Source organism: Canis lupus, chromosome 21 (assembly GCF_011100685.1).
Source record: "Canis lupus familiaris isolate Mischka breed German Shepherd chromosome 21, alternate assembly UU_Cfam_GSD_1.0, whole genome shotgun sequence".
NCBI classification, from domain to species: domain Eukaryota; kingdom Metazoa; phylum Chordata; class Mammalia; order Carnivora; family Canidae; genus Canis; species Canis lupus.
Window position 1 is genome coordinate 51,312,869 of NC_049242.1, and position 143,737 is coordinate 51,456,605.

Below are 143,737 nucleotides of genomic sequence, written 5' to 3' on the forward strand. Positions count from 1 at the left end.
GCCAAGGGACCCAGAAGGAATCATGCACACCTGAGCCTTGGATGATAGGCCTGCTGATCTTGGTTAGAGCTATGGACTCTGAAGCAGACGTGGCCTGGCTCCAACGTCAGCCGTGGTCTGGAAGCAGTCTTGCCCATCCAGGGACCTAGCGGGAGACAGACACACCCATCGGTGTCTAGGAGGCGGGCTGGCTGAGCTTGGTCCAACTATGGATCCTGAAGTGACCCTGTGACTTGCCTCCGTCCCCACTCAGAGATGGTTCAGGGACAGTCCTGCTCATACAAAGACCTGTCCAGTGATCCAGCAGGAGCCAGGACCATCATGCACCTGATAATAGGCTTGCGGTTTACAGACCCAGCTGAGGATCCAGCAGCAGCCAGGTGACCCAGTTCCAACCTTGAGTGACTGTGATCCCAGAGGCAATCCCAGCAGCCCAGGAGTCTGACAGGAGAAGGTCTTCACCTGCTGAAAACCGGCTGTAAGGATGGAGAGGTGTTTGCTCCTCCAAACACATAGACACAAGTGTTAAGTCCAGACAGAGCACAAAGCAGACAAACATGACGCCACTAAAGAAAACTAATAAATACACTTAACAGACATATAGGAAAAAACAAGGCAAAGAAACTCCTTGACATTGGTCTTGGCAATTTTTTTTTTTTTGATTTGACATGAAAGCACAAACAACAAACCAAAAATTAGCAAGTGGGACTACTTCAAACTGGAAAGCTTTTGCAGAACAAAGAAACAATAAACAGAATAAAGAGGAGACCTATAGAACAGAAAAAAATATTAGGTCCCATGTATCTAATAAGGTTTTCATATCAAAAATATATAAGGAACTTCTACAACTCGATAGCAATCCCCTCCATAATCCCATTGGAAAATGGGCAAAGGACCTGAATAGACATTTTTCCATAGAAGACACACCAAGGCCAATGGGTACATGGAAAGGTGCTCAACACCACTAATCATCAGGCAAATGCGTATCAAAACCGCAGTGAGATATCACCTCCCACCTGTTGGAATGGCTGGTATTAAAGCGATAACAAGTGTTGGCTTGGGTGTGGAGAAACCCTTGTGCAATGTTGTTGGTGGGAATGTAAATTGATATAGTTATTATGGAAAACAGTATGGAGGTTCCTCAAAAATTAAAACTGGAACTACCATATGATCCAGGAATCCTACACATATATCCACAGGGATAGTTACGCTCTTACGTTCTTTGCAGCATTATTCACGAGAGCCAAGATATGGAATCAATCTAAGTGTCCGATGAGGAACAGATAAAGAAAATGTGGTATGTATATTCAGTGCAATATTAGTCGCCCATGAGAAAGAAAGAAATCCTGTTATTTGCAACAACATGGATGGAACCCGAGGATATTATGCTAAATGAAATAAATCAGACAAAGAAAGAGCGTATTATATCACTTATATATGGCATCTTGAAAAAGTCAAACTCATAGAAGGAGATGGTAGGATGGTGGAGGAATTGGGGCCACGGGCTGGGGGATCTGGGGAGATGTTGGTCAAAGGGTATGAGCTCTCAGCTGTAGGGTGAACAAATTCTGGGGATCTAATGTACAGCATCATAGTCATGTTTTATTTATGTCTCCTGAGAGATTAGGCTTGATGGGGCAGAGGCTTAAAATACATAAAAATGGAAGTAGGAGTTGTAAGCCTGAAATTGGAGCACTCCACTAAAACTGATCTCAGGATCACAAGTCGTGTCCACACTGCTGCTTTCAATGAAGATTTAAAGTTCTCATTTATCTCATCTGAGACTGATTACTCTTTTCTCCGTACTTACTTTTCTTGGCTAGAACTCTATCCTTTATGGAGTGTTTTCTCTTTCTACTGATCCTTTTCTGATCCTTATGATCAGTCCTGACTGCCTGTTTTTGCTGTTCTCTTGCTGGTTCCTCCTAAGGCACTTACATTTTCTAAAAGTTGTAATATTCTAAGGTTCAATGTCTAAAACCCTTCTTTCTCCTTCAGTAATCTCATCAAATCTCAAAGCTTTAAATGAAACCTACATGCTAATGCTCTTAAAATTAAATCGCCATACAGGGCATATCTTTAATTTTCGACCTGATCTTGCCCTTGCTCATGTGATTTACTTGGGTCAATAGGAAGTTAGCAAATACGATGTAAGAGGAAGTTTGAAAATTGCTTTTGCATCAAATTCTGTGGTTTGGATCCTGAGACCCTCGTGCATGTGTCTGCGCAGGAGCTGGCCTGCTGGAAATTCCACACAGAGAACTCCCGCATTCCAGTTGTCAGCCTGCCACTGCCTGAGGCTGTGTGAGGAGATTTTAGATTGTCTAGCATTGGTTGAACCACCAGATGAATAAAATAACACGAATAACCCTGGCCAAGATTAATAGAGTACCTAGCTAGACCTGGCCCAAATTGTTGACCCATCGATTTGTGAGAAAAAAAAAAAGAAAGAAAAAAAAAAAACAAAAAGAAAAGCCTGTGTTAAGCCACCAGGTTTCAGAGTGGGGAGTTTTGCAGCAGTAGATAACTGACATGCGATATTTAGAATTTTTTTTTTTCCAGTTATATAGTTTAAGCAATACTTTAGCAAGCTAATCCCCTATTTCATTCCTAGGTACTCCATGATTCATTAATTGATGTCAGAGATCTCCGCAGGTTAAAGTATTCCTATTGTTATTCTGGTTGCGTTGCCTAATAGGGCAATTGCTCCAACCTTGTCTTGGATGATGAAGTGCTGTCATCTAATCTGGCTAATTTAGGATGACATTATACCAGTTGGGATCTTTGGCCAGCTCTCTCACGATTATTCCCAACCATTTCCTCTTGTTAATTCATTCCTTAATGCCATCATGAAGAGAATATTCTCTGGACTCTCCCCTGGGGAGGAAAGAGTCAAGGTGGATGGGTTGCCCCTTCATAAAGTCCTCTTCAGTATTGCCAGGTCCTTAAGCCTCTGATGGTGTATTTTGAGCATCACATTCTTACTCATGTAGGTCACGACTGAGTCCAGCTTCTATACTATCAACCAAGAAAAATGGTGGAGCCACTTGCTGTTGCTCAAGGTCACACATTTCATAGTCTCTGGTGGTTGCATCTATATTGATAAGTTTGGCATCATCCAACATTATACTGTGTCTTCTCTGGTCTAACACACCAAGAATCCAAATCCAGACATGCTTCTTAGGTTTCTGCAAATGTTAATTAGGGAGATTTCGTAATTAGTTTTGTGTTCTTTTTTTTTTTTTTTAATTTTTTAAATATTTATTTATTTATTTATTTATTTATTTATTTATTTATTTATTTTAGTTTTGTGTTTAAACTATCTTCTCTTGGGTCTAAGTTTGCCGCTGTCTTCTTGGGTAACAGTGATGTTCCCAAGACAACGCGTGATCATAGGCACAGGCTTTAAGGAGAACAGGCCTGTCCTTGCAAGAAAACTGCATCAAATGAGATCATCATAGGGTCTCCAAGCAAAGGAAAGCCAATCTTTTCAGTCAGGATAGGAAAAGCAAAAGGAAGTTTCAAAGTGATTGGGTGATTCAAGAATCCCAGATTCTTCAAAGTATTTTCAAAGCACTCACCTTAGGTCTCAGAGTCCTTCCTAGTCAATGACCAAATCTTTGCTGTGGAGGCTTTGGTGGGCTACACACTAAACTTCCATTCTGTCTTCAAAAAAAATAAAAAATAAAAAAAATAAACTTCCATTCTGTAAAGCTGCACAGTCAGATTGTAGCTTCAATTCTCCAAGTCCCCTGGCCTGTGGGTATAAGAAATAATTGCATCTGGTCAGGCTTGAGTAGAAGCTGTCTGTCTTTCTGACTGTAAGTTGAACAGATTAAGATCTTGAATTTGCAATTTTATTCCTGTAAGCTGACCTGTGATGTCAGAAGCAGCATCTCACCACATGGTCCCCTTAATTATTCCTGCAATCACAGCCAACCACAGAAGCCGACTGATCTCCAAAAATCTTGCCCTCAACTGGCCCAACATGCTAAGAAATAATAGATGACAGAGAAGCCAGTGCAATGCTACCATATGCTATTAATATGTTAATGATGTGATTAATACATATTCATATGTTACACTTGTAACACCACATGTTTTTTTTTAAGATTTTATTATTTATTCATGAGAGACAGAGAGAGAGAGTGAGAGACGGAGACAGAGACAGAGACACAGGCAGAGGGAGAAGCAGGCTCCATGCAGGGAGCCCGATGCGGGACTTGATCCTGAGACTTCAGGATCACACCCCGGGCTGAAGGCGGCTCTAAACCACTGAGCCACCCAGGTGTCCGTGTTATTTTTTTTTAACCACATGTAATTAATGAGTCATTTTCTACTGACAGTGACACGATACTGCATTCCTACCAGCGTAAATAAGCATTCAATTCCAACATCCTAACGTAAGGCTCTATTTTGTAAGACCACTCCTGCTTTGAACTGCGTTGGTCAGGGTCCAGTTAGGAAAGTGGAAAACAAGCCAGGCAGTTCAATCGAGTGATTTAATAATATGAGGGTTCAGTTTCTGAGGTTTGTGGGAACTGAGAGAAGAAATAGAAGATAGGAATTTACTCCTATCAGAGTTTAGCAATTGCAGAGGGACACCATCCCAGCCCTGGAGAGGCCGATGGAGGTGACGGAAAATAGGGCTGTGTGGCAGGATGTAGGCCCACTTGAAGAGATTCAGGGGAAGAAACAGCCTAGACCCTCCTCTTTCTCTTTTCCTGTCCTCCAGTCTCCTGGCAATGCCTCTGCCATGTCCCCTCTGCTCTTCCAGCGGCAGTGAGGTTGCACGCACGTTGACAATCAAAGTCATGAAGCACAACAGGCTTCACCCAGGATCGGGTTTACTTAGCCATACAGAAGACTCCATGGCACGAAACTCCTCAGCACGCACAGAATCAACACAGAGGAGATGTTGTGACTCCCAGGCACAGCTTCTCTAGTCATCCCACACTTGAGATGGGCATGGCCAAGAGGGTTGGGGCTGGGCGCATAGGGACAACCTTAGCTTAAGGAAACCACCAGTGCTGGGGTCGCTTCACCTTTTATACCTACCTGGTTACGCAGCCCCCCTCAAGTACACATGACTAGCTTCCATCCCCTGGGACGGCAGCGACAAAACAATACAGAGTCATCTAAGTTGTCGTTCATTTCACATCTGCCCTAGTTAAGTTCATAACCATTCCCTGAGTTGATGTTAGAAGAGTTAACCGAGGGTCAAATCCCCAGGCATTCCTGGAAGGTAGATGACAGGCCATGGAATCAGCTATAAAACCCTACTATCCAGGGGCACCTGAGTGGCTCAGTGGTTGAGCGTCTGCCTTTGGCTCAGGGCGTGACCCTGGGGTCCCGGGATCGAGTCCCACGTCGGGATCCCCACGGGGAGCCTGCTTCTCCCTCCGCCTGTGTCTGCTTCTCTCTCTATGTGTCTCTCTAAATAAATAAATAAATAAATAAATAAATAAATAAATAAAATCTTAAAAAAAAACCAAAACAAAAAACCCCACCACCCAACCTCCCTTCAATTACTCATAAAAGAAGCCAGTTAGCAGAGGAGTCTGGGGCAGCAGCTTCAGAGCCGAGCAGAGGAAGCGCAGGGAAGAGTCAAACGGCTGGAAGACTCTTCCAAACTCCTCTGGCTCTTTGCCTGCACCGTTGTGCTGAGCTCAGCCTTCAGCTGGGTCCATGGAGCGCTTCCAGTTTTCACCTTCACTTTTGAAGAAACAGCTTTTGTGAGATACAATTCACATCCCATACGGTCAGCCACATAAGGCGGTTTCCGTGGTCTTTGTTTCAGTGGCTTCTGCGTGTCCGCAGGTCAGAGCATTCGCAGACACGTGCAACCATCATCAGTTACGGCACATTTTCATCACTCCAGAAAGTTCTTTTGCCTGTTTTTAAACTGGGCCATTTCTCTTTTATTATTGAGTTGTAAGAGTTCTTTTATATTCTGGGGACAAATCCCTTACTTAGCAGATATGTGATTTGCGAATATCTCCTCCATTCTGTGGGTTGTCTTTTCTCTCTGAACTCTTAAGAGCACCGACTGCAGGTCTAATTTGAGACGCATTTTTCCTTCTGTGAAAGTAGCATCAAACTCCACCTCCTGCTTGTGTCCCCAGCTTTTTTGACTGCTCCTTTGCACTAACTACCAATATTGTTTTTCTTAAAAAAACTTTGAATGTTCTATGTCTTCAGGACTCTGAATTAAATCATTGTTAAAATCAATCAATCAATCAATCAATCAATCATTGTTTTCGTGCTACACACTCCAGGCACTCTCACATCCAGTCTGGAGCCTACAACTATACTAACATTTCCCACGTTTTTATTTCTATCTTGGATTCCCTTCTAAGTCCCAAATTATGGCAAAAGGCTTTCTCTATGTTTCTACTTGGAAGTCTCATTGGAATCTCAAAACTAGCATATCCGGAATTCAAAATTTTTTCTTCTATTCCTAACGTGCTTTTTCGTTGGTGATTCTTTGCTATTTAATAGCTGTGTGACCTTAAGTTAGTCGCTTAACTTCTCCAAATCTCAGTTTATCAGTAAAATGTAGATGCTAATAATCATTATCCGGAGTCATGAGAGTTTGAGGAGCCACCATGAGATTGCTTAGAACAGTACGTAGTCCATAGTAGGTAGGACGTAATTGTTAACTCTTATTACCTCACTAACAATCATCAATCCAGTTATATCCTCCTGGAGTCCGCTGGTCAAGTGTGGCACCTCCGTCTCCCTCCATCATTGATCTAATCAATGACCGGGGTCAAGCCTTCTACCTTCTGGAATCAGTCTGTCCCCTCCCCAGCCCCCACTGCTACTACTGGTCTAGGTTCCCAAGAGCTCTGCACCCCCACCCCCACCATAACTTCCAAATTTTTTTCTTAGCTGCTTGGACGTCCTCCAAGCCATTCTCCATGCAACTCCTACAGCAGCATTTCTCAAACTTGATGAATACCTAATCAGTATTCAAAGGAAAGGAATTCTCAAGAAACGGAGTTTGACTACCCTAAGACGGGCCTAGGACTTTTAATCAATGAAAATGTATTTGTATTTTCCTTGCAGAAGAGATATTTTGCTGTGATCCTGGTAATGTTTTTTATTTTTTAAAGATTTTATTTATTTATTTATTTATTTATTTATTTATTTATTTATTTATTTATTTATATTCATGAGAGACCCAGAGAGAGAGAGAGAGAGAGGCAGGGACCCAGGCCGAGGGAGAAGCAGGCTCCCTACGGGGGACCCGATGCAGAACTTAATCCCAGGGCCCGGGGATGAGCCCTGAGCCGAAGGCAGACAGACGCCCAACCACTGAGCCACCCAGCTGTCCCACTCATAATGTTTTTAGAAAATTATTGAAATCTTCATAGAATCGAAGGCGTGTCTGTGACCCTTTGGGCTCTGAGTACTCAGTTTCATGCCTACAGTGAGCTTCGGAAAGATGCTTCTGATTATTTGCTTCCTGGTCAAAACCCGTGAAGACTTCCATTGCGCTCTGAGGAGCCTGCGCCTCCTGGCCCGGCCTGTGTGTGCCCCGCTGCCTCCTTATCTTGTGATCATTGCTGTTCTTCCACTGTGCCGGGTTCCTTCCCTCCTCGAGGCCCAGGGTTTTCCTCTCGAAGGCTTGCCTTTGGCTGGTGCTGCTTCATGTCCCTCGGCTTAAGTCCCATGGCCTCAGGGACGCTCGATCTGTCCCCTCTTAGCGCCCCTTTGGGCTCCCATACTTTCTTCTGAAACACCTGTGAGAATTGCAATCAATGACTTGCGGAATTCCTTACGTGTGCCTGTTCGATGTGCTTGTCCCTGCCAGCCTGTGAGTTTCTCAAAGGTAAAGATAAGCCTTTCTTGTTCACTGTTGTATTTCCTGCTGTATCCCGAGGTCGTCAAATATTTGCTGAAAGGAGCCACCCAAGATCCTTAAGGCAAATGATAAATTAGTAACACGTGTTAATAGATAATCTCCGAATAAATATTAGACGTTTGCACAGGAGAAAACTGGAAAATAAAAGTAAACGGTTGGTGTGGCTTCCATCAGGATTGAGAGTGAATTTGGGATTTAAGCATCTGGGATTGGAGTCAAGGTCACGCAGAGGTGAACTGTGCTAGAGTTGTCTGTTTAGCCTTTCTTGATCTATTCAGGCAGACCCCCTGGAGATGATCTCGACTTCTTTTGTTCCACCGCTCTCTGAGCTGACAAGCAACAGTTATACAAGTCTGGCTATTTGCTTGACTTAGTGAAGGTGAACCTTGAGGGGTGAGCCAAGAACCACGATGGCTCGTAAGACCCAGTTCCTTCAAGGCTTAGCTGCAGAACAAGACAAGGTCCTGAGAGCTCCCAGGGGGATCAGAGGATGTGCAGCACGAGCCCCTCTGAGCTGAGCCCCAAGGGCTGCGGGTCTGATTCTCCCTCATGTGTTTGGAACTGGAGCAAGAGGACAGGTGGAGGCATATCGGCCATATCTGCAGAAGTTATAAATCAACTGAAGAAGCTTAATTAGGATAGGCCCTGCCCTCCTCTTTTGATAAGCCGGCTTTCATTCGAGATAGAAGGATGGATTTGATTAGCACCCTCAGCCCTCAGAGCTCCAGCGAGGGTATGGGCCGCCAGCCAACACTCCTCCATGCTCCTTCTTGAGGCCCGTGGCCTGTTTCTCCTCTTTTTCCAGCCCCACTCTGACCTGCATCATCAGGGACCCCCCACTCATGGAGTGCATGCATGTGGGTGCTACGGATGACATGTCCAAGCTCTATCCGTATTCCCAGTACCCAACTGGGCCACCACGCATGGGGCCCAGTGGTAAATACATCTGGGAGTGTAGACTCTGGAAGGGCTTGGATGGGAGCTCAGTGCCATTTGGGCAGGTAATTCTGGGGGCTTGGGTTCTTGGGGGCTTGTCCCCTTGGTCCCACACATCTTATGCCCCCAGTGAGAGGCAACAATGGAGAAACCTGGAATGAGGCTGTTCCCTGAAGAGAAGTCTCTCTTGGCAGATCTGGGAGGACTCAAAATGCCATGGTGGCGAACAAATTTATCTCGTCTCTTTTCTCCTGTTGTACTATGACGTCTAGAAGGAGCTAAAGCTGACAGGGAAGGGTGAAACGCTACGTCAGGTGAAGGTTTTCTCCCCACTCGTTTGGAAAGGCTTTGTTGGGCCTGCTGATCCTGGAACCTGGCCCAATGCCACGCTAGGTGGAGTGCTCTCTCCGTTTTCTTTTAGGTCATTCCTGAGCCTCAAAAGACCAAGCTACCAGCACAAAGAACATAAATGTTTTCAGATGCTTATATTATACAGACACTGGAAATAGCAGGAGATTATACGAAGAGAAGCAGGATTTGGATTCATTTTTGTATTCCTCAGTGATTTGTCAAGGACATTGAAATGTCAAGGATGACATTTAATGGGTGGCTCCTATGCACATCGGATTTCTTATTTATAATCATGACCTTACACTTGAGATCAAAGGGCAGAGGATTCATAATATTGGTAATTTTAAGGGAAAGGCTCTAAGGTAAAACAGTTGAGGTGAAGCTAACTGAAGGAAAACTAGACGCTTGCTTCACTCCCTCCTCATCAGCGTCCCGAGGACCTGTTGTAAGGTTTTCCAAAGTGTGGGTTTCTATGAATCCACTGGCGGCACTTGTTAAGTTGGGATAGATTTTGGGAATTTACCTTTCCGGCAAAAACCTGCAGTAACTCATATGTGTTCTGAAGCTTCCAGCTATGACTGATCTCATGAGACTGCAGGGGGGTTAGGACATCTGTATTTGTAAATAGCATTTCGGATAATTCAAAAAAAATTTTGCTTAAATTCAATTAATTAACATGCAACGTATTATTGGTTTCGGAGGCAGAGGCCAGTGACCATCAGTCTTATGTAACAGCCAGTGATCATTATGTCAGTGCCCTCCTTAATGTCCTCACCCAGGACCCCCTCCCCCCAGCTCGTTTCCTATGATTAAGAGTTTCTCATGGTTTGCCTCCCTCTCTGATTTCATCTTGTTTTATTTTTTTCCCTCTCTTCCCCTATGATCCTCTGTTTTGTTTCTTAAATTCCATATATGAGTGAGATCATAGGATAATCGTCTTTCTCTGGTTGACTTATTTCACTCAAACAATATCCTCTAGTTCCATCCACATCGTCGTAAATGGCAAGATTTCATTTTTTTGATGGCTGAGCAATATTCCACTGTGTGTGTGCATATACAATAGAATCACACACGATACAATATGTGACATATATACCCCATCTTCTTTATACACTCATCTGTCAGTGAACATCTGAGTGCAGTGGGGGAAAGATAACTTTTTTTAAAACAGCATTTCAGATAAGTTTGATAAAATTTGGGAGCCGTTAAAGGAGGTGCTCCCTAAGGTGATATTAACTGAGTTGGTGGTCCCCCAAGTGAAGTTCTGGGACCAGGAGCATCAGCGTCACCTGAGAATTTTTGGAAATGCAAATTCTCAGGCCCCATAAGAATCTGAAGAAGAGTCTTCTGGAGCACAGTTAAGCAATCTGTAGTTCAGCAAGCCCTGTGGGTGATTCTGAAAGGTCTGGTGCGTCTAAAGTTTGCAAAACACCCTAAATGCCATTCCCCAATAATTCTATAAACACCTATTGACACTCCGTAAACATTTTGTCCTCCCAGGAATTTCAGAGGGCCTGGAGAAGTCATAGTTCCCGAAGATTTGGTGGTCGTACTTTATTTGCACCCCTGATTTCAGTACTGGAGAGGGAATGCAAGGTTTAGGTAGAAAGTAATTTCTTTGAATTTAAAATTAGGTAGAAAGTTTTTCTTTGAATATAAAAATAGTGGCTTCTCCTTCTCCTCCTCCTCCTCCTCCTCCTCCTCCTCTTCTTCTTCTCCTTCTCCTCCTTCTCCTTCTCCTTCTCCTTCTCCTTCTCCTTCTCCTTCTCCTTCTCCTTCTCCTTCTCCTTCTCCTTCTTCTTCTTCTTCTTCTTCTTCTTCTTCTTCTTCTTCTTCTTCTTCTTTTCCATGCCCAGCATCGAGCCCAGTTTGGAGCCTGAACTCACAACCCTGAGATCAAGATCCAGGCTGAGATCAGGAGTTGGACACCCAACCGACTGAGCCACCTGGGGCACCCTAAAATAGTGGCTTTTATAAATAATTTTTATTTTTGTCCTTTGTGCTTTCCATATTCTCCAAATATTAAGCAGTGTGGGTCCATGAGAACACAATACATGTATTCTTGAAAAATAAAATCAACCAGCACAGTGATTTTTATGTGCTCTTGGCTGATACTGGCTCTAAGATGACCTGTAGCATGAGGCCAGGTGCCTCTCGTATCCTGTGTGTTGGTCACTGCTTGGAGGCTGACATCATGAAGGAACTTGTGAGGCTACAATTATTTCTACTTCTGTGCATGATTTTAGCTGTTTCTGAGCAGGGTCCAGGTGTGGCCCTCATGCTTTGTCGTTTGGAGATGTCGTTTCTCAGAGGTTGCTGGGCCTTTTATGGTTTGCTATTTCTGAGTAGAAGTGAGTTGCCATCTTATTTTTCTGACTTCTGTCATGATATTGCTTTCTCCCTCTTGCCTTCCTCCTCCCTCCACAGCAAGTGATTATCTAGTTTATCCTTATGCTTGGGAAAGAGCTAGTTTTTATCCCTCCGCCTAGGTGTAGGTACTTCCCATTGTGGCACTCACCCCATCCCCATCCACCCTGTGAGGGGAAAATCAGGATTGCTCTGACATGTGCCACCCTTGTCTCCTGATCTCCTCCTAACCCAGGCACCCTCTCCAGTTGTCTTTACCCCGCCCTAAGTGACCATGTGTTAGCTCTCCATCAGGTTCTGAAAAACAAAGCCCTTCACTTTCTCTCTTCTCACTTCTTATTTTTCCCAAGTCATAAAGTTATCTTTAAACATCTGTTGTTTTATTTGCCTTGGCCATGTGTCCTACTGGTGGCTTATTTTGCATCAATTTATTCTCACCCAAGCTCTTTATATTTTTCCTCACCCAAAAAGTCACTGGATATAATATAGAAAGTAAACAGCGCTTTGTTATTTCTAGGTTTTCCTCATGAGAATCTAGTGATGGGTAGCTCTATCTGCAGGGCCAATCTTTGCATGACTTGACTGTCTAAACACTTCTTTAGGATCTCATCCTGGTAATAGCATCCATGGGACGCCACTATGTGGACAATGAATGGGGTTGACAGACGCACTGGACACATATGGGCTTTAATCTAAGACTTCTTCATTTTGCTTTGAGGAAGGACACAGGGCAGGAGACATGGCTGGTACGTCCTTCATGCCCTTGGCAGATCCAACAGCTGCTCAAATACGTGGTTTCCTTTGTCCCTTCACCCACGAAAGGTGTGTTTGGCTGCTGTGGAGGAGGGCCAGAGGCTGCTGAGAAGCTGCAGCTTCTGTGTTCTGCTGATTATTTCCATTGGCCTGGTCATGCAGACCCAAGGGCATGCACCAGATCGAGGCTCCCCAACCCGGGGGGCATCCCACACATGGAGCAAAGCAGAGACCACGCCCCACATTTAGCTTTACTCGGCAGTTGTAAGGGAATGCTGTATCCCTAGGTGGGCCTACAGGAACCTGGCCTGATGTTAATTTTTCACTCACAACTCTAGGACTTCATATGAATGATCTCATCGCATCTTTCAAGGACATTCTGGTGTGTGTGCATGTGGGTGTGTGTTTATTTATTTATAAGACATTATGTTCAAATTTCTGAGTGTCCCGTAGGACAAAAATTTCTATCTGAATCTTTCCTTGTTGGGTTTTTGATCAGTGTTGGTAGGATATGCTTCCTTTAACTACTAAGCTGTGGTGGAACCAGATCTGCTTGGTCAAGATCACTTTTCACATTCTGCTGAAGTATCTCTGGGAATTGGCTGTTCTATAAGCAACGTAACTGAGAAGGGTTATGAGTTTTATTACCTTGCCACTGATTGAGGGATTCAGAAAGGACTAAGAACTTGACCATTTGAAATCATTAACTAACCCCCAGATCCTAACTTGCAGTGACCCAGTACAAGATAGGTGCAGTCAAGGTCAAAGATGGAGAACCTCTTCATTTTTATAACCCTTGAGTTTGGTACTTTTAGAACAGAAAGACCAATGAGACCCATCAATTGCCTTGAAGAAGGCATGGCCTTTTTGGGGGGAATGTGTTGATATATTTATTATTGGGGCTCTTCAAGTACTCATAAGTCTACTTTTGTCCTTATATCTCCTAAAATCTAGAAACATTGTAAAGAAGACACGGTCCCCAGTTTTCAGATTAACTGAGGCTGAAAGGGCTAACGGTTGACCCGAGGTTATGCAGCCGTCCAACAGAGGAGAGTTAGATATTGACCAGTTGGGATTCACACTCTTCCTCTGGAGAAGGAGGCGATGAGAGACGGGGACGATACAGTGGGGCGGAGATGGAGAGCACCAGGGGAGTTCAGAGGAGGGGAGGAGCAGAGCACGGGTGGTCAGAGGGAGATTTGCCTGGCCTTGTTTATGAGTTTTACATCGATGTCCCTGAATGAGTTTGATCTATAATCACCCTTTCTAATATACTCCTAGTCATGTTTTGGAGAAGTTTGGGTAAAATTGGAGTTTTTTGATCTGTGGATGTTCTGTAGAACTTGGTGGCAAAACCTCTTGTATCTTTCTTTTTTTTTATGTGTGGTTAGGTAACTAGAGTGAAGCCAAGGCCAGGGGGCTGTGGAGGTAGGACCAGGAAACCGGAAAGCCAGAGAACCAACCCGGGTGTTCTGAGAGCAACTTTGGGACTACTCAACACTGACCTTTGGTGGAAGGTAAAAAAAAAAAAAAAAAAAAAACAAACAAACAAAAAAACGTGGACTCTGCATTTAACAGGCAGTGGTTTTACAAGAGGAGCTCGAAAGAAACGGAGGCATGGGTAAAGTAAATGCAGAGTAAGTCAGCTATCCGCTTGTAGGTGTGCTTGGGTTGTATATAAAAAATTCTAATTTCCTTCAATATACTACTTCACATCCAGGAATCTCACTAATGCAACTTCTGTGTGGTGGTTTGCATATTTGTAATTTCTTCGACCTTTATCTTCATTTCCTGAATTTCAAAGCATGACTTTATTATGGGTATAAGGAGAGAGGGGGTGAAAATTACAAAGCCTAAAGGATTAATAGCCTGACTTTACAAAGCTGATACCACTAAACAGGAGATGCAGACAGAGGGACAATAAACCAACAAGTGAAACAATCAATCAGAGCTATTTTCTTTTGAAAGTCATTTTCCCAGGGCACGAAAACCACTTTTAAAGTTTTCAGGGCCTCACACCCCTTTGAAGTTATCCTTCCAAAAGGGTATTTATGGAACAACTGGGTTAATAAATAAGAAAGTCTCTAGTTTCCATAATATACAAAACCCAGTGTTGATATTCTTAGGAGTATTTTGGTTTGATATCATCTCCACTCGGATTTTTTTGAATGAGTTTTATGATACAAAGGATCTCTCTCGGTGGCTCCATTTCTTTCACAGGTTTATTTTTATTTATTATGAAGATTTTCCATTTATAGGGCAGAGCCTATGATTTCTTTAGTTAGTATTGAAAACTAAAAGCAAGCCTGTAGCATTTAGTTTAACTAGTGGTCATGGAATAGGAAAGACTAATTTATTTAAAAATTTTTATGTGTACAATATAGTGGTTATAGTATATTCAGAAAGCTGTGGGGCACCTGGCTGGCTCAGTCCATAGAGCATGCAATGCTTGATCTCAGGATTGTGGATTTGAGTCCTAGGTTGGGGTTAAGATCCCTTTAAAAAAAAAAAAAAAGTGCAGCCATCTCCATTATGTAATTCCAGGGTATTTTACTCACCCCCCAAAAGGCACACTTCATAGTCTTCCCTTCTTCTCACCCTGTGGCAGCCATTAATCTAATTTCTTCTTCTATATATTTCCATATTCAGGACATTGCATAAAAATGGAATCATGTAATATGTGGACTGATTTCCTTCGCTTTGCATATTTGAAAAGCTTATCCATGTTGTAGAATGTATCAACATTTAGTGCCTTTTTATGGCTGAATAATATTTTGTTGTATGTAATTTATTGTATTGTAACCACACTTGGGTTATTTCCAATTTTTGGCTTTTACTTTCATGAACGGTGCTACTATGAACAACTGTGCAAGAGTCTGTGTTTCTAATTGTCTTGGGTAAATACATAGAAGTAAAACTGCCAAGTCCTATAGTAACTGCATATTTGAAGTTTTTGAAGAATTGCCAGACTGTTTCCCAAAGTGACTGTCTCATTTCATATACAATGTAGGAGTCCAATTTCTCCACAACTTGCCAATACCTGTGATTTTCTTTCTTTTTGATATTAAGAATCATAACGGACATGAAATAATTGAGTTTCAATTTGCATTTCCCTAATGACTATGATATTGAGCATCTTTTCATGTATACCTATTGGCCATTTGCATATCTCTTTGGAAAATGACCATTCAGATCGTTACCTATTTTTGATTGGATTATTCATCTTATTGTTGACTTATAAGAGTTCTAGACCTATTTGGATACAAGTCCCTTATCAGATAAATATTTTTTCCCATTATATGGGTTGTCTTTCACTTTACTGACAGTGTTTTCTGAAGCACAGAATTTTAAGATTTTAAAGTGCAATCCATCTTTTTTTCTCTCCCTATTTTTGTTGTGTGTGCTTTTGGTGTCTTATCTAAGAAACCATCACCTAATCCAAGATCAAGAAGTTTTGTGACTATGCTTTCTTCTAAGAGTTTTATAGTTGTAGGCTTTTGAGTTCACAATTTGACAGAATTTTTTTGTTAATTTCTTTATTGAGCTATAATCGACATACAATATTCTATTAGTTTCCAGCATACAACCTAATGATTTCAAATTGGTCTATGTTGTGAAATGCTCACCAGAAGTCTAGTTAATATCCATCACCATAAAAGAATTACGATTTTTTGTCTTGTGATTAGAACTTTTAAGATCGATGCTTAGCAACTTTCCAACACACGATACGGTGTCATTAACTGTGGTCGCCATGCTGTGCACTACATCCGCACGGCTTATTTATTTTATAACTGGAATTTTGTGGCTTTTGACCACTTTCATCCATTTCATTCTCCTCACTCCTGCTTCTGACAACCACCAATCTGTTCTCCATATTAATGAGTTCACTGTTGTTTTAGGATCCATGTGCACGTGAGATTGTACAGGATTTGTGTTTCTCTGTCTGCCCCGTTTCACTTAGTATTATGCTAAGTCCTCAAAGTCCATCCATATAGTGAATGCAAGATTTCCTTCTTTTTAATAATTGAATAACATACGTGTGTGTGTGTGTGTGTGTATCACATCTTCCTTATCCATTCGTCCCTTGATGGGTACCCTGGTTGGTTCTAACTCTTGGCTATTGTGAATAATTCTGCGATAAACAGGAGTGGGGCTATCTCTTCAAGATACTGTTTTCATTTTCTTTGGATAAATGCTCAGAAGCAGGGTTGCTGGGTCATATGGTAGTTTTGTTTTTAATTTTTTGAGGGTACTTGATGGGATGAACACTGAGTATTAGACTATATGTTGGCAAATTGAATTTAAATAAAATATTTTAAAAATTCTTTTGAGGAACCTCCATACATACATTCCACAGTGGCTGCACCAATTAACATTCCTACCAATCCAGCACGAGCGTTTCCTTTTCTCCTTGCCAACGCTTGTTATCTTTTGTTTTTCTTCTGATAGTGGCCAACCTAACGGCTGGAGGTGATATCTCATTGTGGTTTTGATAGGCCTTTCCCTGCTAAAAAGTGTTGAGGCCTTTTCATATGCCTGTTGGCCATCTGTTTGTCTTCTGATAAATGTCTATTCACGTCCTCTGCCTGTTTTTAATCAAGTTATTTGTTTTCTTGCTAATTGAATTATTTGAGTTCCTTATAAAGTTTGGGTATTAACCTTATTCAGATGTATGGTTTGAAAATATTTTCTCCCAGTCCATAAATTTTCTCTGCCCTCTGTTGTTGATGGTTTCCTTTGCTGAACAGAAACTTTTTAGTTTGGTGTAGTCCCATTTGCCTATTTTTGCTTTTGTTGTTTTGTGCTTTTGGGGTCCTTCCTATCTGAAAGATCATTGCCCAGACCGATGTCAAGGAGTTTTTCCCTGTTTTCTACTAATGGCTTTATTGTTCAGGTCTTACATTTAAGTCGTGATGCTTAATTTATTTTGAGTAGATTCTTTTTTAAGATTTTATTTATTCATTTGAGAGAGAGAGAGGACTTGAGTGAGGAGGAGCAGCAGGAGAAAGAGAGAATCTGAAGCAGACTCTGTGCTGAGCGCAGAGCCCAATGCAGGGCTAGATCCCATGATCCCAAGATCATGACCTGAGTAGAAATCGAGTCAGACACTCAACTGACTGAGCTACCCAGGTGCTCTTAAAAGTGTTTCTTTTAAACGGAGTGGCCATGTAGCTCTTGCATATTCTCTTATGATAAGATGTCTAGATATAATTTTTTATGTGAAGGTGATTTTATAAATAAAACATTCTCTGTCTTTGTGGCTACACATCTTGATGTTAGAATGATAACCTCAAAATAGGGCCTGAGCAAGGAGGCTGGTCACGGAAGGGTCATTTTCACCCTCCTGCTGTTAGTAGCTCCTGAATAAGCCACTTATAGAGGGATTGCTAGCTTATACTCGGTAATGTGTTAGAATTTTTAAAGTTTAACTTCTTATAGTGAGTGGAGAGGAGACAAGAGAAAAAGAGTTGATAAAGAATTTTCAGGAAGGTGAGCAAGTGGTTCACACCTGCCAATTAAGCATATCTTCATCCCAGGAACCTCCTCATGATTAGCAATTGCCCTAATCTACTTCTTTTAGACCCATCTTGAGCTATGAACTCTCAGAACTTATTCCATCCACATTATATACCACTTGCTAGCTGTAAGCCTCGGGGCAGATTATTTAGCTTCTCCATGTATTACTTGATCACCTATAAAATGGGAATAAAATAATATCTACCTCCTAGAACTGTTGTATGATTGAATGAGTTAATTTATAGAAGATTTTTAAAACAACATATGTTCAAATATTAACTCTTATGTAGCAGGTGCAATGAATAAGCCTTAGGCCTGTCAATTAAATAATATTAGACATGAGTTACAGAATGATATATCAAGTAGGATATCATTTGTGAAAATTTTTTAAAAGATTTTATTTATTTATTCATAACAGAGAGAGAGGGAGACAGAGACATAGGCAGAGGGAGAAGCAGGATCCATGCAAAGAGCCCGATGTGGGACTCAATCCTTGGACTCCCCGAGCTGAAGGCAGATGCTCAACCACTGAGTCACCCAGGCATCCCAGTTGTGAAATTTAAAAAAGAGACAAGTAAAAAAATAAAATAAAATAAAGTAAAATAAAATAAAATAAAATAAAATAAAATAAAATAAAATAAAATAAAATAAGGGCAGCCCTGGTGGCTCAGCGGTTTAGCGCCGCCTTCAGCCTGGGGTGTGATCCTGGAGACCCGAGATCAAGTCCCGCATCAGGCTCCCTGCATGGGGCCTGCTTCTCCCTCTGCCTGTGTCTCTGCCTCTATCTCTCTCTCTCTGTGTCTCTCGTGAATAAATAAATAAAATCTTTAAATAAATAAATAAACAAACAAATAAATAAATAAATATAAAAAATAAAAAAGACAAGTGCGCCATTTTTGCAAAACAAATGCTATCTATATTTATGCATTTAGTAAAAATATAAAGCCATGCATAAGAATGATAGTTATTATCTCAGGAGAAGGAGGAATTAGATTAAGTAGGTACACATGGAGAGGTCTCCACTATAATATTTTATTTCTAAAATAGACCTGAAACAAACACATAAAATGTTAAAATCTGTTAAAGCCGATTGGTGAACATATGAATGTTATTTTCTTTGATCTTATGTTTTGAAATATTCTTTTTTCTTATAAATTATAGTTCGGATATAGAAGCTAAATAATACTGACTTCTGCACGTCTACAGTTTTACAAAGCGTCCTTTACTAAGTTCATATTCCAAACAAGAGAACAAAAGCCTAAATGGTCAAACTGCCACGTTCACATTGCCAGCGAGAAGGGAAGCCAGAACTGGACAGTCTTCTACCCTCTCACCTCCATGGATGTTAGTGGTATTGGCAGAGCAGCCAGTAAGGTTCTATGGCTCAGCTGTTTTCTGAATTTTCCATTCAGGAGAAACAGAGCAATCGTATGCTGCTGGCAGCCTGACTCCTTTCAGACAGACTTAGTAGCCGTGGTGGAAATGGACACCATTGAGTCAATGTGGATGTAGAGTACAAAGTTTGACTGCACTGCAGGCCTGTAGCTGTGGGAATGGCTGTAGAAGGGCATTTCCATACCTTCCTCCAAGATCAATAGGAGGAGGTTAATCTTCGTTCTCGTGTTCTAGGAGCCCAACCTTAGAGGTCCTTCAGGACCGTCCTCCTTTGTGTCAACCACCCGTCTCCTGTTAGTAATGCAGAACTCTGCAACATGCTAATGGGATCTTCTGGACAGCTTTTTAAGAAAGCTCCTTAGGGTTTTAGTCCTGTCTGTGTCACCTTGCCCTCCATGAGCTACTAACAAACCTTAGTGAATAGGCGGAGGCTGGGTGTGTGTCACCAGAAAATTACTAACTGGCAGTGTCTCCTGCTGTCAGAACCAGAAAGGGAGACTGGAAAAAAAAAAGTCTCATTTGTGAACTTGCAGCTCCAACAATTCAGGGCAGAGAAAGGTGGGTATGGAGTGGGGTAACAAGGTAAACAACACGTTTGAGCTTCCAGTGTCAACAGAGCTACTATGGTCTGTTCTAGTAATGGGGGTGGGCAGGGGTTTCGTTGATAGCACCAAAGTTGTTGGTTTCCTTATTTGTCCTCTTCTTTCCCTCCTTTCTTTCCTAGCATTTGTTTGGAATGAATCCTTGTTACTTTCATGGAAAATATTTCTGGCCAATTTCATCATCCTTTAAATATTAGCAGTTTACAGTTGACCCTTGAACAATGTGGTGTTGTTGGGGCACTGAACCACTGCGGAGTTGACAATCCATGTGTGACTTTTAACTCCCCCAAACTTAACCTCTAACAGCTTATTTTGTATGGTGTGTCATATACTGTGTTCTTATAGTCAAGTAAGCTAGAGAAAAGAATGTTATTAAGAAAAGGAAGATAAAATACATGTACAGTGCTGTATTTATTGAAAAAAAATCCACATCTGTGTGGTCAAACCTGTGTTGTTCAAGAGTCAACTGTGTTCATGTCCCTCTACCATGCACCACCACCCCACAAAAAAAAATTCTGTTATTTCCAGAATGGGAACTAGAGGTGGAACCAAAGCTAGGAATGTTCCTTTTCTTGAAAGGATCCAAAGAACTAAAGAGAGAGAGAGAGAGAAAGAGAGAAGTATTTTCATGTGGTTTTTTTTTTTGTGTGTGTGTGTGTGTGTGTGTCCCAAATGGTCTATTCTGTTGGGAAGTTATCTAAATCTTATATATGTTCTTACATTTATATATGTTCTTACATATTTTTTAGTTTTTGTAAGATAGTGTTATAAAAGAACACAACTTTTATAAACAAGTAGGGTCTAGGTAGGTAACATAAGTAAGTAAAGAGGGAATGATGGAAACTGAGTCATCCTGGAGAGTCTAACAGAGTTACTCTGGAGTGGCTCAGAGTTTTGGAGGATGTATTCCACACTTGACCCAAGCCCAAATATTGTAGAAATTTTGATTTTCAAGAGAATGCAGAGGTTCTCAAGTTTAACACGAAGTTTCCTGCCTTTTATTGTCCCCTATTAATTGATACTTAAAGTAGTTTCCAGACCAAGCTGATCTCAGTGGGTTACCAACATTTGATCCTTGACCTGGACCACTTTTCTCCACTCTCAGCTCCTTTCTGGGAGTGTTGGCTTCATTGGGCATCTTGGAGGTTCTGTTTCCCGAAAGATTTTCTTTCTTACAAGAACACGTAACACATGACATCTCTTTTGCCAACATTCATATCATACCTTCCCATTTCTGATGCTTTATTGTTTTAAGAGACTGGTCATGTGTGGAAATGGAATTCAGGTAGCTTAGTTTCCCTGATCCACGGCCCAAAGCATACGTGTAATTAGCTCTACATACTCCAGACAAGGCCCAACTTTGGAATCCTCCAGGAGTTGGAAGCCCCCATGCCATTCTGGCTTGCAGCTTGCTCATAGAGAGCATTGCTGTATTTAGGGGAAAATGTAGTAAGACATACTTCAGAGTCCTCTGATTTAAGTATCTAATCCCTCCAAGCACTGGCTGACAGACTTTAGTCACAGGAAGCCATCAACTTATATTTGAGATGATGTCTCTCTCTTAGGTTTAAAAATATTGAGCAAAATAATTTTTTTAGGTTGATAGGCTTATATGTGAACCCTCAAAGGAATTGGCTTTGAATAAGTAAGAGACAAATATAAAATAGTAAGAGAAATCAGTAAATTGCCCTATTAAAAGTAATAAAACTCGCTAAAATTAATATGTTCAGTGTACATTCACCTTGGGTCCAATCGGGCTGCTCTGACAAAGCACCGTGGAGCAAGTGGTTAATAAATAACAGAAACTGATTTCTTACAGTTCTGAAGCTGGCCAGCCCAAGATCAAGGAACAGGCCGAGTTGGTGTTTGGTGAACGTCTGTTCCTGGTTCGTAGATGGCCCCGATGTGTTTTCAAGGCGTCCTCACGTGCCAGAGGGGGAAGCGAGTTCTCCAGATCCCTTTTATAAAGGCAGTAATCCCACTGACAAGGACTCTACCTCACTTATCCATTCACCTCCCTAAGGCCCCACCTCCAAATATTGGGGACTAGGTTTTAACTCCTGAATTTTAGGGGAACTTAAACATTCATTTGATATATGTTATATAGAATATGCATGATATTTACTATCTATACACAAAATAATCATAAAATAGACATAATAAATACATATCATGTTTATCAGGAGTCACAAACCTAGCAGAAGTAACGTTCTGGTCACAAAAGCAAGCAAATATACATTAGCAAACAAGTATGAGAAATAAGCAGCACTTTTGATGTGGAAATCTTAAAAAAAATGTGGAATAGAACATAAAGCTTGGCTGAAGAGAGAAAATGTATTGTTCCTGGATAAGAAACTGTAAACATGCCCATAGTCCTTTAACAAATCTGAAAATTTTATGAAACTCTAATCAAAATACCCATAGGATTTTTTTTTTGGGGTGGGGAGGAACCTAATAAAGTGATTATAAATTTGATCCTAAAACCAAACATGGTAGAAGTTCCAGGAAGTTTTTTGAAGGAAAAAAAACAAAAAAAAACAAACAAAAAAACAAGAGGTAGGGAGGCTTTTTTTCTATTAAAATATATGAAATTGTATTATAAAACTAGAGGATGTCTACCCTTTGATAGCAGTGTAGGATACATCAAGGGAGCAAAAAGAGAGAGGTCAGCAGTAGATCAAGTATGTAATTAAATGATATGTAATTATTAATTAAAATCAGGATGTAGGGGGATTATTTAAGAAGTGATAATATTATTGCATTGGCATTCAAGGATTAAAGTTTGCGTTTACTATTTTAGAGAGAGCAGGGGGCGGGCCGGAGGGAAAGAGACTCTGGCACAGAGCTGGACACGGGGCTCAATCTCATGACCCTGGGATCATGACCTGAGCCAACATCAAGAGTCGCACATTTGCCTTAATTGACTGAACCACACAGGCATCCTTGGTCATGTTTTTTTTTTTTTTTAAAGTCTCCTTATGGATCAAAGATTAGTACAAAGAAGTAATTCATCAATACATTAGAAGAAAATATCGGCGAATACTTTTAAAATCTTGTATTGGAGAAGCATAATAGAAAACCAGAGACCGCGGAAGGAAAGCCTAATAAATCGCAGTACATTAAAAACTACTGCTGTTTGTTATAAAAGCATAATTAGGATGCTGATGAAAAAAATGTAGAGATTTTTAACAGCGTATCTAGAAAATCGCGCACAGGGTCGCATGCCCACATAACCCGAGGAGGACTCACACGGGCGGGAGGAGTCTGTGCAAGGGTGTAGACAACAACATGATGAAAACCAACAAGCGTTGTGCCTAAATGTCCTTCAGCAAGGAATGGGTGAATAATTTGTGGCATCATCACACACACAAAAATCAAGACCAATAATGAACAAAGATGTAGAAAGCAACAATTTACAACATTTACAGACATCTGATGCTCATGGATCCAGGGATATGGAGCAAAATGATAAAACTTGTAGAAGGAGGGTAAACCCCAAGTTTGCCTCTCAGTTGACCTCTGGTCATCAGGGAGGGAGAAGAGAACGGAGATTTCTGTGCTTCGTCAGTCCCTCTGTTGTACATGTGTGGGACACAGCAATAGTCGCGGGGTTGGAACAAGGAGGAGCAGCCACCCTAACGGGGGACGTCCTCATTTGCTCAAATTCTGAGCCAACGGCCACCCAGGATGCAGAGACGTGGCGGCGGGCGCCTCCTGTGTTGGAACCGTTGAAGCCACGCTACGTGTTGGGAGTTAGCCACATGTTGGATCAGCCTTCGTGAATATCCCATCACCTTGATCTCCTAGAACTTGGTGTTCTGTGCTCCAAATTGCAGCTCGGTGGGACCTGTAAGCAAAACCACCTATCTGTGGGTTTTCTAGAACTGGGTCTTCTGAGAGCCTAAGAAAACCCCTATGAAGCTGTAATTCAGCTCTTGGTTCAGGTGCAGTGAGTTGTGGAGGCTCTTCTCTAGGAGAGGCTGGAGGATCACCGAGACCCCCCCTCACTGACCAGGGCCAGTCACCCATAAATCATTATTATTATTATTTTTTAAGATTTTATTTATTTATTCATAGAGACACACAGAGAGAGAGAGAGAGAGAGAGAGAGAGACATAGGCAGAGGGAGAAGCAGACTCCATGCAGGGAGCCCGACGTGGGACTCGATCCAGGGACCCCAGGGTCATGCCCTGGGCTGAAGGTGGTACTAAACAGCTGAGCCACCTGGGCTGCCCCTAAATCATTATTTTTGATTTATGACTTATTACTTATGACTTGTGACTTCCGGTGTCTTTCTAACCCCCAACCTCGGTGGCAAAGAAAACATGTGGTGGCCGAGGACATGGTTCTAGAAGACAGAACTGTCCTGTGCCCCCGAGAAGGCAACCCCTGAGAGGGTGTGGAGTCTGGAAGACTGGTTTTACCTGCTTTCCCGTCATTCCCCAAACACTCCCTGCAGTGGAGGATGTCAGAGCGCGTCCCGGGCCAGTGTCCTCAGCTTCACCCGGGGACTCGATGCATGTGCACGTCCTCGGGCCCGCGGGGACCCGGCCGGAGCGTCTGCGGTCTGTGGCCTCGGAGACTCGCAAGCTGGAGGTGGAGGTGGGAAGAGGGTAGTTAGGATGTCGGGCTGTTTCCACCTGCCCTACCTGCTGGCTGCCTTGGATGAGCACTTCGGTGTTTCAGAAAGACACAGACCTATCTTGCCAGGTGCCTGGACTCGATTCACCCAGACTGGGGCTGGGGTTGGAGGCTCCGCTCCCCGCCTCTGGCGCCCATGGGTTGGAGGAGGGGACCCATTAGTAGAACCTCGCATTGAAATTCATAAACCTCATTCGAAGATTGCAGACCGGGCCCCAGTAGAGTGTCTTGGAAGTATCCATTTTTGGGGCCCGGGGAAATTAAGGTTAAATGAGCTGTGGACCTTTTGGTTGATAAAGAATGGTTCATGGATCATTTCTTTCATCAAATAGGTTTTGGCCATTTCCGGTGTGCCAGGCGATGGTCCAGGTGCGTGGGCAGGTGGCGAGCAAGCCAGCAGTGCTGCCCCCTTCGCGGGGCTTAGAGTTCGCCGTGGGGCGACGACCGTGAACAAGTAGTCGCGCAGGCATGACACGTAATGGTCGGAACGGCAAGAAATCAAGAGCTAATGGGACTGCAAATGGGTGAGGGGTTGTTCCGAGGAGAGGCCGCTCTCAGGGGCTCAGGGTGGAAATTTGAGTAGAGGGAGGGAGGGAGCCCAACTCACATGGAGGAGAGGTGGCCAAGGAGAGGGGCCGGGGCACAGGTGGCCGCGGTGGGAGGGCCCGGTGGGGTTGTCCCTGCCTCCCGTGGAAGAGCGGCAGCTGTGACTGCGCCAGCCCGCCTGCCTTGGCCTACCTCGGGCGGCACGGGGAGCCTTGGTGGGCCGAGCCCATCAGCAGGGAGGTCGGCTGGGCCCATCTGGCGCACGAGCCTCCATAGGCCGAGCCCTCTGAGGCCGGTGGCAGGTGTCCTGCTGGCTCTGGGGTGTGAGGGGCACCGGCCGGGCTGGCTGTCCTGGGGGCGGCCACTGGGGGGCCCGGCCTGACGCTCAGGGCCTCAGGGTGCAGGGCCCGGGCCTCCAGGCCTCCAGCCCCGAGGGACTGATTTCAACCAACACGTCCAGCGAGCTTGGAGCCAGCTCCTCTCCGGGGCCTGCAGAGAGGGGCCCGGCCTGGCGACCCGGTGATGTTGGCTCAGCAGGTGCGGGCTCGCGACACTCAGAACCGCACCGCATGAGGGGTGTGCGGGCAGCGCCAGGCCCAGGCTGCCAGCTGCTGGCGCTACGTCTGCTCAGGTGACTCAGAGCCGCTGGCACCCGGGGAGGCTGCGGGGAACCGTCGGGGACACGAGGCGGGGGGAGAGGTGCCACTTGGACGCGGGGTTGGCTCACACAGAACGGCGAGGGGCAAAGGCGAGGGAAGCGCCTGGACTGTCCAGCACCGACCCGTTGGTGAGCACATGTGGGCACAGGCCGCTCACGTCGCACCGACACGTCAGACGGCCCTGGGGGCCGGCAGGGAGGTACACGGACTGCGACACCTTTAGAATAATAATGGCAACGCCAGTGTTTCATTCACTTGTTCTAAAAGGAGTTTTGCTCACATGAGAGAGGAGAGGGAGCGGCCACGCGGGGCAGGGGAGGGACCGAGGGGGAGGCAGAGCCCTTCTGAGGTCTGAGGCCCCAGGACCGAGGCGGTGGCCGAGCTGGGCCCACACTCAGGGCTCCCGAGGGTGACCATCGGGGCAAGCGGGGCCCGCCCGGCCGGCCGAGCTCAGGCTGCAGAGGGGCACAGTCGCCAAATGCCACGGCGCGAAACCCACAGAGATAGTCTCAGTTACGTGGTAGCCGACGTGTATTAAGAACTCACCACGCGCCACGCGCTTCCCGAGACCTGGACTCGTAGCACACGGTGTGGCCCCGGGAGCCTGGGGGCTGTGCTCCGGGGGCCCCAGCCACGGCGATGCTGAGTCCACAGGAGTCTCCAGAATCCACTCGCCCATCCTGTGCCACAGCAGGTCCGGAGCCTCACCCCTCCAGAGGTCTCCCCGAGGCCGGCGGCCCTCATGCGGGAACGCTGCCAGTCCTGCAAGCGCAGCGACGTGATGCACCCCACTCCAGAGGCTCCGCGCCCACGGGCGCTTTCTAGGCCCACGTGTGGAGGTTACACCGAGTGCCCGATGCCCTTTGGCTTTACGGAGCCCTGAGCCTCTCTGCCCCATCCCCCGTGGGACTGGGTGGTGCTGCGGCTGATAAGAGCCAGAATGTGTCAAGTAAAGCCATGCATCGAGGTACTGGGGTGCCGGTGCCTCGCAGACCCTCCCAGGGAAGAGCCAGCTCGTCCATATGCTGTGCTTTGTGGCTTCCTCGGCAGCTCGAGCACCGTTCTGTGGCGACAGCCGGGGACATCAGTGGGCAGGGCGGGCGCCGGGCACGATTTTACCGAAGGGCTGCACTTGGCCAACCCCCGATTGCCGTCTTCCCTCCTTGTGAGCGTATTGAGGGCGAAGCTCGAGAGGAGGCGTCACGAATGGAGAAATTAGGCCAAGAAACAACGCTCTGGACTCAGAAGTCAAGGAAGTATTGGTTCCTGATGCTGATTATTTGATGTTTACGTTGCAAAGCATTAAAAAAAAAAATGTTTCGGAGAATTAAATCCTCCAGATACATAAAATCTGCTGTGCCAACTGCAAGCCTCGGTCACCTGTGCTTCTGACTAACTGCCTACAAATCGGAGGCCCCAGTTTGCATTGGCTTAGTTTGCTGGGATGGCTTACAAAACTCACATGGTTAGTGGTGTTTTACCTAAATATGGAAAGATGCAGGGCACCAGCCGGAGGAAGAGGTATCCGGGGCTGAGTCCTGAATGACGCGGCTCTGAGCAGAGGAGCCAGGGCTCCGCGTGTTCCCGGCCCAGCAGCTCTCCCAGCCCTCTCCTTTTAGGTTTTTTTTTTTTTTTTTTTTTTTTTTTATGGAGGCTTCCTTACCCAGGCCTGCTTGATTAACTCAGGGGCCATCGGTGATCCATTCAACCTCCAGACCCCCTCCCTTTCCCTAAAATCAGGGGGTGAGACTGGAAAGTTCCAATCCTCCAGTCACCATTGGTTTCCCTGGCAACCAGCCCCAAAGTCCTCAGGATGTCACCTCATTAACAGGAACCCAGGTGTGACAGAAAGGGCTTTTTATAACAAGATATCCATCCCACCGTTATGTCTCTGAAGGGATTTTGGGAACCGAGGACAAGAGACCAGATATTTTAACAAAAGATGCTCCTATTACTCTCATTGCTCAGGAAATTCCAAAGGTTTTGGGAGCTGTGAGTGGGGAACCGTGGAAGAAATCCAGATATGTGTGAGAAGCATATTTTGGTCATCGGAGCGGCCAAATACATATTTCTTGTAAACCGCATGAATGTCCACCCTATGCTTGCCCTACTGTTGTATTTTGGAAGCAGATTGTTTGGTCTCACAGGTTCACAGCCGGAGAGAAATTTTACTTCAGGCTGAATCATACATCCCATCTCACCCACACCTGATTTAGACGGTTAGATAAGATTCTGTACTTGCAGTTGATGCTGGAATCGGTTAAGATTTTTTTGGGGGGGGCTGTTGGGATGGGCTGAATGTAGTTTGCATGCGAGAAGGATTTACATTTTGGGGCTCAAAGGGCAAAGTTTGTGGCCTGAACTCTGTCCCCAAAAATCATATATTGGACTGTATTTGGAGATAGAGTCTTATTTACTTTTTTATTTTTTTTTTAAGATTTTATTTATTTATTCATGAGAGACCCAGAGAGAGGCAGAGACACAGGCAGAGGGAGAAGCAGGCTCCATGCAGGGAGCCCGATGGGACTCTATCCCGGGACTCCAGGATCACGCCCTGGGCCGAAGGCGGCGCTAAACCACTGAGCCCCCCAGGGATCCCCTGGAGACAGAGTTTTAAAGAGGTTATTAAGGTTAGACGAGATAGGAAGGTCCCCAATGCTCTATAACTGATGTCCTTACATGAAGAGATTATTAGGACGCAGGCACATGCAGAGAAGACCTTGTGTGAGGACACAGGGCGGAGATGGCCACCTACACCTCAGGAGAAATCAACCCTATTAACACCTTGGTCTCAGCTCTTTAGACTCTAGAATTGTGAAAAAATAAATTTCTCTTGGTTAAGCCAGCCAGTCCACGGCACTTTGTTGTTGTTGTGTTTTAAAGATTTATTTATTTATTTATTTGAGAGAGAGATTGAGCGAGCGCATGTACACATGTGGGAGAAATCTAGGGGGTCAGGCGGAGGGAAAGACTCTCAAGGAGACTCTCTGTGGAGTGGGTCGCCCAACGTAGGGCTCAATCTCATGACCCTGAGACCACGACCAGAGCGGAAATCAAGAATTGGTACCCCTGTAGTACTTTGTCATGGAAACCCTAGCGAACTAATACAATAGGAGACTAATTGGCATGTCCTGGGATATTTGGCTCTATTTTTATGTTCATGGATTGAAACATCTCTTTTCTTTTTCTATTCTGATCCATAGTATTTACACAGTTGATCATGAAAATATTTGAGGCATCCTGGAGAGTGGGTGAAATGGAGTGAAATTGGAAATAGTTCCAAATATTACCTAAGAAGAGGCAGATCCTAAATTAAGGACCAGTTCTGTTCGGAGAACACTGAAAAGACTTTAGTCTACTCGTGGCCTTGTGGGCAGTGTTGGAGCAGCGGTCAACGGCCTCGCCATACCACCTGTGTGGGTAGTCTAGGGTGACGCCTTCTCCACCTTGGCCACCGGTAGCGCCATTAGTAAAATGAGAACGTTTCTAGTTGCCTTTCCTCTCCTTTCTCTCTTCAGAACGGAGTCATGTGAGCTGAAATAGGAAACTTTCCACCCACAACACTAACTTCATTTGCTTCCAGCAGTTCTTCAATTTATTCTAACCAGGCCCAAGTGGATTAGTGGATTTCTAGGCTATATTATTCACTATAACTAGAATTATCCTTTGACGATAGGCACCGAATAACCAACGAAAATATAAGCTTGCGTGTCACAGGCTTTGCATATGATGAAGTGTCATAACACTGTGCATTAAGAAATAATATATGACTGATTAGGGATCCCTGGGTGGCAGCAGTTTGGCGCCTGCCTTTGGCCCAGGGCGCGATCCTGGAGACCCAGGATCGAGTCCCACATTGGGCTCCCAGTGCATGGAGCCTGCTTCTCCCTCCTCCTGTGTCTCTGCCTCTCTCTCTCTCTCTGTGACTATCATAAATAAATAAAAATTAAACAAAAAATTAAAAAAATAAATAATATATAACTGATTAAAAGGAATTACCTTTTTATTATAATTTCTTATGAAGTTAAAAACAGAGGCAGACCCTTTTAAATAAGGGATCATAAAACAACAAAGGGCCATTCCATTAAAAATCAAGGCTTCTAAAACATTTAAAAATGTAAGATAATACACAGGCTCCTCAGTCAGCGTCCAGCTACTAACACGCAGTTCCCCTGTCCCAGCTATAGGGATTCATAGCCACGTCCCAAATTCTCAGGTGCAGAAGGATGAGCCGTGTGGTTTGTTAAGTAGCAAAACTGCACATTAACATAGTTGTCCTGCAAAAAGAAAAGGAATCAGAATCTGCCCCAGTGTTGTTCTCTACTGTTAGCCCCCAAAGGCCTACCATTCCCAAGTCACAGGGAGGGATGTGAGGGTGGAAAGAAAAGAGGTGATGTTCAGAATCATGTAAGAGAAATTAATATAGGAGTTATATATGTGTAAGGATGTAAGTATTTTTTACTTTTTTTAACTGTGACATATAACAGAGATGATATATATTATATATAATATATATCATATCATATATTATATATAATATATAACATATTATATTATAATATATTATATATAAAATATATATTTATTTTAAATATAAATATATTATATATCATAGAAAAATATATAATATATTTATAATATATATATTTATAATATATTTATATATATTTACTTTAAATATATATAACATATATTATATGTATTTATTTTATTATATGTATTTATTTTAAAATAGCATCTATAACATATCCTAAATTTTAAAAAGTGCTCACCGTCTCCAGCGCACAGCTCTTTCCATTCAGGGAGAGTAACATTTCAGTGTGTAACACGTATAATTGTATATATTTAGAATTTTCCTTCTTGGCTGTCTGGGAAGGAAAATCCATATAATTTAGGAAACGTACTCCCTGACAGGCACTTACTCCTTTCAAGACAGTCTGAGTTTAAGATATTTCTGAATGTACATTCTCATAGATCATCTACCTTATTGAAGTCCACATTCTATGGTTTTAGTATTAATTTTTAAATATATTTTTTATTTTTATAAATTTATTTTTTATTGGAGTTCAATTTGCTAACATATAGAACACCCAGTGCTCATCCCGTCAAGTGCCCCCCTCAGTACTCGTCACCCAGTCACCCCCAACCCCTGCCCACCTCCCCTTCTACCATCCCTACCTCGTTTCCCAGAGTCAGGAGTCTTTATGTTCTGTCTCCCTTTCTGATATTCCCCACTTATTTTTTTCTCCTTTTCCCTTTATTCCCTTTCACTATTTTTTATATTCCCCAAATGAATGAGACCATATAATGTTTGTCCTTCTCCAATTGACTTATTTCACTCAGCATAATACCCTCCAGGTCCATCCACGTCGAAGCAAATGGTGGGTATTTGTCATTTCTAATGGCTGAGGAATATCCCACTGTATACATAGACCACAGCTTCTTTATCCATCATCTTCCGATGGACACCGAGGCTCCTTCCACAGTGTGGCTATTGTGGACATTGCTGCTATAATATATTTAATATTCTATTGATACTGATTTTGGTAAGAATGTTATACCTAACACCTCCACCTACCCATGGAGGATGGTTCATGAGGGACAATGAGTCATGTGGTTAATATGCCAGTTCGTGCCAGACAGACAGGGGGTGCCAGAAAGATTGACCCTCTAGTAAGCAAGGGAGCACTAACTAGTCTGTCTTGAATTGGGAGCACAGACATTCATACAAGTTCCCTGTAAAAATCTGGTTGCCATTACAAAATATCTGTGGACAGCACCAATCTATGTACTTCAGTGACCTCACCTTCTCTTTCCTATTGACAGTTTCTCCAATGTATAGATTTGCCATTCTTGGGCTTCTCTTGAGGCCACCTTGTTTATTTGCATTGCTTCCTGTGGTTATTATTATAGGAGCTGGATGCCTACAGAAGGGAGAAGCAGATAAAGAGAGAGGGATGGAATTAAGATCCATGTGAGTTCTGGTGATTGAGTTCAGAATGTGTAGCCAAGCCCTTGACCCTTACTTTTCCTGCTATGGCATCAGTACCCTTTTCCACTGGTGGAAGAAACACTATGAAATGCTGTCATCCTGTCCTCATTTTAGAAAATGGGTTAATAGTTTAGGAACTGGACCTTGTAAGCTTTATGCAAGAGAAGGTCCTCCCAAATGTACCACCAAGATAGGCTATTATCTGATAAGTCATTATGATCTTAGACCACCTGTGAAAAAGTAGAGTCTAATTAAGCCAATAGGAGCCCTATCCCACAGGTCACAGAGATAGTTAAAATATTTAACATTTAGTCAAAGCTAGGATTATAGTAAGCGTCTCTTCTCTCCCCTGCCCACAAACTCACAGTGTACAGTGCACAGTACTCCCATCCCCTGTAGGTGAATCAGGGCCCCTAATATCCCCAGTTGGTCTTGGCTAAGAGATCATAGAATTTGTCATATGGACAACAAATGTAATTACAACAAATTGATTTCTCAGCCCAAGAGCTTCTGGGCAGATGGTGAAGTCAGGCCTACTTGTCTTAGGTCTATTACCGCAGCTCTATACACATTGAAGAGAATGGACTGCAGCAATGCTGACACCAGCCACTGTGTCCTATGGGCGTCTTACGAGCAAGAACTGTTCCAATCCCTTGATGTGTATTATCTCATTGAATCCTCACTCCATGTCTGTGACATACGTGCTATTATCTCATTTTAAGGCAATTTTGTCCCCAAAATCACACTGGTAAGAAGTAGCAGAGTTGGAAGACCAAGAACAGAGAACAATAGGGCACTGAGTGGAATAGAGTCTCAGGATGGTCCAGTTGACCCTGTCTTAGTCACCCGGTGCCTCAGCTTCCACACTCCCTGCCTCCCCTAACCAGGCAAGGGCGGTTGAGAGAATGTGAAACCATTTGGGCATTCTAGACTCACTGGGGGACAATGCAGGCCACAGGGATGGAAGCTTCAAGATCCGAGAACTTTGATATAAAGATGATTTCAGATACAAAAAGGATATGATCCCCTGGGAGGACCTGAGGAGACAGAGAGAGTGAATCAGCTTAAAGATTTTGTTAAGAATTAGTGGCTCAGTCAACATTTCTCAAAAGCAGGCACATGTGCCCTGAAATCTGTCTTCTCAATGGGAAAGAGGTCCTTTTTCTAAGTTAACACCTATATAGGGTTTGGCTCACAGGAAGCGGGAGCACCTGCCACTTGACTATGAACCATATCACCTCAAAGCTATTACTTCTCATTATCAAGAAAGGGTTTTTAATCTCTTCTCTTGAGAAATTTTTTTCTAGATTCTGAGAGGCTTTGAGTTGCTGAGCATGACCTTTGAATAGTCATTAAGAGATACATCTAATTATAAGGAATACTTCAAATAGGTTTATATATTATTGAGAAATAACTTTTTCTTTCAAGGAAATGTGAACAATGCAGAATGGACAATCTAAAGATTTAATCTCATCATCTGGCAGTTGCCATGGTGAGTATTTGTGCATTAAAAAAAATGTATTCTCAGTGTTCACATAGCATAATTGAAACTCCCCCATTAGCTTACCTGGCCTCCCCCATTAGCTTACCTGGCCCTGCCACTAACTCTCATCCGCATCCTTCTATTTTTATAGGAACATGAATGTAATGTCAAATTTTTCTTTAAAAAGACACTAAGTCTGTGTTTCTTGATTTTCAAATGGAGAAAAAAATTAAAAGGAAGGAACGCCCCTCAGGGTTTCTCATAGAGGTTGGGTGGAATGAGATGGGTTAAGTGTGAAGACAAATCATTAAGGCTTCCCATGAGGCTTTCCAACTATCCACACCCCTCCTGAGACTGATGCCCTTGTTCCACCCATCACGACCCCCAACCCAGGGAGGGGCACTAGATTCTCTGGGGGGAGCTGAGAGGCCTGGAGGTGGTTTAGGGAGTCATTTGAAGGTCAGATGTGTCAGCCACTCACGCTCCTCTTCCTCCATTTGCCTATAGTCAGGAAGGACTGGCTGCTTCTTCAGACTATAAAGATTTAGAGGAATATGAGACATCTTGGTTAGCTTTTATACTACTGAGCAGGGATGGGCAAACTTCTGTAAAGGTCCAGGTGGTAAACTTTCGGCTCTGTCGGCTGCATGCATGACCTCTATCTCAGCAATTAACTCCTGGGCCCTCATAGTGTGAGTAGCCAAAGACAGTGTGTAAATGAATGAGCAAATGAGATGGTTGTGTTCCAGTAAAACTGAATCTATAGGCATTGATCTTGAGTTTTATGTTTTTTACATATCACAAAATGTTATTCTTCTCTTATTATGTTTTTAAATCATTTAAACGTAAATCCACTCTTAGCTCATGGACCACATAAAAGTAGCTGGTGGGCCAGATAGGGCCTTCAGGCTGGAATTTTGCTAACCCTAGAGAAGAGGAAGAGGAGGAAGAAGAGAAGGAAGAAGAGGAAGCGGAAAATGAAGAAGAAAATCCTGCTCTCTAGACTCAGAAGTTCCAGGTCATGTTTAGTTTTGCATCTCTAGAGGGAGGTGCCACTGACTAACAAGTGGGAATTGCTTCTTCTTACCTTCTTTTACTTCTCAAGGTCTACGTGACAGATGGCAAAATCAGCTTAGCTCAGTCGTAGGGAAAAATTAATAAACCCCCATGTCATGCAGTTTGTGAGGCCGAAAGTCTCTAAGAAGATTTGATTAATTGGGCAGATGCCTAATTACCTCAATCCTGATGTTACAGTCCTTGGGATGGTATCGAAACTCATAAAATCCTTGATGGACTGAGGTTACAGGACATTGATCTCCCAGAAACACTTCGTCAGAGTCCACAAGTAGATCGTTATGAAATGCAGTTGGCTTGACCCTGGCCAAGAACCAAGAGGGGCTGCATCGTATATACACTATTGAGAGGGAGAAAAGAAAATTGTCAGACAACATAGTGATACCATAAGGTCAGGGAAGCTCAGAGCCAGTTAACAATACAAGGCACCCCCCCCGCCCGTAGTAGAGGATATAGTTTAGAGGTGATGTTCATAGTCTTACCTTCACCCTTGAGACACTAACATGCCCTCCTATGGCCAAGAAGAATCCGGGTATCCATGGATAAGAATTAACCCAAACAAGATGGTAGATGCCCCATTTTCCAGTTGTAAATGGACGGCCATTTCTACTGTGGCATTTATATTAGCAATTATGGGCAACAGTCCGCCTGCCCTCATTCCCAATTTAAACTTCTGGAGAGCAAAACCTAATCTTAATGTCTATGTTTAATCTTGGTATTTTCTCAACCGATACAGCTATTTAACCAAACTAAGTGAACAATGTTGGCATAGAAATTTAGTGATCATAGCTTAACCTAGTGTACCCTTTTTTTTAAAAATTTTATTTATTTATTCACGAGAGACAGAGAGAGAGAGAGAAGAGAGAGGCAGAGACCCAGGCAGAGGGAGAAGCAGGCTCCATGCAGGGAGCCCGATGTGGGACTCGATCCCGGGACCCCAGGGTCACACCCTGAGCTCAAAGTAGATAGATGCTCAACCACTGAGCTACCCACGTGCCCCCTCGTAGTGTACATTCTCAATACTGTTTTTTCTTATTACTAATTGGACCTAGTAGTTATATTCTTTCAAACATTGTCCTCTTTGCATGAGAATATAAGCTCCATAAGAATGAAGATCTGTTCATTGGTGTATTGTTTAGAGCCAAGAACAAGCCCACAATAAATGGGTATTTGTTGAATGATACATGACCAATACTACCTATTGCTGAGAAACAGGGAAGCACGTGCCGACCCTCCCTGATCACAAGGGGCTATGTTTTAGGAGAACTAAAATAGGAGTAAAACTTGAGACTTGTGAAGTAAAGGGTGAAGGATGAAGCTGCCCAGATGTTGCTGATAAAGGATCGGAATGGGCTGGTGACTTGAAGAAGTATCACGCTCAATCAACCAAAAGGCAATTAAAGTTAGAATATTTTTGGTTGAAGCATTAGAGGTTGCTAGCAGTCAAGAAGTTGGGTGGTAAAATACAAGATCTGGCAGTTAAATCCCAGAATAGTTGGAGACTACTGAGGATTTAAAAGATGAATTGGAAATTCTGAGAAAGGAGCTATGTGCTTTCTTAAGGAGGCAGGCATAGAACCACTGGAAGGTTAACCTATCGTGGGATTGATTAGCTCTTAGGGGTAAACTGTTCATAGTCTTAAAGCCATCTTTTGCTGCTGGCAATTTCCAGCTACTGGAGAATCTCAGTACTATGGTCATAAATGTGAGTTCACATAAAGTGACTGGCCTGTCCATTCTCCCTTTTTGGCTCATGTGTGGTACGTAGGCTGCATATTATCCCTTTACATAGAGGATGACTCAGGCATTAAGTCACTTGTCATTCTAGGCAGTGGGCTTAAGAAATACAAAAACTCAGGTTGGTGACTTCCAAGAACGGAAAGGCCAGTGTAACCACATTCTAACCAGAATGTAATGAAGCACCGTCAGCATGATTTAGGGTAAGGAGGGTCTGATTTATAATTTTAAAAGTTTGTCCCAGTGGGTAGGAGAACAGGTTGTTGGCACAGAGTGAAATCAGGGATATTCAAAGAGACCAGGACTAGCTCTTGGCTGCGTGGACTTGAGTTTCTGTAGAAGAAATGGAAAGAACCAGTGGGATTCTAGAAACACTTTGGACGCATGTACATGTGGGGCTGTGGAAGGAAAAGTGATAATTCTGAGAGAATCTGAATAGATGGCACTAAAATTAATTGAGATGAAGAAAACTGGAGAGAGGCAAGTTTGAGATTTAAAAAAATGCCTGCATTTTGTTTTAGGCATAATGAAGATACATGTTCTACATCCACATTATGATGTTGAGTAGATAGTTGGAAGAGTTCAAGGGAGAGAATAGTAGTAGGAGTAGTAGGGTCTCGGCATACCTGGCATCTGGAAGGTATTAAAATGAACGGATATGTGGCAGGAAAGAATGGAATGATCTCATCAAATTTTCTGAGGGTTAATTTTGTCCACCATGAACATGTACATAAAGTGACTTCAGGGGCGCCGGGGTGGTTAAGCATCTGCCTCTGGTTTAGGTCATGGTCCTGGGGTCCTGAGATGGAGCTTTGTGTCTGGCCCCCTGCTCTGCGGGGAATCTGCTTCTCCCTCTCCACCCTGACTCGGTCATTTTCTCTCTCTCTCTCTGTCTCTCTCTCTGTCTCTGTCTCTCTCTCAAAGCAAATAAAATCTTAAAAAAAGAAAGTCACTTCATATTGAGTCCCAATTATGGTTAGAATCAAGAAGTTATAAAGTCTTTATAAAATTTATATTTTTATATATAAAATTTTATATATATTTTAAAGCTCTTTACTAAAATTTTATTGTGAAGCCAACTTAAGTGCTTGTTAAAAATCAAGTTCCTGGGGCTCCATTAGTCAAGTGTCTGCCTTCGGCTCAGGCATGATCTCAGGTCACGATCTCAGGTCAGGAGCCCGCATCAGGCTCCCCGCTCAGGGGAATTCCGCTTCTCTCTCTGTCCTTGTCTCTCTCTTTCCCTCCCCTGCTCATTCTCTGACGCTCTCAAACAAATAATTTTAAAAATCAAGTTCCTTGGCCAAATTCTCAAAATTCCAATTCTTCATTTTATTTATTTTTAAAGAATCTATTTATTATTTATTTGAGAGCCAGTGAGTAAGGGGGAGGAGCAGAGGGAGAGAGATAAGCAGACTCTGAGCTCAGTGTGGAGCCTGAGATCATGACCCGAGCTGAACCTTTTAAACAACTGAGCCTCCCAGGCCCCCCTAGAATTCCAATTCTTGGAATGTGTAGTGGACCCCACATGTCTACATTCTTATGTCCCCCCGATCTTCCCTACCTAAAAAGTCTTTAAAAAGCCACTGTGGGATATAGGACCTGTGTCTATTAGAATTTTGAGTTGGTCCCTCCAGCTGTGAGGGGGACCATTTCCCTTTTCTCTAGAAATAGCTCTAAGAATCTCCATCCTGAGGTCTTTTTGTGTGTATTTCGACTGACTGGATTCTGGAGATGGACTAGACCCTGTACCTTGAAGAGTTTTAGGATATAATTCTCTTGGCCTCACGGTTAGCATTTCTGCTATGAATAATTCCAATCACTGGCCTCTTGATTTACCAAACTGAAAAAGTAAAGGTCTCTCTGAAATAGCTGAGAATCCAGAGACAAGCACTTGCTACATACACGTACACTGTGAATGTGTCTCTTCAAGGTTTCTGTCCAGGCGTCGTTCTCCCCAGCTAAAGCCAAGATCACCCTTCCATCTCAGATACATTGGAAACTTCTGTCTAATCGACCAACCCCAATTTTATTCTAGTGTGATAAACTCTCCTTAAAGGGCGAAAGGATGTTGCGGGGCAAAGAGCTACCTGTGGTGAAGCCAGTGGGAAACAAGGCGTTCCAATCTCAAGGATCCAAAGCAGACCACTTAGTGTTAGGCCCTTAGTCATTAGTAATGTCGCAGCAGATTGAAACATTCAGATTTGGGAAGTCAAAGCCGCAGCCTCATTATTGACCGTCAATTACCCATCACCTCTCCTATTACCCTATAAATACCTGGCTGTTCTCCAGAGCAAGTCCAAATCACAGAAAAAAGAAGGTACAGCCCTCCTACTGCCAGAAAAGCCTTCATCTGGCCAGAGCCCAAGGCAACATCCACTCAGGGAACGGGAAGTTGTGAGAGACCAGCTGCCTCGTGTTTTTAATAACTGAAGCCTGGCAGGTGTGTGCGATAATCCATCGTTTGGGGAGCTTAAAGAGAACCTTTATTCATTATAAACCTAAAATTTAGCCTTTTATTATTACAGATATTAAAGATTCATGAGGTGAGTAGAGTAAAATGTATCCTTTGAATATTAGCGCTGAGCAAAACTTATGTAGCTGTGTATTAGGGTTCTCCAGGGAAACAGAGCCAAACAGCATGCATGATAGGGAGCTGTCTCACGTGATTACGGAGGCGAATCAGTCCCAAGATCTGAGATGGCTGGAGACTTAGGAGTATGGACAGTGTGGCTTTAGTCCCAAAGCTTGAGACCTGGAAGAGCCAGTTTGGGCTTGAGCCTGAAGGCAGGAAAAAAAAACAATATCCCAGCTTGAAAGCAACTGGGCAGGAAGAGTTCCCTCTTATTCAGCCTTTGTCCTTGGATTCAACTGACTTGGATGAGGCTCACCCACATTAGGCAGGGCGGCCTGCTTTACCCAGTCTACAGTCAAGTGTTATTCTCATCCAGAAAAATCCTCACAGACACACCCAGAATAGTGTTACACCAAATACGTTCATAGCCTGTGGTCCCGTCAGGATAGAAATAACCACCATGAGCTGCATGATCATCTCATAGCATCGGTACCTCTGTGAAGGTCAGGTGCCTTTTCTCCCGAACCCGGATGGGCAACATAAGGTTGTGCAAACCACCCAATTAAAAGTTCCTAAGTGTTTTTCCTGGAGTCTCTAGATGAGTAACCATCAGACAGGGGGCTCTGAGGTTGATGGGGTGGGGGGTGGGGTGGGTTGGGGTGGAAGACAGTTTGAGCCTGTTTCACCAGGATGGATGCAGGGAAGCTCTGGAATTTTAGACAGATTTGAACTAAGGAGTCGTTAAGAAAATTGACAGAGCATTGTGGAGGGGAGGAGATAGAATCAGATAAGGGACGATAGTTGATAAAGTGTGGCGATGGGATTTCATGTGAAGTCATGAAAGAACAGCTGGGGTACCATCTGCAGAAGGAAGAGCAGATGGGCCACGGGACTTAATGGGAGGAAACAAGAGCTGAGAAGCAAAGACAGTTAACTTTACGACTTGGCATCAGGGAAATACAAATCAAAACCACAATAATACACCACCTCACACAGGTCGGAATGCCTAACAGCAGCAATTCAGGAAACAACAGATGTTGGTGAGGGTGCAGAGAAAGGGGAGCCCTCTTACACTGTGGGTGGGAATGCAAGCTGGTGCAGCCACTCCGGAAAACAGGGTGGAGGGTCCTCAAAAGGTTGAAAACATAACTACCCTACGATCCAGCAACTTCACTACTAGGTATTTATCCAAAGGATACAAAAATACAGATTTGAAGGGGCTCATGCACCCCAGTGTGTATAGCAGCAATAGCCAAACTCTGGGAGGAGCCCAGATGTCCACCAACTGATGAATGATAAGGATGTGGTCTATACACAATGGGATGCTCCTCAGCCATCAGAAATGGAAATCCAGCCATTTGCAGTGATATTGATGGAACTAGAGGGGATTATGCTAAGGGACATAAGCCAGAGAAGGACAAATAGTATCATGGGATTTCACTCATACGTGGAATTTAAAAAACAAAGCCGATGAATATAGGAGAAGGGAGGGAACAATAATATAAGGTAAAAATAGAGAGGGAGACAAACCATTGGAGACTCTTGACTCTAGGAAACAAGCCGAAGGTTGCGGGTTGCGGGAGGGGAGGTGGGGGGCTGGGCATTAAAGAGGGCACCTGACGGGATGGGCGCTGGGTGTGATGTACACCGGATGAGTCACTGAATTCTACTCTTGCAACTAATAATACACTACGTATTAACTAAATTGAATTTTAAGGCGTTAACTCTGGGAACCCTCAGGCTAGATTTTTGGGAGAAAGATAATGATGTGAGTTCACCAACTTCTTAATTAGACTCAAGGAGAAGACTGTCTAGGGCTCATTGGAACCATCTGTTCTCAGCTTTTAGGCAAGAACCTCAGTGACTAGCCTAGAAGCCCCACTGTGGCCGGGGTGCGGGGTGCAAGAGCGCCTGGCTCCTGGGGTCCCGCAGGCCAGGCTAGCAGCTCACTGCTGACAAAATCCAAAGGCAGAGAGACGAGTGGGGACAAAACACGAAAGGGATTTACTTTAGTGAGGCCAACACTGGGGAGACCGTGGACTAAGGTCTCAGAGGCTGTCTCCAAAGCTCAAAAGACAAAAAACTTCCAGGTTTATAGAAGGAAATTGCAGGGCCGAGCTGGATGTGCACATGCAGGTGGGAGGGAAGGTCAAATGGACCCGTCCTGGAGTCGGTCACAGGTGGGGTCTGCTGGCTCAGGGGGGCCCTTGGTCCTGAGGGGGCAGTTTTGGTTTCCATCAAGGGATGCTTTGCCCCCAGTTCTCCTGCCTGAGCTGGGATGAAGAACTCCTGGAAGCTGGAGGTCGACATGGAGGTCGGGAGGCCCTTCTCCACCGCGACTCATGGTCATGGAGAAGCCGCCCTTTCAGCCAAAGCGTAGTCTTGAAGCTGAGTCCCCCCCAGAACGTGTCCGAACCGAGGGAGGAACAGGGGAAGCTCCCTAAGGCCTTCCCTACGCCAGATAACGGCTAAGAACCAACCCCTCAGGCGACTGGGCCTTGGGAGAAGCTGAGAAGCCTGAAGTGGGCTCATGCAAGGCCCACTGGGTGTCTGGGATCACCTCACTGATCTGGGGAAAGAGGAAGCTCTCGACACACATGGGAGTCCACGTTCCTGAGGTCTGAGTGCTGGACAATCTCAAGTCAAATCAAGTGGAAGCATCCGGAGTCCTCTTTAGAATAGTGCCAGGACTTCTCAAGTGCGGGCCAGGTGTTGCCCTTGGGGCAGCCTTCATCCCTGGGTAGTGGTTCCCAGAGTGCGGCCCCAGAGGGGACGAATCAGCATCACGGGGGGGGGGGGGGGGGGGGGGGTGTTGCTACAAACGCAAATTCTTGCTCTCACACCTGGGAGTGGGAGCCCCACCCGACAGTCTGTGTTTTAACAGGCTCCCAGGTGGTTGTGATGCAGGATACGGTTCAAGAACCACTTCGCTTTGCAGGGGCGCCCCATGCGGGATGGATTTAGGAATGTCAAACATTCTGACTGAGCGGCTGAGGGACTAATTATTCACTGTTTTAAGTTTTTATTTAAATTCTAGTTAGTTAATACATATGGTAATATTGGTTTCAGGTGTAGAATTTAGTTCTTCATCACTTACATATCGAAGCCAGTGCTCATCACCCACCTAGCCCACCCCCCACCCCTCCCCTCCAGCGACCCTCAGTTTCTCTACAGTTAAGAGTCTCTTATGATTTGCTTCCCTCTCATTTTCTTTCCTCCCTTCCCCTATGTTCATCCGTGTTGTTTCTTAAATTCCACATACGAGTGAAATCCTATGGTATTTGTCTTTCTCTGATGTATTTCACTTAGCGTAATACATTCTAGCTCTACCCACTGCTATTTCTATCCATCTGGGAAAGCCCAGAGGACTAGGTTCATCTATTTCTAATTTTCAACAAAATTAAACTATGGTGGTTACACTTTTTTTTTTAGAGAATTTATTTACTTACTTACTTACTTACTTATTTGAGAGAGCGTGTGAGGGAGAGAGAGCAAGAGAACACAGGCAGAGGGAGGAGCAGGCTCCCTCTTGAGCAGGGAGCCTGATACGGGGCTCTATCCCGGGATCGGATCATGACCTGCGCCGAAGGCGGACACTTAACCAACCGAGGTACTCAGGTGTCCCAGTGGTCACACTTTTTAGAGATCTCAAGGGTTGAGTTAATCACACATTGTTATCATTGGCCAATGCAAGACACCTCTCTCCCCTGCTCTCCCTCCCTCAATTTAATTGATTTAATCAATCCAGCCTTCCTCCATCATAGCTAGCTGTTCTAATGTGTTTGATGAATATTTTTGGAGTCCAATGTGAGGTGTGTGCATGAATCCTTAATTACTTTAAATGCCATTATTTTGGGAAGGCTTTACCCTTCCTGTTGTCTAGATAGCCATATGGCTACTTGCTTACTTTGTCTCTTTATTTGAAACTATCTTTTCTTTGAGTCCTTTTCTCCCCATCCCACCTAAAATTTCATTTCATACGCCCCCTTCCTTATTTTTCCTTCTCAGTACTAAACACATACTATATATTTTCCATATTTATTTTGGTTTGCTTATTTTTTAGGATGTAAGATCAAGATGGGAAGAGATTTTTTAAATTAATATACCTTAGGCATAAAACAATATTTTGCTCATAATCTCTCAATATATACTTGTCAGCTGAATGAATGGTATTGTGGCACTGTAAGTAAAGTGCCAAATCACTGATGTTTCTATTTCCAATATAAGTTTGTATAGAAAGATACCCATTTTCTTGACTGAAGTCATTTGATAGTATGGGATAGTCTTGTAATGCAGCTGGCCTGGGCCTCTGCAGATGTACAAGTCCTAGAAAATATGCATTACTATATTTGTCTACCTATTCATCCGACACATATATATTGGTGGGAGGAAATTTACTTTAGAACCTTGGTTTGCATGCATGACTTCAGATTTTGGGGGGTTTGGATTGCTCCTCGAATGGCTCTTGTTTAACACATTGGGAAGAGCTGTACAAATAAAATAAAGGATTATTCTAAGAGAAGGTGGTAAGGGTGGGGAGATAGCAGGTAAATAATATCGGGAAGTAGAGTTTCATGTGAGCTGGTCAAGTATCAGGAACTCTGGTGATGGGAACATAGGTCAGGGACATCTCTTGTATAAGGGTTGCGGATGTTGCACAGCCCAGGAAAGTTCGGGACCCTAACATTGTAATCCCCAATCCCATACACGCATAGCCTGAGAGAGACAAAGTAAGGAGTCAGAGGCAGCAAAAGCAAAGCAAAACAAAACTTTTGAAATGCCAGCAGCTTTCTTTACTTGCAAAGCAAAAAGGTGGTGACAAGAAATAAGAGGATGCAGGCTCAAAGGGCCAACTTCTTAATACCTGAGCTCTGCCTAGAGAGTTTGCAGTCTTGGGTCTTGCTGAGATCAAGGTGTCCAGTACCTTTGTGGAGAAATGTAGGTGTTCCTTGTGAAAGGGATACCAGCTTCACAAAAGTAAAATAGGAAGATATTGGTAGACATGATCATAACTTTCAGTTTTCTTGGAGTTAGGTCTCTCCGGGGCGATCTAAATCTGCATCCTGTTCACTCACCTCCTGTGAGATTTCTCTGCTTGTAGCAGGTCTCAGTTTCTAGTTACTCTCCTCTGAGTGATCTTACTGGCATTGCTACGGCACATAGCTAGCACCCATTTGCAACAGCTGGGGGTTAAATAGCTACCGACAACAGTATTGGCCATGACCTCCCCCAGCCCCCACCTTCCCGGTAACTCAGCCCACAGCTCAGAACGATCATTTAGAGGGGCAATAAATACAGATATACAATAAAATAGGTCAAATTTTATTCATGGATTTGTGGCCACATTGAAAGTTAAAAACACAAGTGGCCTCTTCTTAAAGGCATCATGAAAGGGATTATGTTAGATTAAAATTAATTAAAAATGTGAATATATAAAAACAAAATGCCACACGACTAAATTGAGTTGTGCTGCTGCTGAATATCCAAGGACACAAGCTTCTAAAATTCATGGATGAAAGGATTGAACTAATCCTCTTGAAATGAGTAATTGCATGGTCCATAAAAAGGTATTGACTGGGGAAAAACCAAGTCCATATTTAGCTGGCATGTGGCATTTATGAGGCTCAAGTTTCAGGGATATTGTTGGGGGAGGGGGAACCTCTCTCTGAGCTCATAGCCATGGGATAAAATAGGAATGGAAACAGTTAAAATACATAAAATTACCCTTAAGGTATGATTTTCTTATAGTTCCTAGGTATGAGCTCTATCCCAGAGGGTCTTGGTACAGATTTTAAGAATGGGAGCAGCACAGGGGCACTTGCATGGCTCAGTTGGTTGAGCATCTGCCTCTTGATTTCAGCTCAGGTCATGATCTCAAGGTAGTGGATGGAGCCTCGTGTGGGGCTCCCTGCTCAGCAGGGAGTCTGCGTGTCCCTCTCTCTTCCTATTTGTGCTCTATCATATAAAATAAAATCTTAAAAAAAAAACATAGATCCTGTCTCTTAAAGATGATAGAAAAAAATGGAAGTCAAATTTCCATGGAGTCTAATACATGTTTACCATTTTGTTTGAACTGGACCCAGTGGGAAAACCCAAATGACTGAGCTCATTTCATTTTTGTAAAGGGCCCTCTCCAACTGTAAGACATTCAGTCTTTCCATGAAAGATAAAGATGCTGTAATCGGGCAATCATCTATGAACTTAATATAACTCCTCTTACAGTCATTGGTTTGGGGCTCAAATATTCAGGTCCGAACTTAGTAGAGTGAGTAACTCTACTCACTCTAAATAAATAAATAAATAAATAAATAAATAAATAAGAGTGAGTAACTCAGTAATCCTTACTGTTAAGGAAAAAAAAAATCCTAGGATGAGGAGAGTTTTATAAGACTAGAAGATACAGGGTCTTCTCATGAATACCAAGTATGGCAGTAGAAGCACAGGAGAAAGAACCCAATATAACCCCATTTATATGGCTCTACTACTGGACTAAATGCCGCTTAGACTTCAGTGGGGATTTAGACCTTACTTATTGTTACTTGTCCTAATTATCATAAATTAATATTATATTTAATATATATATGTCATGTACTACCTAACTGGGCACATTAAATGTCGGCTTTTGCAAGTATCCTTACCCAGCGCTCTCTGGAGTAGGCGTAGCCACAGCTCACACAGCGTCTTACTGTATCAAGAACCAGCGTTGGCGGGCGGGATGGGATGAAGATCTGGCTTGCTTCAGCGTGGTGAGAGGACTCATCAGGTGAGACATAGGAGCTTTCAAAAGAGGGGGCAAAGGGGATTAAAAAATAATGCAAAGGTTTAAGATATCATTCCTGAGCTTTGGGATCCAACTTTGGGACCAGGTTTTGACGGGCCTCATTGTAACAGCTGTAACTTCTAATTTTGTCTTAGGAGAAGATCCAGGCTAGGTGTAGAAAATTTGCATTAACCAGCAAAAAAATAATAATTTTTAAGGCCGAGAAGGCTGGATGAGTTCAAGGCAAATAATTGAGGAAAAGACACTACTTGGTCTAAGGCTTAAGTCTTGGGATTTCCGATGTTAAGAGGTAGTCGAGGGGAGGCAGAGGGTTCAAATGAAGCAAAGAGGAGTCAGTAAGGTAACTGGAAATAAAATGGGATAAAGCGGGATTCTGGGAGCCACGCAGGCGGAGCCATCAACCACATCAACTGTCGTGTTAAACCGTTATGTGGGATGAGAACTACAAATTGACCGTTACCTGTGGCAACATGACAACACGGTGACTTTGGCAAAAGTGGTGTTGGAGGAAGGTGTGAAGGAGACTCAAAAGTAGGTTATGAGTTAAACAGAAGACACAGTTTGGACGGTTGTGGTCAAGCCACTGATAGATGTCCTCTCGCTTCCCTGAGTCCCCACGATTATAGCAGTTTGTGGTAGTTTCGGCCTTGATGCTGAAAAGCCCATTGTGCTGCGGGTTTTGGTGTTGCTTCCAGAATGACAGCTCGCACCTGCAGCCGAGGAGGCGCGAGGCTTAAACACACCTGGGGAGACCGCTTCGCCCGGTTTCCTGTTTCCTCTGGCGTCTTGGGTGGAGATCTGAGACGATGCGGGTCTCTGGCTTGTTCGGGGGGCTTCTTATGCTCTTTATGTTGATTCGTGGTTCTGAGGACGGTAAGAGAAAGGGAATTCCGGAGGGTGGCCTTCCACGTGGTGGGCATGCTTTCTCGAACCGTTGGCTTCGGGGTTGCCTTTGCTCCTGTGGGGTGGGGGGACCGCAGGGGGGCCGCTGCTGTCACGGAGAGCAGGATCCCTGGGTGGCCTCTGTGGGCTTGCACCCTCCTCTGCCCTCCACCGGGCTCAGAGCCACTCCTAGCCTGCGAGTGGGGGTTAGTAATAAAATTGGCTTCGGGCGGATTGAATGAAAAGCAGACACCTCCAAATGACAGCGAGCCCTAAATAAACCGAGCAGAGGAGGCACGTGCCAGGCCCTGTCTCGGGACAGTCCCTGCATGCACGCGGCGTGGCCCGATCCACCGAGCCCGGCCTCTTGGAGGTGAAGGCCCGATGGAGCCTGCAGCTCTGACCAGGTGCCGGCTTGCAGCTGCGTGGGTCACGCCTGGGAATGCTCTCGGCGTGCGACGCCCACTGCGATGAAGTCCGGGTGGCCCTGAGGAGGCCTAAGGCCTGAGAGTTGCCTTGCAAGTCCCGGGAGGCACTGGGCATTTCCTTCACGCTCCCGGAGCCCACTGAGCCTCGTCGGAGACCTCTGGTAGCCCACCCAGGCTCCAGGGGCACGTCTGCCAGTAGCACCCAGCTGTTTTCACTCTGGCGTTGAGCTTCAGGTTGACTAAGAAGTTAAACGTTTTCCAGGATGTTATTTGGGGACGGATACGGGGCTAATACTTCCCATGGTCTCCCTTTCATCAGTGTCCGTGACCTGTGGCCAGCACTGGCTTCAGAGCAGACTGAAACCAAGGCCGTCCCTGACCCAGAAAGCCCAGCACCATGAAATCTGTCTGGGAACTGGCTGTCCTGCAACTGGAGGGACCTCGGATTTCTTTGAGTTCCTTTACCCTCTGTCTTCTCGTGGAACCAGAGTTGAAGTAAGAGGAGTTAGTGTTTCTTTTCTTTCTTTTTTTTTTTTTTTTTTTTTGTTTTAAGATATTATTTATTTTTTCATGAGCAACACAGAGAGAGGCGGAGAAGCAGGCAGAGGGAGAAGCGGGCTCCCTGCAGGGAGCCCGATGCGAGACTGGATCCCAGATCCCGGGGTCACTCCCTGGGCCGCCCAGGTGTCCCGGAGCAGTTATTGTTTTAACTAATAATAGGTTGTTCTTTGTGGCTCTCCTGGGCCATTATTAAAAACTGAGCTATTACAATTAATTGTACATTGATATTTTTATTGCTCCCGTAATATTGGTCACTCCCTAAAGTTTCGTGATGATTACCTAGCAGAAAAGATACCAGGTGAGAGGTGACACTCTAGACACCACGCATCCTTGTTTCCCCAGCTTTACTGAGCTGCACTTGACGTCATGCTATGTGGGTGTAAGGTGTCCGGCGAGGACCTGGTATATGGACGTGCCGTGACGGGATTGCCGCGGCACAGCTGGTCATCTTGTGAGCTGATGAGGTGTTAACCAGCTCTTTTTTGTGGTGAGAATATTGAAGATTTATGTTCTCAGCAACTCTCCGTAGATAATAAAGCATTGTTAACTGTGGTCACCATGTTCCGGGTTGGAGCCTCAGAAACTATCCATCTTGACCCTGACCGTTTGTGCCGCTTGCACCCTCGGATCAATGCCTCCCCGGCCTTCCCGCTGCCCAGCCCCTGCAGCCACCATTCTGTCCTCTGTATCCAGGAGCGTGGCCGTTTGGCTCTTCTAGATTCCACATTCAAGTGGGATCCTACAGTGTCTGCCTTCTGCTGGTTTCTTTCTCTTGGCACAAGGCCTTGAAGGGCTGCTGTGTCCTCACAAATAGTGCGTTTTCCTTTCCTATGACCAACGCCCCCTGTATCTGTGCAGCACCTTCTTTCTCCATTCACCTGTCCAGGGACTCTTAGGTTGTCTCTGTATCTTGGCTAATGTGAATAACGCTGTAGTGAACACCATGTGCATTACAAAAAAAAAAAAAAAAAAAAAAAAAGCCAATCCATCTCCCCATCTTTCCTGCCTGTGATGAGACCTAACTTGAGGGCAACACCTTATTTTGAAACAGACTGACCAATCTCCCACCTGTTCTTTTTTGTCGTTCAAAAGTTTCAACTTCAATAGGTTATGTGGCTGTTGTATAATTAAAAGGGGTAAGGGGTGGTTGATCTTGTCTGAAGCCAGAAAGCCTAAATTCCATGAACTATCCTGAATAAAATGGATTCTGGTGAGAAGGAAGCTGGTAGGAGACCAGTAGGAGAGGAATAACCCTTATTTAGGCAGTTGTGCTAATGAATATTAGAGACTTGTTGTTTAGAGCCCCTCAATCCCTAGTACAGGTTATATTTATTTAATAAATACACCTTGATTAGGGCCAGGTGGTCTACTTAGCCTTCACAGCAACCCCGTTTGCTAGATAGGACTCTGCCCACGTTAAGGATGAAGACCCCGAGGCAGAGAGCACTCAAGTAACTCTCCCAGGGTCTCTCAGTGAGTGGGGCAGTTGGGTCTGAGAGGGGGTGACTGGGGAGTTGCGAGGTCTCTCACACCTGCTGCTTTGGCTCTACGTGAACTTTGTGCTGAGTGTGGTCATGGCAGCCTGGTTTTCCTGGTGGGTCCCACACAGCCTCACTTTTAGGTCAACTGGTTCTACCTCTGGATCCAGGTTCTTGACCCTCCCGCGCCTTTGATTACCAGTGTATCCTCAGGCCCTAAACCCATCCCCAGCACATGGTGAGCATAGAGAGGTAATGGTTACGTACCATCAATGTTCGTGAAACAAAAAGGCTGTTGGTTGTCCCTTCAGATAATCCCACCAGGTCAAATGCAAACTTCCTAGGACATTTGCAGGTTTTTCTAGGGAAGAGGCTCTGTCCTTTTCATTGGAACTATAAGCAAGTCATCTGTAAGGAAAGCGGGGCCGAGGGTTCAGTTGCTAGCCCTGGAAGAAGAACCTGCCTGGGAAAAGGACCAACACGAGGACAGGAAAAGATTCCAGATTTTGGGGTCCAGGGGATGTAGGAAGGAAAGAACCTGGTAATTGATTATGCAATGGAATTGTTTTGTCAAGATATTCCTATTGTTTAGTTACTCTGGAGCTGAGGAACATGGGCTGGTATATTCCTATTTGTGCAAAATCCAGATCAAATAGAATGTCTTTAATATGTGATATTGTCCTATATACTGCTCAACCCTACAGATTCTTACCAGGCTCTTTAAAAAAAAAAAAAAAAAAAGATTTATTTGAGAGAGTGAGCAAGCAGGGAGAGAGGCACAGAGAGAGAGAATCCAAGCCGACTCTGGGCTGAGTTCAGAGCCTGATGTGGTGCTCGATCCCACGACCCTGAGAGCAGGACCTGAGCCAAAAACCAAGAGTTGGGTGCTGACCTGACTGTGCCACCCAGGTACCCCTTACCAGGCTCATTTTATAAATTAAAAAGCTTAGGTGTATTTATTCCTTCCTATCAGTCTAGGAGTAAGCGTTTAAGACCACATTTGAGCCTGAGCCGTCGGAGGTACTCCAAAGTACCCTTGAATACGATATTTCTAAGCCACGAAATGGTGCGCTTGAAGATGAGTTGTATGAACTAGTGATTCCACCTCACTTCGTGGACACGTTGGCTCTCATTGTAGACACCACCTTATATTTGTGATTCCAGAATTTAAACACATTTAATTATAGCGCACACTTCGATGCATGTCTCTTGGCTTACACTTTCCATGGAATCTAAGACTCTGGACAAATGGACAACGGTCTTAGGTTAATTGTTTTTCTTTAGAAATATTTGTGTGTACCGCGCTTATTTATGTTGAGCATGCTATATATCTTGTTTTGAAATACTACTGAGTTCTGGCTGAGGCTCCTATGGCTGTAGGGCCAAATCCAGCCAGCTTCCCTGGGTTTTGTAAATGGTGTTAATAGAATAAGCCCGTTCTCTTGGGTATTGTCTCTGATGGCCTTCCTGCTCCAGTGGCTGAATGAATGTCTCTATAACAGAGACACTGGGGTTTTCAAAGACTCAACTACTTATTCTTCAACCTGTTTCAGAAAAAGGTGGCCGACTCCTGTTTTGTGTTGTCCCCTGCTCTGAAGTGCCAAATACTTAAAGTTCACTCCAAGAGTGACTCGCTCCATTGTCCAGGTCTGCCTAAGTCAGAGCCTTACTTGTAAACAGGTGTAGTGACTCATAACTGTACAGACTCAGCTGCCAAGCAAATATAATGTCAGGAACTATTTTTTTTTAATATTTCATTTATTTGAGAGAGATTGTGTGCATGAGTGTGGTGAGGGGCAGAGGGAGAAGCACACTCCCCCCTGAGCAGAGGGCCTGATGTGGGGCTCTATCCAAGGACCCTGAGATCATGACCCAAGCAGTAGGTAGCCACCTAACTAATTAGGGCACCCAGGTGCCCCAGTGGGTTTTTCTAAAAACAGACATTTTATCACTTAGCTCTGTTCTACTTTACAATAAGAATAATAAAGAATAAAGAATAATAAATATTCTACTTATTTCTACTTTAAATATTAATGTGAAAATGATGATTCTTATGTTTTTCTATTCCTAAATTGTTTGTAACCCTCAAACATGGTCAGAATGACTACTTTTATGCTCTTTATCTCCTTAGGAGTGCCCATGGGGTATTCTCATCGAAAGTTCAATCACTTATGTGCCAACAAATTTAAATATCACTGGTTACCTTCCGATATCCTGGTACACCCAAAGGTAAGTGGCATAGACCCCTGAGATGAAGGCCCCAGGTGTACTACTTTTATTTTTTATCTCTTTTTGCACAAACTTTCTAAAAAAAGAAAAAAGAAGTACATAGATTTCAGGCTGGTATGTATACTCTTTAGGGGAGTGAGAAAGACTGTGGTTTAGGAAAAGAAACTAAATCAGACAAATCTGGATTGTAAGCAACAGAACACCAAATCAAGTAGCTTAGACAAAAAAATGGAAATTTATACTTCGCAGAAGGAAAATGTGGGCACCCATCCACAAGTGTCTTTTGGGCAAGTATTTTGACTTAGTACTACACATGTTTTCCCATACAGTCATGAAAAAAGGCAAGTGTTAAGTATTGAGCTACACCACACACAGTGCTCTATGTGGCCACATAATTTAAGTTCAGGATTATCCCAGCCGTGAATTCTTATGGCAATTGAGTTATACCCGCCTGAGCATTTCTCATTATTCTTTCAGGTAAAGCACTGTTGCTGTTGTTGTTGTTGTTGTTGTTTTTATTATAACCTCAAGAGCTATTTTGTTTTATCAATTTTAAAAAAATCAATTTTATTGACCTCCATTCAGCCAGAGAAAAATCTTTGACTATAACCTACGTATGGATGGGTCTGGAAATTTCCATGAAGGTGCTAATTCAAATGTATATTCTCCTATCAGCTTTTTGTTCTATTTTTTTTTTTTTTTTTTTTTTTTTTTTTTTTTTTTTAGCTTTTTGTTCTAGAAGAACTAAATGCCCATGAGAGAAAATCCTTCTTAATTAAGCCATTAAGTTGGCTTTTGGGCTTCTGTATTGTAGAAGAGAAAGCTCTATTTTTTTTTCTACATATCAATGGATACATTTAAATAAAAAAAGTTCTGTAAAACTTATACTTATTAATTATATATAATGTCATATGTCTGATAACCCTAATCATTAAAATATTGTAGTGGGTCCTGGGATTTAAAATTGTTGCCTTCTTCTCTCATGGTCCTGCCTTGCTGAGCCTCAGTGACTTTTTATCTATGAATAGTTTCCCATCACTGCAACTATACGACTGTGCTTTCTTCCTCCCCCTTCATTGTAGGTATAATTCCCCCCCTTTTGACCACATGAATTTTCTTTCCCTGTTAAGGGCAGGAATTGACCTATAAATTCTGGATGGTGAGGCAACCTTGTTGGCCCTTGGCATGGTGGCTGTCCGAGGATTGCACTGCATGGTAGAAGCTGGCCAGGTGCCCATGGACATCATCTTTTAACAATTTATAAGTGATATTTTAAAATGAAGAACTTGTTCTGATGTCTATACTAATGAACTCTTTGAGTAGGGGGAAAGGAGCTTCCTTAGATTTTAAATTTGTAATAAAGGCATTTTAAAAAGAAAAATCTTGCAATTATTTGTTATGCTTTAAACAAAAGAAGTCCAGAGTCATGAGGAATCACACAATCCCTCTGCAGCTAATCTAGTTCCTATCCCCGTACCACTGCTTCTCGTGATAGATGTGAAGTAAGATGAAATCGGAGGGTGTCGGGGCTGTGGTGTGCTCTGGCCTCTTTTCTAATGAGGCCACTCCTCCCATCACGAGGATCCCACTCTGACCTCATTTAAACCTAACTGCCAGAAAGGGAGACAGAACATGAAGACTCCTAACTCTGGGAAACGAACTAGGGGTGGTGGAAGGGGAGGAGGGCAGGGGGTGGGGGTGAGTGGGTGACGGGCACTGAGGGGGGCACTTGACGGGATGAGCACTGGGTGTTATTCTGTATGTTGGTAAATTGAACACCAATAAAAAATTAATTTATTAAAAAATAAATAAAAAATAAACCTAATTGCCTCCCAAAGGCCCCATCTCTAAATGCCATCCTATTGAGGGTTAGGGCATCAACCTATGAATTTGGGTGGATGGGTGGGACGCAATTCAGTCCTAAGAACCAATCAATCTCAGGAAGAAGATTCCCACTTTATAGAGTTTCCATGATGCAAGAGACTTGGCTAAGAGACCAACAGAGATCTAGGTGAGTGTGTAGTGGCTCCCTCCCTCACCAGTGGGGTGAGGACTGAATTTTCTCATAAGAAAAATTGAAAGGAAGATGAAGTTCCTAAATAGGTCTCAAACGCTGCATGTCTTGGGTGGTACAGTGAGTAAATATGCTCCCCCAATTCTGCCTCACTTGGTCCTTCCTTCCCTGACCCCTCCCCTGTCTTCCCTACTCCACCTGTTTTACCTTCCTAGTAAACCACTAGGGCACTTTACTGACACAATATGGAATATTCTTATGCTTGAATGTAAGACCATGATTTTTGTTTCAACCGAGAAATTATTTTTATACACCTTCCTGGAGAGTGAAGAGAAATATCAGCTCTTTTGTCTAAATTTTGGGATTATTTGTTTTAACTGTTTGAGTTCTTGTACCTCCTCAGGTCAGGGACTTTCTTGCACATGTAAGGTATCGTCCTCTATCTCCATTATTTCACCCAGGTCTTTGTTAGACTTATATTAGTGAAATTTCAGAAAACCAAGAATAAAAAAATCTTACAAAATAGCTTTAGAAATAAAGAAGATAGGTTTTTCTACAAAGAAAAGAGTGTGGGGGCAATATTGGAATTCAATACCTTTTGCTTAATCTCTAACATGAGTATTCCAGAAAAAACCCAGAGGACAATGTTCAAATCACACAGTGTATACAATCAACTGAATTTTTACAGCAAAAAGCAAGGGTCATGGTCAAAAAAGCCCTTATGGTGGATCCTGCATCTCTATGTTGGAGATTCTGGGTAAAGTCCGTAGCAGCATTAAGGAGTGAAATATAAAAATAGCTATCAAGAAAAAAGAAAACTGCCATTGTTCACAGTGAATAGGTGCATGTGTAGAAAATACAAAGAATCTATAGACAAATTATTACAGTTCATATATTAAAAGCAACAGAAATTTGAGCAGCCCGGGTGGCTCAGTGGTTTAGCGCCACCTTCGGCCCAGGGTGTGATCCTGGAGACCCGGGATCAAGTCCCACGTCGGGCTCCCTGCATGGAGCCTGCTTCTCCCTCTGCCTGTGTCTCTCCCTCTCTCTCTCTCTCCGTGTCTCTCATGAATAAATAAAATCTTTTAAAAAAATTTAAAGCAACAGAAATTTAGATACCAGCATAAGAAAAGCAATATAATAGAGTGAACATATCAAATACCTATGTATAAACCTGAAAAATATGCAAGCACTCAAGAGAAAATTATAAAACTTTATGATTAGACCTAAAAAGACCCGAAAAAGATGAAATCATCATGCTCATGAACTGAAGATGCATGGATTATAAATTCATTCCAATACTAATTAAACCAGGTTTTTAACTTAAACTTGGGAAGCAGGTTTTTTTTTTTTTTTTTTTTTTTTAATTAAGGGAAAAAGTTCTAGGATTTACTGTATAAAACTGTGTTTATTATAGTTAACCATCCTGTGCTGTCCTTTTGAAAATTTGGTAGAAAGGCAAAAATAAAAGATGGAAAAATATAAGGAAGTGCAAACTTCAAGAAATTATAGGCTGGCGATTGATTAAATACAGTCAGAGCACTCTCAGAGAACACGTAGAAGCATTTACTGTACCAAATATCAAGACAGACCATAAACTGATTATCATCAAGATAGTGTGATATTGGTGCAGAATGGACAAGGAAACCAACTCAAACTACAAAAACTACCGAAAGGAATTAAAGATCAAATAAATGTAAAGATATCCTGTGTTCATGGATTGGAGATCTTGTATTAAGATGACAGTACTGCCCCCAAAGATTGAATATAATCCCTATCAAAATCTCAGTGGCATTCTTTAAAAAACAGAAATGGAAAAACTGATCTTAAAACTCGTATGGAAATCTGAAATATCCAAAATGATCCTGGAAAAGGATGCAGTTGGACGATTCACATGTCCCAATTTCAAAGCCTACTACAGAGGTATAGTCATCACAACTGCGTTGCTGGCGTAAAGATAAACATATATACTAATGGAATAGAATTGAGAATCCAAAAATAAAACCATGATCTACGATCAATTGATTTGCAGCAAGGATGCCAAGGTCCCTAAATGGAGAAGGAAAACTCTCTTGACAGATGGTGCTGGGCGACGGGGTGTCTGCGTAAGAACAAAGCTGGGGTCCTACTGCTCACCATACACTAAAGTGGATTCAAAATGTAGCAAAGACCCAAATGTGAGAGTTAAAAATACGAAACTCTTCAAAGAAAGCATAGTAGATTTTCATAGTCTTGGATTTGATGGTGAATTTCTATTTTATTCTGTTAGTCGTATTGTCAATGAGGTTGTGTTCTTGATTTCCTTCCCCGATGGCTTGTTGGTGTATAGAGAAGCCCTGATTTTTGTATGTTGGTCTTATGTTCTGTCACTTTATTAAATTATTCCTGGTGTGTTCATGCAGTTGGTTTAGGTTCCAGCCTCATCCATCGCTGGGGGTAAAAGGCCTTTTGGTAAAACTATTAACCAAATTACTTGATTGTACAGATTAGGGAATTGCAGCCTGGAGAGAGTAAACAGTCAAAACAGCTCAGTGTTGTTAAAACAAGGGCAAAATTTTGGAGCTGCCAACCCAGGGGTTCCTTCTGTCACCGTATCATTCTCGCTGGGCTCGGCTCAGACAGTAGGAGGCTGCGGATTTCCTGCGGAGTTTGGGTTAGGATTGCCCTGAGAGGCTTATAAATGCACTGGGATGCCCCGGAGCTTTTTGGGGAGACCGGTTTCAGAGTCAGGCCTTTGCTAGTGGAAATAGCTGGTGCTGGCATTTGTGACAGGACGGGTGGGGACAAGCTAAGACTGGAAAGCAGGAAAGGCATCACCACGGTGGTCCAGGTGGGGAAACGCGTGTCCCACTAGGACGGCGACAAAGGTTGAACACGTTTAGCCACCACTGCTGATGCCTACAATGTGCCAGGTATTGAGCATGATCCAGTATAATAATCCTCCCTGTCACCGTGCTATGGGTGAGGACCTCAAGTCTGGAGTTAAGTGACCAGCCTGAGATTACAGAGCGAGCAGGGGTACACCTAGAATTCAAACCCGAATCCGAGGCTCCTGTCCACGCACCGTACTATTGCTTCCCAAACTCTACGATGCATGCATATTACTTGGGGATATTGTTAAAATTCAGATTCTTTTTCCCCCAAGTTTTAAAAGAGAAGGATTTTTTTTTTTTTTTTTTTTAGCTCTATTGAAGTATAATTCACAAAGAGGAATTGTATATTTACTCTAAGGCTCTTATGCTTGAATATAATTTAAGCAATAGACGCCCTAAAATGAATTCTTGTTAATTTTGAAGAAGATAAAATACAGGGATCCCTGGGTGGCGCAGCGGTTCGGCGCCTGCCTTTGGCCAGGGTGCGATCCTGGAGACCCGGGATCGAATCCCACGTCGGGCTCCCGGTGCATGGAGCCTGCTTCTCCCTCTGCCTATGTCTCTGCCTCTCTCTCTCTCTCTCTCTCTCTCTCTCTATCTCTCTGTGTGACTATCATAAATAAATAAAAATTTTAAAAAAAGAAGATAAAATACAATAAAATATTTTGTAGACAGGACTTAACCTTGAGGTCTGTGATGATGACAGGTATACTGTTTTGCTTGTCCTTTATTATATTAACTCATAATCCTGGAGATTCCTATATCTAAATTTGACAATGTTCACCAATAATTATCCTGCCTTTAGAAGCCGGGGCAATCCATGTGACATTCTATATAATTTCTAAAGGTAATTTATTTATTTATTTATTTATTTATTTATTTATTTATTTATTTATGATTTTTTAATTTTTTAATTTTTATTTTTTTGTAATAATAAATTTATTTTTATTGGTGTTCAATTTGCCAACATGCAGAATAACACCCAGTGCTCATCCCGTCAAGTGCCCCCCTCAGTGCCCACTACCCAGTCACCCATACCCCCCGCCCTAAAGGTAATTTATTAAGCTTTTACTTTTGCGATGGGGCTTTTTGAAGGTTAGTTCTTGTTAAAATATGGAACCAGCTCACCTTGTTATCCCTATCCACAATCCCGTTGTTTCAAGATTCTGCATTAGGTTTAATTGGACAAAAATGCTCTATGAGAACCTTTCCTCAGCACCTTAAGGATGTACATTCATAACAAGATGCCTTCTGGTAGAGTAAAATTAAATGAGAAAGCAGTGTTTTCCCAAACTTAGACCACAATTCTGTGTTTGTAAGAATCTCCTGGAGCTGGTTACAGGTACAGATTAGCATGTCTTGTCCCAGTTTTACTGGGTCTGAATCACTGGCTGGAGGTGGGGGAATTGGCTTCTTTTCAGAGAATCCAGAGCAAATATAAGACACAATATTGTCAAAGAATTCATAAGTGATTCTTCTGTATTACCCACTAGGATCCCTCGAAGCATCTTGCAAAGCCTGCTCTTTCAGTCTAATAGACACATATCAAATACTAGGTGAGACATTTTCAGGCACATCCATGTGCTTGGGGAAGACACGACCGCTGTGGGGTGGGGTATAGCCTAGAACCTTCTCACATCCTCCCTCCTGATTTTCTTACTTATAATAACTTCAGTTATAAAAAGGAAAATCCAAAACTGTGCTGAGGGTACTTCCTAGAAGGCTAGATCCCCCCATAGCTGAGGATGCAAGAGATTTACCGACACTGGAAGAAGCTCAGCGCCTTGATTTCTCTTTCCTGTAGTACCTGGCTTTGAGATCTGACACAAAGATTTCCGACGTGTTAGGGGGGGCTCTTTATGCTTTTTTTGTGTTGATTTATAGTTTTAATGATTCTAAAAAGAAACAGGGAATTTTGGAGGGTGATAATTTCAAGCAGTGGGAGTGCTTTATTTTTTTAAACGTACAGCTGTTGACATTGGGGATTTGTCTTTTAATACCCTGGTATGAGAGCTCGTAGCTTCAGCAGGGGAAGGTCTCATACCCTACCCCCGCTAACAGGAAGAGACCTTGCAACCTCGCATTAGACATTTCAGCCACGAGGCATCCCCATCCCAGCAGGGGGCAGAAAGAGGTTTCTCCTCCCATAGCAATGGTCCTGCCAATGAGACGGTCACAAATCAGCCCGTGACCACTCACTATGCTTGGAACTCCCAGGTTACTCAACGGCCTTGGGATTTACAGCAGCCTTCTCCACTGCCCTCCTCCTCCATCAAAGAGCCTTCCTCTCCTTTGTTCTCCAGACCTGCTCATGATTGTGCATTCCTTCATGTCCTGGTTTGCAATCCCCTGCTATTCCTGGATAAATCCACCATTTGCAAGTTGAATAACTGGCAATTTTATTTTGAAGGTTAGCACTGGTGATCAATGACCTGCTAATAGCTAACTCGCTAAAAGATGTCAGGTTCATTCTTTTTTGTTCCACTGCATTTTCTATTTATTCGGTCCATCTTTGTCATGTCTGTGTGCAGTGCCACCCCCACCCCCACCGCCGCAGACTTGAAGCTGTGGGTGGGTGACAGTCCCATGAGGGTGAAGACAAGATTTGGAGACAGAGACCAAGACGAGGGTTTATTGGGGGAACTTGCACAGAAGGCTCTAGGAGCGGCGGACTGGACAAAGCATCTGCTGCTGGGTCTACGCAGCAACTTAGCCTAGCAACTCTGTAGGCTTTATCCTCCTTCCATGGCCAGCATTCCAAGGGGCCGAGTCCTGACATCTGGGCGCTCTTCCTAACGAGGGAGATGCTCCGCGTTGACCGCCCCAGGAGTCCTTGTCCTTGAACGCTGAACATGTTTTTCTGCACCTTCTACTTGATGGAAGATAGAGGGAAGACAGGATCTCTACATTCTTGAGGGTGTGACTAACAGGGGCCTTCAGCCTACAAACCAGCCTCCCAGCACATACCCTACAACCTCTGCTGGGCTAACCCATCCTCTTCACTGTTTCACAAACGTCTTGCTTGCTCACATCTTGCTCACCACTTTCTTGTTTTCTTGCATTTATAGACAAACTGAATATTTTCAAATTTGCCGCAAACGCGCATTATAAAAAGCTATTTGGTTGTATCTGAATTACCTGGAAACAGAATTATCTGCTAGAGCTATATGGAATAACAGTATTAAAATTCTGATGACATTTATTTTAGTAATTTCCCTCCTATGCTCAGGCTAACTAGAATTAATTTGTAAAGGGCAAAAAAAAAAGGAGATTAAGAAAAATATATCATCTTAAAGCATTTTTAATTTTAGACACCCTCTAATCATGTGAGAATGATCAACAAAACAGGGATTACAATAAATAACATATAGATCCCCTCTAAGGAGTTATTGAAATATGTACTCAAAAAGGTAAATGCCAGTAAATGTTGGAAGGTCACTCTATCGGTGAAATTTATTCTTTGGCTTAAGTTTCATACTGGAGAGTAAAATCTGGAAATAAAATCCCAAATTATCACAAAATGTTGGGAAAATGTGGATGATTCCCTGTAAGAGAATCCCGATCGTGTATTAGATTTGGCTGCTGATGTAACAAATCCCCACAGACTTGGCACCAGAAGATAGCACCGTTTATCATCCCATACTTTGTATGACTGGAGTGTAGGCACCATGGGGTTCACGTGGGTTCTTCGCGTGGAGTCTCACCAAGTTCAAATCGAGCTGTCAGCAGGGCTGTCGCTTCTTCAGGCACTTGGAGAGGCTGTGTCTGTAGGCTAATTTGGGCTGGTGGCAGCATTTGATTTCATACAGGATTGAAGTCCTTCCTTCGCTGGCTGTTGGTGGAGGTCACTAGACACCTCTCGTATCTCTTCCCTCTTGGGCCCTTTCAAAGGCAATGATGGCAGGTGGAGTTCCCCACAGTCGTCGATCTTACTGACGTCCCCTTCTGAGGCAGTCTCTCTCTCTCTTTTGCTTTCGGACAGAGGAAGTTCTCCGCTTTAAGGATTTATGTACTTATAGAAATGCCACCAAGTTCTGGGCATTGACTTTGTCTCCTGCCACACTGCCGAATTGCTGTATGAGTCCTAGCAATCTTGAGGTGGAGTCATTGGGGTTTTCTACGTAGAGTATCATGTAATCTGCAAAGAGGGAGAGTCTGACTTCTTCTTTGCCAATTTGAATGCCTTTTATTTCTTTTTGTTGCCTGATTGCTGAGGCTGGGACTTCTAGTACAATGTTGAATAGCAGTGGTGAGAGTGGACATCCCTGTCTTGTTCCTGATCTTAGGGGAAAGGCTCCCAGTGCTTCCCCATTGAGAATGATATTTGCTGTGGGCTTTTCGTAGATGGCTTTTAAGATGCTGAGGAATGTTCCCTCTATCCCTACACTCTGAAGAGTTTTGATCAGGAATGGATGCTGTATTTTGTCAAATGCTTTCTCTGCATCTACTGAGAGGATCATATGGGTCTTGTTTTTTCTCTTGTTGATATGATCAATCACATTGATTGCTTTACGAGTGTTGAACCAGCCTTGCATCCCGGGGTAAATCCCATTTGGTCATGGTGAATAATATTCTTAATGGATTGTTGGATCCTATTGGGTAGTATCTTGTTGAGAATTTTTGCATCTGTGTTCATCAGGTATATTGGTCTATAATTTTCCTTTTTGGTGGGATCTTTGTCTGGTTTTACAATTAAGGTGATGCTGGTCTCATAGAATGAGTTTTGAAGTACTCCATCCCTTTCTTTTGGAACAGCTTTAGTAGAATAGGTATTGTTTCTTCTTTAAGTGTTTGATAGAATTCCCCTGGGAAGCCATTTGGCCCTGGACTTTTGTGTCTTGGGTGATTTTTGATGACTGCTTCAATTTCATCCCTGGTTATTGGCCTGTTCAGGTTTTCTGTTTCTTCCTGTGCCAGTTTTGGTAGTTTGTGGTTTTCCAGAAATGCATGCATTTCTTCTAGATTGCCTAATTTATTGGTGTACAGCTGTTCATAATATGTTTTTAAAATCGTTTGTGGGCAGCCTGGGTGGCCCACAGGCCAGTTTAGCACCGCGTTTGGCCCAGCAGTTTAGCATCGCCTTCGGCCCAGGGTGTGATTCTGGAGACCCGGGATCGAGTCTCACGTCGGGCTCCCTGCATGGAGCCTGCCTCTCTCTCTCTCTGTGTGTGTCTCTCATGAATAAATGAATACAATCTTAAAAATCTTAAAAAAGTAATTTTTATTTCCTTGGTATTGGTTGTGATCTCCCCTCTTTCATTCATGATTTTATTAATTTGAGTCTTTTTTCTTTTTAATAAGACTGGCTAATGGTTTATCTATCTTATTAATTCTTTCAAAGAACCAACTCCTGGTTTTGTTGATCTGTTCCACAGTTCTTCTGGTCTCTATTTCATTGAGTTCTGCTCAAATCTTTATTATCTCTCTTCTTCTGCTGGGTGTAGGTTTTATTTGCTACTCTTTCTCCAGTTCCTTTAGGTGCGAGGCATTTCTATACACTAACAATGAGACCGAAGAAGAGAAATTAAGGAGCCAATCACATTTACAATTGCACTCAAAAACATGAGATACCTAGGAACAAACCTAACCAAGGAGGTAAAGGATCTATACCCTAAAAACTACAGAACACTTCTGAAAGAAATTGAGGAAGACACAAAGAGATGGAGAAATATTCCATGCTCATGGGTTGGAAGAATTAATATTGTGAAAATGTCTATGGAACCCAGGGCAATTTACACATTTCCTGCAAACCCTATCAAAATACCATGGACTTTCTTCAGAGAGTTGGAAAAAATAATCTTAAGATTTGTGTGGAATCAGAAAAGACCCCGAATAACCAGGGGAATATTGAAAAAGAAAGCCAGGGCTGGGGGAACAGAATAGAGAACCCAAAAATGGGCCCTCAACTCTATGGTCAACTAATATTCAACAAAGCAGGAAAGAGTGTCCACTGGAAAAAGGACAGTCTCTTCAATAAATGGTGCTGGGGAAATTGGACATCCACATGCAGAAGAATGAAACTGGACCACTCTCTTTTCACCACACACAAAGATAAACTCAAAATGGATGAAAGATCTCAATGTGAGACAAGAATCCATCAAAATCCTAGAGAAGGACACAGGCAACACCCTTTTTGAACTTGGCCACAGCAACTTCTTGCAAGATACATCCATGAAGGCAAGAGAAACAAAAGCAAAAATGAACTATTGGGACTTCATCAAGATAAGCTTCTGCACAGAAAATTAAACAGTCAACAAAACTCAAAGACAACCTACAGATGGGAGAAGATATTTGCAAGTGACGTATCAGATAAAGGGCTAGTTTCCAAGATCTATAAAGAACTTATTAAACTCAACACCAAAGAAACAAACAATCCAATCATGAAATGGGCAAAAGACATGAAGAGAAATCTCACAGAGGAAGACATAGACATGGCCAACACCCACATGAGAAAATGCTCTGCATCACTTGCCATCAGGGAAATACAAATCAAAACCACAATGAGATCCCACCTCACACCAGTGAGAATGGGGAACATTAACAAGACAGGAAACCACAAGTTTTGGAGAGGATGTGGAGAAAGGGGAACCCTCTTGCCCTGTTGGTGGGAATGTGACCTGGTGCAGCCACTCTGGAAAACTGTGTGGAGGTTCCTCAAAGAGTTAGAAATAGACCTGCTCTACGACCCAGCAATTGCCCTGCTGGGGATTTACCCCAAAGATACAGATGTAGTGAAACGCCGGGACACCTGCACCCCGATGTTTCTAGCAGCAATGTCCACAATAGCCAGACTGTGCAAGGAGCTTCGGTGTCCATCAACAGATGATGGATAAAGAAGATGTGGTTTGTGTATACAGTGGGATATTCCTCAGCCATTAGAAAGGACGGACACCCACCAGTTGCTTCGACGTGGAGGGACCTGGAGGGTCTGATGCTGAGTGAAATAAGTCAATCGGAGAAGGACAATCATCATCTGGTCTCCCTCATACGGGGAATATAAGACATAGTGAAAGGGATCATAGGGGAAAGGAGGGGGACTGAGTGGGAAATATCAGAGAGGGGGACAGAACATGAGAGACCCCTGACTGGGAAACGAACAAGGGGTGGTGGAAGTGGAGGTGGGTGGGGGGTGGGGGTGACTGGGTGACGGGCACTGAGGGGGGCACTTGGCGGGATGAGCACTGGGTGATGTGCTATATGTTGGCAAATTGAACTCAAATAAAAAAATATAGAGAAAAAAAGAGGATTTATGTCATTAGATCGGGTCACTTAGAAAATCCCGGTCACGCTCCCTGCTTTCGAATCCTTGATCTGTGGAGTCCTTCACAGCAGCACCTAGGTTAATGTTGGATTGAATCAATCTCAGAAAACAGTTTTAGAGGTCTGCCTACGACGGATACAATTTAACTCCAGATGATAGAAAAATAGAGGCCTCCCCAGCCTGACAATTCGCCGACGTGCAGAGTCCATTTAAAAGCAGCAGGTTGAGCCCGCTAAGCTCTGGGAGGCCTGCTTGCCGGGTGGCACCTGGGAACTTGCATTCGGGTAGTGTTCCCGCCACTCTTAGGACAGAGGCTCCCTGTGCCTGAACTGTTTGTGCGAAACGTATGGTTTATGTTCAACGCTTGTTCTCCTTTGGAGAATGTGGAATTTTGGTGTGTGCTGGGTGGGGGGGTGCTCATGTGGTTTCCCCCCATAAACACTCTGAACGCTGAGTCTGTGTGCACCTTCCTTGGTGGACCACACGCACCTGTTGCCTCGGCTCACTGCTGGGGGGTACGCACGCCTGGGCCTCCCCTGGGCCTCAAGCCTTGGACGCTTGAGCGCAGTTTCTTATGGCCTGTGCCCCACGCACCTGTTCCCTTGCTCTGCATCCTTCAGCTGTAATCATCGCTCTGATAGCCTGTGTGCTCAGTCCTCCTAGCGAGTCATCAGGACTGGGGATGGCTTTGGAGACCCTGACGCAGAGGGAATCCTGTAAAGTTTAAGACAAATAAAAAAAAAATAAAACTTCCAAAGAATTAAATATATAGGAGCTTCTGCTTTGTAGAGGATTAATTGCATAGAAAAAAGGAAATGGGAAGGGCGGCGCCTGTGCAGCTCTGTGGGTTGAGCATCTGCCTTCAGCTCAGGTCGTGACCCCAAGCCCCAGGATCCAGCCCCACATCATTGATCCCCGCTCAGTGGGGAGCCTGCTTCTCCCTTTGCCCCACTTGTGCTCTGTCTCTCAAACAAATAAATAAAATCTTAAAAAAAAAGAAAAAGAGAAAAGGAAACAAATCAAACAGTTTAAAAAGAAAAAAACTATGATAAATAACATTAATATAGCAGAAATTAAAAATTCTTTTTTGAGGCTTTGATGAATACTTTTTTGGTAAAATGTTAGATGCATTCAAGAGACAGAGTCTAAAGAGACAACAGAGAACTTAGGAGTCATCACATGATTAATTACAAGTAAAATGGTGCTGGGAAAGCATATATTACAAGCAAGGTTTTCTAAGTGTAAATAAAAATTCTCACATTTCATAAACAATCAAAAGTCTTTAAAAATAAAAAAAGGTGACAGAATGGGAGCCTCAGCTTGTTCAACGTTCCCAAATTTGCAGAAACTGAGAGTGGAGAACCTGGTTTATGATTCCAGGGGTTAAGCTCTTAACCAGTGGACTCTGATACCTTCTGGAACAATCCTAGATGCTTATATTGGAATAATTTAAATTTTTTAAAAAGATTTTATTTATTTATTTGAGAGAGAGAGAGAGAGGAAGCAAACATGAGTGGGGAGGAGGGGCAGAGGGAGAGGGAGAAGCAGGCGTCCCCCCAGCACAGCGCCCGACTGGGGCTGGGTCCCAGGACCCCGAGCTCACGACCCGAGCTGAAGGCAGATCCCCGCCCGACTGAGTCGCCCAGGCGCCCTGGGAATGATTTAAAAGATAAATGTAAATCTTATGAATCTAGAAATGTTAACATCAGAAGAAAGTCCAGAAAAAGAGAGTGAAAGACAAAAACCATAACACGTAGACTTGTCTTTGTCTTTCCTCAGCCTCTTCCTCTTCGTCGCTGGAGCTGGCTCTCCAGGCTCTCGGGATGCAGACGGAGTGGGTCGCGGCCCGGGGGCCGGCCTTGACCCCGAGACAAGGCGATGCTGGGGACCCCGTTTCCAGCACCTATAAGGAAGCCCTTGCGTGCTCTTGCTTGACAGCTGAGAGTATAATCTGTTGTCACAAGAACCAATAATAGGCCTTTGATATAGATGCTGGGAACGTTTTTTAGCGTGAGCTTGATTTCCAAGTTCACTTAAATTACACAGTCCCATTCTGGTCACAACGGGCATTTTTAGAAAGATGCAATAAAATGCTTAGTTGGAACGTGTGCTCCGGCTGAGTGTTGGAATGCACGTATCGGTCTAACGCTGGGTTATACACGTGGGCAGATGTGTGTGAACACGAGGGGAGAGAACCTACGATGACATACATATGTTTGTCTTCTGGGAGATCTTCCCAGCATAAAAAAATATACATACACCGTTCTCTTGTATTATAAGCAAATACTTTCAAGGCCTGACCTGACCAAAGTAACTAGAACATGAATCAATGGACAAGTCAACAAAGACGGGCCTGTGGATCGACTGGATGCCAAGAAAGCTGGTTTTCTCCAAGTCCCTCTCCTCCTGGGGTTGCTTGTTTCTGGGCAAGTTACCTTATTGTCTCCACTGCTGATTTTTTCAGCCACACCCAGAGAAGAGCAGAAATAGATGTCTTTTGATTTCAGATATTTGTGATTTCGGCTGCTCTGCATGCTAGGTGGACACCTGAGCCTTGGCGGGGAGTGCTGTGTGCCGCCCAGCCTTCCTGGTGAGGTCGCCGGGCTCAGGCAGCGTCGTCGTCTGGTAGCACTTTTTGCCTGATATGCTTCTTGGGCTTCAGTGTTCGGAGAATCTGCAGTCACAGCTCCCGGGGGCCGCTGCCAGGGCGCCCCGCGGCTCTCCTGTCTGAGTCGGTGGGCGGTGAAGGCAGCCGAGAGGGACCACGCCAGATGCAGTGGCTCAGGGCCAGCGCCACGTCCTGCTTCCTGAGACGTGCTGCTGGGGTCTGTCCAGACCGAGGTCTCTGCAGCCAGGTCTAGAGGACGCTTCCTCGGAAGGTGAGGACACCTCCCATGCAGCCAGTCTCCTCTCAAAGAGGTTGGATCTTACAATCACATAGAGACTTCTGGACCAAGAAGACTTGGCTCAATATGCTGAGGCCATCTGGGCTGGGGGTGCAGGGTGTCGGGGCCTCTGGGGCAGGGAGGGGCATGCAGGGCACCAGGATCAGCTGGGGTAAGGGGAGGGGCATTGAGGCCCGGCTGTGATCCATGATGCTGGGATTCGAGGAGGATTCTATTTCAGCCAGTTGGTGTGGCAGCTACACGTGCACCTCAGACCGACCCTCAGAGAATTTCTCAGCCACCTGAGATATGACCTCATGACGTCAGATTGGAATGACCGTAATATAGAATGAATGAAGCCAGAAGCCTGGACTTCCCGTGGGGCCCGTCCATCCCCCTTTTGGACCCATCTCTGAACTGCTGCGACTCTTTCCCTTGGGGAGGCTCCTCCGACCCTTACCCGAGTGAAGCTAGGGTAATGCTTCCCACACCTGGAGCAACCCGCAGCTCCCCGTCAGGGGCAGAGCACCTGCCTGCCCCAGGCCCCAGAACGCCCCCCCCCACCCCCCCTACTGTCTCACCTTCTTGCTGACTGATCTGTAAAGACCGAAAGCATCCAGCACCCGGGCCCAAGCAGCGTCGAACCGCTCGCCGTGGGACAGGAACATGTTTCCACTCTGGGAAGATTCAGATCCTCCTTAGTGGTGAGTGTCCTGAGCGGTTCCGGCGTCAGCTGGCTCTCTTACTGTTTGGGGGGCTTTCGTCGAGGGTTGAACCTCAGCTGCTCTTTTCACCGTGCGATCCCACTTTCTGTTGTTATTTGGCAACGGACACGTGAGCGAGCAGCGGTCCCACAGGACAGACGGCGAGAGGGAGACAATCAGCGGCGCCTGGTCGCCTTTGGCTGGGGTCCTGATGCTGGGCTAGGGCCCCCTGCTCCACGGGGAGTCTGCTGCTCCCTCTGCCTCGCCTCCCCCCTCATGCCCCACCCTGTCTCTTTCTCTGTTAAATAAATAAACAAGCAAACAATCTTTAAAAAAAGAGACAATTAGTCCCTCGGACCCATGACTGGCTTGCTGAGGCTCACGGCAGGCTTATTCGTGAGAAGCACAAGGACTAAACGATTGATGGTCACTGTCAGAGACACTCTTCCTGCCATTTCTTCCAAGTACTGCCTGGGGTCAGCTCCTAAACTGGTACAAGATCCATCTATTGGGAGAAAACTGAACGAGCTTTTTCTGTAGGAAGCTCCTCCTCCAGCTCCTGGTATTTCCACCGCTGTCCCAGAGGCGCAGCTTGCTGAGGGGACCCGCCGAGAGGATAGGGTCCGAGTCAATCACTTGTACGGTTCGCGCTTAATGGCACAGAAAACCCAGTTTTCAGAGGAGACGCAAACTGCCTGACCGCATTTCAGAGACCTCACATGGTGAACCGGTTCTTTTTCTCAGCAAGAATTTATTTGCTTATTAAGACGCACGAAGGCGCTGCCCCAGGAAGGGTGCAGTTGCAGTGGGTTTGTGCTCTCGTGAGCCCACGCTCGTGTGTGGGGATCAAAGCAGCGGTGCAAACACTAGTGAGTAGCTGGGTTAAGACAAGCAAGTGTTGAGAAACGCGCCACTTTCCAAGTAGCCTGACGGGTCCCTTGCGGCCGGTCAACTGCGGTGCTGACTTCATTCAAATAAGGATTCCTTCTCCCTTTTGGAAACCAGCAACTTGAATTTTGAGCTTGATCATTCATTATGTGATGGTCCCGCCCCAGAAGCTGGTCAGCAGCCTCAGAAACACTCTGTCTTGGGGCCAGGGGATCCGCGGGCCAGGGGAGGACGCCCCGTGGTCTTCTCTCCAGGGCGGCTTCCCAGCCACCCTCTCTCTGAGGGATTCGAGACGCTCCCCCATCTCTATTCGTCTATTTTGAGTGGCTGTGAAGGCCTTCCTTAGAGGCCGGAGACCCGGCTACCTGCATCCCGACACCTCATCTCCCTACCGCTCCCCAGGTGCGCACTCGGTCCCTGTCTGCAAACAAGACAACTGGACCCCGACCTCAGTGACTTCCTTCCAGAGCTTTCCCCCCACGCTCTACAGTTAGAGCACGTACCTTAAAGGAACTACTGTTTCCCCGCTTACTCATACTCCCTCCTCTCCTTCCCTGAAGGCACTCTCTTATCCTTCTCTTCCGCCTCCCCTCCCCTGCCTCCTCCTCCTCCTCTTCCTCTCCTTCTCCTCTTCTCCCTTCCCTCCCTTTTCTCCTCTCCTCCCCCTCTCTCCTCCTCCTCCCTTCCTTCCTCCACCCCCTACCATCTTCCCTCCTCCTCCTCTCTCCACCTGCTCCCCTTCCCTTCCCCGCTCCAGCCCCCTCTTCACTATCCCATCTGCAATGGCTCTGGCTACCGTGAAGCTGCAGCGCTGCCCTCCTGCTGGCTGTTCCCTCATGAATTGCAGTTGGGGGTTCTCTGTCGCCCATCGCTCTGCAGCCGCTGCTCCAGGCTCAGGTGCCAGCCCTGGCGGCAGAGCTCCTGCAGTTTTACATTTTTCAGGCTGCTGGACCTCGGCCCACTATCTATTCCGGGCCCAAGTTCACAGTCTCCCAGAACTTCCCTTGGGTCATCGTATCCCACCCCCTTTCTCTCTTTCCTGTGACCAAGCTACCAATTCTGCTCCAGTTTCTAGAACTAGAACCTCGCCCAGTTTGTCGGAAATATCCTCCTTCTCACAGACTTCCTTCTCAGGCCTCCCTCACCAGCCCGGCTCTGTGACCAGGGCACTGTGATTTGAATCTTCACGTTATTTCCTTACTGTCTCTTGGCTCTGGTCTTTCCATCACCTACTTAAGGACACTTGTTTATTTAGGATGATTATGTCGAGGTAAGCTTACAAGCAAAACTGTCTATTATTTGGAAATAGTGGACGATTACAACTGGGGAAAAGCAAACCACAACACACCACAGGCAGGTCAGGGGGACAGAAACAGGACAGCTCCTCTATAGAGGAAGCGGGAGGGGGGCTGGGGAGCTGTTATGAACACAGAGTCCGTTGGAGAAGCCGGGAATTCCAAGCAGAGGGGCTCCTCATTGGCTGGGCTGTTGCCAGAGAAGCACCTTTCTTCCTCCTCCTGGATAGTAAAGTAGGTAAAGTAGCTCGAGAAGGTATGTCTCTGCCCTGTGAGGCCTGTAATCCCCCTGAAGTGGTAGGAGGTGAGAGCTCCTGGTTTTGGCCTCCCAATACCATTTTTTTTAACTTAAATTCAGTTGTTTATTAACATAAAGTGTATTATTAGTTTCTATTAGGTAGAGGTCAGTGACTCATCAGTCTTATGTAAACCAGGGTTCATCACATTAGGTGCCCTCCTTAATGCCCATCACCCAGTTACCCCTTCCCCTTACCCCGTCCCTTCCAGCAACTCTCTGTTGGTTTCCCATAGTTAAGAGTCTCATATGGTTTGTCTCCCTGATTTTGTCTTTTTTTATCTTTCCCTCCCTCCCAACACCATTTTAAATGAGGTTTCTTTTTATTAATTTTGACAATAATTCATCTTCTAAGCTGGGACACTTCTCTCAGTGAACAGAGGCATTATTAAAATCCCAGTGGGGGAAAGATACAGATGCAGTGAAACCCGGGACAGCTGCACCCCAATGTTCACAGCAGCAATGACCATCGTAGCCACACTGTGGAGGGAGCCTCGGCGTCCACCGACAGATGATGGATAAAGAAGCTGTGGTCTATGGATACAGTGGGATATTCCTCAGCCCTCAGAAGGGACGGATACCCACCATTTACATCGATGTGGATGGACCTGGAGGGTATGATGCTGAGTGAAGTAAGTCAGTCGGAGAAGGACAATCATCATATAGTTTCACTTATACGTGGAATGTAAGAAATAGTGAAAAGGATTATAAAGGAAAGGAGAGGAGCTGAGTGAGGAAAAACTAGAGAGGAAGACAAACCATGAGAGACTCCTAACTCTGGGAAACAAAGGGTTGTGGAAAGGGAAGGAGATCGGGGGATAGAGTCACTGGGTGATGGGCATGAGGAGGGCACATGATGCGATGAGCACTGGGTGTTATACTATATGTTAGCAAATTGAATTCAAATAAAATAAAAAAAATACCAAAACTCTGATTTATGGCCCAGCAAGCATACATTGTGCACCTGCTTTGTGAACGAGTCACCTAAAGGAAAACCATCTTGTCTTTGAGATATTAATCAGTGCTCCTACTTCCTGCATCCCTTGATGTTAAAACTTGTGATTCCTGCCGATATATTAATGTATAATCTTTTGAGCTTGTACATGATGTAAAAAGTAAATAAGCCTGTGGAAACTGTTCCTTCTCCAGAACACTTTCTCCCCTGTGAAGACTGTTTCCCAGGCAGTTGTCCTAATTTGGGCTCAAATAAAACTCTCTTTCTAACCTTAAAAAAAAATAAAAATAAAATAATAAAATAAAATAAAATAAAATAAAATAAAATAAAATAATGAAATGAAATGAAATGAAATGAAATAAAATAAATAAATAAAATAAAATAAAATAAAAATAAAATAAAATAAAATAATAAAATAATAAAATAAAATAAAATAAAATAAAATAAAATAAAATAAAATAAAATAAAATAAATCCCAGTGGGGGTAATAGGAAGGACTCCAATCTCACCCTACCCAGAGCCTGAGATTTGCGCACAGCTTGCCCAGGTACTGGCTGGTGTTAGGAAAGCCTGTTAACATTTCCATGTCATGGTTTTCTCTTCTTTGACATTGGTCTAACCATTGTACCTAGGTCTGGAGTTAGCACAAGGAGGAAGTGGGTCAGTGCATGTAAAGCATTTAGAGTGAGGAATGCTACATGGCAATCACTGGGTGCATTTAAAATTTGCATGATTTTTGCATCTATCACATTGTGGCCAATCACCTCGTCTCTCCAAGCCTGTGAGAACTGAATGTGATGACACACGTGACCACTCTCCCTCCTCCAGACACCACTCTTAATGACTCGATTATTCTTTGAAATCACTATTCCATCCTCATCCCACAATGCATTCCCGCCCATCCTCCTGCATTTCCTGCTTGTATTTCTTGTTCCAACAATGCGTTGGGCAACGTCTCAAAGCCAGAGCGCGGTTGCTCCTGCTGTCAGTTTTGCAATCAACAGTAACCCTTCAGGAAGTGCAGTGAAATCAGAGCGGTCTCGGAGGCAGAGGGGGGTTAGCACCCTCTATAGCCACCACATTTTCACTGATTCCTCTAAAATGTTGTTCAAGGCAAAGGTACATTAAACCGGAGTCAGAAGAGGCTGCAGTTTTCCAGAACTTACACGGTAGCAATCATTACTGAGTGTCTCCTACTCAGCTCAGAGGGAAGATGCCTTCCAAGGCCTGATGCCTCCAAGGTAAACTCAAGAGATTTCCTCTTCAGAGAAAGCCTCCTTTTTTGTCATCTGTTAGAAGTGCCTCCCAGTGGGCCATGAGAATGCAGAGTTTTCTGTATGGTTGCCATGTAGAGATTAGGAACTTTTAGCTAAGAGCATGGCTTCCCTCTAGAATTTGTTACCCTGGTGCCAAAATGTTAGACATAATTATATAGTTATTGCTTTGGGAAGACATGGGCATGGGCGTGTGTGCACATGTGCACCCCTTAGATGTATTAAATCCAAGAGGCTGCCTCCAAATGTGGCTGCCAACTGTGGAATGGGATGGTCTGGACACACCCGAGGTGTGGAATTTAGTGAGAGAGTTTCTGCATAAGCTCAGAGGGATAATAATGGTACTCGGGAGCCAGATTACCAGGTTCCAATCCCTCTCTCCTCCATTGTTGACTGTGCGTCTTTTGGCAAGTTACTTAACGCTATGATGCTCCACTTACGCAATGGAAAGGATCATAAGAGTAGTTCTTATTCATATGGACCTGTGGGAGATAAATTGGTTAAATGAAAAACACTTGGAACAATGCTTGACCCAGTAAAAGCTGGGTAGGTGAACTTAACTGGGGTTCTCAAGAGACCTGTACTTCTCCGATTCAAAAAAAAAAAAAAAAAAAAGCTAAATAAATAAATAAAAATAAAAAAACAACAAAAAAAGCTACAGTTAGAAAATTATTGAACGTAATTTATTTTGCCTAAAGGCTGAAAATTATCCCTGCTATTTGTAGTTATTTTAAGAAGTCAAGTTAAATGATGTGGTCAGAAGAGACTTCCTCACTCCAGAAGCACTGCGGAGTTCCTTGGGATGAGAGGCTCTAGTCCTTGCAAACCTATTTTCATTACCATCCGCGAGGCACGGCTCTACCGGGCTGGGCCAACAGTTCATCCGTTTGCTAGGCGTGTGTTCACTGCGGGTCCAGAGTGTGACAGACTCGGAGTTGGGCCCTGGAGTTACCACGCTGGGAAGACGCAGATACATCGGGGCATCGGGTCAGTGGAGGCGCAGAAGTGAAAACAGTAGGAGAAGGGAGGCAGAGGGCATTCTCAACACCAGGGAGCTTCCTCCAGACTTGGCCAGGACTGGAGAGGGCTTCATTCAGGGAAGTGTGGATGTGGACACAAGAGTCAGTCTGGAGGAAAAGCAGAAATTGTCTGGTGGAGCTTGAGGGGAAACACATTCAGGAAGGGAGGACTAACACCAAGAGGGGAGATTTGAGGCTTTTGAGAGCTTGGTGCTTGGGAGATTAAAAGAAATAAACCAAGGCTGGCTGGAGCTGTGAGATAAGGAGGAAAACAGGCACGCAGCCCTCTGATCAGGGAGAAGCGCTGCTCCCACATCACATACGTTTTAGCTCAGTAGATGTCTTATCTAAAATACATACCTATTCCCCGGAGGGCATGGTTGACTCAGCAGAACGTGTGACTCTTGATCTTGAAGTGTGAATTCGAGCCCCACCGCTGAGTATAAAGATTTAAGAAATGGCCCTGAGGGGGGCATTTGACGGGATGAGCACTGGGTGTTATTCTGTATTTTGGCAAATTGAACACCAATAAAAAATAAATTTATTATTTAAAAAAAAGACATTCAAATTGGCAAAAAAAGAAATTAAAATCTAAAAAAAATTAAAAATTAAAAATTAAAAAAAATTAAAAATTAAAATCTTTAGGAGCACCTGAGTGGCTCAGTCGGTTAAGCATCTGCCCTCAGCTCAGGTCCTGATCTCAGGGTCTTGGGATCCAGCCCTGCCTAGCGCTCCCTGCTCACTGAGGAGCCTGCCTTGCCCCCTGTTTGCCATGCCTCCAGCGTATGTGTTCTGTCTCCCTGTCAAATAAATAAAATCAAATCTTAAAAAAATAAAAATAAAATAAAATCTTTAAGTAACATATATAATGTATATGTACATATACATTATATGTGTGTGTATATACATATACACACACATATACGAACACACACATTCCCCAATGGATAAATTTTATTTATTTAAAAAAAGATTTTATGTATTTATTTGACAGAGAGAGCGAGAAAGAGCACAAGCAGGGAGAGCAACAGCGGGAGAGTAAGAAACGGGACCCACGAAGGCAAAAGAAACAAAAGCAAAAATGAACTATTGGGACTTCATCAAGGTAAGAAGCTTTTGCACAGCAAAGGATACAGTCCACAAAACTCAAAGACAACCTACAGAATGGGAGAAGATATTTGCAAATGACCTATCAGATAAAGGGCTAGTTTCCAAGATCTATAAAGGACTTTTTAAACTCAACACCAAAGAAAGAAACAATCTCATCATGAAATGGGCAAAAGACATGAACAGAAATCTCACAGAGGAAGACATAGACATGGCCAACACGCACATGAGAAAATGCTCTGCATCACTTGCCATCAGGGAAATACAAATCAAAACTACAATGAGATACCACCTCACACTAGTGAGAATGGGGAAAATTAACAAGGCAGGAAACCACAAATGTTGGAGAGGATGTGGAGAAAAGGGAACCCTCTTATACTGTTGGTGGGAACGTGAACTGGTGCAGCCACTCTGGAAAACTGTGTGGAGGTTCCTCAAAGAGTTAAAAATAGACCTGCCCTACGACCCAGCAATTGCACTGTTGGGGATTTACCCCAAAGATACAGATGCAATGAAACGCCGGGACACCTGCACCCCGATGATTCTAGCAGCAATGTCCACAATAGCCAAACTGTGGAAGGAGCCTCGGTGTCCATCGACAGATGATGGATAAAGAAGCTGTGGTCTATGTATACAATGGGATATTCCTCAGCCATTAGAAATGACAAATACCCACCATTTGCTTCAACGTGGATGGAACTGGAGGGTATTATGCTGAGTGAAATAAGTCAATTGGAGAAGGACAAACATTATATGGTCTCATTCATTTGGGGAATATAAATAATAGTGAAAGGGAACAGAAGGGAAAGGAGAAGAAATGGGTAGGAAATATCAGAAAGGGAGACAGAACATGAGACTCCTAACTCTGGGAAACGAACTAGGAGTGGTGGAAGGGGAGGAGGGCGGGGGGTGGGGGTGAATGGTGACGGGCACTGAGGGGGGCACTTGACGGGATGAGCACTGGGTGTTATTCTGTATTTTGGTAAATTGAACACCAATAAAAAATAAATTTATTATTAAAAAAATAAAAATAAAACAAAAAATAATAATAAATGCAGTCAAACATTCAAAAAATTCAAAAAATGAAACCGCAACCAAATAAAGGTTACCTAAATTGTCACAATTTGATACTGATTAAAGACAAATTTGAGTAATCTATCAAAGCATTTATCTCTGGATGGATTGTCTCACCCATATCTGATGCAGGTGATACTTAGATGAGACTCAGGACTTAGACTTTCGAGTTGGTGCTGGAATGAGTTAGGGCCATTGGGCCAGAATGAGCGTGTTCCATATGTGAGAAGGACGTAAAGACAGACAGACTTCGGATGTCTGCCATCTCCCTAGTAAGAGGTCCACAAAGATAAAAGAAACAAGTTTTCTTAATGATGAAGTAATCAAAAAAGAATACATGGGCCATTTTTTTAGAACAAAGAATATGGGTGGGTCTCCAATTTGAACACACTACTGACTACCCAGTAGAATCAATGCATAAGATATTATGTTAAGTGAAATAAGTCAACCAGAGCAAGACAATTATCATATGGTTTCACTCATATGCAGAATATAAGAAGAAATAGTGCAGAGGACCATAGGGAAGGAGGGGAAATTGAATGGGAAAAAACCAAAGATGGGGATAGACCGTGAGAGACTCTTAACTCTGGGAAGAAAACTGGAAGAAAAAAAAAAAGAAAACTGGAGGGCAGTTGGTTTGGGGGACGGGATGACCAGGCAATGGACATGAAGGAGGGCACATGGTGTGATGAGCACTGAGGGTTATACACAACTGAAGAGTTACTTAAAACTACATTGGAAAATAATGATGTGCTATGTGTTGACAAATGGAATTTAAATAAAAATACTAAAATAAATAAAAATAAAATAAATAAAAATAAAATAAACAAAAATAATAAAATAAATAAATAAAATAAAATAAATAAAAATAATAAAATAAATAAAATAAAATAAAAATAAATAAATAAATAAAATAAAAAATGAGATATTAAAGAAATAAGTCTTTTTTTTTACGATCGAAAAAGAAAAGATTTACATTAAATCTGAACATCACGTATTTTTACCTCAATGGATGAAGATAAATTATAAAAATTTCCAAAGAGAAAATACATGACCCATACAAATATTTGTAATTTTGCAAACTGGTAATTGTAAAATTACATTGGAATTGCCAAAATGAACTCTAGATGCTAGAGGAAAATAGAGTGAATGATTCTGAGTTAAAGCATATTCTCCAGTTCAAAGGCTATGCTTCCCTCGAATTCAATCAAGTACGAGGGTGTAAAAAGGGAAATGTTCAGGCCAGCAAAATCTCACAATCTCTATCTCCCAGATACCCTTTGCCAGTGTGTAACTGGAGAGCGTGTCCTACCTGGACCGGGAGTAATAGAAGTGGACGCTCTTGCACACATGCCGTTCTCACAACCTGCATTGTCTACAGGAAAAAAGGAAGAGGATTAGTTTAGCAAGGGAGGACATTTTCACTTAAGAATTCTATCTCCCACTTTTAAGAAAAAGAACGAGATCTCTCCTTGCCCCTGCAACAATGCACTAACCACCACTTGCAGCCAGTGAAGAATTGCCACAACCTCAAATCCTTGTTCTTCTCCAGTGAATGTTTGTTCAAAACAACCCTCCCCAGTTTCCTTGTAAAACCTAATAAAAACTGCCCTTCCCTTGTTTTTTTGGACTCACCTCAGTTTGTCATACTTTGCTTGTCCCAAATTGCAACTCTTCTGCTATTCCTGAACAAACTCATTTTGCTGGTCAAATAACTGGCCGTTTTATTTTCCAGGTAAACACTGCCAATGTGCAAGGGGAAAAAAAAAAGTGGGATCAGGGAAATAGAAAATGCAATATAAGACAGGGGAATGGGAAGTCCTACTGGTGTAGGGAAGAACGTTAGGGTTTGAAGTCGGCAGCCAAGAAAGAATTCTTGAGATGTCTTTGGTGCAAAAAGGCGATCTTGTTAAGGCATGGGGACAGGACCCATGGGCAGAAAGAGTGGTGCCAGCGTCTTGAGGAGGGGCCCATTATAGACTTTCAAGTTGGGGAGGGGGTTAGGGAAAGCAGAGTTCTCTAAAGAAGTTTGTAAGCAAGGTCTCCAGGACCTTGAGGGGGCTGGCTGTCATTGGGGAAAGGTCACTCATTACTGTCTGATAGAACCTCAGTCATGAGGCCCTTCAGATGTATATCGGTGGGTCATGTACTTGGGGGATGATCTCCAACATGTGTCTTGGGGAAGGAGGGTCAAGGTAAAGGAAATTTCTAAAGGAATTTTTACACATTAAAGTAGGCTTACAGGATCCTGGGGCTGGGGGTGGGGGATGATTGGGCTAAAACTGCCTTTTGCCCATAGCAAAGTGTCCACACAGAGGCAGTTGAGTCCCTAGAGGAAGGTCCCTCGGCGTGTTGCAAGGGCTTGTCAGTGGGCTGTGAGCAGTGAAGAGATTGAACAATTTGTCTTCTGCCTTTGTTTCCCGCATCGCCACAATGACAGCAGCGTGGCATCCGCAGGGGCAACGAGTCCAGGCCGGAACAAGGGCACACGGGTAATCCAGAAAAAAAGTCTGTCATCACCTCATTCTCCAGGGTTAGCAATGGGAAGAAGAGGCGATTTATACAACACTTGGAAGGGATTGAAAGGTAGAATCACATTTTCAAAAATAAGCTGATAAAGAATAGGCTATTATGCAAAGTCTGGGAATGACCCTGAAAAAGTAGAAAATGAATTCGACCAAAGTTCCAATATAGTTGTATTAGGAGGCTGGGGAGAAAGGCAGTGGGGTTGGGGAAAGCTAGCACGCTCACCTCCATACCTGGAATGGGAGCTAGGGGCTGCTCTCGGCCTATGATGCCAGGTGTCTCTTGGCCTCCCCACTAGGCAGATGTTTTTGGTCAGAAGAGAACATATTACATGCTTATAATTTCCCCTGTGGAAGTGCATTTTGGGAGCTAGAAGGGGTGTGAGCCCTTAGGATAGAGAAGGAACCCTGTGCAGGACCTTGGCAGGTGAGTAGCCCATTGTGAGCAACATTTTCTTATTTCCTTCCTTTTTATGACCCGATTTCCCACGGAACCTCGGCGTTTGGTGTCCATTTCGGCCTCTCCTGGTCCTCTCAAGGAGAGACAGAGGGACACAGAGATGCACAGAGACGGAGACAGCGAGGCTGTAATAATTCCTTTGGAAATACCAGAAAACAGTTCCATTAGTAACACGCAAATTGGTGCATATTTATTTTAAGTAAATTGAGCATCCGGTTGGAGAAAACAGTTGTTCAGACGGGATCTGAAAGCAAATTGTCTTCTGGGTTTGGAAGAGTAGTGAGTCCGATGTGTGGTGAGAAAAGCAACTGCTCCTGGAAACAAGGTGGTGGGTTGGAGGCGCGTGCAAGTAGCTGTGCAGGCCCCGTAGTGCAGGAAACGTCTCTCTGTTATCTCTTTCTTTCAGACAGAGGCATGGTTATGACTCATCTTGATAATTTTGCCTCTGCCGCACACACTCGCGCACACACGCACACACACACCATCATCTTGGCACACGTTTCAATGTTCCCAATTGTGAAAGACGGCACCGCGTGCTCCACGGACTCAGCTGTGGGTGCGTGATTGGGTCAGCATCTGGAGCGGGGGGAGGAGGCGCTGGTGAAACCCGGCTATGGAGCAAGCTGGAGGCCACAAGGTGTGTCTCGGTTTCTAATTTGCAGTTTGCAAGTTTCTGTTGAGAATTCTCACAAAACAGTATCCTGTCCAAACCCCAAAGACCATCCTCCGTTTGTTTCCCGTCCACATCTCAAGCCTAATTTCCGATTAATTGCACATAATGCGCGATCACAGGCTCCCAGGACATCCCAGCAGCAGGCGTGTCCCTCAGGACTTTCGCCAGCAGATGTGGTCTCATTCTGCACATGAAAGCTCCTGAGGGCGCGAGTTCACGTCCTGGCTCACAGGACACTTTCTCGAGTTGGGCATCCCCCCAGCAGTAGGATCGCACCCCCTCCTTCATGCTCCGGCAGCGACTGAGGTATTGGTGACATGATCTCACTTACCTCTGTCCTGCTCTGCCAGCTTTGGGAGCGAGCCGGCCGAGGCTGGGCCATGGGGTCCTCCTCTGCCCGCTCAGTGACAAGGCAGTGCCTGGCCCCGAGCCCCACGGCCCTTTAGGATGAATGCTTGCATAAAGACATTTCATTTCTTAATTCCAGTAACACACTGACTTGATCCACAGGTTCCCAAAGACACGGTGGGAAGATGGCACGGGTTTAATGCATTGCTGTCAGAAAGGTGCACTCATATGTCTTCTGGTGTCCTCTTGCTGTACGTAGCCTAGCTTCCCGGAGAAGGAGGAGAAGTTTCATCACATCCCAGGGAGGTAATACATGTGCAATTTACAGTGTCTTACAGTGTAGGGAAGAGCCACTCAAGGTTATGTCTAAATTCAACTGAAACAAAAGGACCCGGAATCTGTGAATCTCACCTGTGGATTCATTTCGCCACGTATTCCAATTCTTGTAAGTTATTCATGCTATTAACATGAACATGTCCGTTAAGCTCTGACCCTATTCAGATGCCCTGCTCCATCCAGGGCGGCCTAGATCTACTCACAGGATCATCAGGCTCTTGTCCCTTGGTGCTTCGTGGCCACAGCTCTGCCATCGTCAAAAATCAAAACAGCGGAATCGGCCTAATGTTTAGGAGCCAGGGGTCTTCTGTGTGGACACGCAGCTCCCGCCGTCTACCAAGAGTGACCCGGAGCCTTCCCCCGTCCAGTCTCAGGGCCCATCCGCTGCCGAGGGCCATGTAAATAGTGTCCAAAGGACAGGGAGAGAGAGGAAGACGAGAAGTATTGAAGTCAGAGCCAAATCCAGAGACTCGGGCTAAGACCCTCCGGCTAGCCGTGCTTCACCCTTAGACGGTGTGTGATGCGGCCTCTGCCCTGTACAGGGAAGCACGGGCTTTCCCAGAGGCACCTTCGGAAGACTTCTGGCACAGAAACGGCCAAGTAGAGAAAGTTCCAGAAGAGGAGACCATCTCTGTGTTCTGCGACTCTCTCTCACCCTCTTAGTCTCCACTAACCTGTTTCATTTGCTGGTTCTGTAAATTGTGCTGGTCTCAGGAGAGTTATTCTCCAGAAGTCTCGAATTTCCTCATCTCCCACCACTCCCTGAACAGTCCCTCGGCTTTGTTCCTCATTCTAACAAACAAAAACAAATAAAAAGCCCTATTTCTCTTAATCAGCTGGGAAACTTATCTGACCAGTATCTTCGGTATGAAGATAGTCATCCGTGTCATAGACAACCCCAACGGACGGAAGCCCCCCCAGCTCACTGCACCAACGTCCTTCCCTGGCCGACAGCTCGGCTAATGAGAAAATGGAGCCAGAAAACAGTGGCAGGGCAGGCCTTGCTCTCCCGAACCCGCAGGGACCCTCCAGGTAGGTGCCAACTACTGGTTTTCTCCTATTCCCAGAGGAACAGAGATAGTCACAGGGCTGGGGAGATGCCAGTCCATGGATTTAGGCATGGACCCATCTGGTTTAATTAATATATTGAGTATAAAGGAGCTCTTCGCTGCACTTTGCCAGTGGTTCTGTCTGGGTGATGGGGAGGAAGGTTTTTATTCAGTTGTGCACTGGGAATAAAGTTTTCCTACAACAAGGGCTCATATTCTGGGGTTGAGGTAGGGGAGTTTGTCCCACCAAAGGGGATTTCTTGCCTCTGCATTTTATGTCTGTGAAGGGAAACTTTCCAGCCTGACCTGGGACACCTTCCTGGTCACTCTTTGTGAACCGCCAGCTATGGGATCCTGTCCCCACTGTGTAGTGGGAAACATTCTTGAGCGGGGTTGGTAGAGAGGCACGATTCAGGTTTCACTTGCATTCTGAGGATGAGCATGTTATTAAGAGTTTCATTTTAAAGTCTTTACAGAGGCTGATGATAGAGCCTTGAGAGTCAGTATTGGATTGAATACCATTGCAAAATATTAAGTATATTCCAGGGTTTTAGGAGGGGCAGTATTTCCAATTAGCCTTCTCTGAGGATGAAAACAAGAAGAGAGCTTCAACTAATCCTTCAGAGCCATTCCTTTGGGCACATTTTATCATTGACAAAACGTATTTTTGTGTTAAAAAGACTGGGAGATACCTAGGTAAGCATGCCTGTTTTTATTTTTCCTCATCAGCATAGATCACTGGGAAAGAACTTGGTAGTAACCATGAATCAAGACTTGGCTCATTTTTTTGTTCCGTTTTGTTCATCTCATCACCGGTAGACAGCGTTCTTGACCCCCAACCTTGACCCTCTGAATCTCAGCTTCCTATACATTTTAATGAAGATTTTATTTTATTTTATTTATTTTATTTTATTTTATTTTATTATTTTATTTTATTTTATTAAGGTTTATTCATTTATTCATGATAGAGAGAGGTAGAGGAGGGAGAAGCAGGCTCCATGTAGGGAGCCTAGATTTGGGACTCGATCCCGGGACTCCAGGATTCGCGCCCTGGGCCAAAGTCAGGTGCCAAACCACTGAACCACCCAGGGATCCCCTAATGAAGATTTTAATTGCAAGATTGTTTTTGAAAAAATAATCAAAATCTCCCCTTTCTGTCAGTTGAGAACTTTTCACAGAGAGAGAATTTTTCTCAGGGCTGGATTTCTGTTTAAACCTCACAGCGCACCTGAAATTGAACTTTCAGAAGTACCTCTCCGTGAAAACCCCTTACTGGAGAAGGCTGGCTCATCCCCACCGTGCCATACATGGCTGATGTTTCTGAAGAGGGAGCTGGAATTTCTGGGGGTGAGTGAACATCTGCCTACCTCAACCAGAGTGGGACTGGCTCTAGGAAAGAGTATTTGGGTACATGAACACAGTTTCCCCACTTGAATTCATGAGGCTGTAAAAGCCTGGTAGACGAAGAGGTGATACTGGGTCTGACTGAGTGGAGAAAAGCATTTCCTCATGAAGACTAGGGTAAGAATGGCAAATGGGATCTGCCAACTCTGGTCAGTTGCTCTTGGATTAATATCATTAATATCAAATTAATAATTTTTGTCTGCACCTCGATGGAAAGCACAATTGTTGCTTGTCCACTCCATGTAAATAAAGGCATATGGAAATGTATTGGCTGCCCCTGCATTAGGTCACGCCTGTATCCACTTTTAGAGTGGCCAGGTGATACTGGGACATGCTGCATTTGAATTCTGTCTCAGAACTGCCTAAGACACCAAAGCAATTTCTCATATTTGGCCTCAGTCAAAAGGAATTTGATGCAATCTTGGGAAAATACCTTCTTATTTTACAAAACATATGCATTTTTTTTATAGGTAACACAAATTCTGATTGCCTTGATATGTCTTTGTTTTGGAATAATTGTCTGCTCCGTGATCAATATTTCAGAATTTAAGGAAGACATTTTTTCATCATTTAAAGCAGGCTACCCATTCTGGGGAGCAGTGTTTGTGAGTAAATATCTACAGTTGCTTTGGAAATAATACTGCGCATAGCTTTTCTCTTGTCTCAGCCAGGTCTAACCAACCATTTACTCCAGTATTTAGGGTGTATGAACATATTGCGGTTTACAAAGCACTTGGGCTAAACATGTTAGCACACTTTTATCAGATGAGAAACCTGAGATTGATAAAAGTTAAATGAATTGCCCAAGGGGCACTTAGCTAATAAAAAATTGAATCTAAACTTTCAGAAATCAATTCCAGGAAAACATCTCTAAACCTATTCATCGATCAAGTTATCTCCATGAGGTCAGGGGGAAGACTGAGGAGGTGAGGAGAGTAAGTTGAAGTTAGGTCGAAGGCATCTGATGAACTACTACATCCTAGAAACTCCTTTAAGTGTGTTCTCATTATGTCTCCTTTAATCATTGTGCTATTTCTAAACTAGAGGACTGAAGGAGATCATAAAAATATATGGCTTTATTGATGTGTAATTGACATGCAATCAATTGCACATGTTTAAAGTCTACAACCTGATACATCTTGACACGTGTATACACGTGATAACAGCACCACATCAATATAAGGAACATCTCCATCACCTCTAAAAACTTCCTTGCGCCCCTTGGTAATCCCTTCCTCTGTTCCCTGTCTTTCCACCCTCAAGCAATCACTGATCTGCTTTCTGTCACTTCAGATTAGTTTGGATTTTCTAGGGTTTTATTTAAAGAGAATTATACAGCATATTCTCTCTACAATCCGTCTTCCTTCACTCAGCACAATAATTTTTTTTATTAATCCATGGTGTTTTGTATCAACATTTCATTCACAAGGATATATTTTAACTCTAAAAAAATATCACATTAGCTTGGCACTCTGCTAAACACTTAGGACTCATCAGATCACCTACCTGTGTTCATGACTCTCCTCAAGCCTCTGCCATATTTTATTCGACACTTCTCTCTATTGTCCTTCATTCCATACACTTAGCTTATTAGGTGTCTCTCAACCCATCATACACTCTGAAACTTTGAAATTGTTTTGCATTTGTGCCATTAATTTATATTTTCAATAAATCTTTTCCCATGTACATTTTCATAATTATTATATGTTTATGCAACATACTTCAGATTTGAGATATATGCCACAAACACATATTTCTTGTCCAGAGAGGCTGACACTCTGACACAGGACGCTCATACAGAGAAATAATTACGATAAATTGGAATCATTTTATAACAGTCATGTACCAGGTCTCCCAGACCTTGCTGCTCTGAAAGTAACCCATGGATTGTTAGGGTCAGCATCACCTGGGAGGCTGGTAGAAATTAAGAATCTCAAGCCCCCTTCAGGACCTACTGAATAAAAGTCTGCATTCTGAAGCAGACCCATAAATACAGAAAAAAAAACTTGTGGTTGCCAGAGAGGAAGAGGTTGGAGGGATGGGCAAAATGGGTGAGGGGGAGTGGGAGGTACAGGCTTCCTGTTATGGAATGAATAAGTCATGGGCATAAAAGGCACATATAGTCCATGGTGTTGCAATATAGGGAACACAGTCAATGGTGTTGCAATAGTGTTGTATAGCGTGACGGTAGCCACACTTGTGGTGAGCATAGTGTAGTGGGTAGGTTTGTGGAGTCACTATGCGGTACACCTGGAACTAACGTAACATTGCAGGTCAACTATGCTTCAATTAAAAAAAAAAAAAGAATCTGTATTTTTAAAAATACTGTCACATGATTCATATGCACACTTAATTTTGAGAAGCACTCTATAGGGAATAAGACTAAGAAAATAGTGAGCTTATGGGGAATATTAACTCAGCTTTACAGAGTTCTCACAACTTTACCTTGTATTTGGAAGATGGGGCTGAAGAGGAAATAAAGGGCAGAGACTCACTGTGTTTTTCCCTCTTCCTTTTACAGTTTGCTATTTCTGGATTTTTGCCAATTATGTCTGAAAAGAAACATGCTACATATCTGGTGAGTTGCCATTCAGTCTTTATCCATCCTTGAGAATCTAAGGACGATGGAATTTTAGGAGTCTTGAGGGAGACGTGTCATCATGTCATCATGTCTCATATTATGAGTGAATGTGGATATGTGGGGTTCTTTTCCAATCTATTTTGTGTTGGATATAATCATTAAAATATCAGTTGTCTTCTTTAGAAAACAATAAAGCATAATTACCTTGGCACTTGCTTAAAAAATAATCGCCCCACCAGGCCTTGTCCTCGTAAGGACAATCAGATGATCAGATGATTTGTTTCTGGTTAAACGAGATTGAGGAGGATGACGTGCGTCCATATGGGTCTTCCCGAACACAGACCCACAAGAAGGTTATAGATGTTTGTTAAACAATGAGGATGTTTCCAAGATTTCCTTTTTTAATTTACATTTTGAACTGATGCAAAGTTTATTGGGTACAACCAGCGCTAAAAACACAGACAGGGCTATTGAACGCACTGGCAGGTGGGGGCTCAGGCCTGCGTGCTGTCCTTCACCATCAGGCATGGGGCAGCCTGGGAGCCAACACTGTCAGCAGCATAGCTGCGGGAATAGGAATCTTTATCCTGACGGTCAACCTGCAGAGGAGCTCGGCTTACATCCACAACTGCCAGCAAGCTCCCAGAGACGACTTCTGCTTTGTGGCTTGTTTTTCCACAGTACGTATTTCTTGTGAGGGGGCTAAGGTCTGGGTCCTACTCTAAGTACAAGCCCTCTCCTTTCCCACGAACGTCGTCCTTTGCTGTAACCTCTATCACATAGTGTAGTGTTCGGGGGGTTCATGGACAAAGATGCTGGCTGCCGCTCCCTCCCCAGCTGGGTTCTGTGAGGCTGGAGTCACCCGCCTTGACCTCCCTTTTTGTGGCTTTCCCACGTATGTGTCACTTCATTGGGAGTGATCACATCGGGGTGATGAAATCAGGGGCTTCTGTTAGGAACACACCTTTGGGGCACCTGCCTTGTGACTCTACTTGTCTTGTTGGTTACTGTTCAACAGGAAATTGTGGCGATGATCCTGTTTCTCACTATTCTGGGGTTTTGCAGTGCTGTGTCACTGACGATCTATGGAGTTGGAGAATTAGTCCAAGGGAACAAGGTAAGTAGAGGCCTGATAATCCTGAATGACAAGCTGAAGCAGTTGAGCTTCATTGCTTAAAAATACAGCTTGGATTTCCTGGAAACTTTCTTCTAGAACATTTTTTGTCCATGTTTTAGTATTTTGGTTTCCAAATCTATATTTTAAATCACACTTTCCACTCATAAGAGGGCAAATCTCATAGTATAATCCTCATGACTAAGGGTTAGGAGAGTAGAATCTTCATAATTTCAGAAAATGCAGATACGCTTCTAAATGTGCTGAGCATGAGAGACGAATATGCAGTATCATATGATGGAAACACTTAGGTATCCGGGTTCATTTTCTCTTCCAGCGTAGCTTCCTTATATTTGTTCCTGCTTTTTCCTTTTTCTTGGCTTTTACTTTCGTGCTTGCTCTGAAGCCTCAATTTTCTTTCCTTCCTAATTCACGACTACCAGCTGCATTTCCACTTGCCCTACCCATCATTACACCCTCAATGTATGAGAAAGAACCACCAATACCTGATGTGCATGCACTTACTCAGATCCTCCAGATGGCACACACTCTCTCCATCTGTCCACTTGCCTGAAACATTCAACTGGTGGCTTTTTTTTTTTTTTTTGTATATAACTTCCCTCCAAAGATAAATAAGACAGCAGATATACCAAAGATCAGACACATAATAGTCTCTCCAAACTGTTATTGATGGATGTAATTTCTTCTGGGCCCACTTGGCCAGCCAGTCTGGTTTGATTTGTTGGAGATGGAGGGAATAATCACAGTGTAATGAGAGAGTATGAGACTCAGAAAAGCAAAAAGAGATGATCCAGTTCTTGCAAATGAGTCATCTAGTGGCAGAAAATTCCTGGTGATTGATATTAAATCATTTTTCCCTCATCAGATTGTAGAAGATCGTCTTTATGAAGAATTAAACATATATTCACCGATTTACAGTGAGCTGGAAGACAAAGCGGAGGAATCTTCTCCTGTTGATTCATAAGAATTGTGTTCAGAACATTCTCACAGAAAAGGGTCTAGAATAAGCCAAGATCTTTGTTAAAGGGGCTACAGGCAAAATTTTGATTCTTGTCTATGATCTGCTAGTTTTACACTAGGATTTATTCTCCAAATGGTATATGCTGCCTGTTGTTTCTGTTCACCTAAAATTCCCCCTCCCCACCACCCACTTATGGGTATGTGATAGACTCCTATTTTTCTTGTTTTCTATTGCTCTCTTGTGTAGCAACTTTTATGGGAAGTCAACGTGTAATCAGCAAGCATTTACTCTGTGCCTATAACTGTACAAATAGAGGGAACAAGTGGAAGGCTGGTTGAGAGCTGAGTTAAACTTTCTGTTTTGGAACACCTGGGTGGATCCGTCAATTAAGAGTCTGACTCTTGACTACAGCTCAGGTCATGAGATCAAGCCCCATGTCAGGCTCCTCACTCAGTGGGGAGTCTGCTTGGGATTCTCTCTCTCCTTCTCCCTCTATCCCTTCTTCTGCTCTCTGTCTCCCAATCTCATAAATAAATAAATATAATTTTAAAAAACCTTTGACAGTTTGATAATATTTGGTTCTTAGCCCTTTTCAGAGTTCACAAGAGCTACACATATGTGTGATACATGTCCCTCTCCTGGACTGGAACCGCCTAGAGGGCAAAGCTCATGCAGCAAATGTACACTGAGGACCAATTAGGTGTTTGAAATTCCCCACGCTTGTCTCCTTCACTTTGTGCTTCCCAGTTTCGCTCATAGTGGGAGCTCGAAGTGGATTTACAGAGTGGATGAGGGAACATTCTGGGTATAGGGTATCCCATGAGGTCAGGTAAGAGGAAGAGTAGACAAGGAAAAGAAATTACTCTGAAGTGAACGTGGAGGTGATAAAGAGACCAAACTGGCAGATAGTTTGTATTAAGAGAGTAGTTGGATGGAGATTTGAATAGGATCCTAGAGGCTTGTATTAATCATTTTGTTTATCATATCAGCTTAGCAATGGATGCTTCCTTTTGAAGTTTGATCTTATATGGAATGTTAGAAGGACCACTGATCTTATAAAATGCATTGGAATTCCAGGCCTATTGCTTATCAGTTGAGTGAGTTGTGGCAATTATTTAAAAAAAATTAAATTAATTTGTCTTTTTTCATCTGTAAAAGTAAGATATTGAAGGTAATTTACCTGCCAGGATTAAAGGTCTGTTGTGGGAACACCCACACTCACACCCCCCTACACACACACACACACACACACACACACACGACTTACACTATATGTAACTTTCCACATGCAAATATTTTATGTTATATTTTAATGATAATATATTTTTTTCAAACACACAAGGTCTCATAAAAATCTGTATATTTCCTGAATCACCAGCAAATTAACTGACACCAGTTTGTTCAATAATGTTTGCAGATTGATGAGTGGGCAGTGGGGAGTTTTACTAAGTAACTCAGTACCTGGAGAGGTGGTTAGGTGAAAAACAGGAAAGCCATAAATGAAAAGATCATTTAATGAAGAACTTGAAAATGAATTAATGAAGACCTGAGCTAAAATGGAGTCACTGGGAATGGAGAGAAATGGTTATATCTAAAACATGGAGCAAAGAGAAATCGGGAGATCTTGTTAACAAGTTGAATTAAAGGGTAAAGCTAGACAAGCAATTGGTTGATAAACACATTCTGCCACAGGGTCTCGGGTCAAAGGAGGACACCTGCTAAGGTTGAAAGAACTGATAGGAAGTCGGAAATATGAATTGATGAGAGAGGGGCACAGAGAAACCTAAATTAAGCTCACTCTTAGACTTTCATTTTTAGGAAACCAAAGAGAGTTGCAATGGAGAGAGCCTGACAATGTCCAATACAGAGTTTTGGGAAAGATGAGATTTGGTGTCATTAGGAGAGAGATCATTATTAAATGAAGCAGCTTAACACTCTGAATTATTTTGAGATAAAAGGGAAGCCAAGTTAACCCTTGCACACCTATAGACACAGGGGTAAAAAGGAAGGAAAAACAAACCAAGGTCGAAACTACAAGAATTAGTCAGAAAACTACACTGTAAAACAGTAGACAGCAGGTAGCTCAGAGTAGAGAGAGGTCTGGTAAAGAGAGACTAACTCACCAACAGAGACAGTATTTGCTGGCCTGGGCCACGAGAAGTCTCCAAGAGAAGACTTGGCCCTGGTGTGTTGAGAAGTCGGCCTCAGGGTGAGGTGCGGAGATGGGGCAGAGACAATGCAAATGAATTGAAACCAGGACCTGGTGGTGAGTAAGTGAATACATTTGCAGAAGAAAGGGAGGATGTCATGTGACGAGTAAGAGAAGAGATGGTGAGTAGCAGCTCATGAAGAAAAATAAGCAAAATGATTATGTTGCTGTTGCTGTTTTTGTTATTAAAGGGAGGAAAAAGTGGTTCACATCTTAGGCCAAGCAGACGGGTCCTGTGGAGAGCCTGAAAAATCATCTTGGGGTAACATTCACAACTCATTGATGAAATATTTGTTTTATGTATTTAGAGTGCCAAGATTAAAAAGTGGCAGGTAGACATCAACTCCAATAGACTCTATAAGTGATCACATAACCATACACTTAGTATCTAATCCTAGTACCTCAGGTTTTCTACCTTAATTTTTCTGAAATAATATTGTGTCTCTCAAAATTTGATAGCAGCATAAAAATGTCCCCTTTCACTGTATTGCTTGCTAAGTGATATCCCCATTCTGGAGCACATCACTTCCATGACGTATATATATGCATTCAAACTCCTAAGCCTGGTCTACCAGGACCTCGAAAATGCATCCAGTTTGTCTTTACAACTGTACCATACATCACTCTTTCTCAATTCATATTTTAGCCACATTGTTGACTCTGTCTTTCCTGTGTACGTGACAAATTTTTTCTCAAGACCATTCAGTTACCTTTTATGGTGTGCCCACATCAGGCATACACCAAGCACACAACTGGCCTGTTCTTCTCACATGCATTGGTTTCAAATTATCTTTCTAAAATTTTCAACTTAAAGGTAGTCTTCTGCATGAAGATGCCAGGTGCACACCTGTTTATCCAGCTTTCACTTATTGCTTCATAACCACTTTACCCCATGATGCAGTATATAATCATTTATTGTTAGTGTACTTGTGATCTTCTCAAAGTATCTCACTAGCATTTGTGCAATAAATTGGAATAATTTAAATTGATTTCTTGTCTGTGTTTGTGTTTGTGCATGAGGGTAAGGGTCTGACCAAGAGTAACAGAGACTCAAAGCATCAGTTCAGTGATGTCCAGGACCAAGAACAGTTTGTGGAATCCTCCTTTTTGATCAATACTTTATCAAATAGAACAAACTCCAAATAATCCTATAGACAGAAAACAGTTTTAAGAGCAATTGTCAGCCATCTCCTGCCAATAAATGGTGGGATAAAGTGTAAAAAAATGTGATGATGAATCTCATATACAAGTTCATTCTGACTCTAATTTTTTGCTGTGTTTGAACTTGGAATAATCTTCTCCCTTTGTGGACCTCGGGTTCTCTGTCTGAAAATGAACAGAAAGTTGTTGAAAATGCAACAGAAGTTTTCCCACTGATCTTTCACTTTTCCATATTCTGTGCTTTTGGTAATCATAGCGATTAAGTTTGTGGCTGAGCTAGCTTTAGCAATCAGAGCTAGTTGATGCTAGCTGACGTAGGGCCTAGCAAGGCACCTGGGACAATAATACATGTTCTAAACTCCTCTGACCAAAGCTAACCAAAGGTTTCTTCCTGAAAATTGTCTTAGAAATAAAATTTCCCAAATAATTCCTATTCTATCAGGTTTGGGTCTACCTACAAAAAAAAAAAAAAAAAAAAACACTAATAAAATAGAGCACTGTATTCATAATTTCAGGTTGATATAGAGTGTTGAGGTGAATTTATACATGCAAGAGTGTGAAAATCCATTGATAGTTGCTGTTTTTCATGAATATTATTTCCCCTGGAAAACCTCTACTCACTGCACAGTCAAGTGGGCTCAACTGGTGTCTCCCAAACAGCTTCTCTCTGGGACACCCTGCGTAGAGTTTTGGTGAATGACATTGAGGAAAGAGACTGTTTAGAATGTGAACTTTGGGATATAAAACCCTCAGAGCCAAATTGTAGTAGCCACGATAGATACCGGCTCTATCATCTTGGGCAATTTTATCTTAGTTTATTTTTCTTATTTCTTAAACTGATATATTAAATGCAACTATTTCAAATTCATTGTATATCTTCAAAGATCATGTAGCCAAGTGTCTAGAATGGTGTATAGGACATACTTTTGCATTCATAGATATATATCTATGCCTAATCATAAACTTAAAATTAGGAAAAGAGATATTGTCCCAACCTCTCAGAAGCTTTTGACAAAATTCACCTATACCTTGTCATTTCTAGTTCGGGAAAGTGGGTATGGGACTGGAAGGGACCAAGAAAGGTAACTAGTAGTAGGCTTCACATAATATACTTCTGGTAAATTGAAATGCATGAAATGTACATTGGAGGATGGCATTGGCTTAGCCCTAAATAGGCAGAAATGTAGAAGAGGTGAGGCCATAGAGAAACATGGTACCAGATGAAGTTTGGGAAACTTCTAAAAACATTTCTCTTGGGCAATGAACACGTGCTGTCAACCTAGTAAGAATGAACTGCTAGGAAAACGCAGTGCAAGAGCCTCAGTCCGAAACCAACACAAGGAACAGAGAGATGGATAATCAAGGGAGATTCTGGGATCTAATGTTCAGCTGCGCCAAAAAGGTACCAGATGAAACAACTCATTTTCTGTTCTTATTCTTTGGTGACCCCGATAACATTTTTGGGTTGGATTCTGATCTGTGCTCTTGTGAGTACTTGGTCACTGGGATAAATTTAGGGCAGGCAAGAGGGTTGACAATTAGTCTACGCGAGAAAGTTAGGAACGGCTTTCTACCTGGTGTGATAGTTTTCAGTGCTTCCTTTCCCAGAGACAAGTATCCTGAGATAGACAATTATCACTTCCAGCTTCCAGCCATGTTTTTGTCACTTGTAAATGAACTGATATTTTATCTAACAGGATTCTATGGATATGGCAATTCTATGGATATGGATATTTTATTTATCACAAAATAAACAGTGATCCTCTGTTGGATTCCAGACATTTTGCTCCATCACAGAACAGAAGATCAATATATTGTGAATCCTGCCCTTCAGAGGTTTATATTCAAATAGGGAGAGAGAAAAAGAAAGAAACATTCACTTGGGTGAATAGAAGATGCTATTAGAACGCAGAGGAACAGTATCACTAGCTGGAAGGTACCACAGGAAACCAACAATTAAATTTTAAAAAGCTGAACTGAAAACAAAATAAATAAATAAAAAATAAAAAAAATAAAAAGCTGAATTGGAGTTTGAACTCTCGTGGGAGAGTAAGAAAGAGAATAAAGTTAAAGTTCATTGAATTTCCACTAGGAAATTCTGCTGGAAGCCTTCTGCTGGAAGTCTATGTTGTCTTAGTTCATTTTATTCCATAAAATAAACTGTGAGGTAAGCAATATCTCTCTTTAAAATCTGCAAGTTCCTGTATATAACAAGAATAAAAGTAGTTCACCTAAGGTCACCTAGCCAGGAGAGGACAGAGCTGGGATCTCAACCCAAGCCAGCTGGATTCAATATCTACATTGTTTCCTCTTGGCTCTACTGCCCCTTTGGTTACGGGAAGTGTGGGATAAATGAGTCCTGTCATCTTCCAAAGGGTTGTTCACTGGTTCCTCACAGAAAACTTGGATCATTGGGGTGACATCAGCATCATAAAGCATAAGACATCACTCTCTTTGTTCCATTTACTTACTTACTTACTTACTTACTTACTTACTATTTATGTTGACTTCGTGCCCAGCATGGAGCCCAGTGTAGGGTCCAAACTCATAACCTTGAGATCAAGAGTCAGACACTTAACCCACTGAGCCATCCAGGTATCCTTGTTCCCCTTTATTTAAAAACAACTAATCCTGGATCTGCCCCTGAACACAAGTGCCTCTGTGGGAGCTTCAGTACCACACACCAAGGGACCTAGGAGGAGTCTTGCTGCCCTGGGCATCTGGTGCCAGGCAGACAGATCTGAGTAGGAGCTCCAGATCAAGCAGGAGCTGGCTAACTGGCCACAACTTCTCTCGGCCTTAGTAGGGGAAAATCAGAGGAGGCCTCACCTAGCGTTGATAGGTGAAAGACTTTGTACAAGTCCGGTCTTACCAAGGAGAGATCCTAGCACTCCATTGAGCAAAACCAAACCAAAAGAAATGCTAAGTTTTGACACCTTGGAGAGGGCAAAGAGGAACTTCCAGTGACGCCCCTTCCTTGAAGAGGCAGTGCATGGGGCTGAAGTGGTTGGTGGCGATGTTTCTCTCTCTCTCTCTCTCTCTCTCTCTCTCTGTTGGGGAAAAGCGAGAGCAATGATTGAGTTCCCAGCTACTGCAGCTGTGTGGGTCACTGCTAGAGAAAATGGTTCCTGTCCTAGAGCAGCCTGATTTTTGAGGCTCCATGACTGAGGATATGGAGGAGATCCTGAAAGAGATAAGAGTATCAAAGGGAATGAAAGGGGCAGAGCTCCTGTTGACCACAGGACTCCAGCATGAAGCCCTTCCTATAAGAAACCATCATTAGGCTAATAGCAGATTCCTCAGCAGAAACCCTACAGCCCAAGAGATAGTGGAATGACATTTTAAGTGTTGAAAGAAAATACTTGCCCCCCCCCCCAGAGTACTGTATACAGAAAAATTATCTTTCAGATATGAAGTAGTCAGAATGGCTAAAATTAACAAGTTTGGAAACAACAAATGTTGATGAGGATGCAGAGGAAAGGGAACCCTCTTCACTCTTCTATGTTGTTGGTGGGAATGTAAACTGGTGCAGGCACTGTGGAGAATAGTACGGACATTCTTTGAAAAATAAAAATTAGAACTACCTTTTGATCCAGCAGTTCCACTTCTGAGTATACACTGAAAGCAGGATCTGGAAGAAATATTTGCACACCCATGCTCATTGCAGCATCATTCACAACACCCAACAGGTGGAAACAATCCAAAGGTTCATCAACAGACAAACTGAATAAAGAAAATACGGTGTATACATACAATGGAATATTATTAAGTCTTAAGAAAGAAAGAAATCTCCTCAAATGTACAACATGGATGAGCCTTGGGGATGCTATGCTAACATAAGACAATCACAAAAAAAAAAAAAAAAAAAGACAAATGCCATATAATTCCACTGTGATGAGGATCTAGAGAAGTCCAATTCATAGAAACAGAAAGTAGAGTGGTGGTGGCCGGGGTCTAGGGGTAGGAAATGAGTTGTTCAGTGGGTACAGAAGTTCAGTTTTGCAACAAGAAATAGTTCTAAGTGCTGTTGTGCATCCATTTAACTATATTTAACAGTGCTGACACTGTACTTAAAAAATGGTTAAAAGTAGTAAGTTTTATATATTATTTTTCCCATAATCAAAAATTAAAAAATAATTTTTGGACATTGTTGGGGAACCAGATCCAGGAAGACACTGCTGTTGCCTGTCAGTCACGGCTGTTTCCAGTAGATCAAGATATGGTTGCTGCTGCCCAAGATAGGAAGCTGCAGAAATCCCACCAGTGGCCACACGGCTCCCCTAGAGCACTGAGGAAGGAGACCAGTAGGAAAAGCAACATTGCTGTTACTCCTCATGCTTGCTGAAGCGTGTGTCTACACCTCTTCTTGCCAATCTAGAAAAAAGTGTGTAACTTCTATGTCTCTTCCCCTACCCGACCTTATTCTAGCACGCATCCTTGACAGAGTATGAATTGCCTCTAGAACCTTAGCTGAGAGATCTGGTAGGGATTGGCCTCTAGTCTTCTAGCCCCTTTCACACAAAGTAGGAAATTGAATGAGAAGGACCCCCTGGTTTCCATGAAAAAATCCAACGTACATACTCAAGATAATTTTACTAAGTGCTTGGTGTTCGCCTATTTGCATATTGCACTTCCTCTGTGGACGAATTTATATTCTTTTCTATCAGGAAGAGGGAAGGTCAGGATGGAACAGGATGCCAGGATGGAAGCAGATGTCTGTGCCATTGATGACTCTCTAGCACTAACTTTGAGGGTTTTGGTACGTGTGGAAGTGAAAACTATAAGCCATGGACAGATAGGTTCAAGACAGTCTTTTATCCATGTCTCTGTGAAAATGCTCTACTGTGTTTGTGGGCCTATAGCCCTATGTATGCACAACATGTGGCCCGACTTTTGCATCTTGGAGAAGAGATTCACTCACTAAATATAAAAAAATCTTTCCTTGTGGTTATTGTTACATCATGTTGGTTCTAAATGTTCCCCGTGATGGTGTTGAAGATAATTCTGTTTCCTGTGTGGGAATAGGTGACCTCATAGATTATTCCAGAATGAGGAACCTCTCTGCAAAACAACATTATCTTTCTCGTCTCTCTTCCTTTATGTGTGAAGATGGGTAATCTCTCTCGATAGCTACATGCTCTTTTTTGGGGCTTCTTTCACTCAGCAAACTTCTACTGATGGTCATTCGTGTTTGTTTGCGTGTACCGAGTTGTATTCCATTGTATGAATTTACCACAATTCATCGGTTTGCCTATTGATGGACAGTGGACTGTATCCAGGCTTGGTCTATGACAAATTAAGCTACTATGAACTTTCCTGTTCAAGCCTTTATATGGACACACGCTTTAATCTCCTTAAATAAATATCTAGAAGTGGAAAGTCTCAGTCCCATGAAAGATATTTTACGTTTAAGAAACTGCCACGTAGCGTCCAAAGGGATCGTACTGTTTTACGTCCCCCCAGAGGCATATGAGAGATCCAGTTTCCCCGCATCAGTGCCAGCACTTGGAATGGCCAGTCTTTTTCATTTTACCACGCTAATGGATGCGAAGTAGTCTCCTTGTGAGTTTAACTTGTATTTTGAGTTCTTTTCATGCTATCACTTGTTTATTTGGTCAAGTGTCTATTCATATCTCTTGCCTCCTTTTAAACTGAATTGCTTGTTTTCTGGTTATTGAGTTGTGAGGTCGTTGTATATTCTTCATTCAAGTCCTTTATTGGAAACATGATTTGAAACTCTTTATTCTCAGCCTTTTGTTTTTATTCTACATCTACATATTTCAAGGAACAGATGTTTTATAATTTGAAGTCCAATTAGCATTTTTTGAAGGAGATCATGCTTGCACTTCTCCAAGTTCATCAGCAAAAGCAAGAGAGAGATTTTTCTCTAGCAAGTAAGAAAGCTTCTGCCAGTTTACAGGTTACAGGAAAATCTGGGAATTAAAGTTTTCCGGGCATTTTCACGACCATCTCCCCATTACAAGTCTCACCATCACACTGTTTTTATCACTAAGGTCCCTGACAACACAATAAAAGACTTATTAATATGCATATATCTAGTATCCTTTGCAATTGTATTACCTTCAAAATCTAATGTTTGGCCTTGATTTCCATCATAGTCTCTGCTTTATGGTTACAGAGTGTATGTATATATAAGTGTTTTAGGGGAAGCTTTGAGACTCCCTTGGTGTGCATTTGGTTGATATTTAAATAACCTAAGAATTCTATTCATTTTCTTTAAGGTTTCTAATGCACCTAATATCACCAGACAATGAGACAATACTTATCATCTCCTCATATTGTTCAAAACACTAACACTGCTTAACTCAAAACCTTCTCTTCTACATGGACCTCATTTTTACCCACCTGCTGGCTCGAATCTCAGTAGGGACATTATAGCAATCTAGACATCATCATTATAATTTCCACTAATCTGGAATCTTTATGATTATCTGACTGGATAGACACACTCACTCCCAAAATTTGATAAAGAACGTCTACTTTGTAGAGCCATTTTGGTTCCTTTCTACTCACTTCCCCTAAGAGCAGCATGTGAGATCAGGATTTGAGTGCAGATGGTTTATTGGGTGATCTGCTCAGAAAGCTGTGAGAGGGAGTGGGGAGAGTAGATAGGAAAGGAGAAAGGAAGCCAAAATATGATGGTTAAATCCACCATTTGGGGCAATTGGGATTCAATTTCCCAAATATCTTCAAGAAGTGTGTAAAACACCTCCCAGAACTGTCAGAGCACAGGAGGCTGAGACATTTAGCCATCTTTCTTTGCGTACATGTGAGCATTCAGTCTGTAGCATGTGCTAATCTTGTGCAATTTATATATCTTGCAAATATTACTTCCAAATTGATGGCCTTTCTTTTTTAAATGTTTTTAAAGATTTTATTTTTCTATTCATGAGAGACACAGAGGGAGAGAGGTAGAGACACAGGCAGAGGGAGAAGCAGGCTCCATGCAGGGAGCTCGACATGGGACTCGATCCTGGGACTCCAGGGTTATGACCTGAGCTGAAGGCAGATGCTCAACTGCTGAGCCACCCAGGTATACCAGATGGCCTTTATTTTTCATCTGCATGATTATTTTTAAGGTACTAAATGCTGTGGTTTGCTGTATTTAATAATTAATATTTAATTATTTAATATTTAAGAGAGTGAGAGCAAGCCAGGGTGCATGTGTGCCCTAGCTGGGATGGGGCAGAAGGAGAGGGAGAGGGAGAACTCCAAGCAGGCTCCACACTCAGTGTAGAGCCTGCCAGGGGGCTTGATCTCAAGACCCTGAGATTATGACCTGAGCCGAAATCAAGAGCCAAGCATTTAACAGACTGGGCCCTTCAGCGTCCCTAAACAACAAAAACAAAAAAACCTTTTCAAATTGTATAATAAAAACTCACAATGTTTCTGATTTCTTTTGCTTGGTGTAATATTTTCGAAGTTCATTCACTTTGATGCATGTATCAGTTCCTAATTTCCTCTTGTCGCTGAATAATGTTTTATTATATGGACATACCTCATTCTGTTTATTCATTCCTCTGTTGATGGACACCTGAGTTGTTTCCACCTGTTGGCTATGGTGAATAGAACTGCTATGAACATATGTATACAAGTGTTTGTTTGACTGTTTGTAGTTCTTAAGATCCCATATTATGTGATTCAATTTATACGAAACCCTTAAAATCGACACACCTATACATGCAGAAAGCATATTCGTGGTTTCCAGGGATGAAGGGTAGGGAAGCAATGGGCACAAGATTTCCATTTGTGGTGCAGAGTTCCCAGAGCCAGGCAGAGGTGATGGCTGCACGACACTGAATGTACTAAATGCCTTTGAATCATACACTTTAAAAAGGCTAATGGCGGGACGCCGGGGTGGCTCAGTGGTTGAGTGTCTGCCTTCATCTCAGGGTGTGATCCTGGAGTCCCGGGGTCGAGTCCCACATCGGGCTTCCTGCATGGAGCCTGCTTCTCCCTCTGCCTCTGCCTCTCTCTCTCTGTGTCTCTCATGAATACATAAATAAATAAAGTTTAAAAAAAATAAAAAGGCTAATGGCTACTTTTGGAAATAAGAGATTTTTACTGGGCCTTTATGCTTGGATAAGAGTGTAAAATGATGGATAAGTGTTTAAGTGTAGAGTCTGCATTCTGGAATATGTGTCTAGACTTGGGGATAAAATGGTGGAAGCCACCTGCACTTACATGCTACTTACATTTATGTAACTGGATGTGATCAACCCAAAATAAAGAGTTTAAGAGAAAAAAGAAGATATCTCTTTTGCAAGTTTTGATTATATGAAATTTTACAAATAGAGGAAAGAATAGAGGAAAAGTCAATACAGAAAATGAGAGCTCATGGTCGCTGTTATGAACCAAAATCCAATATAAAAGGTATTTTTGAATTTTTTACTTAAAACGTCTGACTAAAAACCTGAGTTAGAAAATGACATTTCTCCAGCTTAAGAATTCTCTTTGTTTGGCAGCCAAAGAATAAAGACCTGGCAATGGGCTGTGCTTGGGTGTCATATCTAGGAACCTCCTTGTGTTTGGAAACTCTGTGTTTGTCATAGTCTGAGCATCTGGGCCAAGAAATCTTTAGCAGGAACCCCTGTGGGGTTTTCCTTATCTTTGTTTTAGCCCCTGGTGCTCTCTGATAAACAGCTGCAATGTGTCCAGACTTCTAGTACAGTAGATAATTACTCATCTCTGTTGCCTAGAGTTAGACTCTGAAGCTTTATTCCACTCCCTCATCCCCTTTTCACTCCTCTCTGTTTCCCTGGCTGAGATCCCACTTATTCTGGAAGTTAATGTTTTCCCATTGAAATAGATAGATACTGAGAATAGTGCATTTCTTCTCTACCTCTCCTTTATGACTTTGCTTTGGATCTTTCTTAATTATCCTACAGTAAAACCAAAGTAGGGGTGGCTATTATCAGAATTAATAAAAGTGGAGAATATGTCTCTTTCCCTTCTTTTCATCGCCAAATTTACAAAACAAACATTTAAAATCAGAATTTTGGGATCCCTGGGTGGCGCAGCGGTTTAGCGCCTGCCTTTGGCCCAGGGCGTGATCCTGGAGACCCGGGATCGAATCCCACGTAGGGCTCCCGGTGCATGGAGCCTTCTTCTCCGTCTGCCTATGTCTCTGCCTCTCTCTCTCTCTCACTGTGTGCCTATCATAAATAAATAAAATTAAAAAAAAAAATAAAATCAGAATTTTGTGAGCTCAAAAGGAAATAAGCAACCTGTCAATAATTTTATATATGTAATATATAAAATATAAAATTTGAATAAAATATAATTATAAAAATATAATCATATATGATTATATATGTAATATGATTTATCTATGCGTACCTATCTCTATGTGTATTCTCCTCAAATTCAAAACAAAAACTGAAAAAAATACCATTGACATTGATTTAAGGACATTAAGGAAATTAAAGATTAGAAAAGCTTTATTGTTACCTTGGTTACAGACCTGGTCACTGATGTAGCACGAGCTTAACACTGATATTTATATATTTGTGACTCTAATGATCTTCTATCCTTCTCCCTAATTCCCAATGTTACTCACCAAGTCCAGGCAGCTGTCTGGCTGGTAGTGGGGCATGGCTGGGTGAGCGGGTGGAAAAAGTGGGCAGTAAGCATTGAGATTGAGACGATTTGAGTTCATGGAAGGAAAATAGAATATTTTCACATCATGAGGGACTGGAGAGAATTAGTTTATCTGCTGCCTGATTTCCTAAGCACCTCCTTGCAGTAGACAATTAAAATTATTTGGAATTTACACAGCAGAATTGCCTATCCTCCTTTATTTATTTACTCAGTCATTTATGTTATACCAGTATGGATATTTATTGTATATGTTAGATTCTAATCCAGTACAACTTTATTTATCTCATTGATTAAAATGTTCCAGCTTTGGGCAGCCCGGGTGGCTCAGCAGTTTGGCGCCTGACTTCAGCTCAGGGCGTGATTCTGGGGTCCCGGGATCGAGTCCCACATCGGACTCCCCGCATGGAGCCTGCTTCTCCCTCTGCCTGTGTCTCTGCCTCTCTCTGTGTGTCTCTCTCATAAATAAATAAAATATATTTTTTAAAAAGTTCCAGCTTTGGACATTATAAGCTCTTTCAGTTGTCTCCTCTGTCCCCTTGACATCTCCTGTCACTGTTTCTTTTTGATTACTTTCTTACTTTTTGGCATGGAAATATACTCCAAACTTATCTTGTCTATTTCTTACCCAAGACCTAGAATATACCACTTGCTCAAGGTATTGTTTCTTTATTGGAGCATGGTATTTGAAGCAAAAATCTGCAAATTAGGTGTGCTTGTTACTGGGGTGTTGTTCTTTTAAAGTACTCTCAATGGAAAGAGCAGGGAAATGGGTGTGCACGCTGACCCCTGTAAACATATGTATCTATAAATATTCCTGGGTATATCCACCTGTGTCTATCTTAGCTGAAATATGAGCCCATACTGATTTCTCCATCTCTAATAGGTTGCCACGTCGATCATTCTAGACTTCTCCCCTGGCCCATCCATAACGTCCCATTCCAACAATGAGAAACCCGGCTTCCACAATCCACCGTCCACTTAGTTGTTCAATTCCAGTATCTGTGTATAGTAGTTTTACACTTGACTGACAACATTAATGCATGCTGTAGGCTGACTGTTTGTCTCCTCAAAATTAATAAGTTGAAAAGCTAAATCTCCAATGTGATGATATTTGGAGGTAGGGCCTGTAGGAGTTGACTAGGTCATGAGGGCAGAGTCCTCATAAATAAGATGAGTGCCTTTTACCAGAGACCCCGGAAGGCCACCTTGCCTCTTTTTGCCCTATAAGGACTGTGAGGTCTGTGAACCAGGCCGTGGGCCCCCATCAGACACTAAATCTGCCTACACCTTGATCTTAGATTTCCAAGACCCCAAAATTGTGAGAAATAAAATTTTACTGTGTATAAGCAATTCAGTATAGTATTCTGTTAGAAAGAGCAGCCCAAAAAGACTAAAGTAACACAGAATTATTTAAAGAAGATTTTAAACTCAAGACAACAAATTCAAACAAACCAACAGAAAAATAGAAGACACAACAGTCAATTCCAATAAAAGCAAAAAATATATGAAAAGAAACTCGCCACCATTTTAAGCCCATAGAATGGATACAAATTGATCTCTTGTATACTGTTTGTTTTTAATATCTTATAAAACCAAGAATTGGACAAGATGTGAAGCAATAGTAATAGCGGTCATCACATATTCCAGGAAGTAAGATAATTAGAAAGATGACTTTAGAGAATAATTTAAGAATATCCTGTGGTAGGAGGTGTGCACAATTTAAGACATAGACCTTGCAAATTATTTGCCAGTATATAAAGAGACATGCACCAGAATGTTCTGAGTTGGGTTTCTGATAAAATAAAAATATTGCAAGAACTGTAAATTTTATCAACATGTGAGGAAAAAAATGTTTGTATTTACACAGTTGAAAATGGTAAAATAATTAATATGAATAAAAGCCACACATTATGATAGAGAGTGAAAAATGCTCTTCGAAGACGAAGGAAAACGTGATAAAATGCATATTTTAAAAACACAATCATAATATATTAGTGAACTTGATTAAGGACAACTTTGCTTTAGTCTGCCCATATCCTAACAGAATGCACTCCCTTTCACAGACTTTCAAAACTGGAGAAAGATATAAGGAGCAGAGCACTGAAAATCAATCCCGAAAAAAATCTGATTTGTATTTAATGTTATATTTTGTAGAAAATAAGTGGAATAAATTTTAAAAAAAAAACAACTTTTTGGATCTGATTTCTATCTCTTGATTCTTCTGAAGCAATTGGTTCTCTGATTTAAAAAATTAATTAATAAGCCATAAAATAAATGGAATATCCCCCTTGATTTTACAAATTGATGGGACCCAGAGCTGAGGGGTAAATATTTGAAATATTTGTGTTGGAAAAGACACTAGAACATCACATGTGACATCTCAAGTAAAATCATAATCATAATAAGAGTAGTGGTTGCAGAGTTCTCTAGTGTGACCAAGAGTAGAGAGCTATCACAAGGGTTGGTTAGTGACTTTAAATAGGCTCCACCCGGGGCATGGAGCCCAGTGCGGGGCCTGAGCTCAAGACCTGAGCCCAAGAGCAGGATGCTTAGCCTACTTAGCCACCCAGGCACCCCAGCAACTTTTTTTAGTATATCCAGTCATAGCGGTTAGTGATTTTCGTCCTGATGTTTGTTAACAAGTGTTAATTTGTGGTAATTTAAATTTATTCTTAGCTGCAGTTTGGGCTTTGGGATAAAAGTCAATCACTTGTCCTCATGTGACTGAGGTTTTGATATGAAACACCTTAAATACGGTACTTAAGAAAACCGCCCAGGAGGGCAATCAAGATCTGAAAGCAAGTTTCTGTTGGTTTATCCTTGGCTTCGCTATCTCATGCAAGCACTGGTTTAATTCACGAAATTTCCTCGCAGCTGCCCTGTGGTAGGCGGGGTACGATGACCCACAGGAAGCAACAGTGACTGCAGAGCTGAAGGTGGTCATCCCACTACTCTTCAGATCAGACTCTTCAGGGGAAATGGTTTTAAGGAACGATGGTCAGGAGGAGCTCTCACCTCCCATTTGGTGCACTTCTAGAGAGATGCAAAGGTAGGCAGAGCTCATTTTCTATTCTCAGCTTCTAGGAAGAGTTCTGGGTTCAGCTATTGGTGGGTGACATGCGGGAAGGTGGGTCAAAGGTGTCTGGTAAAGGCCTGAGGTGAGAATGAGCTTTGGGATGAGTTAGCCTGCTCCTGACCAGGCTTTCGAAGGGCAGGTTCTCACCTACGTGGGCGTGAATGTCCAGGCTGCGGAATTGTGCCCCATTCAACGTTTACTTCAAAGGGAAATATTAGCTAACTTCCAGAATAAATGGAATCTGAGCCAGAGAAATTGAAGGAAGGGAAAAGGAAGAAGTGGCAGGCTAAGGGTATCAGTAGAACCCCCCCTTCCTGGTAAATGACTCTGCTGAGTCTATTCACATGCGGAAGGCAGCTCAACACACCCCGGCTTCACCCGTGACCTGATCTCACAGGGAAACTGTGAGAACTTGATGATGTAAGGAAACTTCACTAGCCCATCCGTATTCCCTGTGTAATGATAGAGATACTGCTCTTTTAGGGAGCCTGGGTAGTCAGCCGGTTAAGTGTCCAGCTATTGATCTCAGCTCAGATCTTGATCATCTCAGGGTAGTGAGTTCAAGCCCTGTGTTGGGCTCTATGCTGGGCATGGAGTGTACTTAAAAGAAAAGGGAAAGAAATATTATTCTTTCTTGAGACACAGAAGATCATATGCTAACATGTTTTGACATTGCCCCATAGCTATAAGTTTTAAACACATGCAAAAATTATCTGGGACCCAATGTAACCTGAGGTGGCAAGTTTAGGTTTTGTCTTCAGGATGTTTTACTGAGACCTGGATCCTGATCACTGAACAGATAGTCGCCAAGGCTCTGTCCGTGTTCTTTTTCCCAGACAGAGGTAGTGAAGCTACTGTTCGAGTCTATTTGTAATGATCCCTGTTTGTGTGGGAGAATATGCAGGAATGAGCACTTTTTTTTTCCTTTAAGGCAAAAAAATGACACAGAAACTAGGAGATACAGACAAACGAGACTCATTAGAGGTCACATCAGAATGAAGGCAGAGTCTGTCCAGCAGCGTGAGCAAGGGTGCGTCAGTGATTTATTGCCACAGTAACGGTGCATAACAAGTAGCCCCCGAAACTTACTGGCTTAAAGCAACAAACACGCATATTGCTGACAAGTCTGCACGTGGGTGTGGATGGTTCTTCTGAAATCCCCTGGGGTCACTCACACGCGTGAGGGTCCATAATTGCTACCTGATTTGGGATGACTCCCCCCGAGATGAAGGCTACGACTTCTCTCATTTCCAGTGTCTCTTATCCTCAAGCAAGGGGGCCCAGCTAGTTTTTCTTAGCCACGCATGAGCTCAAGAGCCTATGCTTTTAAGATATTTGATGATATCTCCTTGGCCAAAGTGAATCACAAGGCCAACATCAACATTGAGAGAGGAAGAAAATATATTCCACCTTTTAACGGGGGCAGCAGCAAAGTCATGTGGCCCTGGTGTGAACGCAGGGAAAGGGAAAGGATAAAGGCTGTCGGTGCAACAAACCTGTCTGCAGGGCTGCTATGCAACAATGAACAAGAGCCTGAAGGCCATTTGGAGTTGGCCCGGCCATCAGAGCTTCTAATAAATCGTCACTATGCTTGTAGCAAAGGGCAACATTAGCGAAGGCCAGTTTGCCAGAGAAGGTGAAGTCTCATTTGGTTCAAACATGGAAACGCCGACTGACATTTTCCGTACATGGAAAGTGAAGATTCTCATTTTACGTAGTTTCTATTCCCGTGCACTTACACATTCATGATATAAATTAAAAATGTATTCTCTTTTACTGTATTGTAGGCTTCCCATTGACAGGAATTACGTATGTTTGGTTCATTGCTATATTCCTAGCAACAAAACCTATAATAGGGTCTGGCACATAGTAGATATTTAATCAATATTTGTTGACTGATGGAATGAGAGGATAGTACTCTTGTGAACAGCAGCCACGATACATGGCTCTTACAGGATTCTACATGATTCATTTTCCATCAGTCATTTTCTTCTAGAAGATATAAATGTAAGCATTCTGTGTGTATATTTATTATATCAAGTTTTAATAATAAACAATTTTTAAAAATGATGCTAACTATCTACTAAGTACTTAGGAGGCACCAGGTACCCAGTTCCCAGTTTTATGCATACAGATCTGTGAAATCATAGACGTATGACAAACAATAGGAGGCAGGTACCACAATCACCCCCTTTTTATGATTTTATAATTTATTTATTTATTAAAATAATTTATTTATTTATTTATTTGAGAGATAAAGAGCTAGAGAGCTGGGGGGAGAGGCTGAGGGACAGGGAATGAATCTCAGGCACATTCTGCACTAAGCATGGAGCCCACCTTGGGGCTCCATCTCATGACCCTGAGACCATGTTCTGAGCTGAAACCAGGAGTTGGATGCTCGATTGACTGAGCCACCCAGGTACCCCTCCCCCACCATTTTATAATTTTAAAAACCAGAGCATGGAGATGGTTTATACAGTGCGTGACTGGAATTATAACTCTGGTAGAGTAACTTACCAGCACAGCAGACTGCCTCATGATACCATTCTCCCCAAAGGCCGCTTTTCATGTCTAGAAGAAAGGGGTTGGAGAATGAGTCTGTTTTCTGTAAAATGTTTACATTTACAGTGCTAGAGACTGTGTTAATACACCAGAAGGAACACCTGGAGGGTTTGGCCCGAATCCTCTACAGAAAAACATCATCCAAGAAGACCAAACAGACAACCTGAAGACCTTCCTGAAGGGGGAGCCCCAAATCCTGGGGGTGAGTGAGCTTGGCCTCCAAGCATAGTATTTGCGGAGATAGCGGATTCCAGAGAGGAGAACAGTTTTCCTTTGTGACGCCTGAGCCATGATTAACTGTGTCCTAAGCTGACTCCATAAACCTCTCAGTGGCAGGAAAGAGATTTCTTTAAAAAAAAAAAAAAATCAGAAGTACTGTAATCTGAAAGGAAAATGCATTTCTGCAATGAAAGGGGGAAAAAAAGTTATCCTAAGATCTTTCTAAATAGCCTTGCACTTGAGGAAAGGCCATGGACTCCTAGGGGTTTCATCCTGGGAGCCCTTTCAAAACCAGTTGTGTGTCACGACCACAAAATCTTCTTCCTAGAGACCTGCAAGCCTCATGCTCTGAGCGTCTTCTTCTTCGCTCCCAGGTGGCCCAGATTCTGATTGGTCTGATGAAAGTGTGCCTGTTTGCTACAAATCAGTGTTTCTATTATTCTGACTTCAGTTATTGGTGTCATCCCTTGAGCATGGTCTCAGGATATCCGATATGGGGATCCTTCTTTGTGAGTACACCTTACCTTCCTCAGTGATAGCAGTCTGCAAATATTCCTTCCAGCCTTCTCTTTCCAAAACCCAATGACTTGACCTGGGATTTTACTTCTTAGAGCGAAATATGTGACTAACTGCATTGGGGTTCGGATGATCTCTGGTACGGGTGGCAGTGCAGGGGCAGGCCCACCAGGCTGAGTGGCTCCCTCCATTTTTAGTTCCTTATATCCGGAGCGGTGTCTATTGCTGCTGGAAGAAACAGGACACTGAACCTGGTAAGTACTTCCGGGGCCCAAAGCACAAGCAGAATCAGGCAGCAAAAATAAATAAATTAATTAAAATTAATTAAATTAAATAAAAAAAGAATCAGGCAGCAGGTACGCTCTAGCTCAAGACAAAAGAAATTTAAAAAAAAAAAGACAAAAGAAATAATCCCCAATTCTCTGAATCATCTGGGCTCTACGGGGTCATGGCAAATTCTTCCATGAGGAAACTGAGGTTTGACGGACTTTTTCCACCCCTATTGTCTGACATTCCGTCCCTGGGATTAATTTGTGAACATAGAATCCAATGCTTCAGCCCATGCTCCTCCTTCTTTCTTAGACTTCGGGGAATTATTTGAGAATGTGTCTTCAACCCCTTAAAAATAAGTGAATGTGGGGATCCCTGGGTAGCTCAGCGGTTTAGCACCTGCCTTTGGCCCAGGGCGCGATCCTGGAGTCCTGGGATCGAGTCCCACGTTGGGCTCCCGGCATGGAGCCTGCTTCTCCCTCTGCCTGTGTCTCTGCCTCTCTCTCTCTTTCTGTCTATCATAAATGAATAAATCAATCTTAAAAAAAAATAAGTGAATGTTTTTGTGTTTTCCAAAGAGAAGAAGAGCGTGAAACAGGTGACACCGATCATTGTCTTCCAGATCAAGGGCAGCCTGGGAATGAACACGCTCAGTGCTGTGGTTGGAGGAATAGGGACAATCATATCAACAGTAGAACTGACTGTGGAACTTAAGTCAGAAAGAAGGTGTCTTATTTTTGTAAGTGTTTGCGAGCTGCTTTGATTTTCTGAAACTCTGTTTATATTATCTAAATGTATATTTGCCCGAGGTGATTGTCTCTTAGTTGATCCTGGCGTATCATGACAAGCCGGAAGATCCAGGACTCTGATCTCATGGGGAGAATTTTCAGCCCCTTTCTGCTGGGACCTACCAGGATAGTTACCTTTTTTCTCTCATTCTTCACTGAACAGAGTTACATTAGAAAAAATTTTTTTTTACATTTTTTAAAATTTAAATTCAATTTGTTATACATATAGTATACCATCCAGTGCTCCTAAGGATCTTTTTATAAAGTCTCCAGGTTCAAGTTGAGATGGCAGCAGGCTGCTGTGCTGGCTCAGTGAGCTCGGTGTCATTTGCAGGGGGTGGTGGTGGGGAGGAGAGGCAGGGCCCCAAGCCAAGATGCTCAGAACCTCCGGGGTGTGCTATGTAAAAGGAAAGGACAGTGATGTCCCTTTCCTAGGCCTGGAGGTTCCCTGATCTTTAGATGAGAAAAAAGCATAAACTCATACAGGGGAGTGGCTATAAGGAAAAAAACTTGAAGCAGACAACATAGAGAATTTCTAAGCCAAAAAAAACTAAGGAAATACATCTGATTTAATCTGAATTTCCCTGCACTTATAGAGATCCGGAGTAGAACTCCTCTCAGTCATTTTAGGATCTTCTTGTCAATTTTTCTTTTTTGGTTTGTTATGAGAAAGAATGTACCTGTTTCTAAAGTGGAGGAAGAGTCAGATTGGAATCAGATAATCCAGGGCCTGCAGAAGCTCCATCTATTAATTATATTCCTTCCCTTTTTCCCTCTTTCCTTGCGGCATCTGTTTCTTTTTAGAGGGCATTTGAGACTGTGATACTGGTCCTTTCCCTCCTGGAAATCAGCATCGCCATCTCTCTTTCTGTGTTTGGGTGCAAGGTGACCTGCTTTGTCTCGCAGGTGAGTGCTCAGGACCTGAGGGAGGGTTCACATTTGGCGAGTGATGCTGAGTCTGTGTTTCTGTTTCTTTCACTGGCTCTTCTCTCTGAACCGATGGGAAAGATAAAGGAGCAGAGTGAAGGAAGGATGGCTGTGATGTGACTTCTTCCTGAAACTAGAGAACACAGCAGCACGCAGAGATAGAGCTATGGCAGGTGTTTCCAGGAGTCTCATAGATCTTGCTGGATATTGATCTTTATCTAGTGAGGGTCCAAGGCCCTGAAAGAACAGATACTTAACTCTTAGGTCCCAGGATACAGAAAAGAAGGTGTTTCCAGGATAGATGTGAATCCCTCTAGCTGAAAGAGTACGTGCATAACTCTGTGTGTGATTCTCAATCTCCAACAGGTGGTGGTTATCCAGTCAACCAATGACAAGTTGCCCTCAGTAACGGCCCCTTATGAACATGTTTATGAGGAGCTGGAGTTTTAACAGAATTGTTCCTGCTTTTAGAAAAGTCATTCATTGTGCGTCACTGAGTCAATAATAGCTTGCCTGCCAGGAAGTGTTCACATCTGTGCACAAGAACAGTTATTACAAAACCAAATAAAATACATTTTTTCCCTCTATTGGTGCTGATTGTGATTTTGAATCCCATCCTCCCACATCGTCCCATAACCAATCATATGCCTGGGATGCACAGTATCATTTCTCTTGATAACTCTTAAAGAAACTATGCCGCACACACAGGAAAGTGAGAAGATCACTATAACAGCTGGCCAATTTCTTTTTTTTTTAAGATTTTTATTTTTTTTTTAAGATTTTTATTTTTAAGTAATTTCTACACCTAACAGGGGCTCAAACTTATGACCCAGAGATCAAGAGCCACATGCACTACCAACTGAGCCAGCCAGGAACCTCCAATTTTTAGATAAATAGGAAGAGAACATCCTCATGTAACCAGCACTTGTGTCAATGAGTTAACATTATCAAAGTTCCTGAAGACTGAGTGCTCCTTTTCACTCACTAAGATCCCCAGGGTAACTGCAGTCTTGACTTTTACAACCAATGTGAGTTTTATCCGTCTTTGAATTATATAAAAGGGAATCTGTGATCTGTATAACTGAGTATGCGTACTGAATATGGCTCCTTTCTTCTAGCGTGCTCGTGAACTTCACTCATGCGATTGCCAGTGGCAGTAGTTTATTCATGCTGCTGAAGATATTCTATTTTAAGACTTATGGAACAAGCTATTACCTATTTAGTATTGATGAATATTTGAGATACTTCCATTCGGGATGAACAGTGCTGTGCACGAAAACTGTACCTCTATACCTTGGTACAGGCATGTGTACAGTTCCACTGGAATTGCTAGGTCATATCCAAATTGCACATCACACACACATGCCTTCTAGCAGTCCCTGAATTCCAGTCACTGTACATTTTCACCTTGACATTTGTGGTTTTCATTTTAACCATCTTGATGTAGTTGTTCACATTGTAATACTTTTAATATTATCTATTAAAAAATAAATGGTATTTTTATTTTTATTTATTTTTTTAAAGAATTTATTTATTTACTCACGAGAGGCACAGAGAAAGAGAGAGGCAGAGACACAGGCAGAAGGAGAAGCAGGCTCCATGCAGGGAGCCCAACGTGGGACTCGATCCTGGGTCTCCAGGATCACACCCTGGGCCGAAGGCAGTGCTAAACCGCTGAGCCACCCGGGCTGCCCAATAAATGGTATTTTTAAAATGATTTATAAAAAAAAAATTGCAAAAGATAGTAATGAGTGTTCCCATACAACCCAAATCAGTTGACATCTTACATTAGTGTAATGAACCAATATTCATACATTATCATTAACTAAAGCATTATTACTATTATTCAGATTTCTTTAGTTTGCAGTGAGCGCCCTTTTCCTGTTCCAAGATCCCAACCAAGACACCACATTGCATTGGCTGCCATGTTTCCTTAGGCTCCTCTTGGCTGTGACGATTCTCAAGACTCGGGTTTTGAGGACCTTGATAGTTTTGTGGAATCCTGGCCAAGTATTTTGTAAAACAGCCCTCGACTGGAGTTTGTCTGACTTTTCTTTCTCATGATTAGACTAGTGTTTTGAGTTTGGGGAGGAGGGTTGCAGAAGTAAAATATATTCTTATCATAACCAATCAAGGGCATATATTATCAACATGATTTACGCTGTTTATGTTGACTTTAATCACCTCCCTGAGTAAAGTTTTTCGGTTTTTTCCACTGTTACCTTTTTCCTGACTTTTATGCTGTACTCTTGGGAAAAACGTCACTATACAGCCATTGCGTGCAGCCCAGACTCAAGGAGTCAGGAGTTATAATCTACTGCGTTGAGGGTGCAGTAGCTACATAAATTACTAGATATTCTGTGCTGGGATTTTATCTATTTTCTCCCACTTACTTATGCACTCAATTATTCATTTGTATGAATTCATGAATATTTACATATACTTTGGGTTATAATCAAATGCTACCTTATTTTATTGCTCAAATTATTTCTATTTTGGTCACAGTGGCTCCTGTGTCTCTTTGAACCCCATCGTTGTGTCTCACTGTGTGTGAGCCCTTCCCTGTTTTATGGCACCACCATATTCTCAGGCTCATCTTACGGAGCTAGTGCTCCAGTTTTGGAATCAGCCATTTCATCAGGCAGCCCTGTTTCCTTTTATTGGAGAATGGGATTAGAAATCAAGATCTGGGCTCTAGGTATGGTTGTTGCTATTGGTATGTCATTTCTTTCCGGTTCTCTAACTTAACAGAGCAAAGAAATGTGCATATGTCTATTAACTCACATGTCTTGGTTGAGCTACTATAACAAGATATTATAGACTGAGTAGCTTAAACAGCATTTATTTCTCATAGTTCTGGAGGCTGGATGTCTGAGATCAGGGTAGCAGCATGGTCAGGTCTTTTCTTGGCTTCTAGATAGCCATTTTCTGATTGTATGCTCAAATAGTAGAGAACAAAGAGAGAAAGCAAACTTTCTCATATCATTTCTTATGAGGTATTCATTCCAGATCCATCCTTGTTGCCTCATTCCCTCCCAAAGGCTCCTTCTCCAAAAACCATCACATTGAGGATTAGAGTTTCAGCCTGTGAATTTGGGATGGCGGGGGGTGGGGGGGTGGTACAGATGCTCAGTCCATAGCACCATGTTTGTACACATCTATAAAAATTTTTATCCATAGCCATCTGTTATATATGTTACATCTGGTTTGAAAAGAAAATCATGAGAAGTGCTAAAAAAAGGCACAAGAAGCTCCACAATTTTTACACATTTTAAAAACTATTCTGTGACCCATGGACTATTCAGAAGTATGCTGTTTAATAATTTCCAAATATATTGAATTTTCCACTTACCACAATTCTCTTATTATCTGAGAACATATTTTGTATGATTTCTTTTCCTTTAAATTTGTCGAGTTGTGTTTCAACACAGGAAGTAACCAATACTGGTAAATATTCCATGAATATTTGAGAAAAATGTACTGTTGTTGGATGAAGAAGTCTATAAATGTCAATTAGATCAACCTGATTGAACTGCTGCTCAGGCCATCTATACCATCTATACCTTTACTACTTCTCTGCCTGGTTGATACACCAGTTGCTGTCAAAAATATGTTGAGGTCTCCAAATATAATGGTGTATTTGTCTATTTATCCTCTTAATTTTCTCCATCTTTTTCTTCAAATGCTTTGGACCAGCCACAAGTGGCCATTGAACACTTGAAATATGGTTACTGAGACTAAGAAAATAGACTTTAAATTTTAAAAGATTTAAATAATTTAAATTTAACTTGCTATACATGTATAGTGGCTACTGTAGTATGTAGAACAGGAATGGAATTGTTTGATCTCATGGGAAATAGTATTAATTTTATTAGACTTTGAAAAGTTTTGGTTGTATTATTCAAGAGGAATGGGGTAATGCTTTGATTAATTGTCAGTGGGTCAATTAAACAACACAAGTTTTTATATATGACTATTTACATAAAATATCATCAGAAAACCTTAATGTACTTAGAATGATGCAGTATAAATAATTAACCTAACATGATATTAATAAAATATTATAATCTATAGTACCTCATATAGTTAAAAGTTTGGGATTTTTTTTTAAACCTATATTAACTGTTTTCCTTGATAGATATCCCAATCTGAACTGAGTAAGCACAAGCTAGACCATTTGAGAGATAAGCAAACTGATCTTTAGTCAGGGAAGATGCACATCCAAAGTCACAGAGTGTAAAAATGATGGACCAAAGACTTCATGCAAACAATTTTCACAATTACTTCAGGAAACTCTATGTTTACTTCAGTGGTTTTCATCAAAAATTAAGCTTCTTAACTTGATGTCAGCCTACATTTCCTGTCTCCCACACAGTGCTGGGAAGATGACTGTTTAAAGGATTGTGGCAAAAAGTGACACTTGCTTTTTCTAGAACAACTAATTGCTAAAGGTCCAACTTCTAACATTTTCTTTCCCTATCTTGAGAAAATTAAAAAAAAAAAACTTTTTGAGATATTGTTCTATTTGGTAGAACTCATATCAGTGCGCATCTAAAGTGAAGTAAAGAACATGTAAAGTAGATAGCAAATGAACTTCTGATGTGTTAAGCCACCAATATTTCAAGGTTAAGTTTTGTAACAGAGCATAAACCTAGTCTGTGATGACATCCAACCCTAACAAAAAAAGTGGCAACAACCAAAATCTCAATGTTATAAATGCTAGTTGCTCTCTTTGTGACCCTGAACTCTATGCTTATGTATCTTCACAGGTGTGTATTCATGCCTCAGTGGCCACAGTATGAGCTTCTTGCTATCACTGTGGATCCAAAATACAGAGGTGCAGACTCATATTTGTTTGTTAGTATCTGTGGGATAACGTGAAGGTGTATCTTCTTTGCGTTCAAGTTCTTGATATATTATAGTTTGAGGCAACAAGTCTTGATAAAGACCTTCAGAAGGTGATTTCCAGCAAAGCAATACATAAATCTGTAAATAAGCCAAAGAATAATCTTTAAAGTATGTAACATAAGCCATTAAGAATAATATAATCCAAGTCCTCAATGATTTGTCTCCAAATATATGCTCTCTTACTCCAAAGATAAATTGGGTGGACTTTGGGCCCAGAGGAGCCCACTGGCTGCTCTCCAAAAAGGAAGAAGATAAGGTCAATTTCAATCATGACTAAAAGTACCCAATGATTCAACAAATGGTGTTGGGAAAAAAACAGCAAAATGTAAAGGAATGAACCTGGACCACTTTCTTACGCCATACACAAAAATAAATTTTAAATGGATTAAAGAGCTAAATGTGAGTGAGACATGAAACCATAAAACTCCTAGAGTAGAACACCGGCAGCAACATCTTGGACGTTGGTCATTGTAACTTCTTTCTAGATATATCTCCTGAGGCAAGGGAAACAAAAACAAAAATAGACTATTGGAACTTCACTGAAATGCAAAGCTTCTGCACAATGAAGGAAATAATAACGCTAAAGGGCAACCTACAGAATGGTAGAAGACATTTGCAAGTGACATCTGATAAAGGGTTAGTATACAAAATATGTAAAAAACTGATAAAGCCCAAGACTTCAAAACCAGATAATCCAATTAAAAAATGGGCAGAAAAAACACTCTGGAAAACAGTATGGAGGTTCCTCAAAAAGTTAAAAATAGAACTACCTTACAATTCAGCAGTTGCACTAATAGGTGTTTATGAAAGGATACAAAAATACTAATTCAAAGGGATGCATGCACCCCAATGTTTATAACAGCATTATTTACAATGGCCAAATAGTAGCCATTTGTGGCCAAATGGAAGCATCCCAAGTGTCCATCAACTTATAACAGATTGTGAAGATGTGGTGTATATATACATAGTATATATGGAACATATATATGCAGTGGAATATTACTCAGCCATAGAAAATAATGAAATCTTGCCATTCACAACAATGTGGATGGACCTAGAGAGTATTATGCTAAGTGAAATGCCATATGATTTCACTCATATGTAGCATTGAAGGAACAAACCAAATAAGCAAAGGAAAAAAGGAGCGAGAGAGAGAAACAAAGAAACAGACTTTTAAAGATAGAGAACAGATGGATGGTTACCAGAGGGAAGGTGAGGGGGGGATGGGTGAAATAGGTGATGGGGGTTAAGGAGGGCACTCTTCATGATGAGCACTGGGTGTTGTATGGAAGTGATGAATCACTATATTGTACACCTGAGACTAGTAGTTTTTTTTTTTCCCAAATCAATCTCCTTTTTAAAAAAATGTTAATTTAATTTGCCAACATATAGTATAACACCCAATGCTCATCCCATCACGTGCCCTCCTCAGTGCCTGTCACCTAGACATACCATCACCCACCCACTTCCCCTTCTGCAACCCTTTGTTTCTCAGAGTTAGGAGTTTTTCATGGTCTGTCACCCTCTCTAATTTTTCCCACTCAGTTCCCCTCCTTTCCCTTATCATCCCTTTCACTATTTCTTATATCCCCCATATGAGTGAGACCATATGATGATTGTCCTTCTCCGATTGACTTACTTTGCTCAGCATCATACCCTCCTGTTCCATCCATGTTGGTGTAAATGGTGGATGTTCATCCCTTCTGATGGCTGAGTAATATTCCATTGTATACATAGACCACATAATCTTTAATCCATTCATCTGTTGAAGGACGTCGAGGTCCTTCCACAGTTTGGCTGTTGTGGACATTGTTGCTAATAGTTTTTTAGTTTTATTTACATTTTATTTACAAACCCTTGTGTCAAGGGCTGACTTTCAATAATAGATTGCAGCAAAGAGCAAAGGAACTGCTCTGCTACAAACAAAACAAAAACAAAGACAAAAAAACATGCAGAAGCAGGTCATCTATGAATGGTTTAGCACCAAGCTCACCATGAAGGTGAATGAGTAAAGAAAGAAAACTTCCCAATAATGACTTTTTTCCAGATATTTAGCCAGGTATCAGGCTACCTGGCTTATCAGTGTTTAGTCTTGAGGAAGATAAAGGAAAATATAAGCCTACCCATCAAAATAATTCTTGAACAACAGAAATAGGGAGAGATGATAGGGCTTTTTGCCTTCTTTTATCATTTGGGTATAAAGAATGCCAGTCCACCTAATGCTGGGAATTTTGTTTATTTGGTGCATTGCTGATGGGCTGGAAAATAATGAGCTGATAATAGAACTAAGTTTTTGAGTGTCTGAACACAGTAGGTGTGATTATGTATATAAAATGTGAGGTCTTTTTGTATTTTGTATTTGTGATTTGATATTTGTCTCTATAATGAATGATTACTTGATGAGAGAAAAAATATGAGTTTTTTTTAAATAAAGGAAGACTATTGTATTTTCATAATTTTTAAATAATACTTAATCTATGGAACTGTTACTAACATTTCCTTTCTTTGCCTAACAATCTAACTTGTTTTTAAACTAGAAAATGGAGATAAAATTGTGACTGTTTTCTAGGCTTTCTTGCAGCTAAGTATGGACAGATATTTAATTACTATCCAGAAAAATGTGAGAATAAATAGCATGTCTCAGTTTGGAGTTACACACTTACAAAGAAGGGTATGTATTCTCATCCCCCTTTTTCCTTTCTGCTGGTTGAGATGTGGATGTGACAGTAGGAGCTGGAACCTCCTTCATGGATCTAGAGGTGAAAGCCACATTTTGAGAATAAAAGTTCTACCTTTCCATCCCTGTTCTTGGTAAAAGTACATTGCCATAGAGAGCAAAGACCTGGCTTACCATAGCCAGGGAATATTTAAAATATAAAGCAATTCTACTGCCACCTATATCATCAGAGAATAGGATGCAAATACTAAGAAATACCTAAGAAAAGTATCCTCTCCAATGTCTACTGTAGTGATGGACGTGAAAATTAGTGTACAAAGAGCTGGAGAGGAAAAATGAATAAGTTAATACCTCCCAGAGACGTGAACTACACTATAACTTAAGTATTTTATGTCTTTGGGGCAGGGGGAAAGGAATCTTCATAATTCTTAATTCTTGCATAAAAATTATTGCAATTGCTATAGAGCAGTGATTTCACATTTCTCTTTTTTTCTCTCCAGGTTGATGATCATTATCTTTGGTCCATTCCACACTCACATAAAGGATGTGAGTAGAGTGGGGGCAAGTGATTTGTCTTTCAGCCAGCACTGCAATGGGCTACGCCTGGACTTGTTGAAGAGAGCTACAAATATACAAAGACTCCAGCACAATAAATGGTTTGGATTATTGTCCTTTCTGAGTTGATGAGTGTATTCTAGGCATGAGGAGGAAGGTAGATATTTATACGTGGTGCCTATAGAGAAGAATGACATTGAGAACATTACCCATCTTTCTTTAATAATAGAAATTCTATCTACTTTAGCTCAATTTGAGCCTGATGGACTTCTGCAGCATACGTTATAGTTCAATGAGATCACGTGACACGTGTTGGTCCAGTGTAATGCGAGAGGGGAGATACATTTCACCTCAAATCCATGACCTTACAAGTATAAACACGTCTTCCCCTTCTCTGTATCTTTTCTCACTGGGTGCTGCACAAGTATGAAGGGAGGAGCTGTGGCGTGCAGAATAATATGGTGTCATTACTATAGTTATGTTATATCCTATGATAAAGAAGACATTATTTGGATGGCCTTAATCTAATTACAGGAGTCTTTTAAGCAGATTATTCTCTGGATAGTAGAAGAAGGAGTCAGAGAGATTCAAAGCATGAGAAACATTTGACAAAGAGCAAGTTATCTGTTGCTGAAATGGAGGGAACACCTTGATAATGTCTGAGAGTGGCTTCTAGGAACTGAATGTGAGTGACTCCTGGCCAATCATCTCAGTCCCATAGTGACGGGCAACAGAATCCTGCCAACAACAATGAGCTAGCAGACCATTCGAGACTTTCCAGAGGTCTGATGTCTCCAGAACATGGACTTCAGCCTTATGAGATTCTGAGTGGAGCTTCCAGCCAGGTCCACCCAGGCTTCTGATCTACGGAGCTGCGAGGTGGTAAGTCGGTGGTAGGTATTGTTTTAAGTTGGTATGCTTGTGGCAATTCGTCAAGCAACAACAAACATTTATTATGTATTTTGGTACCGGAAATGGGGTAACAATCCAGTACTATTACTATATCTAAGGTATGTGAATGAATATCTAGGATATGGGAATAGCTGTGGAAGTGGGCCGTGGGACAAAACAAGTTTGAGGAAAATTTGAGGAGCAAGATTTTCAAGAACAAAATTTTGAGAAATAAAAAGTACAGAGAAAGCCTAAAATGCTTCAAATTCTTTGTTTACTGGAACTAAAGACATTGAGAATGCTGTCAGTGTGGCTCAGAAAGGAGTGAGGAACACATTACTAGAAACTGAAGGGAAGGTCTTGCTGTGGAGAGGCAGAAATCTAACAGAATGTTGTCTCACGGTCATGTGGGAAGCACAACTAGTAAATGGTGAACTTTGATAACAAACTGAGGAGATTTCCAAAGTATTGAAGGTAAAGCTCACCCAGCTTCTTGCTTACAATAAAAGGTGAAAGGGAAGAATTTCCACCTCTGGGTGACGCCTTTTGCCATGCCCTTGGGTCCCTCCCATCCATGGTCTTCCTTTCCAACTGCCTGTCCTGAGGAATTCAGACTTGCATTATTTCCCTTAGGATCAGGGAATTCAATGCTCGTGATAAGTGTTATATACTTGAAATGAGGGGAGGGGAGTTTTGTTGCCATAAATCTTTCCATTTTCTGTTTGAATTAACCCTAACTGACGCACAGCTGCAGCAGTAATTTCAACACAGAAAAAGAACCAAGTAATGAGGTTGGGAAAGTATGCTACTACTTCTGTATTACCTATATTTGTTACGTGTGATAATAAAATACAAAATTCCAACTCTATTTGTGTTTCTTAGTCTGCTGTATTTTCAACTGTGTGGACCTGCAATAATATATTTAATCTGTTTCAGGTTTTTAAATTAATTATACCTTGATTTTATTATTTTTTGGATGATATGTACTTTGTATATTCATCATACTAAAGAGTATACTTCTCTAGTAAGTTAATGGATGGATGGATGGATGGATGCACGGATGCATGCATGCATGCCCGGATGGATGTTTGAATTCATGGATATATACCCATGGGTGAGAGTTTCTGTATGGATTAGAGAATTATATACTATGTATTCCAACAGTGCTGAACACACAACTAGTAGCTCCCAGGTTATCCACAGAATCAGTTATAGCTTATGTTTTTGTTTGTTTTACCCAAGGTAGAAAGAGTTACTGACAAACCACTTCACGAAATAGTTGAAATTATCCTCACTCTTCCAAGAATTGCACTTACCCAGTGAATATTCTCGTCATCCACATTATAACTGAGCATGGAGAGAGGAAGTGAAATTAAAATTTGCAGACAAGTTAGGATCATTAGGACAATCACAAGTCCCTGTCAAAGAAAATAAAAGTGTCATGCATTACCTTCCACCCTGATGATAGTTTGGAAGGTTTTATTTCAGAGCCTCACATCAGGCCCTCAAAAGGGGACACATTACATTATACAAAATGGTGGCATGAGGTTGGATCTGAACCCAGATGTATATGTGCTGCTGTAGGAAACAAGAGTTAGCATAGTCAATATTCTTGAATATACTAATATAAGATAGGAAGTAAAACTTGATGAGATTTCAGAATTCACAATGATTATTCCACTTACTATTATTATTGGTGGTGGTAGTGGTGGGTTATTAGTTATACTATTATTGAAGTTATTATTAGTTTGCCATAGATATTGGTAATGTTGCCAATGCTTACAAAGTTGGCTCTTCTCAATATACAAAGCAGAAACGGCAGGGGTTCAGATCTATCTCCCCAGTGAGATACTAAATTCTTTTAGTTTTCCAGTGAACTCAATTCTAGTTAAAACCAGAAAGTTTCCCAAATTTGGAATACACTTTAAGGTAAAAATCAAATGACGGTTGCGAATTTTTTGTCCTTGCTCTAATAGGTGAGATGTGTCTTCCAACATTCCAGTGGTCTTGGCCTCTTTTACAGGTTTCCCACCGGTTTCTTTCTCCTCTGCCTCAGGCCATTCATCTCCATTACTTTCACAAGGCTTTATTGCAAAAAAGAGTCCACTCTCAGGTGGTGGCAAGTCAGAATAAATATTCATTCTCCATTGTAGCTTTGTGAAATACTTATTTTTAATTCCTAGCAGTGATGAATATTATGATAGAATATAATTAAAGAATAATGAAGAATAACGTAAAGACTACCCCAATCTTTGACTCAAATTTTAACATCATTCTACTTCTTCACCGCTATTTCTTGAAAAACAAAATTTAGATCCCAGAACTTGGGGATCTTTGCCATTGTAAAGAAATAGTTTTTGTTTTGTTTTGTTTTTTCCCTAAATGTGACACCTGTAGAGGGGCATTTGGAAGCAAGAATTTTGTTCCTCAAATATACCAATGATCACGTCTCATCTGCATCATGCTCAGATAAGCATTCAGTCTGCCCACAATTCAGGAGGATAATACTTACAGTTGCAATTGATTTGATGCCCAAACAGAGAGGTTCCTTCTCGCAATCATGGTGGATATTTTTTGTTAAATTGTACGACAAAATACAGATCCCAGCAATCGAGATGAAGGTGCTGAGAGTGTTGGCGCCTAGATTCCCTCTCAGCTGAAAAAAAAGTAAATAATGAGCTTATAAGTTAAGGGCCAGGGGCTTCTAGACCCTATAAGCTGAGGGGAGAATTCTGACTTAACTTAGCCATGGGATCTACAGGCTTTCATCATTCCTATATGGTCAATTCAGCTCAATGGCAAATCACATTTGGGAGAAGAAAATTTGCAGAAGATGGATTTTTTTTTATAAAAAGATTTTATTTATTAAAAAAAGATTTTATTTATTTATTCATGAGAGACACACACAGAGAGAGAGAGGTAGAGATGTAGGCAGAGGGAGAAGGAGGCTTCCTGCGGGGGCCCCGATCCAAGATCTCCAGGATGGCGCCCTGGGCCAAAGGCAGGCGCTAAACTGCTGAGCCCCCCAGGGATCCCTGATCTTTCTTAAGCACATACCATGGATAGGATATGAAGCATTATAGACATCTTAGCCTCTGTAGTTTTTGACTCTGTATAGCTCTTCCCTCCACCAAAAATAAAAGTTTGCCTTGCTCAACCCTAAGACATGGTTTTCTCTTTATTCACATCGCCCAACCTCATACCATAGAGAGTTTTAGTAGCTACGTAAATCTTTATTCATTCTTCTTATGGTGACAAGATATGAGGATCACAATTTCTAAAATCCAGGGAGATCCAGCCATAGGATGATCACTTGAGTCATTGGGCCAACGTGACAGTTACAGGATGAAATGTACTACAAAATAATGAATCCCCTGGGGGACTGGGCTTCACACGGGAAGTCAGAGTGTTGTAAGTTCTCATTTTCTTTCTGAACGACAAATGGAAAACTTGTTAGCTTACCAGTGATTTTGTTTGCTTCTTGGCAGACGCAACAGTCAGAGATCCAGAGATGATAAACTGTTTATAAAATAAGAAAGATGTCTGCAGAGTAGCAGCTACGTTCAACTCGCCCTTCCTCCTCGTGCCAGATGCATCTCCCCCCTCCCTCTCCCTCCCCTACTTCCTGGGCCTCCCTTCAGAACTTGGAGGAAAGCAGATCCTTAAAGTGTGTGCAACCACACAATTAAGGTACCATGGTCATCCTTTTATTCTTATGAATAGTAAAATTCCTTTAGCTAAATAAAAGAAGTGGATGTAAAAATCACAGGGGAAAACAATTTATTCAATGTGGAGAAAATGAAATAAAGAGAGTAGATATAACTCAAAGGTAACTCAAAGAGAAAAGGTGAGCTCAAATTACATGGCATTTTTCTCAGTGTATTTGGCCAAGAAGCGTGATGACTTAAAAGGAGGAGCATCTCCCTATCCCCAGCATCTTCTCTGATCCACGTATTAATAATACATTTCAGAGACTCTTCTTCTATGTGTCAAACCCAGGATATTCTCCTCAGGCAAAATCACAAGATTATACCGAATAGGTTCATGCTATACAGTAATGAACAGAACTTAAGGGCTTTATTATAGTAGAATATATATTCAAGTTCAGGTTGGAAATCAGATCTTAACCTAGCATCATTGCAAGCACTCGAGAATTGGCAGGATGCCATACAAGTTCTGTGTTGAGTTGATGAATGAGTGATTAAATGATTATAATTAGAGATGTGGGATACTCACAGACAATGCCCCCCATATAGGGAAGCCTGTGTAAATCGAGAAGAAAATGATTCTGTACGTTTCAGAATCAAGAAGAAGAAATCCAATTATCCCATAAAAGATGCATTTCACACCAATCATAATCTGAGCCACCTGGATAAGAGACAAAACAAGCCAAATTACCAACCACCCAAATTATCAAAAATCCATGTTTTAAAGACAATGGTGAACCTTTTTCAAGAGAGAGAATCACTTGGTCCAAATATCGTGGTCACTCATAGGGTTGACCCCCTTGACTATTATTAAAAGATCTGCTAAGAAGAATCAGTTCCCGGAGAATCTGCCTTTCTTTTTTTTTTTCCAGTGGCCAGCCCATGTGGGTAAACCTTGCTTCAATAAGATATAATCAGTATGAGGCTCATCCAAGAGCTTAGGACTTCTACGGTCTCCTCTTAATGTACCTCCCCATCCCCCATGCCCATATAAACACAGTCCCTTGCTTTTTTTCTTTCTTTCTTTGCTAATGTTTATTATTTTTAAATATAAATTCAATCAATTAACATATAGGGATATTATTAGTTTCAGAGGTAGAGCTCAGTGATTCATCAGTCTTATATAACACCCAGGGCTCCTCCCATCAGGTGCCCTCCTTCATGCCCATCACCCATTTACCCCATCCCCTCCTACCTCCCCTCCAGTGACCCTCAACTTGTTTCCTAGAGTTAAGAGTCTCTTATAGTTTGTTTCCTTCTCTGATTTTGTTTTGTTTTATTTTTCCCTCCCTCTCCCTATGATCCTCTGTTTTGTTTCTTAAATTCCACATGAGGGACACCATATGATAATTGTCTTTCTCTGATGGACTTATTTCACTCAGCATCACATCCTCCAGTTCCATCCACATCGTTGCATATGGTAAAATTTCATTTTTAGTGGCTTAGTGTTATTCCGCTGCCTCGCTATGCCACATCTTCTGTGTCCATTCATCTGTGGGTGGACGTCCTCTGGACTCTTTCCACAGCTTGGCTGTTGTGGACTCTGCTGCCATAAACATTAGGATGCAGATTCCCCTTGGGATCACTATGTTTGTATCCTTTGGGGTAAATACCTCATAGTGCAATTGCTGTGTCGTAAGGTAGCTCTATTTTCAACTTTTTGAGGAAACTCTAGTCCTTTGCTTTTAATCAAAGTGTTGTACTTCCACTTCACAGAATGGTTGACACAGAATGGCTGACACAGGTCATAACCTGGTGCCTCTATGCCAACCACTTCATTAGCCAGAATAATCCTTCATCCTGAATATATCCTCCTGCTTTTCCTGATTCAAAATTCTTTATTAGTGGTTTACTTACCCCCAGTGCTTTTAGGTTTCCCTTCAGGAATTTCTGCAGCTTGTCTAAGGGATGTCTCAGGGTACCAGATGTTTCTGTCTTTCCCAGTGGGGTACTCTGGTTTTGGTTTGAAGAAATGTCCACAGTCATCCCATCAGAATTCAAAGCTTTGCTCATTCTGTAATAGATCTGTCATCTGATAATAACATCAGATATGTACTGTCATATGCCAAATACTGTTCATTTTATCGCAATGGAAGTAGATACTGGATTTCCTTTATCTGAGGCCTTTATCACGTATGAAGAGAAGCCACTGGCCATGTGATGTTCATTTGTCCGTGCTGGTAACTCTGATATCACTGATGCGATAAACAACAGTGTAAATTAAGGAGAGAGATGACAGAGGTTGAGAAATATCAAAGCCTACATAACTGTAAGATATCCTCCCAAGTTAAGGAAATTTGTAAATCTCAAGTCTGTGGTTTTTGTTTTGTTTTGTTTTTTAGGTTGCATGTGGTCACAGACTTGTACAAAAGTACCCACCATGGGAATTGTGATATATCTATTTAGCCTTATTCTTGGTGGAGTGAAAATAACCTGAGATTTAGAGGCAAACAGATCTGAATTAAAGACATTTCTCTTTAATTTAATTAAATGTATAGGTAATTTATCATCCAATCCAAGATAGTTTTGAGAATGAAAGAGAATAGGAGTAGTATCCATAATTATGCTAAGGAAACAGAGACCTGGGGATACACTAGATAAAAGCCACCATACCTTTAATTATTGTGTGACAAGGGATCCTTGGGTGGCTCAGAGGTTTAAGCACCTGCCTTCAGCCCAGGGCATGGTCCTGGAGACCCGGGTTTGAGTCCCACATCGGGCTCCCTGCATAGAGCCTGCTTCTCCCTCTGCCTGTGTCTCTGCCTCTCTCTCTGTGTCTCTCGTGAATAAATAAATAAAATCTTTTTTAAAAAATTACTGTGACAAAGAATTTAGTTGAAGCTCCAGGTTTGTCAACATAAAATATAATTATGTTTATGCCTCATAGGTGTGACACCAGAAATGATGCAACCGATTTTCTCAGTATCATCAGAGATGTGATAAATGTAGCATAAATTCTCAGTTATCTTCTCAAGAAGTTAGGCTATGCTTTGGTACTTGTCAAAAACAGTGATGGATTTCCATAGAAGAGCAAATCCCAGAATGGCCACCTTTGAAAACTAACTCATTTTGAACCTTTGCTCCCCAAATATTAGCTTTTTATTTCTATATAATCTTCTACCATATCAACTTTATGACTATGTGCTAACATTAAGTTAAGTTTGAGAGATAGGGGCAGACTCTTCCTTATTGCATTGGTATCTATGAATTCTATCACTCTCCCTAGTATGTTTTAATTTAGTTCTGCTTACACTTTGTATAATTTCTTATGTTTTCCTCCTCCCATTATGCTAATTATATGGAATTAGACCCTTAATTGCTTTTGTACAAAATTCCTGGATCAAAGTGGAAACATAGTTTCTGACTTTTGTGGTCCATACCAAATTTATTTTAAAAAGGGGGTGGGGGAGATAGCAGTGTATACTGGTCCCAATAATGTGTGTGTGTAAATTTCTTTGCAGCCCCAATGAAAAGATTAAGATATCATGACATGGACTCTTATGGGACATTTAAGATTAATCCTAAGTATTCAATTTTTCTATTTCCACTAGTTGCTTTCAATTAAGGAGTCGAAACAAGGAATTTATCTTATATGAGAAAGCTGGAAGTGCTAACAAGAACTTTTTTTTTCTATTTCTTAAGTGGATGAGTCTTGTCAATATTTCATTAAAAAAATATCTATTCAATCAGTTATTATATCTTTTTAACATGTGACTCCTACATCCAAAGATGGTAAAAAACAAACAAACAAACCAAAAAAAAAAAAAAAAACTTGCCCAAGTTCACAGACATATTTATAGATGTGGGACCAAAGAGCCATAGGTCTGATAAGTAAAAATCTTCTCTTTAGATCAAGCCTGGCTCAGACTAACACATCCCCTATTCAGCCTCCTGAAGCTCCCATGTAACAGGTTTGAGTTTTTGAGGGAGCCATAGCTTTCAGTATAACTTTGTTGGGGGGGGAATAAATTGTTGACTCCAAAAAGTATCTCCCATTATTCCTCATTGCAAATGTCATTATTTACTCATTCATTCACTTAATAAATATATTTATTTTCTAGGTTTAAAATATTGACTATAATATTTACTGGACACATTTTGATTCACTAAACTCACTTTAATGATTTTTGTTACAGATATATGTTATTAAATACTGTAATATTCTATCAATCTTACACTTGTAATTCAGCCTTTGATTGCTCCTTGAAGCCACCATCCAACTGTTCAATATTTTGGTAAGATTTTCGCATTTACAGTTATCATCTTTCTAACAAATGCTGCTCTTCCATCTCTGTTGTCTATTTAGAGAATGACATTGCAATATTTCTTGGCTACTCCACAGTACAAAAATTCGCCTTGTTTACCACATTGTCCTCACCTTAAATATTGACGTCAAAGCCCTATTAACCTTTAAGTTAATATAGCTTCAAACCCACCAAATCCTCTTCGTTATACCTCTACCAGCTTAGTTATAAAACTCTCATGATTCTCACTAAGAATGCCACTGTGAACCTAGCTGGCTTACCATATCCAGTCTTGAAGTGCTGAATTGCACTTGCAGATTGTAACCAAAAAATTTCTGTCACAATTCTAACCAAATTATTCCCCTGTATCTTAAATTGCGTCCGCTAGAAAATAGGGCTGGAGATAAACTTCCTTGTTAATGCTAAGCCTTACTCTCTACCCACTGATGAGTAAGGTGTGCTTGCATAATCAGAAAGTCAGAGAGCAGGAATGAAGACAAGATCAAATGTATCTAAGTCACTGGAACTTTCTCATTACCTTAAAAAATTCCTGAAATATTAGGCAGTGAGTATCTACCAATGGAAACAAAGGAAGAATGGTCTCTGCCTTGAGCCCACATTCAGTCCAGCCTCAGTCTGTCAGGTTTCACACCTGTGCCTCTCAGAACATAGACAAAAGTACTTTCTGGTGCTCAGGATAATGGAGGAAAAAAAGGTTACCTACCTAGACATGTTCCACCACAAGATGTGGGAGCCTGTAGTCTTCTTAAGCTTACGTCTCTTCTGTATCTATCAAGGACTGTGACAACATATGGGGGAGGAAAATCTATGCTCTGATCTCTGTGTTTCTTCATTTGCTGTATTTCCACACCCAGAATTCCAGATAAGCAGTTCTCATGTGTTTAGACAAAGTTGATACATATCATATTTTGTTGCACAAAATTAGTAGCCTTATTACCATAATCCGCAATACCAATTGATAGTTTTATTTCTGCACATTGTCTTTCCATTTCTTTCTATTAATCTAAAAAAGAATGTATTTTTTTAGCTTACTAAATAAAATTCTTTCCTTTGGAGCAATTTCTAGGAAATTCATATTTTCAACCAACTTCTCTTGGTCTTTGCTTTAGCACCTTATAAACTATACCTTCACTAAAGTAAAATAAACATTAAAAAAACCAGAAAAATAAATATATTTCCAATAATATTTAAATTTCAGGACTCTATCTCAATGATCAAGCTCAAATATACCAAGCAAAGTATTAATATATAACTATATTAAGATGACATTACAATAAAAATCAATAAAATGGATTAAACTTTGTCCAGATTGACCAAGGGAAAAAGAGAAGACAAAAACTATCAATGTGAGGAATAAAAGAAGAGATACCAGTGCAGAATTCAGAGACAGTTAAAGGATAATAAATAAATACTGTGACCAATTTTATGAAATAAATTTAACATCTTGAAGGAAATAGAATCTTTATTTGAAAGACACAAGTTATAAACACTGACTCAAGAATAGATGATCTCAATAGTTTAATATCTATTTAAAAAATTGAATGTATAGACAAAACCATTACAACAGCAACAGCAAAACCAACTCCAACTGATTAGCCATATCACTGACTAATTCCACCAAATATTTAAGGAAAAACTAATAATTTAACATAATCCGTTGTACTTTATGAGGTCAGCATTACTGCAATATCAAAACAAGACAAAGATATCATAAGAACTACGAAGCAATAACTTTCAATATAGAAGCAAAAATCTTCAACAAAGTGTTATCAAATCAAATCCAAAAATGTATCAAAGGATAATACACCACAACCAATGGGATTTATTTCAAGAAGGCAAAACTGATTTTTTTAAATCAATGTATACAATTCATCATGTTGACAAAATAAATACAAAACACATGGTCTTCTCAATATACAGAAAATGCATTTGACAAAACTTATTCATTCATGATAAAGAAAAATACTCTCAGAAAACTAGTAGTAGGTGGGAATTCCCATTATTTGAAAAAAGCCATATACAAAAACCCACAGTTATAGCATACCCAATAGTAACCTACTGAATGTACTCCTCTGTCTCCCAATACTAGTGTATCTGCCCTCCCCACTCCTGTTCAACATCTACTGGAAGTCATAGCCAGTGTAATATGGTAAGAAAAGAAAGAAAAGACTTAGAATTTGGAAAGTAAGAAATATAAATGTCCCTATTGAAGATATAATTGTCTATGTAGAAAGTCCCAAAGGATCTTTTAAAAAATCCAGAACTAGAAAATGTAAAGTAGACTTTGCTTTCTGAAAAAGAGCATTAAAATAAGAAAGTTTAATTTTTTAGGCCACAATTAGATGTTTTTTCTACAGTCTTTTGTTGTTCCCATAGACCAGAGTCTAATGTCTAAGACAGCGTTAAGTGCCAATAAATGTACTGTAGTTGACAACATGCTATCAAACTGTGACAACAGTTAAGTCAGAATCACACAGCGGATTGCCATTTTCCGATCCTATTGCAGGTGGTAGGGGCAGGATTGCATTAAGCCATCTGTTAGTATCTCCTTAAATTTTGGTTAGACATATACTAAGAGAGGCCACATGCATCTTTTGATGACAGATTACAAATTGAGAGTGTTCCAGGCCTGTCAAAAAAAGTCAACATGTGATAATGACTGTTCCCTTGTCAAGTAGTGTGTAGGTTATTTCAGGCTGCATCAGGATCCACAAAGCAAAGAGAATAAGGACCTGCAAGGGATTAGTCACTGAAGAAGCAGTACCTGTGTGCAGAATGTGTATGTATTTTCCTACTTTTAAAAAAGATTTTATTCTTCTATTTGAGACAATGAGAGAGTGAGAGAGAGCACCAGTGGGAGGATGGGGGGAGTGGCAGAGGAAAAGGAGAAACAGACTCCTGGCTGAGCAGGGAGCTGGACATGGGGCTTCATCCCAGGACTCTGGAATCATGTCCTGAGCTGAAGGCAGACGCTAAACTGACTGAGCCACCCAGCCTGGGTATTTTCCTATTTTAATACACCAGTCACACTTTACTCATTGAATGGCTTTATAAAATCCTGAGGTTAAAAGATGGTAACTGACTTCATGATGTCAAATCTTCATGATACAGATAACACTACAACATAAAATGAAAAGAAACAATGGCTGCTTCAAGGTGAAAGGATAGGAGCAGGGCTTATTTTAATTCATTTATTTCTGGAAATCTGTACTCTTTAAGAGGGCGAGTGTCAGAAACAGCATGATCTACCCGGCTGGCCTATCGCACAATTCCCAGTATAGCGTTAGCATTATAGTCTGAAGTGAATGGCTTTTCAGAAATTGCATAGGTCAGCAGTTGGAACATATCCTCCAAGGCCAGACCAGAGTCCCAAATACCTACAACTTTTTTGATATGTTCCCTTTATTTCACACTACAAGAGGTGTGAGATGATGCCAGTGCTGATGCGGATGAATCATATGCTTCATTCATCATGTCCAAATGTAATCATGATTGGGGATAGAGTAGGAGACCATAGCAGCGTCAACATCAGCAAATCTGTAGCCTTTTTCTCCCCCTGAGAACACTGAAGACTATTTACTTCTTGATTACTAATTTACTCCCAATAATGAAATTTAAGTAATTCCAGAGATAGCTCAAAAGTTAATATATCAAACAACTAAGTGGGTTGGAAAGCCACATCATCATAATTATGATAAAGAGCAGATATGGGAAGTTCACACTCATTGGAGGATAAGTCGACAACCACCTGTGGAGGAAGAACACACAGGAGATGATATTTCATGACGTGATATGACATTTCACTTGCCCATGGCCCTAGTCCCCTTGGGGCCACTCTTCTCTTTCTGACATACACATCTCTATCCATCCAAGCAATCTTCTGCTAGTGCCACGTCTGATCCTGCTCATGTGGCTGCCAGGGGCAAAATGGAATGTGAGGGGCTCCTAAAGTGAAAGAGGGTCTTAGATGTTTCGTATGCTTTGAACTGTTTCAGGACAACTTAAAGAGGTAAATGGAAAAGTGGCAGAGAATATCTCAGAACACATCATAAGTCCTCTAGATCACGGACACTCACCGAGGTCGTACCACAGCAGACCGCGCTGCATCCAAACGCAGAAAGCAACACTGAGAGGATGAGTCCGAGGATGATGAGGATAAGCTTCATACTCATAATCCCCTGCAAGTTAAAATCATGCAGGGAGAGGAAAGTTTGAAGAACTGAGCAAGGGAGCTTCTGTCACGGACCCTGAATATTGTCCTTCCTAACTCATTGACAAATTGTCAGCGGTAGTAAGATACTACACTCTGGCTTCACCTTCAGATAAAATCTGGGCAGAGGTACACATAATTACTCCAATTTACAGACTCCCAAATTTGCAATTTCATTCATTTGTAATTTTCACACAAGTGAAGTAAGATCCTGTTATCCATTTTTTTTCTCGACATAACCAACTGATAAAAAGCTGCTCATTTGCAAACCTTACTTTATTGAGGTGTTTAAAAATCAGAATGTTTTAGAATTCCTTTCTAGCTCATAGTAATTTTCACCATGTGATCAGTAGATCCATGTCAGTTTTGTTAAATATACTTTCTAGAAAGGATCCTAGACTTTGTCTATCACTGTGCTGAATGGACTAAACATCTAGACTTGTCTTTACCTCAGTGAAGACAATCACAATCATTGAGCGAATTCATTGGCACCCATTCTGATCTTACCTAAAATAAGAGTCTTATTTAGCTTCACCTGATGTACATAAGTCCTGACATCATCAATAATTTATATTTTGTAGATATTCACTTGGAGTCAAGGCCCTGACCTTTCTGCAAGTGATTTGTCAGTTTTAAGTGGGGCCCTATTGCCCACCTGTGATGAGAAAGATTTCTATAAGAAATTTTATACATGTGGATAAATATCAGGAGTTTTTTTTTCACCAGATCTATCAATACTTACAATCATGAAATAACGAATTGATGTGCTTGGTAGGAAGTAAAGGGATATGGCTATTCTGAATGCAACGATTATTAGGGACACTCCTGTCAATATGGCGGCCACAGTGTTTGTTCCAATGTTGCCATAGATCTGAAAAAGAATCAGAAACTGAGTCCCTGTTCTTACACTCTTCAACCTGGCAAGTTGATTGTACACATGTGAACATTTTCTTAAAGTGTAGGTAAAATTGGAATTTGTAAAAATTATGCACAGGGTTGCTATCTACTATATGACCTATAGGGAACAGGGAAAAAATCATCCTGAGATCACAACTCAAGACAAAAAAAAAAACTCCGAGAATCAAAGACAGCCTGATTATTTCGAAAATGAAGGTCAATCTATGCTATGCCTCCTTTGATTTTCTGAAACTGTAGATAAACATACCATCTGTTTTGTTGTCTTCATCCCAGACACAATAGACACAGTTCCGGATGTGATTAACTGTACAAAGATAAAGTTCAAGGAGTTAGTCTTTGAATACCTCATTCCGTAGTCTTTTTTCCTAACACCAAATATTTCTCAATACTTTTCCTCCAATTTTGTGCTTACATATAACTATTAAGGATTTTACATATATTCTAAGTGATACAGAGATAAGTTGTTCCAATTTACTTACAAAAGTTGGTCCCAAAAGGAAAATGAAGGTATATACAGTATCCTCTAGGAATAGATGTAGTTTATGGAATGAAAGGAAGACTTTTACCATAATCCACAGGCAAATATTCATTAGGCCAATCATGATTTGGCTCACCTAGAAAATGAGAAAGTGCCTCTGAGTTAGGAGGAATCAGCTTTCCTCTTAGAATTACGTGCCCCACATGTGGAGGTGTAAATGGCTCAGGAGCCCTTTAACTTGGGGGAATTCCAAGATCAGCACTTAAATTTCCATTCAGTGTTCCCAAATATAAAATAGTTTGGTGATTTGGCTAAATGGTACATGTGTTTTCTCATTTTAAAGTCCTATTTTCTTCTTGATATGGTAATTATTGTGACCACTCCAAACTTTTGTCTCAGGTAATCATGTAGCTTTGACCCAGAGCAAGTTCAGAGGAATATGAGCCACCTCAAAATCCTTAGATGACCTTCATTGTACTTACCCCAATAATAACTGGCTGCCCCTTTAGGAAATTCTGTAGGTTTCTCTGTGCCTCCTGAGGCAGAGACCCTGGCCCAGTTTGGCCCTGGTGGATGGCTGGATCCCTCTGTTGAAGGTCCATGGTTGTGTCCCTTGATGTCGTCACTCTTCACAACCTGTTGCTCCCCTCACTGTGGCGTTGAGTCATGACACTTGTGAAGCATATGTTGGTCAGAAAGATCAGGTAAAAGGATTAGTCTCTGATTCCATGCAATAGTTAGTGTTCATAAATATTTTAAAGTAAAAGTAAGTGCTGTGCTAAGTGTAAGAAATTGGGCCATGCAATTGTTTCAGTTCTTAAGGGTAGGAAATCTGACATTTATTAAGTATTTAACAGTGTACCTCGGGCAGTTCAGAATGACATAGTCACTATTATGTTGAGTTCCAGAAAGGCTATCTAAGTAACATAAAGTTACATTATAGGAAACTGAGGATGGTAGCCCGAGAGCATGTGCCTTATAGATCCTATTGTCTTGAAACGATGTTGACTGTCTTGACCATGAAGCTGAAAATAAATATTGCCCACTGGTCCTGGTATTCCTGTCCCATGGAAAGACAGTATTTATTACTTTATTTCTTTACACCTCTGTTCCTAGGTAGCATCTGGCATGGTTATTTTTGTTTTATCTCTGGGTTCAGGCTCCTTCTGAAGTTTAAGAACTAACAGCACTTGACCCAACAAGCCACCGTGTAACATGTGTGCTCCTAGACTCAGAGCTGCTTCCTTTTGATGCCTCCAACTGACTCGCCACACAGACGACACACGACTCACAGAAAGCCTGGAAGGGACCATATGTCCGCACTGGCGAAGCTGAGTCGGTGGCTGGGAACCACATCTGCCCGAGCCCAAACCCTTGTTTTCTACTCATGATCTGCTTACAGAAACGTCAAGCAAAATACTCACATATTAGAAATACTTCCCTTCTCTGACCACAAGAAATCTTCTCTCTTTATTTGAACACATGGACCATCCTGAGTATAAACAAGAAATAGTATCACCTTTTCTGTCTTCATTATGATGGCAACGGATACTCTGTCTTGCATACATTCCTCTTTGAAGTGAAATCATAGGAAATTTGGTATAGTCCATGGAGCTACAATTCCACTTTTCCTCTAGAATTCACTGTAAAAAAAATTCTAGCTATATGGTGTACAGGTACGTTCGAATTTATCAGGAAAATATAATAAAACAATAGCAATAAAACAAATATTTCTTCTACTACCTTTATTAAGTTCCATAAAATCTGGTGATCCTGTAATAGAAATGAATGCCTTTTATTCTTAGGAGATTGAAAAAAAGAAAAAGAAAAAGAAGAAAGAAAGAAAGAAAAGAAAGAAAGAAAGAAAGAAAGAAAGAAAGAAAGAAAGAAAAAGAAGAAAGAGAGAGAGAGAAAGAAAGAAAGAAAGAAAGAGAAAGAAGAAAGAGAGAGAGAGAGAGAAAGAAAGAAAGAAGAAAAGAAAGAAAGAAGAAAGAAAGAAGAAAGAAAGAAAGAAAGAAAGAAAGAAAGAAAGAAAGAAAGAAAAAGAAAGAAGAAAGAAAGAAAGAAAGAAAGAAAGAAAGAAAGAAAGAAAGAAAGAAAGAAAGAAAGAAAGAAAGAAAGAAAAGAAAACACAGTTGACCCTTGAGCAACACAGTTTCAAACCTTACAGGTCCACTTATCTGTGGATTCTTATAGTACAGTACTGAAAATGTATTTTCTCTTCATTACGATTATTTTTTAAAGATTTTATTTATTTACTCATGAAAGAGAGAGGCAGAGACCCAGGCAGAGGGAGAAGCAGGCTCCATGCAGGGAACCCGATGCCGGACTTGATCCCAGGACCCCGGGATCATGCCCTGAGCCAAAGGCAGATGGTCAACCACTGAGCCACCCAGGGGCCCCTCTTGATTTTCTTAGTAACATTTTCTTTTCTTTAGGTTATTGTAAGAATATAGTACAGATACATGTAACATAAGATGCATGAGTTAATTGACTTTTTATGTTATCGGTAAGGCTTCCAGTCAACACTGGGCCATTAATACTTAAGTTTTGGGGGAGTCTAAAGTTATACCAGATTTTCTACTGTGGGGAGAGAGGATGCCCAGAACCCCTGTGTTGTTCATGGGTCAACTGTAATTATTTTCAAATGGAAAATGGGTGGGGAAAAGTCATACACATTTGAAAGCTGGTATTTAGATGTTGAATTTGCATGAGGAGTCAAGTGGGAATAGAAGCTTTGGTGTTTAATGCAGGCCAATGATCTTTTATATAGAATTCTGACTTGATATTCTGACTTTATTTCTACCCTTGTTTCAATGAGTTTCTGAATACTGAATTCTCATATGCAAAATCTGTTTTTATTACCAACAGAGATTATTACCAACCATACATAGGTATGGAAACAAATATGTATTTTTTTTTACATCTTGATAGCATTATAATTAGTATGCTACTGTCCTTACTCTTTAATTTACTTTTAAAAAAAACTTTAGTTCTGTTCCATATTATTAATCATATCTGAAGCAAAAATATGTTTCTCTGAGCAAACTGTGTGACTGTCTCTTTCTTTCTTTCTTTTCTTTCTTTCTTTGACTGTCTCTCTCTGATAATAAAGTCAACACCCTAAAAAATATGTTTTCCTTGATTCCTGATTTACAAAGCAGGACTCTCAGAGTCCACTCAGTTCTGTATTTTTTTCTCAAAAAATTAATGATTATACAGAGAATATAATTCTAGATCAAGAACCTCCTCCTTTTGGATCAAATCCTTTCGCTGACAAAAAAAGGACAAAGTAATCATTCATTATATAAAATTGAATAAAGCAGCACACTAGTGGTCCCTACTACTAGGAAAGAACTCTGTGTTGCAAATTCTGGATAACATATGATTTTCAGGCTACTTGTTTTCTGTTTTTTGAAAATGATTACATGGCTGAGATAATCTCAAAGCACAATCTGGAATGTTTCTTTACAACTGTAAGATTTAATTTGCTAACAGAGAGTCAAGCATTTTTTTTAATGGAAAAAAATCCCTTTAGACATTTATGTCCTTCTCAGACAACTAGTTTTACAAAAAGTAGTTTTTATAAGATTATTCTACTCCTGTTCCATGGTTTCGTCCCCTGGAACAATTCTCATGAGTCTTAGGGACCGGCATGGAATGGACATGCCTCTCATAGGCCAGAGGAATAGCCACCTAAGTAAGAATAAAAGAAAAATACATACCCCTGTCCCAAAACACCATTGAGTCTTAACTTGATATCCAAACAGGACGTGGGAACTTCAGTACCCAGAGTCGGTCTCAGAGTCTTCCCAAGGAAGTTCCCCCCACAGAGCAAGCAGTATATGATCTGTGTCTCCATCAGGCACTCGAGGTCCTGGGTCCTTGGTGTACACAGGTTTTGCTCAAGACAGATTGCCCTGTTCTATGAAGAGACAACGGCACACCACCCTAAAGGCATCTTTCTGCACTCTACTTCTTGCAGATGGGTCTCTATGATGGAGTAAATTGATGATGTTGACAGAGATAACGACTTATCTCTGCTGTTCAGATAGCCACAATTTGAGTGCCAAAGCTTGGCACACTCTTCTTTTTGCCAGGGCAAATCTTAATTTTGTTTACCCACCACTCCTCAAAGACCTTGTCCATGAGCCACATGCTTTCTGTTTGGGGAAATATTTTGATTTAAAATAAAACCTTAACTTGCACATAGAAGTCCTTCACCTTTGTTAGAAAATATGGGATTTTTTTCCATAAATATGGGATTTTTACTCTGTTGGCTCCCAAATTATACTCTGTATGTTTTGCTAACAACGCCAGTTCCTCCGCCATGATGTTAGCAAGCTTCCTTACTCCCATTTCTACTACTTGACAAATAATTTTAGAAAAACAGCATATAATATTTATAGAGCCCAAGTCAGGAAATCCAAAGATGGGAGTAATGTGCTGTTTGTCCATATCTCTGGAATTATAGTCTTCAAATGTAAAAGGGAGCCTTTGTATATTCTTTCATCTTGGCTCAATCATCCATTAACTGTCCTTCTCTCTGCTCTGTGACCCCTCTGGGTTCTTTTATGGTCTTGCCCATAGTTTCCATCATGAATGATGGAGAATCTCCGTGTTCCACACCACCCCCCTGCCTTCCCTCAAGGTGTAATCATTTGAGGTAAAGCTTCTAATAGGAAAAAAGAAGCTCTTTTCCTATCCTTGTATCTGAATAAAAGAAGGACTAACTGTCCCTGTTCTTGCTTCATATCCATCAAAAGGAATGCTCTGCCTTTTCTTCACAAACGTGAGTGTCATCAGAGGCCGCGTGAAGCGTCTCTGTATTGTTCCAATGTTAGCATATGTGCTGCCAAAGCGAGCCCTGCTCCTCCTTTTCTTAACTTTAAGAATTTTCAGTATATTCTTTTATTCGCTGAAAAGTTCTATCGTGAAAGGAGTTTGACCAAGAGGACAGCGGCCATGAAGTCAGAATCCACTAAGGAGTGAGTAACAACTCACCTGCGAGCCAACTAGCCCTGAAAATGGATGGGCTGGAAGGGGGTGGTGTGGGAGGGTGTGGGGTCCTAGGTGGGAGGTACTGCAGTTCCCCCCAACCCCCACCCTGTGGTCTCCATGCTGTGACTAGTAGGAGGGCCAATGCAATGAACCTTGAAGCCCAGAAGACACCAGTGGAAACACAGCAGGTGCAGATTTTGGTGGTAGTAGACAAAAAAAAAGAAGAGTTTGATCTTTTTCAACAGCTTTTTCTCCCCTATTGTAACAACCATATAGTTTCTCCCCTTTATTCAGAGGTGTAAACAACTTGCACACCCTGCATAAACCAGTTTTCCTGTGACATACCTGTTTTATATGTTACTAGGTTTAATTTATTAGTCTTGGTAAGGATATATGGGTCTAAGTTCATGTAAATAGATGCATATTTTATTTTCTTATGATATTTTAATCCATTTTGCAGAGTGAGAGAGCTGGTTACTACTTGCCTCAAAAATATGCTCTGAAGCTTTTCTTCCTCTTCAATGTTTAGAAAGTTGTTTGTATAATATTGGTATTACTTCTTCATTGAATGTTCGGGAGAATTCACAAGCAAAGCCATCTCCACCCAACCTTCCATGCATGACAAGTCTTTTAATTATGAATTCAATTTCTTTTCATGATACAAGTCTATCTGTATCGATCGGGGTCCTCCAGAGAAGCAGAACCAGAAAGATGCACTGATATGAACAATGACATTTATTATAAAGATTTGGCATGTGTGATTGTGTAGGCTGAGAAGTCCGAAGTTCCACAATCAGCAGATTGGAGACCACAGAGCCAATGTTAGTTTGGGTCCAAGTCCGAAGACCTAAATAAGTAACAGGAGAGCCTACTATAGGGTCAGGTGCTAAGGACAGGGTTCATTTTTAATTATTTATATTTCATGGTTACATGTGAAATGTATAACATGGTTTTGTGCAGAAGGAGTCAGAAAAATCACACTCTGGCACAGATGGCCTATTGCATGACTCCAAATGGCATTCACAGTATGATCTGAAGTGAATGACTTTCTAGAAATTGTACAGATCGGTGGTCCTGAGACATTCTCTTTAGGAGCGGACGGCACCTGAAACCTTCAACAGACTTCCTGATGTGTCTTTCTTCATGCTAAGAAAGCTGTGGCATGATGATAGTCCAGATGCCATGAGCATTGGATGCTTAATTCATTATGTTCAAAGGTGATACGTTGATGGAAAGAGTAGATGACCCTGGCAAAGTCAGCATTAACAAACCTATGACTGTCATATCGCTGAGGACACATCAGCTCCTCTCGCTGTGGAAACTGATATAAATTCAAGAGCACAAACTAGAATAAATCTAGGATTTTCTCATTGAAGAGATATATCAAGCAATGCAGGTGGGTTGGGAAGCCACACCATCATCATCATGACGTGGAAGGTATTATGGAGAGTTCACACTCATTGGAAGATAAGTCAACTACCGCCTGTGGAGAAATCAGGACACACAACAGATGAGCATGTGGGGTTTCTTTTTCTCAAGGCCGTAGATTTCCTAATGTCCTTATGGATCCTTCCTGGGGATACTTTTGTCTTGTTTTGATCCAAACATGTACACCTTAGGCACCTCCTCAATTTGTGCCCAGTCCAATCTTATGCCTGTGGATCCTAGGGGCAAAACTGAGCACTAATGGGCTCCTCGCACAGATGTGTAGCATTAAACAGGGGCTCAGGGCTTTTATATGTTGCGTACTGCCTAATAACAATAGAGGTAAATATGAGAATGGTGGAGAAGCCCTAGAACATATTCCAAGTCCTCCAGACCACATTCACTGAGCTCACATCATAGCAAACAGCACTTGCACCTAAATCCAGAGACACTGAGTTGACAAGTCCAAGCACAAAGAGGATGAGCCTCAAAATCATAATCCCCTGCCAATTAAAATCATGGATAGAGGCGTGCCTGGCTAGGTTCAGTCGGAAGAGCGTGTGACTCTTGATCTCGAGGTCTTGAGTTTGAGCCCTATGTTAGGTATAGAGATTCCTTAAATAAATAAAACTTTAAAAAAATTAAGTAACTCTTTTAAAAAATAAAATAAAATCCTGTCTAAAGAAAAGATTGAGGGATGGAGCACAGTGAGTTTCTGCCACTGACCCTGCTTACTCTCCTTCATAAATGATGGACATATTCTCGATGGTGATGAAATATTCCACCCTGGCTTACCCTACAAACCAAATGCATTTTGTGTTAATTCTGTGTTTTGTTAGGAAAAAGTGTATTTTTCTTATATTTTCATAACACTATAAGTAGCTCATTACTTTCTGTCTTCACTACTTAATTTATTGTTTTTTTTAAATCTTTTAATCCTAGTTTGTCATCATCAAGTCATATCTGAATTAAAAGCAAATTATTTCTCTCCGGACAAACCGTGACTCATTCTTCATGATGATCAAGTGCATATTTTACAATTTTTCTTCAACTGACTCGTGATTTACAAAACACACTCTTCAGAAGTGAGAGCCTTTTTGTGAAATATCCTATTTCTCAGCAAGAACAATGAGTACTTGGAGAACATGATTCCACGTCAAGTACACCTCCTTCATGGATCACAGTCCTTACATTGATATACATTTTCAAAAGAATTATTTGTTGCATAGAATTGGATGAAGTGGCTAATTGGATAAAGGGGAATTAGCTAGCCAACATTGAAGGCCACTGAAAAAGTACTCAGGGTTGCACATTTTGGACAGAATATGGGTTTTAGTAGATTCTCTCCTGCCCTTTGAGAATGACTCCATGATTGCAATCATTTCAAAGCCCAGCTTAGAAGTATTCTGAGAGTCTATAAAATAGTCACATTGTTTGCAACCAGAGTCAGGTAATTTTTTTAAAGATTTTATTTATTCATGAGAGACACACAGAGAGAGGCAGAGACACAGGCAGAGGGAGAAGCAGGCTCCATGCAGGGAGCCCGATGTGGGACTTGATCCCCGGACCCCGGGGTCATGCCCTGAGCCAAAGGCAGCCACTCAACCACTGAGTCACCCAGGTGTTATATATATATATATATATATATATATATATATATATATATATGGAAAAGGAAATCCCCTTAGACCTCAATGGCCTTCTCCAATAACTAGTCCCATAACAAGAGCTTTTTGTAAAACTAATATTCTTCTATATTTTCTTTGCATGGGACAACTCAAGGAAAACTTGTATGAGCCTTAGTCACTGGCCCAGACTGAGCAAACCCTCTAAGAATCTAAGAGGATAGCTGCATATGTAAGAAAATAGGAGAAATACCTAGCTCTGTCCCCAAACACCGTTCAGTCTTACCTAGATGTTGGTGAAGACTAGGGAGCATCCATTCATGAGAGTCCATTTCTGAAGCTTTCCTGGCAGATTCCCCAAACACAGCAGACATGCATACGAGCTGCATCCCTACCAGGCACTTGAGACCATGGGCATGGGGTTCACCGTGTTGAGGTTTTACTAAGCAAGACACAGATCCCTGCTGTTTGGGGAGCTGAGGACGTACTGCCCTTAAGCATCTTTCTGCAACTTCATTTCTAGCAGATGGTGTTCTGTGATGGAGTCGGTTGCAGGATGGTGACACAGCTCCTAATCTCCATGGTTGGGATACTTTTGGATAGTCACAGTTTCAGGTAACAAAGCCTTGATCACTGCTTTCCATTCTGAGCACAAACCTGAGCTCCCCGTTACCAATCACGTGCCAAAGGCCTTGCTGACGAAGCATGTGTTTTCTGTTTAGGGAGATAAATTTTAACTTACATATGAAAGCTTAATTATTCCATAGACTACCTCTTTTGGGAAGAATACTGAGGATTATCCTCATAAATTTGAGATTTCCACAATCCACTGCTAAGATTTATTCTAGAAATTTATTCTAGAAGCAATATGTAAAAGGAGATTTAGTCTAGCCCTTGAGGTGTAAAGTTAGGTTGCTTTTTTGAGGTCTTGTTCTTTCACATAGACATTCACGGCTATGAACTTCCGACTTAGCACTGCTTTTGCTGCATCCCATGTTTTGGTGTTTTCTTTCCATTTGTCACAAGATATTTTTAAATTTCTCTTTTAATTTGGCATACTGGTTGTTTAGTAGCAGCATGTTGTTTAATTTTATCTTTTTGAATTTCCCAGTTTTCTTCTTGTAATAGATTGCTAGTTTAAATGTGCAATTTTTTGCAAGGTCAGTTACACACACATTAGTGGAGTGCTGTTAAGCATTTGTGCTCTTATTTTTATTTCTATAAAGGTAAAAAGTACATGACTTCAGAAAGGAAAGTGTTAGATGTTCCCTTTAATTTGGATATATAATTGGGAGGGGTCATATTGTCATTCTCCTCAAGTGTGCCATGGGCCACCCAACCCTCACTGTGGTAAGAGTTTGGGGATGACTTGCAATAAAGAGTTACGTGTTGAATCACTAAATTCTACACCTGGAACTAATATTACACTGTATGTAAACTATTTGAAATTTAAGTAAACAATTAAAATAAGAACTTAAAAAAAATAATTATAAGATGGAAAGGTTCTGAGGGTCTGATAAACAGCACAGTGACCGTAGTTAATAATACTGTATTGCATACTTGAAATTTGCTAACAGAGTAGATCGTAAGCTTTCACACACACACACAGCAGCTGTGTGAGGTGATGGATGTGTCCATTAACTCAGTTCTGGAGGTCATTTTACAAGGTTTGTATATATCAAGTCACCATATTGTATAATTTAAAAATATTACATTTTGTCAATTATATCTCAATAAAGCCAGGGAGGAGAAAGACTACTAGAGTAAAGAGAATTTTAAAAATTATATCCAGGAGGATTTTGTGAAGGAGGCTTGTGACTGTTATGTGGTGTCTTTATCACAAGGAAAGTCAGGAAAAATAATCATCCTAAGTGTTTGGTCAAAATAAGTTACTAGTCTTTTACATTTGAGAAGCTGCCTCTGATATTGGTAATGGCTGTAATGTTTATTCAGATTTGCCTACATGAAAAGAGAATAAGAAATCTTTTATTGGTTAGAAGCTCTATCGGTTAAACATGACAGCAAAGAAGGCCCATGGTATGGACCTGTCTTTCACCTGCTTTCACCTGTACTCAAGCCTCCATGGAACCACGGCTAAATCCTTCAGTCTGTTTTGGCTTAATGTGATTTTAATTGGCAGGTGCACCTGTTGACCTATTAGGTCACATGGGATATGCAACTCATGTGATCCAATTATGATGAGCACAAGAAGCATTTCGGGGATTAGATCTTCTTACGGCATCATTGTCTATGCCGGTTGATATTACAGGAGTCAATAAAAGAGGATCCAGACAAGCTTTCGGCCTTCTGTTGTTTTATTTTTCCAGTTTCCACCTTCATGACCGCACATTCTCACTCCTGTACTCCTGTCTCAGGTGTTGTAGTATAACAGTGTGTCCTTCCTCTCAAGATTCTGGTAGAGTGAAGGGAGAGGCAGCAAGCCTTCATCAGGACTCTCTGAAGCTGATTTCCGGGAAAATAATGCTGAAAGCTGAAAATAAGCCAAAACATCATTCAGAATCATTTCCCCTAAATCCTCAGAGTTCTTTTCCAGTCTGATTCCTGATGGTGTATCCTGGCCTCCAAAGTCTACCCCACATTACTCTGAGTGCCTGTTACTTAGCACACTCCCCCCAGAGACGGCCCAGTGGGGGTCAACTCCAGGCACCACTGATGCCACCAAGTTACCCTGAGATCCACCCCTGTGTCGGGGTGCATGTGGACATTGTCCAGCCCATTTGCCCATGTCCACAGAATTTCCGGAATATAAAGGAAAAAGAAAGTTTACCCCTTAAAAGATATTCAGGATGACACACCCTAGGGAAGGATACAATGTCGCCACCCTCCTTGTCTGTCCTTAACCTGGAAGTCAGCCTGGCTATTTCTGGGAACCTTGGATATTTATGAGGGCCTAGAAATCATCTGTGCCTGTTAGAAGCTTAATATATACTTGCACATGTGTGATTTTATGTTCGTCCACACATAAATGTGTAAAGAAGATTTCACAAGAGAATATATGTAAGATCTACATGTATGCAGGAGGACCATTGTGTTATAAATATATAAAATATATTTAGAACCCTTTTTTAAGACACTTATAGGAGGGGTAAGGCCACATTTTCTCTCTCACTCCTGTAAAAAAAAATCCATTTGCATTTACCTGAGCAAGCAGCTGTCGATTTGTGACTTTTTCTTTCTTTCTTTTTTTTTCTATGTTTAATTTTATTTGAATTCAATTATTAACATTGAATGTGACTTGATCTTTCAAGGCTATTTTCATCTCTGAGTGGCCAGATTCTGAAGCCAAGGGAGTGCAAGAAAGAACACTGTGAGCCACTCCTGAATGGCACACGCAAAGTAAATGTGCGTTTCCTCTCCTGCTGGGCCTGAAACAGCGTGCTTGGCACAGACCACAGACGGGAAGCTCAGGCTGAAGACAACAGGGCTGTTAAACCACCCCAGATTTTTTTAAGACACTCTTTTCATCGACTCAGCAGCCAGCACTGCAGAAACCTGAACGGTGGACACCTGCCCCCCGGATGCCGCTGCCCCATCAGAGGGTGGGGCGCAGCAATCCAGCCCCAGGCAGGAAGAACCCAGACAGGTGACAGTAAGGGGCTATTTAGTAAATGAGCAGAGGGGAAAGCCATGCCCTTGTGTGGACAGCTCACCGTCAGATCATTCCTAAGGATGTGTAACAGGGAGGTTACTGGGGCTTGTTTTTCAAACTGGGGATTGTTATTATTTTTAATCCTCCTCATCGACTATTACCTCTTGGCTCTGAGGATATGTGCGTGCAAGCTGGATTTCTACTTAGTAGCTTCTTAAACTAGTAAGTAGTTCCAGGGTTGTAGGGGAAGATGGCAAATCACTCAAGAATCTTGGACTTTGAGCCAAGAACAACAAATGCAGCAGACTTGTGTTTTCTCAAGGATTTTCTCCTGGAGGAGTGGGGAGGGACCTTCAGCTGGGAGAGGAAGGTTGGACCCAATGTGACAGGGTTGCCTACTCACTTTTTGATACCATCTGCGTCCTTGGGTAGCAGAACCCTTGGGCTGGGTGACAGGCACTGGGGGTTATTCTGTATGTTAGTAAATTGAACACCAATAAAAAATAAATTAAAAAAAAAAGAAATTAAGTTAAAAAAAAAAAAAGAACCCTTGGGCTTAACCTACACAGATGATGCCCAGCTAATGACTGAACTGTGCAATGTCCCTTGCAACCGTGTGTGGCCTCATGACAAAGATCTGGGGTGTGATGCAGGCAGAAAGGAAGGAGCCAGAGCAGCAACTTGTACCCAAGAGAGAGACCACACGGTGCAGGAGGCGAGGGTGACACCACCGGGTGCGGGCCGCCTACTCCTGAGCTGGGACAAGAAAGGAAGAGAAAATCACACCCTGCAGGCACTTTGAAGGTGGTCTGAGTTCCTGGCCCGGTGCCCGGTGCCCGAGGGCACGACTCATCCCTGCAGCTTGGAGTCATTCCAAGGAAGGACTGGTGTTTGCATCTTTGCGGAGCCACACAGTGCATCGCCTGCGTTTGTTAAATATGCACGTCAGTGGATCCATAAACTAGCAACAAAACGAAATTACTCGGTGTCGCCGTCGGGTAAAGCTTCTGATTACCCGAGGCAGCGATCATTGTGCTCGAAAGTACGGTCAGCGTATAAAAAGCTGTTCTCAACTGGGTGACGGGCACTGAGGGGGGCACTTGACGGGATGAGCACTGGGTATTATTCTATATGTTGGCAAATTGAACACCAATAAAAAACAAATATATATATATATATATATATATATATATATATATATATAAAGCTGTTCTCGGAAATTCTATACCACCTGTTTTGTCTTTGTTCCTCTCCAAGATCATGCAAATAATCACAGCCCAGGTCGCCAAATAAAATAACCCATTACATCCCCGTTCTCTCAAGAACTGCCACTTACCCAATCAATTTTCTCGCCGTCCACATGATAGGCGAGCACACACAGAGCAAGTGTGATTGAAAATTGCAGACAGTTGAGTAGCATCAGCACGACCACCAGGCCCTGTTAAGAGAGTAGAGCGCACTGGGTTGGATGTTGCTCCCCTGCCCTCTGGAGACCCCTCAGCCGGAGCCCACTCGGGCCTTTGGAGTCCATCTAGGCGGTCCCCAAGGCAGTGACTTGCCGGGTGGGGTCTGAGCCTAAAGATGTAACGTGTTGCTTTTGACGAACTGAATTTCAGAAATAAAAAAGAAAGAAAGCCAGTGTTCCTATGAATTTTAGCATAACAATGTCTGCTTAAAAAAAAAATAGCCTTGGTTACTTTCCTGTGTTAGGATCATTTTATAAGTTGTTGGTATCATGATATTGTGCATTCTCCGCAGGAAAGATGCAGTGTCTATAGGAGCAAGTGTTCTCAATGGATAGGGGATTCAAGGAGAGATGGAGGGGGATCCAAATCCCCTTTCCTGAACCTGGCCTCCTAACTGAAACCAGGAGTGTCCTACAGGTTGAAGATCCCCTTATAATCATTCATCTGAAAGGTGCAGGGCACAGCAAGACTGCTCCCCCCACCCCACCATGACCTCCGGCCGCCTCATGCCTGTGGCCTTCCCAGGCTACCTTTTTTGGATTATTTATATAGTCTTGTGATCTCAAATATTTTTTGCTTATTAGATATAACTCTGCTTATTAACATGGTTGCTTTAGGATTTATATTATATATATTTAAACAATCATAATCCATATTCAATTGATATTATAACGCTTTTATT

The 143,737-nt window shown here is 42.0% G+C and overlaps 4 protein-coding genes, 3 long non-coding RNA genes and 1 other non-coding gene across 14 annotated transcripts in view; 3 read left to right on the top strand and 5 right to left on the bottom strand.

Moving 5' to 3' along the window:
- Nucleotides 1–13,676: 13,676 nt before the first annotated feature.
- Nucleotides 13,677–52,234, top strand: LOC111091593. The gene is made up of 3 exons (XR_005375904.1): nt 13,677–13,794; nt 50,757–50,854; nt 51,985–52,234. It is a non-coding gene; the product is annotated as an uncharacterized LOC111091593 (long non-coding RNA).
- On the bottom strand, nt 29,699–68,886 carry LOC111091592. 4 transcript variants are annotated; one of them, XR_005375901.1, is made up of 9 exons: nt 68,760–68,886; nt 63,597–63,716; nt 48,893–49,033; nt 45,134–45,272; nt 34,348–34,526; nt 32,566–32,666; nt 31,444–31,561; nt 30,410–30,505; nt 29,699–29,914 (listed from the first exon to the last, which is right to left on the bottom strand). It is a non-coding gene; the product is annotated as an uncharacterized LOC111091592 (long non-coding RNA). The 4 variants fall into 4 exon arrangements; XR_005375900.1 differs by lacking the exon at nt 68,760–68,886 and adding an exon at nt 66,469–68,010; XR_005375899.1 differs by lacking the exon at nt 48,893–49,033.
- Nucleotides 68,887–71,962: 3,076 nt separating this feature from the next.
- LOC102155706 lies at nt 71,963–78,908 on the bottom strand. Of its 2 annotated transcripts, XR_005375903.1 has the most exons (6): nt 77,258–78,908; nt 76,134–76,240; nt 75,811–75,873; nt 72,969–73,117; nt 72,678–72,820; nt 71,963–72,425 (listed from the first exon to the last, which is right to left on the bottom strand). It is a non-coding gene; the product is annotated as an uncharacterized LOC102155706 (long non-coding RNA). The 2 variants fall into 2 exon arrangements; XR_005375902.1 differs by lacking the exons at nt 72,678–72,820; nt 72,969–73,117.
- Nucleotides 78,909–79,756: 848 nt separating this feature from the next.
- MS4A2 (membrane spanning 4-domains A2) lies at nt 79,757–86,518 on the top strand. The gene is given in 7 exon segments (NM_001003172.2): nt 79,757–79,872; nt 81,113–81,236; nt 81,764–81,898; nt 83,815–83,871; nt 84,399–84,554; nt 84,893–84,991; nt 85,875–86,518. Coding segments are annotated over 7 exon segments (732 nt in total). The 5' UTR covers nt 79,757–79,810; the 3' UTR covers nt 85,974–86,518.
- A 14,957-nt stretch (nt 86,519–101,475) lies between these two features.
- On the top strand, nt 101,476–107,906 carry LOC102155749 (membrane-spanning 4-domains subfamily A member 4A-like). Of its 2 annotated transcripts, XM_038568197.1 has the most exons (8): nt 101,476–101,570; nt 101,836–102,010; nt 104,666–104,801; nt 105,193–105,327; nt 105,532–105,588; nt 106,227–106,343; nt 107,197–107,298; nt 107,686–107,906. In XM_038568197.1, exons 2-8 carry the CDS (start codon nt 101,940–101,942, stop codon nt 107,767–107,769), a joined length of 702 nt encoding a protein of 233 aa, XP_038424125.1. In that variant the 5' UTR covers nt 101,476–101,570; nt 101,836–101,939; the 3' UTR covers nt 107,770–107,906. The 2 variants fall into 2 exon arrangements, with proteins under 2 accessions (XP_038424125.1, XP_038424126.1); XM_038568198.1 differs by lacking the exon at nt 105,532–105,588.
- A 2,711-nt stretch (nt 107,907–110,617) lies between these two features.
- Nucleotides 110,618–125,146, bottom strand: LOC102155828 (membrane-spanning 4-domains subfamily A member 3-like). The gene is made up of 7 exons (XM_038569318.1): nt 125,026–125,146; nt 121,915–122,252; nt 120,587–120,718; nt 119,813–119,869; nt 118,863–119,006; nt 117,667–117,768; nt 110,618–112,305 (listed from the first exon to the last, which is right to left on the bottom strand). Exons 2-7 carry the CDS (start codon nt 122,068–122,070, stop codon nt 112,165–112,167), a joined length of 732 nt encoding a protein of 243 aa, XP_038425246.1. The 5' UTR covers nt 122,071–122,252; nt 125,026–125,146; the 3' UTR covers nt 110,618–112,164.
- A 677-nt stretch (nt 125,147–125,823) lies between these two features.
- On the bottom strand, nt 125,824–133,885 carry LOC102153191 (membrane-spanning 4-domains subfamily A member 4A-like). 2 transcript variants are annotated; one of them, XM_038569320.1, is made up of 8 exons: nt 133,654–133,885; nt 131,353–131,420; nt 130,411–130,579; nt 129,930–130,064; nt 129,698–129,754; nt 129,275–129,403; nt 128,399–128,500; nt 125,824–128,070 (listed from the first exon to the last, which is right to left on the bottom strand). In XM_038569320.1, exons 3-8 carry the CDS (start codon nt 130,528–130,530, stop codon nt 127,981–127,983), a joined length of 633 nt encoding a protein of 210 aa, XP_038425248.1. In that variant the 5' UTR covers nt 130,531–130,579; nt 131,353–131,420; nt 133,654–133,885; the 3' UTR covers nt 125,824–127,980. The 2 variants fall into 2 exon arrangements, with proteins under 2 accessions (XP_038425248.1, XP_038425247.1); XM_038569319.1 differs by lacking the exon at nt 131,353–131,420 and adding an exon at nt 131,448–131,571 and having other exon boundaries at nt 127,936–128,070.
- Nucleotides 133,886–139,884: 5,999 nt separating this feature from the next.
- Nucleotides 139,885–143,737, bottom strand: part of LOC111091602 — an 8,929-nt gene continuing 5,076 nt past the window's right edge. Inside the window, exons 5-6 of the transcript XR_005375398.1 lie at nt 142,926–143,027; nt 139,885–140,470 (exon numbers count right to left, since the gene is read on the bottom strand). This is a non-coding gene — a transcript (high affinity immunoglobulin epsilon receptor subunit beta-like). The remainder of the gene's footprint in view (nt 140,471–142,925; nt 143,028–143,737) is intronic.

Coding starts and splice junctions, on each gene's coding strand:
- LOC102153191 (XM_038569320.1), bottom strand. CDS start 130,530: ATGGACCTTCAACAGAGGGATCCAGCCATCCACCAGGGCCAAACTGGG. Junction 129,404..129,697: donor TGAAGACAACAAAACAGATG/GTATGTTTATCT, acceptor ATTCTTTTTCAG/ATCTATGGCAACATTGGAAC. Junction 128,501..129,274: donor CAATTCGTTATTTCATGATT/GTAAGTATTGAT, acceptor TTTAACTTGCAG/GGGATTATGAGTATGAAGCT.
- LOC102155828 (XM_038569318.1), bottom strand. CDS start 122,070: ATGAGCAAAGCTTTGAATTCTGATGGGATGACTGTGGACATTTCTTCA. Junction 120,719..121,914: donor GAAACCTAAAAGCACTGGGG/GTAAGTAAACCA, acceptor TCTCTTATCCAG/GTGGCTCAGATTATGATTGG. Junction 112,306..117,666: donor ATGACGAGAATATTCACTGG/GTAAGTGCAATT, acceptor GCTTATTTACAG/ATTTATGTATTGCTTTGCTG.
- LOC102155749 (XM_038568197.1), top strand. CDS start 101,940: ATGGTTTTAAGGAACGATGGTCAGGAGGAGCTCTCACCTCCCATTTGG. Junction 105,328..105,531: donor CGATATGGGGATCCTTCTTT/GTGAGTACACCT, acceptor CTCCATTTTTAG/TTCCTTATATCCGGAGCGGT. Junction 106,344..107,196: donor AAAGAAGGTGTCTTATTTTT/GTAAGTGTTTGC, acceptor GTTTCTTTTTAG/AGGGCATTTGAGACTGTGAT.